The sequence below is a fragment of the Gymnogyps californianus genome, chromosome 16 (assembly GCF_018139145.2).
Source record: "Gymnogyps californianus isolate 813 chromosome 16, ASM1813914v2, whole genome shotgun sequence".
In the NCBI taxonomy this organism is placed as follows: domain Eukaryota; kingdom Metazoa; phylum Chordata; class Aves; order Accipitriformes; family Cathartidae; genus Gymnogyps; species Gymnogyps californianus.
The window spans coordinates 10,604,038-10,748,216 of NC_059486.1; the positions used below are offsets into that span (position 1 = coordinate 10,604,038).

The following is a 144,179-nucleotide window of genomic DNA, read 5'->3' on the forward strand; positions in this document are numbered from 1 at the left end:
CGTGAATTCTACGTTATTTACTACTGCAGATATTTTCTAAAATTTCAGATTCTTGAAGCAGTTTTTGAGTAAGAATGAGACAGCTTCTCTAGGACAGAAGGAAATTGGGCTTCTCTGATAAGGAAGAACAGGTGACCTGATGTGTGGCTTATGCATTTCTGTTGTATGTGAGTTCATATAGCTGTGCAAAAGTCTTCTTCAGATTAGGTTTGTAAGCAGCAATGTTGTCACAAGTATCAATGGCAAAGCACTGACACTCTAACAATTTCCAGAAAGTGATGTTAAATAGCAGCACTGATCAATCAGTAAGAGTAGTTTCACTGAGCATACAGATCGATGATTTACCATGTTCTTGGTTTACATGGCCACTGTCTTATGAAGTATCACTGGAGTTGGATTGTGCCAGGCTGTAATTGCTTCTGTTATTCCAAATGAATAAAAAATCACTTGGTAGTCACCATTTGTGGAAGGCAATTGGAAAAGAAAGAGCATTTATTCTGATTTTCTGAACAGAATTGTTTAAAAGAGTTCTGTGGCCCATTCTCCTCCACTGCTCCTACAGTCTCATTGGTTTTAGAGGATATACGCTGGGGAAGGGCCTTTGGGCTCATACCTTTCTGTGTACTTTCTTTGTGGTGGTGGGAGAGGACTCAAAGATCTCTACTGGTCTGGGCAGTAATTTGAAAAAACAGAGTTAATATAAAGGAGAGAGTTGATTCTTTCTGAATTATTTCAGGCCTCTGAACCAACCACGTATTTATTCTATTGAAACCTCATCTTGTTCATTTAAGTAGGCTATTTTATATTTTGCAATGCAGCTAAGCATTACCTTGAAAGAGAAAAATATTCTCTTAGCTCCTCACTTACCAAAGGGAAATGATGGAAATTAGTTCAGAAATCTGCCTGGATTTCTTCATGTCCTTGCAATGTCTGCATGCCATGTAAATTCTGTCTGCTTTTATGTCTGCAATGAAACCATTGCCAGGCTCAGAGCTAGAGACTTGTAGATCATGATTTAGAGAACAGAAAAATTTGGTGAATCAAATGCTTGACTTTGCTAGTTATTTTCTGTGAACTGCAATTTATGTGTTTCTCCTTGGCAGATAACTGAGGGGAAAAAACTACTTTTGCAAAACATCACCAATACAGAATATTACTATGAGTTTTCCCTACCCCACTCCCCTTTGCTGCTGTATCAGTGGGGGGTTTTTGTTTGTTTTGTGGGCTTTTTTAACTTCAATTTTGGAATTTAATTTCAGTTCTGTTTCTTGGATTCTAGCCTTGTGAGTGCGTCTTCTTGTCACATGAACCAAATTAGATTGACAGATGAGCTGGGACATACACTTTACAAGATCTCAACTACTCAGATTCTGGAAATAATTTTCCTGAAATAGGACTGTGTCCTTATCTATAAAATGAATAAGACTGCAGTCCTCTCATGTAACAGCATTTTTAGCACATTACCATATAATTAAGTTTAAAACCAAGACAACCCCTCAAGTGTGACTGGGAAATCTCTACCTCTGGGAAAAAGTAGCACCATATTTAGTAAGCTAAAAAGAATAGTTGGGAAGGCACTGTAAAAATTTTGTTAAACCAGGTTTAAGTAGCTGAACACCATGGGGTGTTAGCTAGGCGTGGTATTTTATCTAATATTATAGGGAGTGAAGCCCTTTTTTTTCAGGGTTAATATTAACCACTTGAAACCACTCAGGATTTTAATCTTGCTATCTTGGGTGGTGCATAAGAAAGTCATCTGTGCTTTAGCACACTAGATATTTTTGGACTGCAGTTCCTCTTACAGAAAGCATAGATTTGGTAATGTCAGAATTTTCTGTGAATTCTTGTCAGAAAGAGGAGTTTGGTAGAGCTAACAACTAAAAAAAAAAAAAAATCCAAAAAAGTGTTTAGTCATTTCAAGTTGACAGTGTTTAGTGAAATTTGATGATGTTTGAGTTCAGTGCAAATTTCATTTGCAGATTCTGATTTATACACTTCTGATTTATTTAAAGTAACAGATGTACAATGGTCAATACTGAAGAAAAATATGATGATGCCTTTGAAGAAAAGCAGAAGTTTTTTCGAATTTTCATTTTGGCAAATTCAAAACAATTGTTTCAACTTGAATACTAATTAAAAAAATATTCTGAGTTACCTGAAAATGTATTTAAAGGCCTTAATTTTGCTTGTATACTGCAAATAGTACACGTGATGTTTTGGGAACCCTGTATTAATGGATACTTGGTACAAAAATTAAATTTATTAAAAAAAAAAAAAAGCTCCACAGTTCTAAAATGCTGATGAAATAAGAAGCTACAGAAGCCCTGTAATAATGTGTTTATTATAATTTTCCAAGGCCAAGTTGCCAACTGTGATCTGTGAATCATTAGAAGTCGTCTGGGCATGTTGCTGATTTCCCCATCTGGTTTCCATCAGTCGTGTCCTTCTCCAAACTTCATAGTTCTAAGAGCATCTGTCAATGAAGGAGAAGGGAGCTTGTGTGCCAGCCAGCAGTTGCAGAGATCGGATCCAACTGTGAATTGGATGATCACGAAGAAGCCAGAGGGTAGTGGTGGGGTGTTCCACGCAATAGCAAATGAATGAGTAGGTTTCTGTAAGAGAATGGTGGTTCACCCTATGGGAAAGTGTCGCTTGCCCATAGTCTCAGCCCATTAATGGGAATGAAAGACACAGACATTTGATAGGAATGACTACTATGTATAACTAGATTGCACTGTAAGTGGTGCCTTAGAAGAAATGGAGAGTGTTCATTTTTTTTCAGTTGCAAACATCAAGTTAGTGAATAAAAGTGAGACAGTTATTTCTGCTAGTGAACAACAGCTTTAATATTTTTTCTTCCCATTTTCTTCCCCCACAATTCCTGTTTTGAATCTTTTATTTATAATATGGCAATAAAAGTTCTCAAACAGGTTTGATTCAAGTGACATTAATGTTTCCCACCCTGCAAATGCCTCTTCTGTTTCCTAAGCAGGCTAAAAAATCAGAGCCTGGGTTGAGCTGTTAGAACACATGCAGAGATCTGTGAAGAAAAATTAGCCTTCCTCACAGACTACAAGAATAGTGAAAAGAAGAATAATGATGAAAGCTATGGCTGAACAAAACAAATTATTTTTAGAAGCCCTGTTCTCTTAGCTTACCCAGTTGAAAAGAGAAGCCATTCTGTGCCTATGTATCTGCCTGTCACTGTATAGTGTAAACACACTGAGTATGTGTAATAAAGCTTTTTCAGAAGAATAGGAAAATCCCTCTATTACTCTTACACTATCTGTTCTTTTGAAGAGTCACTGTTTAAAGAGCAGTGAATTTTAGGTCACAGTGACCTACCCTTCTTCACAGGTTTAGAAATGGTCGTTTCTTTGTTACAACAGTGTACCAGCACTTTGTTTCTCTGTTTGTGTTTTTGAAAACATAAGAGATTTTGTATCTTTTTTTTAATTTGGAAGTTGGGGCCATGTTTAAAATGTAACCTCTCTTTTGCATAATCTTCAAAAATCGATCACCATCCTCACCTTTAGATTTTTAGAATACAGGAGGTTTTAAAGATCATAAAGATTCTCATTTCTGAGGATTCAGGTAAAGTCTCATGAAAAAATTTCCAAGAACAAAGATGGATGTTTCACTTTTTCTTTCAATACTGAATTCCTGTGTAGTTTCACTTGTCGAGTCCTCTGCAGTGCCACAATACTGCAGTATGTCAGAAAGACAGTTCTAATGCCCTAGAAATTAAGTTAATAGATCCCAGGCTACCAGAGATTATTGAGAGCAATAGTGAGGCTTCAAGCTCCGGATTAAACCTCATGGGAGCTATGCGATGTGCCTTGTCTTGCTGGCAAACCGAGAAGTTATGCCAAATCAGGCTGAGAATCCATCTCAATGCCAAATTCAGTCTATAGGAGGAATCTGTTGTGAATCAGAGAAAGGTTGTCTCATGGATGATTAAGGTGCAGTCGGTTCCCTGTATGATAGCAATGACCTCTGGTTAGCTGCCCTTCTATCAAGAATTACTAAATCTGCAAATGCTTTTGTCACCTTAATCCTTTGTGTGTTGCCTCTCAAACACTTTGTATGGAGTAAGAGCTTTCTGATTCTGCTGCTCTTGTGATTATTTATCCCAAGTGAGGCAATATTTGTTACTCTATTATTCTTTCCCCTTCTCTCTTTCTCTCTATTTTAGAGTGAATTTCAGTCAGATAAGATTAGAGCCATCCTCCAAAACTGAGGAAGAAAAGAAGAAGTGATTGCATTCATCTGGTAGGAAGTTTTAGGCACATACTAATGACCCAATTAAAGATCTTAACTTTTCAGGATTTACTATTTGTAGTGGACTGGGGTTAGTGTAGATGAATGACACTTGAATGGTCCTTAGGTAGATCCTAATATAAAAACTTCTTAGTACAGTTAAAAGAAACTCAGGAGCTCAAAACAAAAACAAACAAACAAAAAAAGCCAAGGCTCAGAAGTCCAGCAGATCCTAAGCCAAAATGGTCTAATACAGTTCTAACTATTTACCCCAGGATTTTCATATCTAAAAATAACCCTTTATATATCCCAGTACTGAACAGGAATTTGACAGGTTAACAGTTTTGCCTAGCTATTACAGTTATGGTGGGCACAACATGATTATGTGGTCTTGGGTTGTTTGTACATACTGATCCTCTAGTCTACAGTCAGATAACAATGTCGGTAAATTTTGAAAACAGTGAGGACTAAAGCAAAGAGCTTACTTTAAGCTACATAGTATTATCTATTTTTTAAACTGAGAAAAAGAGAAAGACTCAGAGGAAGAGAGTTAGGGGTTTCTGTCAAGTTAGTGGCCTGAAGTTTGCAGTGTACTGAATGATTTCCACTTTCTCTTCTCTACCAAAATGTATGAAAAAAGTGGATAGTTTGGCAAATGAGATGAAATCAACTGCATGCTTCTTTTGGAGGTGCTAATGAAGAGAGAAATACTCAACATGAAGGTTAAGCCGAAGTGTAATCACATCTCCTTTGTTGAACATATTTTCTTGTATTTATTTCTGACATCTGTTGAATGTCGTAACACAAAATTACGGTGTATAGTGGGTTTTATTTTAATTTGTTCTATGGACCATCTTGGTAATACTCATATTTACATTGGCCATGAACTGAAATGAATTAAATTCAAAATGAAAAAAAAATGTAGAATTCTATAAAGGCTTGATCTGTGGTATTTCATAGTTCTGTAGTAATTCTATTTAAGTGAATGCAGTTTCATGATAAACAGGAAAGATCAAAGAAGAGATTTTTGATAGATGCTTGTCATATCCTTGATACTTATGTATGGCAATGTGTTGCCTAGGCTTACAAGATCAGATTGTACGTATATAGTGACACAGACCTACAAGTGATGTACTGCAACGTTTAAAGCTCTGGTCCAACGTAGTAAGAGTTCTCACTAAACGTGTAAATACTACTATTCTAATCTGTGGTGACATTTTACTGCCATAGCAGATGATCATCCTTGTAAACAACAGTGAATTTCTGAATCTGCAGGACTCCGCTGGAGACTTGCAGGTTTTCTTCCATATGTTTGTTAACAGTTTTCCCATGTTCAATGAGAATGCATCAACACCTCAAGAGCAGTAAAAAGCATTTTGCCTTTGAAAACTTGCCCATGTATAAAGCAGGGTCATGTCTTGCCACTGGCTAGCAAGGTGATTGAATCTGCTGAGGGGATTTATTGTAGGAGACAGGAGCTAGTGTGCATATGCACACCATTATGAATAGGACTAAATTCCCTCCCCTTCCCCTAACCAGGCAGTAGTCGAAGGTGACAAAGTACTTTGGGAATTTGCTGTGCTTTCCACAGAGTCTTCTGCTTATCACCGGTTGGTGCGACACCCTTCTTTAATTTGTCTGTGATTTCAGTTCACAGACTGGTCTGTGCAGTTTCATTTGGGTTTCACCTTAATTCATTTTGAATACTTCTGAAAATTTATTGGAAATTTGGTCTCGGGGGGGGGGGGTTTGTGTCGTCCTCCCCACCCCCTATCCCTCCCCGCCCTCAGCAGGATTGGTGCCCAGTCCTATGAATGGTAAAACCATAGTTTAAATGTGGAATGTGTCTATCATTCAATCTTTTTTATTCTGTATTAATTCATAGAATATCAAACATGTGAAGTTAAAACCTGTGTGTGATAAATGCATGTAGACTATTGCTGATACTTTCTTAAAATCAGGAACAATACTAATTAGCTGGTTGGGGATTTGGCAGTGTATTTGCAACCCACATTGTAGGGCTACTGAAAGAGTAATTTAAATTGGCAGATGGCAAACTATTCTGTTGCCAGTTTGTTTGCTTGGTTGTTCACTCTACTCCCTTTCAGATTTTAGAAGCTAAGAATTCAGTCCTCTGAAATTCCTGAAATCAAAGACTTAGTGGTCCCAAGATTCAAGTTGGCAAGGAACTGCTCTAGGGCAGCAGTGTCAGGTAGATTGTATTTAAAACAAGAACCTTTCCTTCCTTTCATTTGCACAAAGAAATTCAAAATGTCAAGGTTTTATTCAGAATTCTAATAAAACCACAACTGGGAAAGTGAAAATCCTCCACGAAAAGGGATATTACCCAAGAAAACTGTATAGTTTTATTTGCAAAGCATTTTGTAACTATGAATTGGATGACATCTAAGCACTGAATATTGTTATTTTGATTGTGTTGTGATACAGAGCAAGCACCGATGAAAACAGTAAACCGCAACAGTGGAATTGTACAGCTTCATTTTTTCCAAAGGTTTAGTGCTTGTGTTCACTGAAGTCTGAATTGGTGTTTAAAATGAGGACTTGCCTAGAAGAGATTATTTTTTTAGTGTACATTTCACTGGACAGCAAAGCAATTACTTCCTAAATTTAGAAATTATTCTCTACCACATTATAGCAGGATTAGACACATTTTGGCTTTTGAGCAACTTTCAACACACATTTTGCACATAAGAAGAAATAATGCCATTTGACAATCTGGCAGAGAAAAAATGTTCAAAATTTGGATTGTTTTCCAACATGTCCAGGGAACAGGACAGGGATTTTCAGGTTTTCTATGGCAGAGATGTAGATTGTCATAACCTTCAGTTTGCCATCTTTACTCTGCAGAGGCATATCATTTCAGTGGGGGCAATTTGGGACCCTCAGGGAAAACTGCTCTTTCATTTTCTACATGTGGTTCAGCTAGCAATGGTTGAGTTAAGAGACTGAGTTAAGGAGACAGCATTTAACTTAAATCCAGTCATTCTCAAAGAAAGAATAAAGTCATGTTAAGTCATTTGGTTAATTATGTAGTTAAAGCCCATTTAAGGTGATATAGTCTTGGCAGCACCAAGACTGAATCATGCTGAATTATGCTGAAAACAGTAAAGAAAAGGCCCAGATTCTGATCCTCTGAATCGGGCACGAAAACTGAATACAAAACATGCTGGCAGTGAGTTTCATTTCCTCTGTGTAAATAAAGCATCATCTGAGTGTTTGAGGGCCACAGTAGTTTGCATTTGGTCAAGTTCCTAATCAAGTGGCAGTTTCCATTTTGACAAGGACTGAACAGAATCATAAGTTTGAAGAAATGGAGTTAACAAGCTTCCTTTAGCTGCCGCTTTTTCAGCAGAAAATAGAGAAAGGTAACATGGATTCTCTAGCTAGTTACAGTGTCAATAAGAGATGTAACTCAAAATTTCTCCCTTGTAGTTCAATTTCACTACGCTTTTCTTTTTTTTAACTACCCTAAGGCTGTATATTTTTTCTTCCGACTCATTTTCTGCTTTGTGAAGAGCTTCACAAGTCTGCTAAGCAGAACTAAACTTTGCATAGCTGCATGAAATCTGAAATGCCTGAGTGAAAGAAATGGATTAAGCAGATAATCTCCTGTCATACTTCAAACAATTTGAAGCATAGGGGTTTAAAAAACAATAATTTTATATGGAGAAATTTTTAAAAAATTGAAGGTTATATTCATGACATACTGTCAATAAATAATAATTTTATTTTCTTAAAAGAATTTCAGAGCACTTTAAAACAGTAAAGGAATGTCTTTGCTTGTAGGCTTGGCCATAGGTAGATTGCTTGTCCATAATGAGGAGAATTTATTCTACATAATTAATATGTAGAATCTAATTCAAATGAATGATACTGATTTACTTCTAGTTCTTCTGTTTGTTCTCCACCATTTGCTAGTATTATTTGTGAAAGAAGGAAATATGTGAGGACTTCGTGCCTTCTGCCACACGCTGGGTGTAGTGCTGTAAAGGGGAAGTAGAAGGGAAAAGAAATCCTCTTTTATGTAAATATCACTTTTGGCCTTCACAAGTTGTTCCAGATCAAATCTTTTCTTTGAGAATTAGCCAAAGATAGACAGGAAGAATAATTCTCTGAACTATAATAAGCGTAATCATCAGAAATCAATCTTAAAAATAATTCCCACCATTAAATGTAGCGTAAATTGAAGGAGAAGAAAATGTAATTAAATCAGGCATGGGGGAGAAAGCCTGTAACATCTTTTTCCATGGAATTCAATTTAGTGTTAATTCGCTGGAAGCTTACAAAATAGAACAGTAAACCACTAATGCAGGGAAAGGATCGCTAATGAGGGGATGTGCAAATTTAGGAGAAAGTCAAAACACTGTCATTGCTGTTGAGGTAAATGATAAATGCTAGGTCCTGTATTCACATCCTGCACTCTAGAAGGTTTCATGGAGTCTTTCATGGAGGGAGAGAGAAAGCATATGTGTTTCATCTTGCAGGTAGAGACAGGTGTTTGAATTTTGCCTGTGACATATTTTACAACATAATCGTTGTTAGTTTTTCACAAAATTGTTTTAATTGCAAATTCCATGGTATGCTTTAACCTGGTAGATATGTGACACTTTTTTTTCTTTGTTTACCACTTGCTGTTTCCCTACCTCTGCCACGAAGAGGTCCTCTTTCCAGTGTTACTTTGCTACTGGGTATGTCAGGTCCTTTAAAGACCCATAGTTTTATGTTGCTGAGGTTCACCTGATTTTAAATACATGACTGTAACTGTCCTGTGACCATATATGCAAGGATAGATCTTCAAATTGATAAAAAGCTCATTTTGGTATTATCTTGAGAGACCTGCCATCTCTGATCATGTTTTTCTTGTCTTGCTTACTTTTTTTAAGGAAAGTCAGGAGAACATACACAAAAAGGCAATTCACCTATTTCTAGCTTCTGCAAAAATAAATTGTATGACTGACTTGTACAATGCTTACACAAGATTTTTACACTCACATTAATGGTGCTCGTCTTTGCAAGTAGGAAAACAGTAATTTATTATGAAAATTGAGTTTGCATTCCTAAAAGCAGATTTTATCCCTGATTTCTATCAGATAGGCTTCACACCAAACTGGCGATAGAGGAGGGAGTGAATTGGCAGGAGTGTCCAAAGTTATCCTTTGATGAGTTGAAAGGTAGGCTGACTGTCAGAGTAACAGAGACTTGTAAAGAAACAGCAAAATTTTGGTTTCCTTTGGATAAGAAGGATAGGTGATTTCAGAGCTGATCAGCTGCCTGGGTTATCTTTTGGCAGTCAAAAGATAACACACGTAACAATTCTTTATGTCTAGAATTTTCTTTTTGATTGGCCCAGCAGCGATCTTTAAGTCTAAACTCTGGAATCGGCAGATTGCTGAATTTCATTGTAGTTGATTTTTGTTTTTCTGAGTGGAGCACGTGTGTGTGTGGATATAGTTTAGCACACATATGCAAACATACATACTCCTCTCTCCATAACTCACTTTTCTGGGGGAAGGGACTAGTAGTCAGAACATTAAAAAGTGGTCTGTTCAGATTGTAAATGGTACTTTCTGTTACCACTCTATGAACTGTGCTGTAGTGGGACAAACTGTGCCCTAGATTACAGTATGAAATAACCTGAAATAAGTGAAGATTACACAGAAGAGTAAAACAGTGCAGACTTTGGTTTTGTATGTTGAAATTGTCTTCTGTCATGGGTTCTTTCTTTTGTATATAGATAAAAAATCACATCAACATTGTGGAAGAACTTAACTTTTTAGCAACTGAAAATGCTAGTAAGTTTTCTTACATGCATGTAAACTGAACAAATGAAACTCTACCTTCCTGTTTGCTTGTGTTTATGGTAGTTTAGGCTCATAAATTCTTAAGGCCCATGCATGCAGGGAAATAAGTAACGTGTTCGTGAGAGTCTCTGTTTGAGAGTGTGGAGCTGAAATCAGTAGTTTAACTATGAAGGGTTGGAGTCTTAAATCAAAACTGAATATATATGACGAAATGTAAAACATTTAATCAAAACCAGCACGTTTAGCCACTGTTTTTCCTTCAGTAGATCATGAGAGTAAGCCCATGATTTTCACACATTTACATCAGTTTTTCCACAGTCACGGTTCCTCCATTTTAAAATGCACATTAATGCTGAAATGATAGTTCACCAAAAGGCAGCCTCCTCACAAACGTAGATATCATTTGCAATGAGCTGCTAAGAAATGGTTCTCATAGATGTACATTCCTGTCAAAATGTTTTTGTGAAAATAGAAGTTAGTTTAGTGCTACAGGCAATGGAAATACTTTAAATAGCAGTTCCAGAGCTATATATTCTGCATTAGGAAATTTATTAATCTTTTATGTGCTATTACGCCTATCAGAATGACAGACATTTTGATTGTCACTGGAGCAGGGGGATCTGTCAAGACATCTGATCTCTGGTACCTCACTGATCTCTGGTAATCACTTTTTTGCAGGTAGGTGTCATTCTTCAGTAGATAGTTGGAAAAAAGGATCAGAGATATGAAATTTATATTTTAGAAAACTTCATAAATGTGCAGCCATCTGAGGCTATCTTTAATTTTCAGTTTCATTCTTCATTTTGCTGATAGCCGTATCAGAGAGAATTCAGTGATGCTCAACTTCATTTAAACCTAGTGTCAGTATGATGAGATTTCATCTAGATCTCAAGAAGAGAAAAAGCTTGGCATCATTTGCATTTGACGTCCCTACACTACAACATTTAAAATGCATGCATAACTATTATCACAGTCTATTTTTGAAATGCAGAAGGTAGCTAGCTGCCTTTACTTCTGTGTTAAAGTGACAGATGAGACACCATGCAGTGTCTCTTGGAAGCACAGGGGCAGAGTTGATCTTCAGCTAATATTATTTATACTTTTAAATTAATATGTTCAGGACTGCTGCTAAGCTACGTTCTTTTGAATATTCCCTGCTATCTTGTGGTTTACTTTTATTTTTCCTCAGGTTTCCTGATAGCCATCATATGAACACATACATTCTTACTGTCTTTTTCAGTTCTTCATGTGCCTAGAAATGCTGCCTAATTTCAAAATCTTTATTCATAATGGGAGATAAATTGAACCTCCCCTTGATTAACCTTCTGTTTTGAAATTCAGCCCATTGCAATTCAGAAGCATCACTTAAATTTGTTATCTGTTAATATTTAACCAAGACTAATTTCTTTTGGCTTTATTAGAGCTAATTATTTTGCTTGAGGACTGAAGATCTCTCAGCATTCCTTGTAACAAATAAATACATCAGGAAAAAAAAAAAGCAATACTTGAAAATTACTTCAATATGAATAAAAAAAATATGTTAATGAAATTCATAATAGACAGGTAGAAATACAGTTGACAGTATCTGGTCTCAAGTGTCTAAAGTGCTGGAAATTTTAGTGTAGTTTTTAAATGTTCTCCAAGGATTTGTTTTGCATAGAGAAGTATAATTACCTTGTGAGAGATCCATTTCTTCATGAATAGATTTTCAGCTGTAGGTTTGTTTTTAATTGATGAGTTGGGAGAGTTCAGAAATTATGCTGATATTGTCTGTGTATGGCTTAGGAGGTTGCTATACAAAGATGAAACATGAGGCTTATTTTAATCAAATATAATCTTTTCTCTTTTTTTTCAGTTGATTTTTCATGAGAAAACACGATTTTGATAGTTTTAAGAAACACACGGCAAACAAATTTTATCTTTAATAAATAAGGATAAATTATTTCTGTTCATTGTTTTCTCAGTTGCACTGATAATGCACAGCATGTGAGGATCAGAAACTGTGAAGTGAAAACAAGTTCAGGTGAAATGAAATTGGAACTAAGCTACCTTTTCCCAGAACTTAACCTGAATTCATTCTCTTTCAGGTTTTGGGATGGTGTATATTACTGTAGGTGTTTTTAAAAATGGGCTTGTCCCTTTGTATTTCTGTGAATGGAAAAAGAAGAAAATTGGTGAAGTAGACAGTACAAGTTGGTCTTACTATTTCTGGTTTTGATTGCAATCCTAAGGCATTAGGTTTTATACCAAATCATACCCTATATTAAACAGAGTAATGATTTCATTAATCTATTTCTCAAACTGGCCTTGTACTTGCTTAAAATTTGAAATAAACTTGGATACTGGCCTTTTGGTCCAGGCTGTACAGTCTTTGAATTATTTTAAAAGCTCAAACCAGATCAGAGATTCATAGTCCATCAGTTATTTACAATTTTAAATTATTCTTTTAAAATTATGATCAATTAAACTTTGTTTGATCAGTTGGTCAATGTTGATACAGTCTCCTGAAAAAACTTTGTCATTTTGAGGTTTCTAGACCAAAGCTGAGTGATAGCTGAACGAAGGTATTGTTCAGATGAAGAGCCATTCAAATGCGGGTATGGAGAATGTACTATTAAAAGCATCCTAATTTCTGTCACAAAAGGAAGCCCGGAAGCTAGTATTTGAACTATATTTGTTAGCATATACTAGTTGGCAGTATCTTTCAGTTAGAGTACTGGGAGATTAAAGTCATAATTCATTTAGAAGTAAGTTTTTAAATGCATAAGTATAGGATCGATTTTTTTACATTGTTTTGATGAGTAGCAATTTGAAATAGAGAAAATAAGACATTCTTTGTGACTAGTGTTTTTCAGTATTTCTCTTTCTTTTTTTTTTCTCCCTCTCCTCAAGGCCTTTTCTGAGAACTTCCACAAAGCTTTAAATTTGTAGCTGCCACAACAATTGATTTTTATGAACTGAAAACATTAAATATGACAAGCCCTAAAGCTAAATATTATTAGCATTGGAATTGTTTTCTTTTTGGTCTTTAATTCAGCATGAGAAATTTTCAACACTTAATTTTGTAAAGTGGAATACTATATTCCAGTAGTAGTAGTAGTAGTAGTAATCCTTTACGTTGCCCCACCATTTTCAGAGATTTCCTTGACTAGGGTTATTTTCACTGTCCAGAGTTAATTTTTTTTTGTTTCCCCTTTATGTATCATTTGAGTCAAGATTTATTTTCAGTCAGTTCACAAATCAGAAATATTTCACATCATTATTCCTCCCGTTTCCATTTCTCTCCTTAAGTAAGATTATTTACTAATCAACTGGTATTTTATACAGAAGATGAATTCTGTGTTCTGATTAGACTCTTCCTGGTTGGTTGCCCTAATGGTCTTCAGACTTATGAGCTGCTTTCAGGTTGTTTATATTTTAAATATAAAACCTTGCTTAAATATCAGCAAATGTACAAATCATAACAACAAAGATTGTATATGTTTTTAAGGAGGGCATAAAATAATGTGAATTTTATATGAAGTGACAGTGAGAAAGAGATTTTAAAAGCTATATGCAGGATAGGAGTAATGCATGGTTCTATTAAAAAGGTTTTAAGGGCAAAGAGAAATTGAATTTCTTAGTGTTCAGATTGTTTTGAGTGACAGAAGGCAAAATCCTTTTGCAGTCTCTGTAACTATTTTACACATCTCATTTAATAAATGAGCAAGTAGCAAAAACATAAACTCTGTGCTTCCCTAATGTGTCAAGATTTTATCTTGGAAACAACTATGAATAAACTTCAGTTATTTAAATGAATACAAATGCCTTAAGTCCCAGAATGTCCTGGTCTAGTTCAGGGATATAGTAATAGCAAGCTGGGTACAGAAACTGAGTGAAAGCTTACAGAATCTGTTCAGCCTCACACAGTTAATTATTGACTTTTAAAGAATAAACCAAAATGTAAATATTTACTGATGGTACAGATCACAAAAAGCTTCCCTACCTCAGGTACTTAAGCAAGCAAGAAGCTGAGCATGGCTTGCCAGCCCTCCTTGTATAAATAATATTAATCATACCTTACCAAATTACCCATTTTAATGTGCTTTTGCCTCATCTCATCTGGTGGCTGAGAGGTGTCAGGCGCAAGAAGGCCCTCCCCTTGAACAGCCCCCAGGGGAGTGATGTTCTCTTTCCAGGCAGTGGCTAAAAGGTCAGCTTCAGCTAGTAAGGAAGATTAATTTTAATTTAAGAGTATGATGCGGTACAGCTTGAATGAGCAGAAAGAAGCTCTGACTCTTTCTGTTCGTCTGTGTCATTAAGGAGGGAAGATGGATGCAATTGCATATATACAGGACTGCTTTCTGAGTAAGTGGGGGTGAAATACATTTCATTGCTACCACATGTAACTCTAAGTAATGAAATAATTAATGGTTTAAGACTGAGGGTAATATACACCTAATTAGTCATTTTGAAGCAAATTTAAGATTAATTGGAGATGCCAAATAGTATGTTTGCTAAGACATGGAAATAGCAAAGAAATAAGTCTGATTGCAAGTTTAATGCAGATTTTTAGCTGATGATTTTCTACCCTGTTGAAAGCAATCAGGACTCTGTTTGGATTTGTGTCAGAGTTTAATGAACGGGAAAATACTAGGGGGTTCAGATAAATTGCTTCAATATTCCACTGCTCTTAAGCAGTTAGTTCCTTGCCTGAATTGGGGCCTTAATGATTTAGTTTTCTTTTGATTTTATACTAAGCAGAATAGTATATAAATATCTTCGTGGCAGCATTAATTAGATTTAGGAAAGAGAAGACAAGGAAAAGTAACATGGCAAATATATTGTTTAGATTTTGTGTTGTTTCTTATATGTTAACACGAAGTATTTTGTCTATGTTCTGCTCTCCTCAAAAATGCCTGGAAAATTGTCCTTATAGACTACAGATATGTAGAGCAGATTTATGACACCAAAATAAGAAGTTGCGGTAGTTCTTAAAGGCTTAAAGACTAGTATGTTTGTATAGAGTGTGATACACAAGAGGATTTTTGTGTTAGTATCTGTCTCTTACTCTGCTTTCATATTGCTGTTCAGTGCCAGTCAGATCATCTAAGACCACATTTCTGAAATGTTCATTGCTGGTGACTGCCCCAGTTTTTCAGGGATGTCTACAACCAGCAGAGGAATCCAAAATCAGCGAACATTTTTTGGTCTTAATTACTGAGTTTCTCTGTGAAAAACAGGTATCATGTATTTCTCCCAGGTTTACTGTACAAACTATTGACATCCTGAGCATGTACATATATCAATATACATAAGTATTATTCTCATGGAGATACTGCTCTCATCCTCTTTATTTGCACTCTGTCAAATAACATTTCCTAATGTCATTTTTGTAACTCCAAGCTGCAAAGTGTCTTTGAGCAGCCACTGTTTAAAAACTGTAAAGCTATTTTCCTTCTTCCATATGCAGAGGATCGCTTGCCTCCAAAATTATGTATTAATTAGACTTGATTCTAGCCCCTATTTTGTCTTATGCTTTAAAAAATAAAACATAATATATTTAGGCAGGGACTTTCTTCTAATTGGATAGTGCCTAATATGAAGTTTGGTACATTACTCACATTCAAGGTTGAACTAAAGTTCAAGTACTAAAATAATGATATATTATTTGAAAAAAACCATAATTTTTTGTGAATTCTGGTATTTGCTAGCTATTGTATTTCTCCTTGATGTCCTTGCAACAGGACTTTAGAAGATATTGAGCAGAAGGATAAGAAACAGCATTGCTTTAGTTAGGTGATAGAGCCATCTTCTCTTTTTTGGCACATAGGAAGGATGAATGCACAGTTCACTCATTGCTTGCCCAAAGACTGTGAGTAATGAATAAATTTCAAACTCTGACTGGCAGACTGTTTAAACTCACTGTTTTGTGATGTATTTTTCCTGAGAATCCTCAGAAAAAGAGTATGTGTAAGTTTTCACACCTGTAAATACATGCATAGTAGAACTACTAAGGTTTGTTGAAGTTGTTACATTTTGCTAAATGGATGGAGAAAATGATATCTGTATTGTTTAGAACAAACTATGTAGCCCTTTCAGATTTAATTTTGTATTATGTAAGAAATTGCATAAAGTTCCATTTTTTCCTAGTTCTCAAATTGTGTTGAAAATGGTTTGAAAACAGCTTTGATAAACAGAATATGATACATGGTGATTTCCCATTGTTTGAGAGTCCTGCAGATGAAAAGAAGGCTTTGTGACTTACCGGCATGTTTGTTCTCCCTAAGGAAGGAATGCAAAGCATTGTTCTAATCTCTGTAAATGGGAACGAAGTGTTTTGAGGTGGGCACTTGCAGATAATTTTAGTTAAGGGAGATTTGGTTGGACCATAGAAGGACCAACGTACAGTTTTGTACAGCTTTTCTTAAAAAATCATGCAGGGAAAGCAGTGGCCCATAATACTTTGTTTTGGTTCATTCATAAATTTATTTAGTGTTTATATATACCATCTTAGCTTAACAGAAGATGAAAAATTGATTGTACAGTCTTACTTGAAGGCTGTAATATTATCTGTTCTGAAAACAGAACTTCTGGAGCATGAAGAGCTGTTTTTGAATGATGCTTCTGGCATCTAACCCTTAAAATTATTCAGCATATTTTTCTCATCTCTGTCTTGAAATGAAAAATCATCTTCTGTTTTCAAGTCACTTATAATTTTTAAAAATCGTGCTAAACTTTGCATAGAGATTTCTAAAATTATGCAACATATCAATATAAATTTCTGCTTAATAAAATTACTCTGAGACAATTGAATAATTACTAATGTCACCAGAGTTCACACTTTTTTTTAACATTTGCCTCTCTAAAAGTGTTGCTTAAAAACATGCCAATCTATGAAAAAACATTTAGTTTGTTGAGCTTTAGTTGATATTATGCTTAGGTTCAGTACATTTCATCCTTTTTTGGTGCCACAGGACTGAGTTTTTCACCTGCTGGGGCATGACGTTACCATGACAACAGTTGATCTTGTTTGCTATTCTCTCCTCTTTGTGCATGACAAAAAGGAAAGCTTTTTGAGAAATATTTGTGAAAGCTGATCTAATTGCATTTTAATTATCAGTGAAATAGAACAAGAAATGGCTTGCTCTATTTCAGTACGAATAAGAAATTTCTGCTATAAGAAATAGCACAATGAACTTGACAATTTAATCAAAGTTGACAAGATCTCTCCATGAGCTATTCCTATATAAAAGCATCTGTAACTGGTTTGTTAGCAGAATGCTAAAGTACATGGTCTTTAGAAGATCCTGTAAGGTATTCTCCTGAGAGATCTCCAAGCTCACTTTGCCGTTCACCAGTCTTCTGTCTATGTTCTGTTGATCAGCAAATGGAAACCTTAATGTCTTAGTAGATAATTGAATAGATGCTTTCTGTTGTAGCCTTATCCCTAATGAGCTCCGGTGGTGATCAGAACAACTTTTTCATGTTTTTTAGCTGATGTATTTTGTTTGTTCTGCCGCTAGTGAAATCGAAGTAAGTGGAAAATGTGGATAGCCAGTTCCTTATGAATTATCACAAAGTGTGAGTGGAAATTCACACATGTGCAGAAACCACTAAAACCACACTATGAATTTTAATTGTTTTTAAATATTTGGTGGCATTTGGTTTGACCTACAAAAATAAGTTAGATCTTTGGCACATCCACTGGACTCAAGGCAAAAGAACAATTTACTACCAATTGGAGATGTGACACAAAAAATATGTAGTATGATGGTAAAATAAAAAGAAAATAATTGTTAAAGGGGCAGTAGGGAATGTCCCCTTCAGACCGTGCCAGCTTGATACCAGCATTCAAATGGGGTTAATGATTAAGCCACACTGTTTCTCCTTTGTGCATTTGTACAAGACTAGGGGCCTTGTTCATTCCTTTCTCCCTTAGCAGTGGATAATTTTTCTTTCCCTTGGGTATAAGTTGTCCCTGAAGGAACTAGAACTGTGCCATAGTAAATGAGAATTAGACCCTCTGTCTCTCAGATACATGGATTAATTTATTGTGTTGAGAATTGAGTGTAAAAATAATTGAAAGAAAAAGCCCTGAATAAATATTGATTTTTCTTCAGCCCACAAATAAAATTGATTAACTTTCTAATACTGTCCAAGGGAAAACACTGCTGTAATATTAAATTTAAGATTAATTCACTACGAAAGGCTGCAGAAATGTATTTTTATTGTATCTTTGGCTATGTTTATGTTCCCAGCAGCTGGATGTTGTTTGAAAGGTGGAACACAAATGTGCTTGTTTTTTAAAGGAAAAACTAAGTAGTAGTTTGGCAAACTTGAAGTGAGGGGGTATCTTCAGGAGGGTAGCCTGAACAAAAGCTAAAGCACATTATGTAGGTGCTCCAGGTGGATAAATTAGGAACAGCTGCGTTGTCAATGGTAGAATTACTTTGGTACGAAGCTTACATTAAAACTTATGCCTATCAAAATAATTTTTATATGGTCACTGATGAAAGCATTATCAATATTGCATAATTTTAGTTATTGGAACAGCCTTAGACTGAAAGTATTACAGTGTTAACATACATAAATAACTCATTAGTGATGACAGTTGACCTCTCCCTTACCCCTTGTTTTTCTTTGAAGTTGATAGGCCTAAAATTACCTTGAATTGATTCTTCAGTTATCAGCTATACATTTGTATACTACTTTTCTACAACAAGATTATGTATGATTTTGTCATTAAGGAATTAAGCAGCTGTCCAATAATAACATTTCATTGCAAATGCTGAGAAGTTTTTAAAAGATGATACTGAAAACATAAGTTATACAATTGCTGTCTTTACTTGTTGGGATAGTGTTTGATACTTTCTGCAGAAGTTAACAAGAAAAAAGTAATGCCACCTACTGCCAGTTAGAGGCTTCATTCCATCTGTGTTGTGAACTGGAAGTGTGCAAAGACGTTTGGTCTTTTGCTTTTGAGTATAGTCTAGTTGATGCATTCCACATACCTCATGGCAGAAGCAAGGCATCATAAAATACGAACATAATAGCAAATACTAAATAATGTTATCGTGGGGAATGTCTGCTTTTTTACTGTCTTCATGATTACTTCCTTCAGCCACGGCAGGTGTAAAGTCCAAAAGTAATGTCTTGAAGAGAACTTGTGTATTTGGTAATTCATTATAAACAGCTGCAGCTAGAATGTCTGCTGTGTTATTTATTCACAAGTATGGATGCTATAATAGAACCATTGCACTTAGATATATCTAAAGTTATCACTTTACCCATTTTCATTATTAAAAGAGATGAGAAGGTCTTGTTATGTTCATACTATGCACCATAGGTGAAGAAAATAAGATGGAGAGTGTGATGAACAATTTTGAGTGATGGCCATAGTCTGAGCAGCAGCAAATCAAATATGGTTACATGTGATTCTAAAATAGGGGAATCTTCCAGAAGTTCAGGTGAATCTGATGTTGATCTGTTCTTTTGCTCTCTGATCTTGCAAAACATGGCAGCGAGTAACTTATCACGTAAATCAGTGTTCTTATGGGGGTGATGGATTTGAGGTGGTAGAAAAGATTGTGTGGACAAATTATGAGAAACAGTTGTGTTAAAAGCTGATACTGTAAACGACAAGACAAAAAGACTGTGAATGAAATGAGTTGGTAGTGCAAAGCCTGGTATCTTAAGAGTCTTACTGAAGTGAAAAATAATAGCATGCACTAATTGTTTATGCCTCCTCCATAACATCTGGTCTTGGTTGCTGTAGTGCCAAGACACTGGTGATTTCCAAGTCCAGTAAACTGCTACAGTTCCTGTGTTCTTTATTTAGTAGTGCTTTTTAAGAAGTGCTATTTTTATGTAGTGTTTCTTATGCTAAATTCAGCCTACTGATTAGAGGGGTAAAGCTGCATTTGTTTTCCTTTGTTAGAACAAAGTATAATTTGCATGGAAAAGTTCCTATTTTTAAAATGGAGGAAATCGAATTGTGAAGTGATTTTATTTAAAATGCAAGCATTTGTGAGCAGATCTTCCTTTATCTTAAGAGTGGTAGCAGAAAAAACTTATGTATGCCTGTTAATATTCTCTGCAGAAATTCCTTAGTTTTTAAATGTTAACATCATAAAATGTCCGACTACTTTCCTGTACTACTGGCTAACATGTACTTCCTCATGACAATTGAGAGGAAGAATCAAATGGAAATAGTAAAAGACCTCAAAAAAAAGTCTTTAGTTTGATTATTTTTCATTGCATTTAATAGTTTTCCACTAACTTATAATATGTAATTTATTAAAAATGGAACTTTCTAACTGTCAAAGTTGATAACTGTGGAGGCCAGTACTGGATAGAACTGTACCCTTCATGGGACAGGGAGAGGACATTCAGCATCTTTCAGTGCTTTCTTTGATCCCACTTTTATCTTACTAGTATGCATCCAAAGCTGTCAGATGTAATGAAAGTGGTGTCAGAACATTAACTAACAGTAACAGAACAGCAGCATCTCTTGTGAAAGCCATTTTTCTCTGCTTCCTTTTGGTTCCGCTTTGCTCAGTGCTATATTATATAGTGGTTAGAATTATGCAGGACAGCCTGTATTTTTCTTGCATCATCCACATGCTAATTACAAAGAGAAAATCAGAAAGGTTTTAATGGCAGTTTGTTGTACAGGCTGTGCCTCTCAGGCTAGCTCTGTTAGCTTGTTCATATTGAGGTTCTTAAATAGTTCTACGGTGTACTATTCAGCATGAGTCAGCTTTGCGTTCAAAATTTAGCTCTTACAAGAAGAAAAAAATGAATTGGTGGTATGAACCTGACCTTAGAAGTGAGTCATTTACAGGGCAAAAATACATGAGAAATGATCAGAAGATTCTTCATTTTTCCTTTTTAAGTACCTGTAGACTAGAGGTTTTCACTTCTCTTTTGGATTAATTCTATTCGTGTATCATCAAAATAGAGAACTATCACAGGGGATTATAAACAGAGTGTTCTAATACAGTCATTCCAGGTTACTGGCAGAAATAAGTCTCAAAGAAAAAGAGCCACAAATACATGAATAGTGTATAACATTTTTTTAAACAAAAATAATTGGTGGATGAGCAAACTAGCACACAGGGCAACAGATGCCTTTCTCCAGGCAATGTAGAACCTTGTTACCCAGATAGTGGTGTCAGATTGTATTAAATCTACAGAAGTCACCCTCCTACCGTGGATTTTTATAGTCAGTCCTCATATCCATAGGAGAATTTTTACTTTTGCTCTGTTACGAACACACATCTTTGCCTTCGTTTCTGCACTTTAAAGGATGCAACTTATATATAAGGTAACACAATTTATTTTTAATGTCTTTTATTTTTAATTTTTCATGGATGTTTCTTTATTAATCGTCTCATGTTTTGTGAAGTATGTACTGGTGTGTGAGCCTTTAAATCTGTGTAGTGCTCTGGGCACCCCTTAAAAAATAGCACACTGCAGGACTGCTTGTGTTTGTATACATTTGGGAGGGCTGTCAATTTTCTGATTCAGCTTACCTCGCAGATTCTGAAAAGATCATCCTTAGTGTTGTTTTCTTAAATCAAAATGCCTGTCTGAGCTGAGAATGCCTGAAGCATTCTTTACATCCAGCAGGAAATATCCTTGCTGTTTGGAATTTTGTCTGACATGCTAAAGACATTTCAGATTCTTTTTGCAAATTATGCTACTTATGGTCCTGACATGAATACAGCTTGATTGACATACCCCCACATATGTAATATATGTAAGTATGGTTTATGCTTCTTGTATTTAACTTGGTAAAAAAGCTTAAGCAGGAGCAAGCTAAGCTCTGTGCAACTTCTGCCTGCATACATTGGAAAAAGTTTGGGTTTGGTTTGTTCTGTAGCTAGTTGATGTTAATCTGTGGCAATACTTTCAATGTGGGGGGGGGGGCGAACTTGAGCTAGTTCTACATACAGCTTCTATTGTTTCTTTCCTTATCATTAATACTACTAGACTAGTAATTAAAATGCTTCAAGCCCTTGATTTTTTTAAATGGGTATTGTGTAGCAACACCATTAGAAAGGGGGTGACAGACTATTCAGCTAATAATTGAAACCCAACGTCAAGACTCTGGAGACTGGTGAGAAGCTTTTTTGGGAGTACGAAGTACTTCTTCCTTTTCACTTGCACATTAGTCTGCTAACATTTAGTCAGCATTTGCCTTTATACTGTGTCTTGGACTAACTGGCTTGATGAGTTCTTAATCTTCACTCTACTTTATTAACAGCTGCAGCGGATTGATTTGCATAGGTTAAATGGTAGACCTCCTTTGACTCTAGTAAAATGTTGCTTCTTAGGCACAATTAAATTCTCAGAATTGTTATATACAGTGAATAAATGAAGAACAGGGAAGAGGACAGCAGGGCAAAAAAGGACAAAACTCTCATTAAATTTGTAAAAAGAAGTCAAAAGCTATTTGTATAAAAAAAATAGAAAGAGTGAGGGAAGAGTGCATGGTAATGCTTTCCATGGGTTTGTTTTTTGGACTAGTACTGGTTTATTGTCAAGAAGTTTAAAAATCTCAATCATGTCAAGCTCCGAAATGAATTGCAAAATCCTACAAAATCTCCTCTTAGGTCCAAGCAATAACAGAGTGGTGCCTTTGCATGTTCCCTTTAGAATTTGGTAGAGTTATTTGAGAGTGGGGAAGTCTGTAGCAGAGAATCCCTAGCATTCACAAGCAAGCTGGAGGCAAAGAAGCACGTATCCAGCCTACTGCCAGTAAGTCTGTCATTTGTGATGGCTGCCCTATGTATTTGCTGACCTCTTCTTTCTGTTGACTTGGAGGTTCTGTTTGGAATTGGCAGTTGTAAGAGCTAAAATGAGAAGTGTTGCCTTGTTGTTAATGCATTCAGTGCTAGCTGCCAAGTAAAGGAGAGAGAATGGAAAAATACTCTATTTATTTCAGTACAGCATCTTAAGGAAGCATAGCCTTCATGTGCAAGAAGCTGAGATTTTCAAAAGGTGTCTCGCTTAAAATGTGTTTGAAGTTTCAAAGCTCTTTCAGGATCCAACCATAAAATCCTAATGAAGACAACTCACAATAAAATGATAATCAAATGTGTTAGATTCCCCCCCAAATGAAAAACACCTTTTTGTGTGCCACTCTGGCCCCAGTCAAATGGGCATATACACAATGGTGGTATGATAGCACTTTTAAGAAAAGCAGCCATGAACTGGCAACTTTCAGAGACTGACTGTGGGCCAATAAGAATTTATACCAGAAATTTGAGTTTTCTGGTTTGTACGTGGAAGAAAACAGTAAAAATGTCATTTTCCTCTACATGACTTCAATTCTCTTTTTTAATATATGAATTGCTTATTGGGTGGAGTTTAGTTCTGGGGTAGCTGGGATTAACTTTGGTCTTTTTTTGTTGAAGTTTTATATTTAACTAATCTGGAAAATATTGCGGTGGATATTGTTAAGGGATCAAATCACTGAAGTCAATGAATTAGACAGAAAATCACAAACTGCAATGATGCATAGCTATGATTTGCAAAAATCCAGGTGGTATTTCACAGCCACAAGAGAAGAGGAGATGGTGAGGAGATGTATAAAGAGTACTGTAAGTGTGTTTCTCCACGTAACAGCACCTGGAAACATTCAACACTGGAGAAACTGGTCATGAGGAATTTTGAGAGAGAACATAACTGTTGAAGTACTATTCATGTATACTACACAGAAACTAGCTTGTGTTCCCCTTTGGGCAGTAGTATGTGCTGCTTCAGTTAACCACATCATGGGTTACCTTCAGGGACATGACTGATAATACTATGCAGTAGCTAAACTATTGCAGCTCAATCTACCAGAATTCTTCTGTCAAAGCCCCTGTTGTAAGGGTTCATTGTTGTTGAGAGATGACTCAAGTCAACAAATTGAAACTAATATTGTGGGAATTTCTGAGTTGACAGTAATTATGGCTTGGATCATGTCCAGAAGACATAGCCCAATAAAGGAACTTGGCTAAAATTTACAAGACTTTGGTTCAGTTTCTGGCTTTTACCATGTTATTGCTCTGGGACCTTTGATGAGTCATTTATTCTTTCTTCCTTAATGCATTTTCTGAGAGCAAGCAATCTAAATATTATAAGTGTACATGTGTTTCTGTCACTTCCAAACACACTGATAATATATACGAATACATTCTATCCTTATTGCAAATACTGTAAGTGGAAATTTTGCACCTGAGTTTTAGTTGCTGGGTCTCTATCTGTATATTTTTTAGGCTAGAAGTGTGTCAGTAATTCCTGCTTCTGTTTCAGGTGATTCTTGATCTTTATGGATTTAGTTGGGATGTGGAACATAGGTGGGCTTTGTCCTGGCAAATGCGAAAGAATACTGTGAGAAATTGCCACTATGATGAACAGAGATATAAGTGAAAAGAAATAGGCTTATAACTAAGGACCAACAAAACTGGGATAGTTACTGCCCTACTTCTATTCATCCTTGCAAATAACATGATAAAATGTATTTTCTTCAGGTAGGACTAACAGCTAGCCCAGTTGCTGTGCCATCTCTCATAAACTGTTTTCCATTCTGGAGAATTTAAGTAGGGTGTGAAAGATGCTAGCCTAGATTGACATCAATTACTCCTCCTCCTTCCCCCTCCCCCATTTATGTTTGAATTCCTTTTAATAACATTATTAAAACCTGGTAACTCATTGTCACTTGTTCCCTGTCAGCTGAGCAGTATTGATTTGTAACAAATGCAGATTGATCCATTAAAGTCAATGTCAAATCTGGCTTGACAAAAGCCTGCAGTTGTAAGAGTTTCAGAGCAGGTAGTGTAGCTTATTTTCACGTTGTAAAGTGCAGAATAGACACACAATGCTTTACAAGTGACTTTCAGCAATTAATAGGATGCAATGATTTATTTGCATATCCAAGGAACTGTTCTGTACAGTGTTTTGATATTATAAAAATATTTACTGATTTAATTCACACCTTTGGAAATGCAACATGAGCTAAGAAATTCTTCTCGTTTTCGCCCTCAGAACTGTCTAGCATCTCACAGAACCTGACTGCCACTTTTAACTGCACCCTGAACAACAGATTTAACAGACTTGAGAAATTGTAACTGCTGAGCTCCTTATGTGCGAGATGATAGGTATATCTGCAATCAGGAGACTGTGAATATTCTGCAGTTTGTCGTCTTAGTTTAGTTCAGTGCAGTAGCACTTAATGCTTAGTCAAGAGAACGGCTTCCCACAGATGATGAGATGTTCTGATATTGTACGATGATGGTACTGTAACATGTCATTACTTAAGTGATTTTCACTATCCTTTGTTTATGTTCAAATTGAACTATCAGACTGGCATTCCAGGTGTGGGCAGAAATACAGTACCTTCTGCGGAATTAATTGATATGTTAAAATCACTGTTACTCAGAATGGCCTTTTCTGTGTGAAATGTTTTATAAAATTTACATTTTAATCTCATTTTCTATAGAAAAAAATTATTCACGTGATCATGCTATCTGCTTAGCTGACCCTATAAATTTTGAACCCAGTGGTTAATTTCAATCAAATTTGGATGTCACACCTTCTTAAATATTAGTCAAGTAGCCATTAGGCAGAAATCTGTAAGCTTCACTAGTTCTGATGGTCAGGAAATGAAGCTTAGGAAAGAATTTAGATAAACAGTTTAACAACTTTTGTTCATTGAAAACACTATTATTCTATTTAAAACATGGATCTTGTATGCAGAGAGTTTTGAAATTGATTTAAGAAAGGTATGCTTAAAATAGCAAGTTTTTTGGTTCAAGTAGTATGAAAAACATTTAAATATCAGAATCTTTAAATTCCTCTTTTTAGGGCTTACCTTAGTAAATAAAAAATTGGCAATTTAATTTTTTTTCATATTGACAATTTTAAAGAGAAATTGTGATAAAGTGAAAATGTGAACCATTTTTCTTAAGACCTCAGCAGAATTAGTAGAGAAATCTGGTGATGGTGTGGATTTTAATGGTGCAAAATCATAAATTATTTCAAATCACTCAAAAGTGGGCCCAGTTTTGCCCACCTTAGTATAGTTTTTGGCAAATATAACCAATGTTTTCAGAAGATAGTGTATAATGCACGCTGTAGGATGGAAAGATTACAGATTTCCCAGCATGACTGATTGCAACTTTCATAAGGAATTGAATTTAAGATTTAATCTTAGACAATTACCTTTGTGAACTTGTGCAAAAAAGAAATTGTCAGAAATATCAGAGGATACTGCTGTTTTTTCCTGAGCTGCATGTTTTTTGATTTGTATGACCTGGCAAAGCATTTCCATCCCTCTAGTTTGACCTTTGACTGTATATTTGAGTTTTATTTACTTTTCCTTTTTTCCTCCTTATAGTGCTGTCTAAATAAATAAAAATACATTCCTGAGGCTGTAGTTAATACCTTAATCTTTAGGCATAGGTTACTTGCCTTTTGACTTCCATCTGCATTTCTGATTTGCCTGCCACTGTAGTACATAGATGCTCTACCCAGATTCTAAAAATGTTTGTATTAGAATGTGTATATATATACATATATTATAAATAGATATACATTATAAGTAAAGTGAAATATGTGAATATAAAAATGTGTACATGAGTATACATTCCAATTGTTGGCTTTTGCCTTCAAAATGCCTTCCAAAGACCTAAGTTTGATAGCATTACTCTTTTTCTGGGAGCCAAGTCTCTCTCTCTTCCCAGTTCTAAGTAAGGCGGTCAGGTTTGAGCTCTCTGTTACATCCACAGGGAGATTTTTTTATTATTATTTTTATAGGCACCAGGCCTGTGAAGTCAGGTCATCTCTCTTTGCTTGCACATCTTTAATCAGATCATCTACTGAAAACATGTGGGTTTACAATAGAGCCAACTGTAATTGCAAGCTGATCTGCTGCTTCTGCACCTTCAGTGCCTTTGGCTCTGTGCCTGATATTACTCTTAATAGTGTGTTAATACCAAATAATGCAAAAACATTGCTTCCTTAAGCACTTAATAGGATGTACTGTAATGGAGATAAATGGTCTATAACACTCTACTTGTGTTTTAGGAAAATGAACTGAAGGATGCTGTGCAAGAAAAGAATCGCCTGAGCCTTCAATATGCAAGTGTGTCCCACAAAGCACTGCAATATGACCAGGTAATACCATGAGCACAGATCTCATACATTCATTTGTTACAGAAATCAGGCTGCAGAGTGGGTAAAGTGGATCGTATAGTCATTTTTTCTGATTTGCTTGCTTCTACTTGAGAACATAAAATATTTTAATTAAAAATAAATTACAAAAATTGATTTTATGAATAAATGTTATTTTCAAGTGAAAATTTAAGACACACTGATAGACTTTAGAGAGGTACATCATTCCTCTGATGCATTTTTCTTAGTATTGCAAATTGGTATTAGGCTTTGGTAAAAAGACTTTTTTGGTGATTTTGATGAGACTTGATTGAAAAATTATCTTCTTTTATTGAAAAATACTGATAGAAATAATTGTTTTCTAGTAGGTTTTTTTTCCTACTCCTCTGCATTTTTTCTTTGCATTTTTAAATTTCTCAATAAAATGTTGAAAAGCTCTTGTCCAGCAGCAAATGTCCAAAACTCTATTTAGCAGTTGTTATTTCCCCTGTAGCATGGCACATGGCATAGTCTCAGCTATTGGAGGTCCTAATATAAAAATTATTGTAATAGTAAACATTTTTCTTCAATCCTTTTTTGTGCCTGTTATGGGACAAAAAATATCTTTCTGACTACAGTGTGATTATATCTATGGCAAATACTGCATGGCGTGACTAGCATGGGAGGAGAGGCTGATGTGCCTTACCTCACCACATATGCGTTCAGTGGAAGAAGCATCATGAACCAGCCACTTTACAGGGCTATATTTAGCTAAAAATAAAACTCCAATCTGGGATTTCTACGGGGCTTAAGTGAGTTGCTCGGCAACCTCATTCGTATCAGAAAAGCTGTAACTCACATAGGCTCTGATGAAAGCCCATCCTCAAAGCTTGCAAAACAGTGGTAGCTGCATGCTTTGATATCTCTGATGTGCATGTGTCACAGAGTAGCCCACTGCTGAATTTCCAAACCAAAGGCAGTCTGCTTAAGTCCCTGAGACAATGCAAATTACTAAAATTCAGAGATGGCTATGCATGTACTGTACGTTTTGTGTGTAGCACCTGGTATTGAAGCAGACCTGAAATTTCCTGTTGCTGAGGAATTTAAATTGTTTTTATATAAAAGACAGTGTAATAATATTTTATGACAGGAGGAAGCCATGTGTATCATAGCATCACTTCATTTTATTCGTCCGTCTAGAATTTCTCCCTTTCCTAATGTTTTTCTCTTCTCTTTATTGTTTACACGTTGCCTTTACTCTTTACTTCACAAGGCACATAAAGTCTTACTTAGGCAGTGTTATATTCTAGCTGACACAGGAATAGCATGCAGCATTAATGCAGTGAAGGCTCAGTACATTGGTGACACTAAAAATGTTAGCCCTCTTACTATCAGAAAGTGAAGAACTATGCGGTTAATAATGCTTTATTACAGGCAATGTTTGTCTCTTACTATAGTGAAGAGCTTGAGGTACATTGAAGAACCTAGTAAAAGCAATTTTAAATATAAAGGTAAAATGTCAACCTTTGACACATAAGCCACTAAGTTAGCAATAAAATTACCTTTTACTATTGTAGTGTCAGAATTTGTCACACTATGGGTGTTTGTTTGTTCAAATATATTAAATACTGTGAAAGGCACAATGCAACAATTCTGGATGCCTGTGCTACTAATTCAATATCAGAGCTTCAGTAGGATCAAAGACTTGCTTTAAGTGTACCCTCTCACAATCTTTGCAGTATACCCTGAATGTTAACAAACCTTGTGTTTTCCTTCTCGTGTAACAGGTTTTCTGAGGGAATTACTTGGGTTTTTCTGTTTTGTTGGGTTTTTTTTTTACCACACACGATGAGGTTGAGGATAGATTGTGCCGTTTAGATTACATTTTACTATGCAGAAAGTGTGAAACTATACAACTTTGGATGTGGAGGCTGGAGCAAAATTCTAACAGAGTTAGGGCTCAGCCCTGAAGGGGAAAACCTGCCTAAAATAATTTATTCTTTTTCACCCTTGAGAGCTGGCCTGAAAACCAGGCCAACCTTATCCAAGCAAATGGGGCTGGAGGAGTGTTTATGCATTCTGTTATGTAGCACAGATAAAACTATTGCTCATTTTTGCACAATGTAGTTGCTGAAATTTGACTCTAGAAAGGAGTAGGTATGAGGCTTGCTACCTTTAAATCTACAAAATAAAGCTAAAATTGTATATAACTTACATGATTTAGTTTTGGTACTCTGCATAAGAGAAACAAAGTTGCGTTCCTGGAGTGGAGTACTTGTGAAAAGATTTTGCGTCCTTAGGAGTGCTATGACACTGGGCTCTGGCTTGTTTTCCTGCTCATCTGAATATATATGGACTACTGTTTTTATGTAAAAATAGAATAGGCATTATACATTCAGAATTAATTTCCACAATACCTGAAATCATACCATTTTCATGGTAGTTTCTGAATAATGTTTTCTGAACAGTATGTCAGTTGTTTGAGAAATTGGCAGGTCTCAAGTCTAGAATTAAGGCAAATGGTGGGTTATAAGGCTGATGGAGCTTTTCACCAATGAAATAAGCTGCTGGTTTGTTTTGGCGTGCTGTTTTTCAACAATGAGTTACTGTTTAAGTGTTCAGGAAGTGGAAGGCACTTTAGCAGCATTCTGGCCTTCATAACTAACTCAAATGAGGGCGCATTTAGTAAGTGTGAAGGTATGGGATGAAAAATAAATTGGTTGATGCATTGAACAGAGAAACATCACAGATCAAAATGTTCCCTGTTTCTGTCATGAAATTAGAACTGTATATGATGGCACTCTATTTAGGTCAACTCTTTTTGCCACTGGGAACATTGATGTTTTGATGTGATCTGTGTGTAATTCAAGTTCATGTATATTCCATATGTTCTTAAACAGCCTGCTTGGAGAGAGCATTAAATTCACATTTAAGAACAAATGTTATCTAAACAAAAAAAAAGGCAAATGATAGACTTATCAAGTTTTATGCTGCCTTATGGGTTATATAAATGTGTATATCACAGCATTCTATGTTGTAGAGAATCTTCAGAGGAGAAAGTCCTGGCAAGAATGCCCTGTAGAAATATTAAAAGTTATCAGTGTTGCTGGAAGTAACAAGAGTAATTATTGGAAGGTGGTTGGTAGATTTGGTTATGTTCTTTCCAACCTGCAAAATGAAAATATACACAAAACTTTGTTTAAAAGCTGATCTGCCAAAAGAGAAAGTAGAGAAATTATCAGAACCATTTGTGTATTCCTGAACTTTAACTAATTTAGGTATGCGCTTTGATTGAGATCCTAAATGAAAGATCCTGAGATGTGTAAAATATCTACAGTTCTACCTGTCTCTAATTCATCTCTCCAAAATTACATTAGCAGCCTGATAGATACCATTTGTTCTGATAGCCCCTTCACTGCCCACAGGGAAAAACACATAGCAGAAAGGTACCGTGCTCACTAGCTCCCAAAAATTATTCAGACTATGATGACTAGTAAGTTTTAGAAAATTCTTTACAAAGGTAGTCAGTTGGTATCAATTGTTTTAGAGACAGGGAAAACTAAAGCTTGAGGAAAATAACCTTTTCTTGAAACTTGTTCAAAATATTGTACTTCATTCATCCTCAGTAAATTAACTGAGAATCACAGACAATAACAAAATTGCATCGTTGATAGCGATACCTCATTGCTTCCTTTTTCCACTCCATTATTCTTCAACAGTATACACTGACTGATCTGAGCAATGAAATACAATACGAAGGATGCAGGAAGTTAATAGATTCTGAAAATCCATTGTTTAATAGTTTCCTTAGTTATAAAGAAATGAGGGAAGAGGAAAAGAAAAATCTGTGCACAGAAAAAAAATCCCGAGTTTGACAATAATTGCATCAGTTCTTGTGGAAAACATGATTTGTTCCATTTTCCTCTTTCTTTTTTCTAGTCCACTGCACTCTAAAGAGCCCTCTTGCAAAGATGAATACGAGGGCTGGCTGCAACCATTTAGATTGTTTGGTCCATGGCAAAATTTGCAAGTTAACAAACTGGAGCCAGAAGGCAAATAGAAAGGCTGAATCAGTTTCCAAAACAGCACTTTAGAAAATTTCCAGGAGATATCCATGTCAGAGATTGTTTAATGCCATTCATTCTTTTAAAAACCCAAGCAATTAAAGTAATTAAATTTAAAAAAAAAAATAAAATTGTCACTTCCTTAACTGAAGTTAGAAGGAAACATGAGCTGCACCAAGATTAAATCCTATGCCTTATCCCAATGCTTTGTACTGCTTTGCCTTTCCTTAGTCAGTAATCCTGCCAGCGTTGTTTATGCTTCTGCGCTGTGTTGCAGTTAACAAAGGAAAACAGATGCTTCTTGGAACACTGTTCACTAAAAATTTTATGGCTCTTTCTTTTGCTTTCTTACCTTCTATCAACATTGCAGGGAAGTAGAAATAGTATGTGAACATTATGTATTTTTTTACCCAGGTGTTTATTGCTGGTGGGTTTTCATTCTTAATGTAAAAATTGCAGTTTCTGATATGATACAAACTGTAACAATCCTGTTGTTATACATCAATACAGGACATAAAGCCATAAAATGATCAGGGATAAGAAATCAAATTTTCAGCGGATCTGAATTGAAGAACGAACTTTTCCATGGCAAGATAAAGTAGTTTAATATTATATTTTCTTATTTTCTATGTCCGTTTATGAAGTAGTCACTATCACTGATGATTCACAAAATCCTGTATAAAAAAACCTTAATCATACTGAAATGGTTAAGCTAGCACCAAGTAACTTAAATTGGAAAACAAATCCTACTTGATGAGTATCTGATCCTTTAAAAAACTTCTGTATGCAAATATTTTAAGGAAGAGCAAGGGTTTTGTTGCAGAAGAATACCTATTTTTGAATTGTAGAGACACTGATTTCAAATGTTAGCACAGGCTGATCATGTATATTTGAGTTTATTCTGAAGTCAATTTACACTAAAGAATAGTCCAGAAAAACGTACATGTGAGTTATATTTCTATATATACGTTAGATCTCTGTCTCTTTATATAGCACACCCATCTCTGATGCCTCTGAGATCCAGCGATGTTAGGAATTGTTTGATTGTCATTTATTTTGTGCGTTATATAGTATATTTATTTAAATTTGCATAACATGCATAACTACAGTTTGGTTACCAGATTGTACTCCTTCTTGAAAAAAAATGTGTTTCATGCATACGTGTATATGAGATACACACAATTTCCTCAATGAACATTCCCTTCCATTTTTTACGTTTCTTTCCTATTTTCTTTGAACTGTTTTTCCTTTTTCCATTTTAACATACAGAAATGTTTGTGTCAGATATAGTTTTCCCTTCATTAATGAGCTGCTTGGGCAATAATCACATTTTATTTTTTCTAGGTAAAATCAGACTATGACCATCTTAGAGAAACCCTTCTCAGAGTGACTAAAGAACGAGATTTGGCTGTAAAGGAAAAACACCAGCTCCAAGCCAAGCTGGAGAACTTAGAGCAGGTCCTAAAGGTACGTGTAATGCCATAAAGTCCAACAATCCAGTACTTCTATTGCTTGTTTAATATTCCTGATGTTCGTTCCGTGAGTCACAGAAGCATAAGTGCATTGTAAACTAGGGGACTGAATGCCCCTATTAGTTATGATAAAACATATGGAGGAGAGACATCTTTAGAGATCTTTGATACTTTATAAGTAATTGGATATAGGTTTTCCCTATACAGCTATTGGAGGTAAATCAAGATGAGAAGAAAAGGATGAGGAGTGACAATGCTGATGAAGGAAATATGAACAACTGCCAAGATATTTTACTTTAAAGAAAGCTATGTCTGCCAGTCTAACTTGATGCAAAATGTTATTGTGGCCTTGTGAAACAAGCTGTTGGTAGCAGTTCATATTGCCTGTGCAGAGTGCATCCCATTGTCAGGACAGAGTTGCAAAACCTGCTATTGTTTTATTAGAGAGGTCTTATTCAGAAAGAATTATAGTGCATAACCACCTTTCTTTTAGCATGCTTCTAGAGAAGCTTAGTACACTGATGTCTAGCCATGCTTGTTTTCTAGATGCACAGTTGTTTTCACATCATCAATTTGCTGCTTCCTTTTCAACTTAGAAAAATTCAATAATGCATTTTGAATCACAAATGTATTCTTCAGTAGAGGTTTCACTGTGTAGTTGAAGATGCTGTCCTGCTTCTGTTTTCCTGGTTATTGTGCATAATGCCATGGGACAAACTAATTCTATGAAATAGTGGAACTCACCAGGTGAATCTAACGGAGACGAGATCTGGCTGAGATGATGAGGTAGAGTAAGAGTAAAATTCAGTTGGAAAATGGAATCAACCAAGAGATTATTACTTACCAGCTAATTCAAGGGGACAATAATTTGTATATGTTGAAACAAAGTGCAAAAAAAATTCCAGTGGTGGGAAGGAAATAGTGCTTTGCTAGGAAACAGCCAAATTCCTGAAGTGTCATTGATTAAAGATGGAAGTCAGTAACTTGATAAGCCAAACCTGATAGATGGATCAGGAGTAATGGAGAAGGGTCTGAAAGGTCCCTTACAGACAACGAGCTGGTGTCCAATGTGATGCGGTAGAGGGAGCCAGTGGAAGGAACCATATGATGTGGCAGAAACACAAACTGGTTTGAATGGGCCACTGTTCCCAGGGTTTCTTAGTTGTAGAAAATATGGAATTTGTGATGTGGAAAACTGCCACCAAAACGTGCTTTGAAGAGGGTTAAGCAACTAAGATTATTTAAAAAAAAAAAAAAAAAAAAAAAGAAAAAAAGACAAAAAAGAAAAAAGAAAAAAAGTCATGCAGTTACAGATGTTTGCATCAGTGGAGGAACTGCACTGGTGAGGACTACAGTGAGAATTCTTGAGAGAGAAAACACTTGTAAACACTAGTCTGTAATTCAGACCATTCAGAAAAATGAAGGATGTGTTTGTCTGGTTAGAATGGAGCATTGATCCAGTGCTGAAACTTTTTTGACAGATTGCCAAAGAGCTGCTTATTTTTCATCTTCTCAAGCCCAAAGTTTTCCTTTTTCAAACCACTGAAGTGGATAGTAAAGGAGGGATGGATGCCCTGAGAGTAGGAGGAGATGGAAATGAAAATAAGAGGTCTAAGATCTTAAATTTCAAGCAAGACATTCTTTGCAGAATATTTTAATAATGCTAAGTGGCTTCAGCCAATGTTTGTCGTAAGTACAATCACTTACTTAAAATTGGATTTGTTAATGATTTTGACTTGCATCAGACTCACTCTAAAAGGGGAAAAATAGTTTTGCTGTTGGCTGCATCAGAATAGATCTGGGCTTTTGGAGATGATTGTAGTGATGAAAATGGCTACCTGTCTGTCTGAATTTTGAGAAGGAGAGATTTTTTTTTTGGCTTGTTGCACTGGTAATACATTGTTGAAACCCTCTCTCAAGCTTTATTTGATATTGCTCAAGAGGTGAGGAGAAGGTTTTCCAGCTACAAATGGAAATAAAAGGTGGTTATAAGTTACGGCCCTCTTGCTGAGCCTCCAAAAGACTGTAGGGTTATCAAAAGGAAGCTGACTGCTCCGTAACCAACTTATTCCAGCAGCTTCTGGAAACATGAGCTGTTGAAATTACATACTAGGCAATGCCAAGGGGAGTTAACTGTTATGTGTATTGTTGTGCCGTGAATTATCAATGTCCTATTTACCAGTCAATAGGTAGCACTGATGGAATAAATCTAGAATTAAGTGCAAATAAGAAATAGATCTACTGGGAAAGGAAAATTAAACTGTTTGCTTAAATAGAAGAGTGATACACTGTTATCTGTCTTTAGACTAATACAACTTTCCCAGGAACAAGTAGGAAGTTTTTCTCTAGCAATGGAAGATAATTTACTTTTTCTGTTATTTCCTTCCTTTTCTTCTGGGGATTACAAAACTGACAGTTCCACAGACCTTTATCACTCGCTATTTTACTGTGTGCCATGTGCTACTACCTATAGAAAGTAGGATCAACACCTAGAACCTATTTCAACAGATACGGCTTGCCTGTGCTCTCTATATAATGATTGTGGGATTCCAGCTTGATAGCTGCAGAAATTCACTTCTTCAAGGACCACATAGTAGAAAGATAAGAGGAAAAAAGTCTAGAAAAGAAATGAACTGTGAATTCACGGCTCATAAAACAGCTGAGGATTAGACTTTGCTCTAAGTAAACTGGCATTAATTCTCATTTCATCAAATCAAAATACAAATTATTATTGTCTGGACTCCTATGCTGCTAAAGAAAACCACTCTCATGAGCAATAAAATTCATTTCTCGTACCCTGTTCAGATACTGATTTTGCTAGGCTTGTATGTTTTTGAACACTTGAAACTCCTCTAATGATGGACTGTGTTTTATTTTCTTAAAACAAATTAAAGAATGGACTTCCTTCTTTGGCCATACCGAACAATGTTCATTTCTCCACTCTTTAATTAGATTATCTACTGGCATTTGACTTAATGTTTCCTCCAAATTTCTTCTATAGGAGAGCTGAATCTGGTTATTTGACTGATTTTGCTTAACTTCTACTGCAATAATACTTCTAATGAATGTGGGAGGAACATTCTGTAAATCTCACTGTTCTGCTTAAGAACTCCTTCAAAAGTTTTCCTTCACTGAAACAAAAATTGTCTGGTGGATATAGAGATCCTGGCTTTTCATGTTCAGTAGTTCTCTCCCTTGAGCAGAACCCTTCTGAGCTGGCAGAGTACCTTGAACAGACTTGAAACCCTAAATCTCATTTTTAGCACTAAACCATGCCCAAGCAGATGCAGTTAATTGTGTATTTCATGTGTGTCCTCATATGCTCGGGAAATTAGTAGTTTGAAAAAATGGTTTGCAGCTTTTCAACCATTGGAAAGTTTCGAGGAATATTTAGCCTAGTTTCCCTGTCAAAAGAGAAATTCACTTTCTCTTTTGAGAAATTCAGGATGTATCAACAAAGCAGAAAAGGGAAGATGAAGAACTGCTGAATTAGCTAACTTCTGAGAATCTTCACAGTGCCTCTCACATAGAACAGTTCTGATTTTCTGATATGTTCAGCCAGCTTTTCCCATTCATTCCACTGTAATGGTGCCCACCCATCTGCAAGTGCAGATGACAAGTCCTTTGATAAGAATACTTGAGTGAGAATTAAATTTGCTCCCCATTCAGCATCATGTATGAGTTCTTTCTCATAAACAAGACTTTAGTACTTGAAAGCCATTTGACTTTGTTCTAGCATTAACCAGTTGCACGTTAGAACTGTAAAAGTCACTGCTATAGAAAAGAATGGGTTTCCTTGTTTTTTTTGCAGCTGTAGGTAATACAGTGCAACCACTGAAATGGTTGGAGCTAGGATGGGCTATTCATTGTCAAATCCCCCTGCTGCCCATGAGGAAGCTGGAAAAACAGGAACTGTTTGAGCAGGTCCCTTAAGTGCTATTACAGAAACAGTTTATACTATACAGCTGTCTAGCTCTATAGTTTGAAAGAAAACTGAGATATGCACGATGTCCCCAGTTCATCCTCTGCTGCGTAGCCGGATTCTTGCCTTTGATCTGAAAGATACACTGCAAAGGTTCCTTCTTCACATTTTCTTTGAAGGATAGAGCATTATTTGCCAATTGTTTTGAATTATGAAGTCCTTACTGTATTTTTTCTATGCTCTTTTAGATGTGTATTTGCTTTCTGATGTTGGAGTAACATTATTAGGACCTCTTGAAAATGTGCAAAAAGGGAAGTGCAAATTTACATGTTTAGAGAGTTCTAACCTGCTTCACATTAATGACAGTGGTAGCATGGACAAATGGATTGCCACCACCTACGCAAACCATGGCAATGTGATCATTGTGGAAGTCAATCCTGAAGGAAGATGCAGAAAGAATTCAGCAGCTCAGAGCTTTCTCCCTGCTGCTCTTCTGGTGATCTGTGCGGTGCTCCTCCACTAAGGACCCAATAAGTCAATAGACTAACCCAATTAGTCTATTCCCCTCAGGCTTGGAAGAAGAAATGATAGTAGCTGATGTGCAGATAGGAAGCGCAAAACAGATTTGCAGACAGAACTGATTTGTGAGCAGAGTGGGAGGGGAGGAATTGCTTCTGATTTGGGGGAGATTTAATTGCTGTGCCAGGGGAGGGACAGATGATGGGGTGAAGAGATCCTTGCTGCTTTAAATACTAAGGAGATCATGACAATACTAAAATGACTGAGAGATACTTTTAGGTTAACATAGATGACCAAATGGTCTTTTCTGACCTTAAAATCTGTGAACTGTAGATCATTAAATATATATTTTAGGAAACAGAGAAATTAAAAGCTGGGGAGAATCACAGATCATGTAACACAATCTGTTTCTTCATTACATTTTATAGATTCACTGTATGGTCATGGTATTAATTATTTATTGATCTCTGCAAAGGACTAGAAATGTTCTGTAGTAGCTTTTGTAAAAGTAGTAAAAACGTAGTGGTATCAAAATATGCTGTATCAAATCTGGTACTAAATCTTGAGAGAGTGAAGTGAGACCTTTGGGTTTTTTCTGATAATTAAAGGTTTTAATTAGAGAGGTGAGAATGACTTGATTGCCTCACCGTTTCTTGAATATAAGAAATGTGCTGATGCTGCATCGGTTTGTCAAGTTTTACATAAGACTTGATGGAAGCTGCTGAGCTCAGTAAATGCAGCTTCATGCTAATTTAAATAATGAGTAATACTAGTTAGGAAAATAGGTTATATTCGTTCAGATGAGATGAGAATCGGAACCATTATTTTTGGTCACTATTAAATACTGAGAATAGATACTACCCATGAACAGATCCATTTAACTTTTGTACAATATGCACAGTTCAGAAAGGTCTACAGTTAAAATACTGAATCCTCACCAAACTCCTAGAAAACAAGCCACAGTTGAGAGTCAAAACTGATGAATTGGAAAAATCTTCAATGACTTTTTTGTTGTTGTTGTTTTTAATCAACACATCAAATGAAATTAAATAAATCCTAAGCAGAGGCCAAATGGAGTATTGGAGACATTTCTGCTTCCTTTGCAAACATATCCAGATTGAGAGAAGTCAGCCTCACTGTGCTATCCCTCTTTGTTCTGAGTAACACATAGCAGAGAATAACAGCTCATTAAAGGTTAGCAATATGCTTGATAAAATTTTCTCTTGTACACAATAAGAGATATTTTGGGCTGTTCTTGTCAATTTTAGCCACGCATTTGTGTTTCCAAGTGCTAATTCCTTATAGGTTTTGTGTGTAATAACTTGTGGTGCTGCAGACGAGACATTGTGCCTCTGCTCTGAGAGTAATATGGGAATAATATGTAATTTGGAAAATAAAAATCTTTAATACCGGTTTCACCAGAGAAGAGATCAGAATCTATAAAGAGATCTTTCTTTACTCCCATTTATTAACAGGGTGTTTGAAAGTTATAATGATATTGGGAGAATAATATTAACCTGTAATGAAAAAGATTTCTATCTGCAAAGTGTATCTTGACATTCAGCTTGTGCTCTTCCCAAGAACCTTTCTCATATTGCTTTGAATCATTAGCAGCAACTGTACTTTAAAAGTTGTTTTTGAGTACTGTATAGTCACTTTTGTCCAAATCCACCTGTGTTAGTTTTGCTCTGTCTAATTTGCTCTAAATAATAGGCAGAGATTAGCAAAGGTAAGCTATTTCTTTTGGGTCATCATTTGCAAAACAAATCACAAAACCATATCCTAGATAAAGAGGCATTTAGGGAATTGTCAAGCTAATTTTTTACCAAGCTTTAATTTTTCAGCACAATGCCACATATAAATATGTGCCTGATGGATAAAAAGAGTACTGTTCACTTGTGCGTCACAGAGGCCACATTGCTGGCAATGACAGAGTCATATATCCTAAAAGAGTTTGCTGTCAAAATGCCTAAGTTTAGCACTGGCAATATGCCTCTAAGTACTGACCAAATTAAAATCCTATCCAGTTTCCCGCTTGCCTGTCAGTGATACCAGAGAGCTTTTACATTGAGATGAACATCTGCATGCCTGGGAATGGCAGCATGTTTGGCTGCAGGTAGACTATGTTAAAGTCTCCTGACAGTTTTTCTGCTTCCTTTGAAACAGCATATGCGAGAGGCTGCTGAACGGCGGCAACAGCTGGAGTTGGAGCATGAGCAAGCCTTGGCTGTTCTCAACGCCAAACAGCAGGAAATTGAACTCCTGCAGAAGGTAAGTGGAGGAAGGGAAAGTCAGGTGAAACAGCAAATTACAGTGACAGAGCACACGTCATGAAACAGATCTCCTGGTTTAAAGGAACTTAAACCAACTGCCAAAGCGGTTCCTGTTCTGGATTGTTCTGCATGATTGCTGATGCAGTTGTAACAAGTGGATGTTTATTGTTGGATTTACAAGACTGTACTAATTGATTTATAAATGTTTATGCCAATGAAGATTAACCTGACCAGTATATGTAAGTCCTTGTATTTCCCAATAGGGAGAAAAGTGATACAAATACATGTATTCCCTTTGTTATTTCCATTGCTTCCCTCTATATTGGGCTCAGGAATATTTGTGCATTCCTTAAATGTCAGGAAGGAATCCGGTCTTAATTTCATGATAATCAACATATGGGGAATCCACCATTTCCTTGTCCGTTTGCTGGAACAGTTAATCATTCTCACTGACATATTAATGTTTTGTTAGGATTTCTTTGGCTTCCTTTTCCAGACACTGGCAACTCTTACCACCTTTCTCCACTAAATTAGATTAAAGTAAGTCCTTGTCAAGGTACTTACACATCCCAGTTGATCTTCTTTTTCATAAACTAAACAGTTGTTTAAGTACTTCATTTCCAAGCTCATTCTCTAATTCACAAATCACTTTAAGACATTTTTTTTCCACACTGCAACTTCTCAGTATTCATTATAATATAAAAAACATGGTATTGAGTTTCAATCTTACCAAGGTCACTTAAAGCTGCAATTGTCTCAATACTAATGTTGATTTTTCCAATTGTTTGACTAGATCAAAACATAGAAATAATAATACTAATATGGTAGAGAATTGGCATGGAGGGATATTCTCGGCAGAATAAAAAGAGGTATCTAACATAGTTTGCTTGAAATAGAAAGCTTCACTTGACCAAATGAAATCTTCCAGTTAATTTTCTTTTAGCCTTTCACAATTAATCTGTTTAGGCATATTTCAAAATGCCTTTTCTAGTTATATTCAGCTGCTATTATTTGAACTTCCACATAAATTTTGGACTTAAATTTCTTGGCAAAGCAAAGAAATCAAAGAAAGGTACAGCTTTTCTTCTTGCTAATTTTTTGTTACATTCTTCTAATAAATCCACATTACATGGGTCTTTTTGTTACAGATTGGCAACAGGAGACAAATCTCTGTAATACTGTTTTCTCCAGTCATTTTTGCTAAGCTGTAGCATGATAGACCTTAAGCACAAATGAGGTTGTATTGTATTTGGTATTTTAGTCAGTACGACTAGTTCAGCATCTGTAGCCAGCGATTAAATTCTTGTTCAGTGGACCTGAAGTAGCATGGAATACAAGATCATTTATGTTAAAAATTATTATCTAATAATCATTTACCACCAAGTTCCACTAGAATTTTAGCTTAGAATTCCTGTACTAAAATCCACCATAACAATTCATCTATGCATTACTTAAAAGCATTTAAGAAATAATTCATCCTTCTTACTGGTTTCATTCATTAGCCTGAAATATTCCTCCTAGGACTTTGCACAGACACTAATTTTCACCCTGAAACATCTAATTCTTTATGTGATTAAGTTGCTATTGTGTCTTTTTTAATTATTATTGCCATTCATGATAAGGATCTGGGACAACTTAAATGAACATTCTACCCATCACATCTCTTGACAAAATCTGCATGTGATATTCATTCTAGACACCACTCAAAAAGAAAAAGGGCTTTTTTTTTTTTTTTATAATTTTGATGTTCAGCCCTTCCAAGCTCAGATTCTTTTCCATTGTGACATGTTGGGATCCCAGTTTGGTTGAGATTAGTCTCTTCTGTAATGCTATTATTAATGCTATAGAATAAGAATGAAGACCAGATTAGTACACGGTATGGGTAGAAGAGGGAAAGTATTCAAAACATGGAAAGATTTTGGGAGGATGTCTATATTGTGCACTGTTCTACCTTGTAGAAGCTACCTGTAGTTCTCTATGCATGGTAGTGGAGATGAGCACGGACTAATTTGTCCTGCTTTAGCCTCTAGACTGCTGGTATCCAACACTCCTCCTTTTCAACATTATAATGCAGTGTATATTGTCAGAAAAATAATTTAAATAAATCTGTTACCTACATAACTATAATACTTTGCTTCCATCATTAAACAGGAATTGCTGGCCCACATTTCGTCCAGAGCTGACCTCGCAATGTACCTAGTACATGTGTGTTAAATTCTTTCTTCCTTTTTTTTATTAGAGTCATTTAATTACTTGAAGAAGTACTGTGAAATGAAAGCAGTAACTCCAGGCAGTAACAGGATGACATTTCACAGCATACTTGTTACTGTCGTAAAGTTGCTGATGAACCACAGAAAGTTGCACTTCAAAACAAAGCAAGTTACTAGTGCAGTCTGATGCATTTGCTGTCACATTTTGATATTATAAATAAGAATTCATTGTGTTTTTAATATATGTACAGACTGATCAGATTTTCAGCCTAAAAGGAAGACTATAATATTGTTCATCAAGGTTTTGTGTTGATAGGGAATCAGATGGTCTTTTTCTCCAAGCAAGCCTTAATACAAGACAGTTCGATGTAAAAGAGAGATAGCTATTGATGCAGGTTTTCTAATCATTTGCCAAGAACTCATATTCTGGGTAGATTTTATTAAACTTGTAATGATGGATAACACAAGGCTTTCTGTTACCTGTCATCTCATGTTTGCTAATGCTCAGGGAGCCAATACTTTATCAGGTGCTAGCAATAAGACTTATTACTGTAGTACAGGAAGAAATAGGACTGTGCTTGCCAGAGCGAAGGAGGCTGTATTACCATGCATGACAGTGAAGTGTAGTTTGGGTACATGGTTTTGGCTGTGACTTTATGGCCTGACCCAGCTTCCATTGAAACCAATAACTGAGTAGGGTAGCCCTCACAGATGAGGAAAATGAAGTTAACATAGCTGTGTCGCTGTCTGTCATGGGAGTATTTGGCCAATTAAATGAGAAAGTCATGTTGCCCTGTGCTAAACTGGAGAGTTTTAAGACTTTCTCTGATGAGGAATGTGCAGAATGTGGTCTTTGGGTTACAGCAATAAGGAGCTAAGAGGCAAAGTTAGTGCATCACACTGCTATCAGCCTGATACAATGGTTAAAAAAAAGTTTTGCTTATCTTGGGCAAGCTTCAATAAAGAAGATAGTGAAAACTTAAATGGAAACAAAGTGAGGATAACACAAAGTTAGAGCATTATTTTTTGTGTTTTTAAGGTTTAGACTTTTCCCAACCAAAATTTAATAACTGAATTTCTGAGCTACATAAAATACACTTTTCTGCTCTTATTGATTTTCTCTTTTTCTTCTTTGACTCAGTTGATTGGACTCTAGATGTTGCACTCCTGTTTACAGACAACCTTTCTTGTGGTTGCCTTGAAGTGTTTTGTGAGCTGTTTACTTAGATGATAAATACTGTTGCTGCACGTAAAGAATGAGCTTAATTTTTGTGTTGCTTTCTCCTAGCTGGTATGGTAGGTTTCTACACTCTGAACCTCCTGCAATGTAGAATAAAAAGCTCATGTTTCAGTTTTAATTTAGAGGGTTTCAGAGATACTTCTGATGTGTTCTTGCGGTGTGTTGAGCATGCTTGTCTTGGTCCAACAAAATACCAGTGCTATTAAGCTTCACTGAGATTCAGTCTCCTAAAAATAAGCAGTTATTTCAGGGGCTTGGAACCAAAGCGCTGTAGTAATATTGGCGGAGCCATCCTTTCAAGACTGTAATTGGCTTTGGATTTGAGTATACAGTATGCTACTTTATGTGGTCAGAGCATACTATATGTGGCATGACTAACTGATTTTTTCCTTTTCCTTTCCTTTTTCCTTTTTCCTTTTTCCTTTTCTTTTTCATTTTCTCTTTTATAAAAACAAGGCTCAGGTTGAAGCTAAGAAGGAACATGAAGGAGCAGTTCAATTGCTAGAGGTAAGAAGATATCCTTTGTGTTACCTTTGCTTGTGGAGGTTCTGTTCTGAATGTAATAACTTTTACAGTATCATGACTTTTGAAAGTTTCAAGTAATATGTAGGCAAATAGGGTTTTTTTTCTCTTCTAATGGAATTGCATCCTTTAAAGATTATAATTCAGTTAGGAGTGCCTTAAGCTGAGCTGTTGGAAGTGATTTGTGTACCTCAGTTTCTCTTTGTATAGAGTGGAAATTTTGGTACCATTTTTTGTAAAATACTATCAGATATATAAAAACGAAGTGATTACTTGTGAGAATTATTATCGTTTAGGCTGGAAATATAGCTGCAAATACCAATCAATTACCTAAGGTTCCTAACTAAATACTGTCTAGTAAACATAAAGCAACATGCTAAAGAGCCAACATTTTTAAACCTAATGAAAGAATTGGGATACTTCGAAAAACCTTCAAAGGATGTGGTAGAGAGAGAACATGTCATTCTTTTTATTGGAAAACTAGATCTTTTCAAGGTAGTCTGAACTGGGTATTTGAAAATCGAGGCCACCAGAAACATATTCAAGTTTTTAATTAGAAACATAGAATAATTCTGTTTGGAAGGGACCTCTGGCTATCTGGTCCAACTCCCTGCTCAAAGAAAGGCCCTCTTCAAAATTACTGTAGGATGCTCAAGGCTTTGCCCAGTCCATTTTTAAATATCTCTGGGAATGGCAATATGACAACATCCATAGGCAGCCTCTTTCAGTCTTTGAGCATTTTCATTACGAAGAATATGATTCTTGTATCCTGTCAGAATTTTTCTCTGGGTGCTACCCATGTCCATTGCCTCTAATCCTATTGCTGTTTATCACCAGCATTGGGCTTTCTTAGTGTTTCCCAACTATGCTTCAATATGTTTTTAGAATTTGCCAGTGACTATTGGATTTAGTAAGTAAACAGTGTTAAATAAATTAAGTTTTGAGAGATGATTCAGATGATCTGATTTACTAACTTTTAAGGCACTAAATACCTGCACATACTGACATTATCCATAAAGGCAACATCAGCCATAAAGGTACATCAAAAAATCTTAGTATTTTCATTAGCAATTGCTCATAGCAGTTATGACCTTGGCACAGGGCATTACCTGTAAATTCATTAGTAGTTGTGTTTATGGACTTTGCATCACATTTAAACCTTCCTTCAAGTCATTAATCCTAAAAAAAAAAAAAATCTAGTAATTTAGTCTTCTGTGCCTAAGGATACAGAATTGCTTATGTCTTGTATAGAAGTGACATGAAGAATAGGAGCAAATTCTTACTCCCATTCAAAAACCATGAGCTTTGCTGTCAATTTTAGTTGGAATAGGGCAAGGTTTGCAAAACATCTTTGTCTTAGGCTGGAGTGAAATTTTTAGAGATTTTAAACTGAGACTCTTATAATAATGGAACCTTTATAATGGAAACATAGAGTTATGGTTAAATTACATATGAAAACACAAAAAATCAAAGGAGAATTGCAATAAATTAATACACTCGAATAGCTGCCTGGTGTTGACAAAACCTTTTATTCCCTTTGCTGTCTGCTGTTTAGAAATGCAGGCTGACCCACAGTGTTGTGCAAGATAGGACAAATGACAACATGTAGCAGAAATTAGAACTCCTGTAAGAAGGTTCCTAAAGCAAACAATTCCTCCCCAGTTTTTCAAAACTGGGCGCAACAGATTGTTTAAGTTCCAATCATATCGTTTTATGTACTTTGATAAGGTAAAGTGTCAGAAAATATAGGTGCACAAGTAAATAGCACGCTAACTGCATCCAGATTTCCTTTTCCTCTTTTTTGTTCTTCATTTTTTCACGCAAAATAGGTTTTCACTGATAACTACCAAACTAGTTTTTCTGCTTGAGGAAAACAAAAGGCATTAAATGGTTATTAAGTCTTAACATAATGAACATATCATAAAGAACACACGATACCATAGATTGATTATAGCAAGTGCATTGTCAATATTTCATTTAGAAATCTGTTTTTAGCAGAAGGTAATTTCTAGTCTTTTTACCTCTCACAGTAGTTCTTCTGTCTGTGTACTTACTGGTCATGCATTGATGGAAGGTGGTTTTTCTAGTGCAGTGATCATCTTTAAAAAAAAAGTTTAAAAAAACTTGTTTATTTGTATCTATAAAAGTTAATATTGCCACAGAAAGTGTTTTACTCATAGGCTTTCATTATCATCATATATATTAAGTTTGTTTTGCCTTTAAGAATATAAGATTAAATTATTATTTAATGCCTGGTGGAAAGTATATGATGCAGGAAAACATAAGTAGAAACAAAGCAGGCAAGTGATTATTTACCCCCCTCAAGCTAATCAAAATTCCTATTTAGCTGATTTGTGTGACCTCTGATTTGCATAACGCCATCAAGGTTTCCTAAGCTTTTGCTTTTTATTGCCATAAGCCCATTAATTTTTAGCATTTTATTTGATCTACCTTTTGCAATTTCAGATCAGCAGTGGTATTGATTTCTGAAACGTTCTATAGCGTGGTTTGCGTTAATGCATGTTTTTACATGTGTTAACTATTCTAATATATTTTGCTTTGAAATGTAAAAAAAGTGTTCAAAACTGTTTTTATTTCTTTGTTTATTTCACATCTCTTTGTTTACTGTGTCTTGTTTGGAATTTATTGCTTTGCACTTCATCCAGAACACCTTGGACAGCATGCAGGTATTTTAGGGCATAAATTCTCCTTTCCCTGTCCTGAATCCCGCACTTTTCCCTTGAAAATGAGTACAATAGTCCTGCCTAACCTTGCATGGGATGCGTGCTAGAACCATTGTTATGCAAGCATGCTTGGCATTTATTGGCCTAATACCAAATCACCAAAATCAGAATTTTTTTCTACACGAGATTAATCTTCAAATATGGCATGATTTAATGAGAACTCAGATACTGTTTCTGAAAGTTAATTTCTTATGAGCATGCCCAGCAAGAATGGTTTGGTAGTTTATTCAAGATTGTAGCTTTCTGACTGTGTGGATTTTGTCTGAATTCAGATTGTTTCCTTGTTAATACAGAGATAATTTTATGTGATATTTTCACCTGAGGTTGATGTATTGAGCCACCTACTGAAAGCCGTTGCTGCTACGTAAACAGTTAAATTACGAAATTATATCTCCGTAGCAGAATAAGTGGGCTAATTACTAGTCTGAATTCAAGCCTGTCCACCTGGAAAGTTGCTTATCATCTTATCTGTCTTGTGTGAACAGTACCTGTCTTGCAATGGATGAAGTCTGCTTCATTTTCCATTTAAGAAGCTGTTGAAGTTTTAGAAACAGCACTATGTATTGTACGAGAAACTTGACAAGTCTTAAGTGATATACGTTCAATATGGTCTGCAGTAGAGAATGTCTTTTCATACAACCACTGCTATAGGCAGATCCAGTTTTAGGGAGATCTGGTAGACTTGGCACTTTTGTGCCATCGTTATTAGAATAGGCTATACGGGCAGAACCATGATACAGAATAAAAATTCAGTACTTCTGAGAGTGTAAGCACATGCCTTGCTCTGCAGTGACATACATGAATACGTAGATTTTCTACAGTGAGGTGAGTCTGGCTGGCTAACAATGAACCAAGCACCTGCCTGAAGTCAAGAAACAAAGATGGGTATGGGGATGCCTCCTGTAAGTACTATTGTGGATCTTAGGGCAATTTTTTCTTTATATAGTACCAGCTTTGTGCTCACTTCTAACTCACAACTTTGATTAAAAAGAAGTAGTAAAGGCATTTTTCTTCCAGGCTTTGTACTGTCACAAGAGAACAACTTGAAGATTCTAGATACTCAAAAGAAAAGTCAAAGAAGGCATATACTGAAATGCAAATAAGTTTTAAATTAATAAAAAATAATAATACATTAAATTAATATTTTTTCAAAAATATTTTTAAGGCAGCCTTAGCGTCTTGTTGGGGTCTGGATTGTGATGTTTTTATTTTTTATTTTATGCTAGAGTTTCCATAACTGCCCATGGAAATGTCAGTATATGTTCTTAGAGAGTTGAATAGCTCGTCCTTAAACTTTCCATTGGAAAGAGGGTATATAAAAACCCAAACCACTTTACTGCTTTGTTTGTTTAATGTTCTTTTAAAATTGTACATAGATGCCTTATTCATGCAGCAAATTAACAAGTAGCAAAGGCTCACATATCAGTTGCTCAAAGCCACAGTGAAAAGACAAAAGACAAAAACCAAAAATCAAAGCATTTAATATTTGTGTAAAACTCCCACAATGTCTCTGTATCTTATTGTTTTCTGTTTCATAATCAGTTGGATAGATACCCTGAGACTTCTTTAGCAGAACGAAATTAATTTGTGTTTTATGAATACAAAGAAATTATATCCTCAAAATTCACTGTAGCTTTAAAAATGTATTTGTTACAAAAAAAGGAACAAACAGTACCACCTTCTGTAGTAGGAAATTTGGAATTTTGTGTTTTTCTGGGGACTATAAGTGTTTTGTTTATCTTTAGCTGTGCTAAGATCTTTGTATAGGTGACATGTAATATATGTCGTTTTCTTGATATGTAATATGTGCACTTTTTCTTATATGAACTGAGAACATTTTTCTCTTTAAAGAAAAAGAAACCTTTAGCACAGTTGAATGAATCTAACTGATATCCAGACTTCCTTTGTTAGTACAGTTGTTTAACTAGGCATATACTATAAAGCAGTTTTTAATGAAGGAAAGTGATGTTTGTTCATCATAAAGCATCAGATTAGGATATAATGCATTAGCTTTTCATATAAGGAGCCTATTACTGCCTCTGTTGAGCTACTTCTGCTTGCAGCGTTTGGGTCACAGCACATAAAACACGAGTGCTCCCTGGGTCTCAAATGGCACTCTTGCTTTGGCACATTTCCAGAGTACAGACCAACTGTTTGCCCCTACGTGAAAATCAGACCTCACAAGTGAAATTCTCAGGAGCTTTATTGATTATTCAGTCTTTGCAACAGGTGTTAATATGCTCTTTCCTAACTCTCTGGGCACTCTAGATTGGTGTTTCTTCTCTTCAGGAATATCTGATAGTGTATGCAAACAGATATTGAAATTTAAATGGATTATATTGAAAACATGATTATATCCTTAATTTAGCTGGTACAATGAACATGCAGATTTGGATAAAAGTTTTTTTTCATGCTTTAGTGTCTTTACTACTCTTATATATGTTTTGAGTAAAAGTTGTAGAAGAAATCCTGAATTCCCATGCCCTTTGTCATTCCTTTCAGCCAGGGAATCCTTCCTTTCCCTCACCTCATCCATTTTTTCACATCAGGAATTCATAAACTGTATGTAGGCAAATTTCCCAAGTTAGCATAGAAGCTTATCTTTTATGTTCTGTTTTGTTAAAGCCTGATGCCTCAAAATTAAAACAAAATGTTTGCCAACAATGACATTTGGGTACTTCTCACAAGCTTACAAACAATCTCCTCTTGGCTGGAGTCTGAATTACTTCTGTGTGGTTTGGCATCTATCGTGAGGAGCATTATTTTTGAAAGGGAATTCAGCCAGTAGCTAGGCCCACATTCTGCATGAACCGCTGTGGGGGTTTTGTTGTTGTTTTTGTTTTTTAATACATAAATGTTAATCTAGCAATTCAGGAGGCTTCATCTTAATAGCAGAGGATAGGCAAACCTCAGAAATACACCTGAGTTTTAGAAAAAGTTGGAAAAGCACACAAAAGTGACATTTAGATGTGTGTCGAAGTCACAAAGCTGTAGGATCTGTTTGCAGGTGTTCTTGGCAGTTATTTTTTTAGCACTGCCAAAAAATATGATGAGGAATTTCCCCTTTGGAAATTGGGAATGAAAGGAGTACTTACCTCAATATTACAGGGCTACTAAAAGGTTTCGTTCTAAATATGAGTGAGAATTGAGGGGGAGAAAAGTGTGATTGTGGGCCTGTTTATCCCAAATAGTTTGCCTATCCTGGCTTCCTGGTACTTTAGAAAAATCTGTGCAGTCATAGCTCGCTCTGATCTCAGTCAAATGTCTTATGTGTTATGTCTTGCTTGTGCAGGCCAAGGTCCGAGAGCTAGAGGAGAAATGTCGGACACAGAGCGAACAATTTAACCTCTTGTCCAGAGAACTGGAGAAGTTTCGGCAGCAAGCAGGGAAGATTGATCTCCTGAGCAGTAACTCGGTGGCATCCTCAGATATCCCTGGTTCTCCCAGTAAATCTCTATCCCAGTTAATGAATGGAATAGCCACTTCTATAGGCAAAGGTAAGGACCAGCATTTTATTTGTAGGTATCTGTTCTGCCCTGTAGGTTTTAAGATGCAACTCAATGATGTAAATAGAGTTTGATTGTACAAATGAAAGATAGAATTCACTCCTGTTCCTAGTTTGTGACTAGTTTAAATTTCAGAGTATCTCTTAAGCCTTCACTGAGGTTGTTCCAGTTTTATTTGGGCACTGCTGTGAGCAGAATTCTCTCTAATGGTTGTTGGGTGTAGTGATGAGAAACCTGTTCAGTGTTAAAATGATGTATTCGTTATGTAAATATCTACTTCTGTTGGAAAAAGAAAGACTGTCTGCACATACAGGCTTTGCTGTAAAACCTTCACTGTTTCAGGGACAGGAGTAGCTCTGCTATCTTGTTGAAGTAGCAGTTCATGGAGAAAGAAAGAACAGAGACCCCCACACTGCATTAGCCATTACATAAAAGAAACTTGTAAATAGAGCTGGCCAGAAAATGGGAAAACTGAATGTAATATTTTGACAAATGTGAAAATATTTTTGGTTTAGTTGCATTTGTTCAACAGAAAATATGCACTTCTCTAAAAACTTGGAAGTAAAACATTAAAAAAAATTTCAATGGAAGCAAACACTGTCTACACGTGTTTTAGAAACAGAAAAGTCACAACAAAAATATTGCTGATTTGAGTTTTAAAAGAAATGGAGAATTAAAAGAAACTAATTTATGTCTGCATTGGTGTTCTGACACTTACAGTGCCTAATATCTTCAACACAGTATGTGTTTTTCCAAGATCTGTGTTGAACTCTCACCAGATCATCTCCTGTTGCCAGAGGCAACTGCTCCTCCTAAGTACACACTTTGTTAACAATTCATTATTCATAAGAAAACTACAAAGATCAAGGCAAGAGGTTACCTGAGGACACTTGAAAGTAACTTGCATGTAAATTGCATGTTAGATTGTGTATTATAACCATGTTGTTATCAAGGCTGATGAGTGTGCTCACCAGCTCAGTATCACCCATGCTAGAATGATTTTAACTACTTGTTCTGCAAAGGAACACTTGTCAGGTAATTTCCATTAGTTACAAATTCCCCCAAAGTTGTTTTAAAATAAGTATGAAGAGAAACTGGAAAAATGAAATAGTCTTGATGGTTTTTTAATTTCATCTTCCTAAACTTCTAGAAAAATTCTGAGGCATAGGGCCTAGAAATCACAAATCATTCCCCTGTCATTACAGATGAGCAGTTATTTTCAGTGAAGGGTGCTAAACTCAATGTGAAACCAAGTCAAAAGGAACCAAGGTGACATCCTTCTTTCATTTCACTTCACTAACTTTGTACTTTGTATGCCTTGGGTTTTTGAATACAAAAATCGAGCTGTTTGCAGTCTTGCTCACTGTGGTTCATATTAGTTTATAGGCTTTTCTGGAGCTGCAAGTCTTACCTAAGTGGATATTAAAGTGCACTAAATGGAGAATTCAGAAGGCATTACCTGATAGCTGTAAGAATTTAGTAGAAATTTCCTTAATATCAACAGGATTAGCTCCTCATGTCTCTAAGGATAGGATTTTCAAAGCAACAATTAATTGTAAAGGAAAGGTAATTAGGTATTGAAATGTCCTTTAGGCAGCTAGTGAAAGTCCAGTCTGTATCTCTGGAATTGATCTAAATAGGCCCCAATCCTCAAATAAAAATCAACTAAACTTTTTGAGGTCCTCAGTCAAACTCTCCAAACTAACTTATATTTATTCTTGAAATACTAATGGAAACAGCTTTTAAAAAAACCTTCAAAACATAACAAACAGAAATCTTCCAAGAAACCCTTGACTAAAAACACAGAAAACACAGCTAGGTCTGTACTGAAGTAATTTAAAGGCCTTGCTCTGTAAACCTTTTCTCATAACCTATTGATTTTTATGCGACTTAGAATTCAGGGCCTGCAGCACTAGTGTATACACATCAGAAATCCTTGGACAATATTCATTCTCAGTATGAATGCACTGATAACAATGAAGTAATGTTTGAGCAAGTGGGCAGGATTTCTAATTATTGAAATCAACCATTTCAGAGTAATGATGGTAATGCTACAGCAAGTTCTTCAAACCAGAAGTGTAATTATTTTTATTATGTGTGAGGAAGAAAGAACACAAGAGGGAACACAAGGACAGCTTTCAAAGCAAAGCAAATGACAGAAATGAGATCAGTTTATGACCAGCTGCTTTGCCTTAATTGGTGATGTTTGAATGTATCAGGAAATGAAATAAACTTAGCCAGAATAGATTAGAACGTAAAAAGTTCACTATAAACATGTAATAATGTCACAATCAGATATAGAAACCTTGAGATTTATTATTCATCAGATAAAAGGCTCATTTAAATGGCCTTTCTAGATAATTTAGGTAGTCCATAATGAGTCAGCAGTTCCAATAAATAAAATGGAGAGTCTAATTGTACTACAAGTATGGCCAGCTTTAATTCTGCTGAGACATGTAAATTAAGTCTAGTGCTCTTCCTTGCTTCTTTCCTTGAAAGGGTGTTCAGACTTCCTTAACAGATATTTGCCAGTCATGGGAAAATAAAGGCCATTTTGAGCGTATATGGATTTTACAAGATTTTACGGACAAAAACCCTGCAGCTTTATAAGGTTCTTCTCTAGAATTTAGAGGAAAAAAAGAGACATTTCTAGAAGATGCTGCATGTTCTTATGAACTGACCTCTTGTATTTTTCATTTTTAACTCTTAGTTTTTTCCAGAGTGCAAATATAAAAGATAAGGTGCATTTTTTTTTTCTTTAGTTTCCAGTGAGTTAACAAGTTTTAGACAGTCTTTATAGGTCTGATTCCTCCACATTCTGTTGTTCAAGCCCAGGGATGTCAGTGAAATTGCCTTGGACGAACAAGAGAACCTAGTTTGAAATTGTTTCTTATTTTGGAGGTAAAGTTAGGCCAGTTTTTAAATGCAGCCATTTTTGTCTGTCCTCATGTATCCACAATCCGCAAAAATAGACATCCTCTATAGAAATGATCAGGAGATTACAGAGATTCAGGAGGTTTCAGGAGGAATGTGCTTCCTGCACAGTGAATCTCAATTTTGCTTTTTGCAAAGGCATTAGTTGATGATGCTTGTGTTTATTTTTTTTAATCCAACTGTGGCTCTACATACATCAAATCAGCATGAATTTACATATATTATTTGAGCATCTCATGACCTTTTAAAAAAGTGTCCTGTCCAGAATACACAGGAACTAACTGCTAACATTGCATGATACGGCTCACCTGAAAATCTGTTCTTTCCAATTTATTGCAGATATTAAAATACCTTGAAAATGCAGTAATTTTTAAGCTACTTTAAGAAATAGATCACATTGTGGTCCCAGATAAAAGCAGTTCCACAGCATGGGAAAGAGCCTTAGAGGATCAACTTCTGTTATTTCACACACTTTTTCATAAAGAGATAGGAGCTGATGGCACCCAGTGCAGATTTTATTGAGCAGGGAGATGTTACATTGCACAGGTAGCCAAATGAATAGAGAAACAGAGGACACTGAAGGTGGCAGTAAGTCCAGTTAGGAAGACGGATCCATTTTGCATAGCTAGATTTGGGGCAGAAGCTGTATTATTTCCACATACATTGATGGATATGGGTATAGATTTACTCTGATGGGAAGTGAGGTATCTGAGTAGGCTGTATCTAGTTATTAGCACCATCTGGAGCCATAGATGCGTCCAGTCACATGATGCAATTACAACTACCACGCAGTTTTCTCTCCTATGTATTAAGGACTCAAGGTAAATTTTATCCACCTTGTTTTACAAGTGGGAAAAATAAGACAGTTGAATATCTTCCAGCATCTTGATATTCCTGGTGTTCTTGATAATGTGTGTTCCTATCCTGGTTATCATCCTATATGTATGCAAAGCAAGGGCTATATTGTCCAAGAATCTTTCTCCACATTTTGTATGTAGTGCAACTAATTTAATAACAAAGCCTGAAAAATCCAGGAGGTATGAGACCAAACAGCAGTTTCCTTTGAATGAATAATCACAGTTGGACCAATTATTTATAGGCTTGGCACTGACAGGCTGATATGGCAAGCACTTTAACAGCAAACAGAAGGAGCTAAATTGGCTAAAGGTTTCTGAACGGGGATGACTTTTCTGTTATATATGTGAGAAAGGTTCCAAGAATAAAAAATGTGCCCTTTTGCAGCCTGGGGATTGCTGTAAGCAGGGCTGGTTGTAATTAATCTTTTGTATGATGACTTGTGTATTTCCCTGCTGTCAATGTGCTTAAGCTGTGCTGCTGTAAATTACAGTGATGCAGAGAAAATTAATCATATTGGACTAAGGAGCACACCAGAAAAACCCTCTGATGATATGTTTTGGAGCTTATTGTCCTCTGCAATATGAATAAAGAGGTTCCACTGACAATTCCTGGTGACGTGTGTCTGGGAAGCTTGCAATTCAGTAGCAAAACATTGCTGTCCAGACTTCTGGCAGAACTGGAGAGGAAATGCTGAACCTACACATATCCAGGGTCTGAAAAATTAGAGGTTCATTATGTTAATGAGAGAGAGAAAGGAGAAGGCACTTTGCATATCTGATTGTGTCAGCAACACCCTAGACTCTGTGCTTTGCTATAACTTCTGCTGATGCTGCAAGTATAATTAAGCTCAGTTTACAATTTCCTGCTTGTTTTCTTGTGGTTTGGGGACTAAGCTAACAGTAAAAGGGAAAAAATGTGGAAGTATTTTATATTACACTTTATTAGCCTCTCTTGCAACCTTGATGAAGTTGTTCTTTTTATTTGTCTCCCCTGATCATTAGGCCTGGTTTTTACTTAAGTCAATAGGCGATAAGAGTGTTCAGCCTCTAGTAAGGCTGCCTCCTTAGGTCCTTTAAATGTGCAATATAAACTGTCTTTTCCTTTTTATTTTTAAATGCTTTAAAAAAACACAATAAAAATATTCAAAAAGCATTTCTGGAGATTTTTCCTTTTTCATAGCCTATGTCTTCCATTTTTTAGAAACTGGAGAGATGGCACTGTGACCAAATTATGTGGTTTAGTACTGGTGTTAACAAGGAGCTTTTAAGACATATGAAGCAGGTGGAACTTACTTGGAACTTACTGCCCTGCAAAAAGCCAAACCACTTCCCTTCATTTCAAAATGAATATCCTGCCAACTAAATTATTAGCATTTCAGTCGCTTGCTTGGAAGATAAATGCACGACTTGATTCTACTTTCCAGTATGTGACAGAGCCTCTGAAAGAAATAGAAGGGTTCCAACAGCAGCTTTTTAGTGCTGGGCATGTTAAACAGCATGTCAGATAACTTCTGCAAAGATATCAAGGTGCTCAGAACAAAGGTGTTTTCATGAGGGGAAACTTTAACTTTGATTTTTTCGAATTAAAATACCTTCACTTTCTACATTATGTTCCATTACATATTGTTGACTTATGTAATTTACCAAAAGGCTGGGAACTAGTAGGCTTAGCTACTTTTATGCTCTGCAGTCTACCTACCTTAGTCTTTTTCTAGAATGATTTCTAACAGGAGGAGAAAATAACTCACTGCTGCTTATTAGTTGGCAGTGTTTGTGCTTGAGAACAATTACTTATTCTCATATGTGTTTTGTTCACTGCCAGGTCATGAAAGTCCTTCTGGAAGTCGCTGTGTGATTTCAGAGTTTATACGACCCCTTCAAATATCTGGAGACAAACCAGAACAATTGTCTGTCAAGCCTACATTCCTGTCCAAGTCAAGATCTGGTACCCCAAGATGCAGATTTGATTCAGACGTGAGTCTTTTTAAATTTGTTACTGAAAATGCATGTCATGGGCCCAAGACTTCTCTTCTGCAGGGGACCGATGCAGGTTGATCCACCTGCTTTTAAAAAGTCAAGACACGAATATTCTCATTTTCTGAGACAACTTGGGAACATGACCAGTGGGAATTTAACTGATATTTTCAAAGAAATCTCTGCTGATATCCTAGTTACACAGCATAAAAAAAGGGTGTGTGAGAACCTCAAGCTTCTATGAAACCTCAGCCTTCAATGATGCATTCAGAGTGTTGTACTGCTTCTGTGCATAAGAGGAGTAAGTCAGCATTTCTGCCTGTGTCTGTTTTGGTGTATGTCTATGTTATGCAGGTTTATTATTATTTTATCTACCAAAAGGTGTGACTTTGATACAGCCTAGGCAAATGGAAGAGAAATTCCATGCAGTGCCCTGTCCAGGCAGGTATAGTCTGACAGAGAAGTAGCTCGTTCTGCAGGACTTGTTCTTTGCCTGGTTTTCATGACGTGTGAATCTTCTCACTGCAACTAGGTGGATACCACCCGCTAACAGCAGTTTCCAGCACACTCTCCTAAACTGATATTGAGCCTGTAACCTGGAAGTGAAAGTTGCAGGATGTTGTCACTAAAACTCTTCCACCTTTCAACTTTACAGCTTGTATTTAATTGTACTTTTGAAAGGTTCTGTTCTTCCTTTCTTAGAAAGGTTTCCTGGTTTTCAGTAGAATTCTAGTAGAAGCCAATGGGAAGCTCAGAAGAACTTTACAAAGGTGTCATAGCAAGTTGGTTGTTGATATTTAGGACAAATGTTAAATATAAGGAGGTATAGGACACATTTTGAAAACTTTATAGAAGGGTATTATTTTCTATTAAATACTGTAATCCTGTTTTATATGGGCAAACAGCCATGAGGAAATGATCTTCAGATTTTACCCCTCACCTTACAGTCCTGAATCCCATTCTTAACCTTTACAGAAGTAAATAAACTGAAACTGTGTGCGTATTTTCTATGTATTTTATATTCATTGCTACTGAACCTGTGAAAGTTGATAGAATCAAAATGTTTTTAAATGGATCACAAGCCTGAGTATGTTGTAGTATATTCAACAAAATATTAGATTCTTGTATAGTAGGAAATCCATGGGCATATCTAAGGATTATCCACAAATAAATATATGTGTATATTTACGTGTAGCAGCATTACTGAAAAGTGGGAACATTCACTGCTTTTTGAAGAGGCCACAGAAAAAGCAGCCCGAAGTAGTCAAACCAGAAAAAGCAGCGTAGCAACAAGACTTAGGGAAGCAGAACTAACAGCAAGGAACAGAAGAAGTGCATGTCAAATTTAATTCCCTTTTTCTATTATTTTTGAGTTATCTCTCACTGAGAATATCAAGCCCTCTTTTGCAGAATTGTTCATTGTGTGCCTTCTAGAGTGTAATTATGTGATACATACTTACATTATGCAAGCTCACAGAAATTAAGCTCCATTCTTTTTCAGAGGTATCCAGACCCAGGGGGAGAGCGTATGAATAAAATCTAAAAATGGAGCATAATGCTGTGAAGTCTGAAAGAAAAAAAATTATACTCTGCAAAAATATATCTGCAACTTCCCTGACTGTTACTAGTAACAGTGTCTTCTAGAATAAGCATTATTGGGTTAGTTATTAGCTTTGTGACGTGCCCATACAAAGGCATCAGGATGATAACCCTTGAAAATTTGCCTGCATCCCTGAATGCTACACAGGGGACAGTACCTGTTAGCTGACTATTACTGTCCTCCTCACTGGAAGTGGAGTGTTGGCAGAATAGTGTGTGTTGTGCCAACTCAACAAGCTAACTCACCCGTTAAGAGTTAATTCAGAGGAAAAGTGACTTGACTCAATATTTTTCTGGTGCACTTTTGTTCCATACTGGGAACCAAGCAGGGACCAGTTTAGGCCTCGAAGCTGCAGTTTAATATTCACTCTGTCCAGATTGTAAGATTTCGGTCAATTTTTGGACAACTTATCTTATTTGATCCCACTGTTAAACCTAGTATTTCTACCTTAATTAAAGTTCTCTCAAGCTCAGGTGAAAAGTTTGTTTTTCCTGAAAGAGTTCACAGCATACTGTAAAATAAGTGGAGGAAAGAAGTGCATCTCTCACTTTCAAAACTCTATTATGCTCAAAGCATAACAGAAAGAATTACTATTTTACCAGTGAGATACCTAGCACAGAGCTAAAATAGGTGGAGTCTGTGTTGATTCAGCACCACAATTTAATCTCCAGGTTTTGTAGACCAGATTTGTAATGGAATAAATGTGTGGCTTTGCAGAATTGAATTAAATATGATAGTAAATTCAGAGGAAATATATTCTTTCGTTCAGTTAGTGGAAAGGGTGGAATTCAACAGATGCTGCTGCTGTGGATTGGATTGGCAAGGAGGTGTATTTTATGTGATACTCATTGTTTCCAAGTGTTTGGAAGTTGACATTTGCACCAGCTCTAAACTCAGCGTTTGTCTTAAGTACTTAGTTACTGGTATCAGGTTTCTATTATTGTTTTCTGATTAAAATATTAGGGTATCACCCTAGGTTGTCTGTGTGATCATATAGCTGTACTATGCCCAGAAACACTAGGCATATCACTTACAACAGGTCATCTTGGAGTAACTGAATTTACTAAACCGTAATGAAGACTTCAGTAAAAGTTCAGTCAGGAGAGTGAGGTGGTCAATGAGACTGGTATGGTTAAGTCATGCCTATTTCTTTAGTCAGCAGCATGAAAGGGAGTGGCGTGATCAATATCACATCTCCTTCAGCCATCTCCACTGACCAAATGACAAAGCAACAATCTACTGGTGCTTCGTCAATTTTGCAAGCTTTTGAGGAAAACCAACATCCAGTCTCAGACAGGTGATCTGAATGTCTAGCAAGATGTCAAGGAATTAGCTCAATTTCTTTGCCCTGTTGGACTCTGAATTGCAGTTCTTTTTTAGCCTAAGCCCTTCTAAGTAAAATTAACCAGTTCTGTTCCATGTTAGATTTTAATTTTTTTTTTTTTTTTAATGTTGTGTGTTCACTGTCTGATTTATATTGCCTGTCAGGAAAACAGTGCATGCATCTTTTTGAAATCACATAGTCTTTTTTTTTTTTTTTTCCTCCTCTACAGATGGATAATGATCAGAATTCCAATACCTCAAAGCAGAGATATTCTGGGAAAGTCCATCTTTGCATTGCCCGTTATAGGTAAAAAAACCAGCTCATTACATATATAATATGTATTCGTAATATTCAACATTTGGTTTTGCTTCACTTTTATTCATGCACTGAATTATTACCTGGAACCAATGTTATGGATAGCAGACCCCTTTCCTGTTTGCACTGGCTGCAAAATAGTGCCATTTCCATGTGCTTTAATTGTCAGAGAAAGTTTAACACGGCATGGCTCTTTTACCCACTGCTGTATTTCTAGTCTTCAATGTCTAAATGAGATAAGAATGTGTACTTCCTACTTTATAGAGGAGGTCTCATTCTGTTCTTATAAATTGCTTTTTCATCAATGCAAGAAAGATTTAAATGTTCCTCACATCTTTGCTTTGCACATTAAAATTTCAGATATAAAGCACTGTCATGATAAAAAATTCTGTGACTAACAGTTTCTTTCAGGATGGATATGGATTTAAATACTTTATAAGAAGTTTTTGTCTATGAGTAGCTTAATTTAGCTGTAACTCACTGGTTTTGTCTTTATTTAACTTGTCTCTGTTGATGTTAATAAACTTGTGTAAAAGACTGCCATATAAAACAAACAGAATATGGAGACTGGAAAAGACCCCCACAACCGAGTTTGCTTTAATTCACTTTAAAAAATAAAGAAGATTTTGGCCATTGTATTCAGAGAGACCTAAGTGAGAAATGCGTAAGTAAATTCTACAGAAAAGGATGTGGTTTTAAGTGTAGAGTGCTTAAGTGAATAGGTTGCGTTTCACGGCAGCCTGTTGGTGATACAGTTACAGTTCACAACAACGAACTGACCTAGACTCTACTCGGAATATATGTTTCAGAAGGGAAGCAAAAAGATTGAACTGAGGAATTACCTTCCTGTGCAGCCTTAGAACTGTACACCTTTTTCTGATTAGTATTGAGGTGTGGGGGGGTTGTAAGTGAACACACATGTTTTCCATCTGTACTCCATTGCAGCTACAACCCTTTTGATGGACCAAATGAAAATCCAGAGGCAGAGCTCCCCCTTACGGCAGGAAAGTACCTTTATGTGTATGGAGATATGGATGAAGATGGCTTTTATGAAGGTATTTTTTTTTTTTAAGCTGTGAATTCATGCTAATGCATGCTGATTCAAATTAGTTCATCTGACAAACACGCTCCCAATTCTTTTCTTCATCTACTACCAAATCAATTGCTAAAATTACCCCTATCATCGTGTTAATTAACAGAGTTTCTGCACCAGCGAAGTTGCTCCTTGCAGGCAAAGCTAATTATAAGATATTTTATTTTGTCAGCTTTTCCTACTGGCAAGATTTAAGTTGACAAGAAAGCTTACTGGCAGTTCTGGTTTTTGCCTCACTGAGCCTTTACATTCTCAAACTGTGAATGTTGTTTAAGTACAATTTTTACTTATATCTTCTTCCTTATCTTGTCCACTTGCAAGGCATTGACATGCAAGAGGTATGCTCCTTCAAGGATTTTAATGGCATTGTTCTTTCTCACCAGGGGAACTTCTAGATGGACAAAGAGGACTAGTCCCTTCAAATTTTGTGGATTTTGTTCAAGACAATGAGACCCGGTTATCAAGCACATTAAGCAGTGAACAAGATCAGAATTTTATCAACCATTTGGGTCCTACTTTGGAAGGAGATCTCTTGGAGATAAGTCCACCAAGTCACATAGACTCTAGTGTAATCAGCAATGGCGCAGGGACTCTGGATGTGAACATTGATGAAATTGGAGAAGACATTGTGCCTTATCCTAGAAAAATCACCCTTATTAAACAACTAGCCAAAAGTGTCATTGTGGGCTGGGAGCCACCGGTAGTGCCACCCGGTTGGGGAACCATTAGCAGCTACAATGTTCTCGTTGACAAAGAAGTACGGATGAACATAGCCTTGGGAAGCAGAACAAAGCTCTTATAGAAAAGCTTAACATTTCTGCTTGTACATACCGAATATCAATTCAGAGCATTACAAACAAGGGTAACTCAGATGAACTGCAGTGCACTTTGTTAGTTGGGAGGGATGTCATAGTAGCCCCCTCTAATCTTAAAGTGGACAATATAACCCAGATTTCTGCTGAGCTGTCCTGGCTCCCTACAAATAGTAATTACAGTCATGTGATCTTTCTCAATGAAGAAGAATTTGACATTGTCAAGGCTGCTAGCTACAAGTACCATTTTTTTAATTTGAAGCCCAATATGGCCTACAAGGTGAAGGTCATGGCAAAGCCGCATCAGATGCCCTGGCAGCTTCCCCTGGAACAACGGGAAAAAAAGGAAGCCTTTGTGGAATTTTCTACGTTGCCAGCAGGTTTGATATTTTTCTCCCTACCCAAAACTCTCAAGTTAAGTTTCTCTGAAAATAGTAGATAAATTAATCTAACTTTTAGCTTTACACTGTAATCCCTGTCACTTTCATGAGCAGACTGGGGATTATTAGATTGCTTTATGGTATCTAAAATTAATTCCTGTCCTGTGTTATTCTATTCTTTGTTCCTGGGTAAGGACTGAAGCATTTTGGGGAGATAAACTAGGGAAAGCCATGCTTACCATCATCACAGGTCACACGCTAAGTGTTTTATCAGATTAATCTCAATTTGTATTTAATTTTTCTAGTTATAGTATTTCTGGTAGTAATTCATTTTCGCTGGTGTGAACAACACTGGGAAAAAAACAGTTATTACTTCTGACATGTTATTTGTATGTTATTTTTGTGTCTTAAAGCACTTTTTACATAGATGATCCAGCCCTTTTCCGTAATGAAAAACAACAGAGACATCTTAGAGGATCACACAGTCATTTAGGGGTTGTAAATTCATTTTGGTTTTGAAGTTGTAATCACACAGTACAACTTGAATTTGTAAAGATAACAAGTTGGTTGTATTTTGGAAAGTCCGAGGTTTTTTCCCACCTTGCTTTTACATTAGGAATGTTGGTGTTACCAGTCATTTCCCAGTATTTAAGAACAGTGAAGTAATGTTGAAAACTAGAGCAGAAATAATGTGGTGCATTTAAAGGATAATCTCATAATTTTGGGGGTGTATGGCAGTACCTGAAAAATTTGAACATCTCTCCTTATAGATCCATCTAACCAAGGTCATCTAACCAAGGACAAGTAGAAGACTCCTTATATATTCAGACTTTCAGAGCACTGAATGCCTCTGAAGCAGGGACAGTCAAGTACAAGTGACTCCTGGCGAGTGAAATTTCAATAGCATGTACTGTGCTATGGCTTAATTGACTCCCTGCTGGGACTTGATGCTAGCAAAGGGGCAGGAATTAGTTCTGGTCTCTTCCTTGGCTTGTGTGACTTATATGTAAGAAGACATGCAGGACAGTAATGCTGGTTGAGTAGAGAGGGAGTTAAGCTTGTATGTCTACTGCTTTTGATGCTGTTGATTTATAGTTTCGGTAAAAACGTCCTCAGCTCAGGCATTTACTCTTTTGTCTTAAATCATTTCAGTGAGATAAGTGGTAGTGCTATTATAGAATCTGCTAGGAGGGGAGGCATTTTAAACTTTGTATATGTTCTGTGGCAGTCAGGAGATACTGCCTAGATGGTGGCTTGAACTTATTAGGTATGTTGACTTCTTTGTTATTTGGGAAAGGCCTTTCGAGTGAGGTTTTTTCAGGCCAAACACTTAACGTGCTGTATCTCCCTCTAGTTGCTGAAGTCTGCTAAAGCAATAAATGAGCTGTTCTCTGTTGAGGAGCTAAAATGCAGCGAAGCTTCTGCTTTTAGATCCAGAGATCCCAGAATCTTCCCCACCACTTCATTTCACAGAGAGCATTTTTACAAAACAGCTTTTCACTGTTATGTAGCAAAATAAAATAGCAATGTTGAAGTGATTAGAGGGTGATGCTTGTACTTCAAAAGTCATTGAAACAAATGGAAAAGGATGCCCATGAAATCAGAGTCAGCAATGGGAGTTACCATCATAGTGTGTCATGTTTTTGTCTTGCAAATTTTACTGGCTTCGAGTAATCACCTCTCTTCTTCCAAGCTACAATTAAAAGAAAGAAGTTAAAAGGAAAAAAATAGAGAAAGTGTCTTTAATGTAAGGGACGTGTTTCAAAGATGATTTTAAAGTATGCTGAGAGAGCAATACAGATATTCTGTGTGAAGAGAATCTCTTGTTATTGTGCTTCTCTAGAAGATGCATGGGGGTGAGTGACGTCACATAAACCTTTAGTTGTGGTGAATGTCAGGTTTAGCACACAGTGCAGCATGAACTGCAACATAACTGGCCACAGGCAGCTGCTAACATTTGTACTGACATTTTTCTAAGGGCTTCAGAAATGTTTACAAATGAATACATGTGCTTGCTTTATTTGAAGCTGAGAAGCTCTGCACTTTACTAGTGGGTTCACTGATATCCTTATGGAAAAGGATACCATCAGCCACTTACACCAAAAAGGGAGTGGGGATCAGTGAATATTTTAAAATTTTCACACTGTATCAATCTCAGGGGTTTTTTAGGAATACATTAAGCAAAAATGAACTTGAGATAACTGCTCACATTTCAAAGCTAGAGAGAGCAGATGCATGAAAAGTACAAGACAATTAGAGGTCACCTTTTCATTTTTCTCTTTGCATAGATATATCATGTTTTGCATGATTTATACTTGAAAACACTTGGCTTCCTATCGGACCAAAGCTGAGTGACAGCTCTTTAGTTGCTGAGCAATTGAACTCCTCTTCTTGATTCATCAAAGCATTAGAATTGCTTAAGTTAAAATAGAGGTAGTTCTCTTTTCGGTGCTCAGATCTAAAAATAGGCATAAGTATTACCAGGATTGGGACCAATGGGACTGTTATGGTTTTTGAGCTCATTTAGGTAATAAATTCATGAAGACCAAACTGTAGCAGAATTCTGAAACAAACATTTATGTTGATGACCAAGACCATCAAAAGTCATCAAGAGTAATTTCCCATTTAATGATGGGGGAAAATAGAAACGATACTAAGCCTTGGGCATTACAGTTTATTAAACCTATCTCTGCTACAGCCTGTGAAGGTCGAGATAGACTCCCTGGGGATTGTTGGGGTTTGGGAGAATGGAAGGAAGGTGACTTCTCCTGCAGGAGCAGATTAATGTCATTGTCATTGGCAAGATACTGGGCTAGATCAGATGCATCCTTGTAAGCTGAGGAGCTTTGCTGGATTGGGAGTGCTGGCTGTCAATAAAATAGGATGGTCAAGGAAGCTGAAATTCAATCCTAAATCAAAATCTACATGTTGGCCAAGAATAGTATTAGGTCAGTTTGCATACTTTGGCCTTGCAAGTTAAAAATACATTATAGATGCAAGTAATGGTATAGGCAAAAATTTTACATTGTGCCTGTAGTGTCCTGAACATAACCATAATTTTATTTCCATGCCCACTAGGAGATGAAATTCAGTGACAGCAAACTACTGAAATGCACTGACGGTCTGCCAGCATATCTGGAGACTGAGGCTTGTGTGATATTTACACTTGTGTCATGATCTGTTTGGTAGTAATGAATGCACACAGTTAAAATACTTGTAGCTTTTTGGTAGATGAACAGAAATTGGTTGTGCTTAGTTCACTGGCAAAAGCAAACTCACAGCAACCAAGGTTTGTATTCTTCCGGCTATTAGGCAGAGACGGCTACAGCTGAACACTGCTTCTGAAATGTTTTAGCGTGAAACACTTCTCAGGGTTGGACTGTTAAATTAACACAACAGGATGCCTGAAATATTCATGAACTAATAATCTCTATGATATTTTTACTTTGACTTTCTGTCCAAAGTAGAGCTATTTATAGTAGGGTAATAATGTCTTTTAATTAAGGATGTATTTGGTGTGCTATTACACTAACATATTGTAAATGCCTTAAAAGGTTAGCAGGTGTATTTTTTTCTTCAGTGCAGAAAAAAGACTTTGAGTCCAGTTGTCCTTTAAACCAGCATGCTGCTGGTTGAAAAGGTTAAATTTTCAGCTTGCAGTCCACATATTGTACCTTAGTGTCAATATGCTTCTGGCCTATAAATCTTGATTTGGAGCCACTGATGGTCCAGAGAGACAGAACTTGGAAGTGATTTCTGAGTATGTAGTGTGCATTCAGTGCAGAGATATATACCAAAAAGTCACTTGCTGTCACCTGCAGCAGTTTTCCACTAACAGTGCCACTCCTGGGCATTTTTCTCCCTGCATTTTTCTGTTAACATCTTCTGCATGTTCAGAGTAAGTAGCAGTTATGCAGCCCAGAGGGATAAAAATAGGTCCAGAGCAAGTTGCAAGGACAGACCATCTTGCAAAGAAATATAGCTTGGTTAATGGCTGTAAGCTGAGGGTCAGTTCCTGGCTCCATGACCTGCTGAGCCTATGCTTCTGTCTTTACATAATAACTGCAAGAAGGATATTTTGTCTTCTTTAAAAAAAACAAAACAAAACAAAAAAGTGCTTTGAGATCTGTAGTTTCCAACTTGCAGGTATATCAGTTGACGTACATACTTCTGATCTAAGGCTCAACAGTGACCAGTCTTGTCTGTCTTAGGTCCTCCAGCTCCACCTCAAGATGTTACTGTACGGGCTGGGTCCACCCCAGCAACCATACAGGTGTCCTGGAAACCACCAACTCTGACAGCAACAGGGACCTCCCATGGCGCCAATGTCACAGGCTATGGTGTTTATGCGAAAGGTCAACGGGTGAGTTCTCCTTCCAGCGTTACAGTGACCATCTACATTAGGTGAATTTCAACTGACAGGTAAAGGCAACAATAAACATGTGACAGCACTTGAATTTGTGCAGGGTTTTCTCAGCTTTCAGTAGAACCTACTTTTTTGTTTGTGCATAACTTGCTCATTAACTTCCTTTCTATAAGCACTGAAGCTTTTGGACAAATGGGTTGAAAGGATTAAAGACAACTGGTGCTAATTGGCGTGGAGCCCTAATGTGGGCTCTTGCAGCCCACTCTGTGTGGGCAATAATTCACTCCATGTTAAGACATTGAAGTTTGCACTGTAGTGGGGTTGAGGGGAGGGAAACAGATGTCTTCATGCTAGTAAGTTGCTTGTTTGTGTACTCAGGTGGCGGAGGTGATCTTTCCAACAGCAGAGAGCACATTGGTGGAGCTCATGAGACTAAGGAGTTTGGAAGCAAAGGAAGTTACTGTTCGAACACTCTCTGCACAAGGGGAATCAGTGGACTCTTCTGTTGCTGCCATTCCATCTGACCTACTGGTGCCTCCAACCCCTCACCCCAGAACTGCTCCCAAATCTAAGCCATTAGCAAGTGCCGGAGCCCCAGAAACCAAAGAAGAACATTTAGGTCCACATTTAAAAATGGATGAGTCATGGGAGCAGACTCGTTCGGCATCCCCTGTTCATGGACACATGCTTGAGCCACCTGCTCCTAACTTTCACAGCCCGCTTCAGGGGAGGAGGTCTCCTTCACCTAACCGAATACTCCCTCAACCTCAAGGCACACCTGTCCCAAATACTGTCGCAAAAGCCATGGCAAGAGAAGCTGCACAAAGAGTTGCAGAGAGCAATAGGGTAAAGGCAAACCTTTTCTTAAGGCTTTTTGGGCTGGCTTTATTCATTGTGGCACTTTCCATCAAAGAATTTTTTCATCATATGCTTTAAGGAGCAGCTAATTATTCCTAAACCCTGAAGATCCATAGTTTGAGAAGAAGCAATGTGCTAAAATTCTGTGCTGTCTTCCACAAATATGCTTGTAACCATAAAGAGCATTGATCAGCCTTTGATCAGCATAGAAACCCCATAACATCACTGGAAATGTTGTCTCCAAAAATGCAGAGCCTTACTTCTGAAAAAAAAATAGTAATCATCAAAGTTTGTGCTTGGATCCTGCAGGAGCCAAAAGGGAGGCTTGTGCCTATGTGAGAAAAGTCAACCAAGTACTGAAGTACTTTGAAAGAGACCAAAACAATAAAGGACAGTTTAAAAATGGGTCTGGAAATAGGCAGATAGACAAAAGTCCTGAGCAGACTTACTGTGAGAGCTAGTCTTTTTGACAGTTTACAAAATGAGGACAGTCTCATTTCTATAAGGGAATCTAACCAGCAGTCAGATAAGAGACATGTTTGTATTCTAAAACTACCTGCGTTTTCAAAATAGCAAACAGCAGTCTAGATGCACATAAAGCACTGTTTTATATGCTGTCATGGATCCACAGGCAATTTTACGTATTTGCCCTACAAGAGTGCCCCTTTCTCAGTGCTACACCTTCACAGATGTTTACAACTGCTTCAAAATAGCTGCCATGTGAAAGCTTTTCATTACAGCTCCTTTTGTAGCTGCTAGAAGCATCACTGCCCAAAGGAGACTCTCTGGTTTTGAGACCATTATGACCCATGGCTGCTGTAGCGACTCAGATGTTTGCTAGTTAATTTAAGTCCCATATTTGAGGCTCTTTGGTCAGCATAGCTGATGTGTATGCATCCTGACAATGTGGTCTGGTTTTCCTACCCAAGCATACAATATTTAAATACTCCCAGTGCCCAGGGGAGCTTTCTCATCACAAGCTGCTCACAATTGTCCGTTACTTGTTTCAAGCTCTGGTGTCACTTTTTTCATGCATTTTCTTGATCCTTCAGCTGGCAGTCATCAGTTGTTATGTCCAGTCTTTGGTCTCCCATCGTATCTCCAAAATAACTCCATTAATTTTGACAGTTCACACATGTCTTAACAGCCCCAACTTATTGACTGTCCCTGTTTTGGGACAGAATTGAGCCAGTGGGTGATGATACAGCTTTTGGGAAGCTGAATAATTCTAGATCAATAAGGTCTGCTAAATACATATACATGCACGTGTATATTTCTTCCTTTTGTTTATAAATAAAGCAAACTGGAATAAATGTAATAGAGGAAGAAAAGGCAATTAGTTTCTTTGGCACTCTGAGATGAAAGGTGATTTAACCATATAGGGAAAGAGAACTGAAATACTTTTTCTGTTTTTGAAAATTGCTGACATAACATATGCTTTGAACCATGTTTAATTACATTAATTTTAGTGATGCCTGAAATGTTTAATTCTAGGATCTGGACAGAAGTTTACAGATGGATTCACTCCAAATTAAATCAAATTCTGCCAATGATATTTGTCACGTTTAGTCCCCAGTAGTAGAAATTCTTCCCTTGTGGTAGGCTGCTGCAGAAGCAGCTGTGTGTCTTCTCTCTGCCCTTCATCCAGCCTGTCAGATGGCTGATGGTTATTGTCATGAGGGTAAGCAGCAGGAATCAGTAGCTGAGGGTAAGAGTCACCTCAGAGCAGAGGAAGAGCACGAAGTCTAATTCTATAGCTTTTTTTGTACTGAGGTCAAAAATACTGTAGTGGCTAGGTTGTCCGCTAACCCTCTGCCAAGGTGAAATTAGCATCTTCATTAGCAGCCTCTGACTGTAGAATACTGAGAATTTTGACATAAGTGGTACAGGGAAGAAAGCTAGCAGCTGAGTTGATGATCACATAAAAGCATATAATTGTTTATGAGCGAGAGTAATATGACAAGCAAAAAAATTCTTGAAAAATCCTAAAAGGTTACAGTCAGGGGAAACTAAAATTGCTTTAAACCATGAGTATATTTAAATGTTGTATTCTTGAGTCCTTACATCTTATATTTGCCATTTCTTCCACTGGTTGCAGGAACCAGTCTGCTTCACAATTTCCCATTTTTTGTTGCTTTGTTAGATGGAGAGGAGGAGTGTTTTTAGCGAAAGGAGTAATGCAGCCCAATACACTAACTCGGATGATGAGGAAGACGGCTATGATTCTCCTAATGTCAAAAGAAGAGGGGCTTCAGTTGATGATTTCCTGAAAGGGTCAGAACTTGGAAAGCAAGTAAGTAGCCTGGTCTTGTTATTGTGTCAGGTGTCTGACATGAAACAAGTATTTTATGAAGCTCAGCAGGCTATCCAGGTCACCATCTGATTATTGTGGCCGTATTGGTAAACTATACAGACAAGCAGCTAAATTGTGGGGAGGTAGATGAATGTCCTGTTACTGGAGCATAACACTGTCTAATGGGAACTGAATGCTTGGCACCATGCATCTATAGATCGTTATCCCATGCAGCAGTCTTAAGCACTGGAAACTGAAAAAACTGAAGCTGAAAAAATTGACACAGAAAATGTGACTGGAATGTCATGTTTGGGCTCTGGGCTTTTTCTGTATGATGTGTTACTACTGCATATGAAAACATGCTGTGAAAAAAGGGAAAGGGGGATGGATTTACCATCCTTGGTAAAGGATGGTGACTTGTAATAACCTAACCTGTAATAACCTGTAAACCTAATTAGCAGAAAACCAACACCATATATACTTGCCATGCTGTAATGAACAGAAAGATGTTCCCAGAAGAATTTTGCACATCTGAAAACAAATATAAAGTAATTTATTACATTACTTTCAAGAGAGATGTAAATTCTAGCAAAGAGATATTTTCTTATGTCTGAGCATGGTCAAATAATCTTGTTAGCCAAACATCTGACCTCCCATGTTGAAGGGTCCAAGCAACGGCATTCCTTCTCATACCAGTTCTCAGACTTTCTGGAACTTTAGTTCCATTTATTGTAGAAGTTCAAGCATTTATAAATGGATAAACATTGCTCCAAATTTCCAGTGTTCTAAATATGTGGCTTCAGGATTTGATTTGGTTCCATCTTCACATACAGTGGTTCCAATTTTTAGAATACATGCAATCATGCTGTGCTTACAAAATGTGCTTGTGGGTGAGATGCATCTGTACCTCTGTATACAATTAAAATTATTCTGGACACAGAGGCCAAGATTTTCTAACAGGACCAGTGATCTTATTAAGAAGGCCCAGTGTAAAAAGTTTAGAGTGTTTGTAAGGGACCAAGATCAACTTCATTTTTCTGATAGCCATACTTCATATTTAACCTTGGTAAATAAACTTGGGGGTATTTACCATGTGAGTACAAAGTTGCTGCTCCATGTGGACTTACTACCTCAGATCACTAAAGGGTGGTTTGGTGTGTGTCTGCTTTACCAAGCTCTACAAAATAGAAGGTTTGGATATGAACATTGGAAGGCTGGGAACCCTTAAAGTTATATTCCATGAAGCCTAAAAAGATTAAGCTCTGTTGTCTACTAGGAACGTCCTCAAAGCTAGATTTGAAATCTCTCTGGCTACAAGTATTCTCAGATCTGATTAGGTTTCAAATTTAGTTTTCATGTACGGCTGAAACAATTCCTCATTGCTCTAAAACACTATGTCAAAAAATGCACTTTGAGAAATAGCAGTTAAATTATGTTTGGCAAAACAGCTGCAGTGTGTTACATGTAAATTGATTATTAAATGTTTATTTTATAGCTTCAGAGATATACCTATTTGTAGTTTAATTGCTCATTTGCATTAGTTATGAAAGATGATCACTTTTACCACTTGGTTTGTTAGTGAAGAAATAATTGGAGAAAATTGGAGAAACCTAATCTGTGGTGGTTTTCTCCATAAGAAATTATTAGTTTGCTAATTTCATTATAATGCTCATGTGCTGCTGGTATCTTCCAGAAGCAACTGCTATTCTGTATGCTGATTCCCTATCAAAGGTCTTTGTCTTTCTATCAGCTGACTTGCCTCACTCCATAGTGTTGTGGTTTAACCCCAGCTGGCAACTAAGCACCACACAGCCGCTTGCTCTCCCCCGGTGGGATGGGGGAGAGAATCAGAAGAGTAAAAGTGAGAAAACTGGTGGGTTGAGATAAAGACAGTTTAACAGGTAAAGCAAAAGCCATGCACGCAAGCAAAGCAAAACAAAACAAGGAATTCATTCACTACTTCCCATCGGCAGGCAGGTGTGCAGCCATCTCCAGGAAAGCAGGGCTCCATCACGCGTAACGGTTACTTGGGAAGACAAACACCATCACTCCGAATGTCCCCCCCCCTTCCTTCTTCTTCCCCCAGCTTTATATGCTGAGCATGACGTCATATGGTATGGAATATCCCTTTGGTCAGCTGGGGTCAGCTGTCCCGGCTGTGTCGCCTCCCAACTTCTTGTGCACCCCCAGCCTGCTTGCTGGTGGGGTGGGGTGAGGAGCAGAAAAGGCATTGATTCTGTGTAAGCACTGCTCAGCTGTAACTAAAACATCCCTGTGTTACCAATGCTGTTTCCAGCACAAATCCAAAACATAGCCCCATACTAGCTGCTATGAAGAAAATTAACTCTATCCCAGCTAAAACCACCACACATAGATGAGTAAAAAAACTGCAAGCAAATGCAAGTAACATTAATGTTTTTTCATCGAGCTTTTTACTAGCATTAGATATGGCTACTAATGGAAATTTTTCATGTCTGTCACATTGTATTTTGTAGGAAGATATATTGATTTTAAACTCTCCAGTTTAAAATGCCCCACAGGGAAGGGTGGCATGGATCACAATTCTGACGCAGTGCTGCAATATCAGTCTCTCTCAGACTTTTGTGAACTTAGACTTCGAAAGTTAGTCTTTCTTGCCCAGATCCTCACAAGTATTTATGCATCTAAATATCTCAATACCTCTGAGGATCTGGGTCAGTGAGCCTGTCAACCAAGACTAAAATGGGAATAATAATTCTTTCTTGTGTCACAAAAATGTACGAAGGTATTGTTTTCTGCAAGCTGTTGATTTGCTCTGTAAATAGATAAGGACAAGGGAAGTAAGTATCAGAGATAGACCTGAAATTCAGAGACAACTTGGGACATTTGCAGGAAGGGCAGTGCTAGAAAACATGTGAAATAATAACCACAAGTGCATGGAATATATGGCCATAGAGGTTCCTCTGGAAATCTGCATGTGTAAATGCACCCAGTTATTGAACACAGAGTATGTGTGCCCTATTACATACAGAGTTAATTGATTGCAAGGAGAATTGCATAATTATTGCTTATGTAATATCTCCTAGTTATGTTTTATACCTCAATTAATGTAGTGCTTGCATTAGAGGATTTATTTAAATAATTGAGTGGCTGTTTAGCAAGGCATTCCTGAACCACAATGGATAAGCCTTGGAGGCAGTTTGCTCGGTCTCTGTAGTCTGTGAACTACAGCCCAAGCAATCAGGGCTTTATTCCAGCAGTATTGGCCTTTGATAATCTACAAGGCATTGTGCACTTAGTTGGGCAAGTTCTGTAGTACTGTGCCAGTGCAACCCCCAAGTCTGTTTGAATACAGCTGAGAACAGGAGTGCAGGAATGCTTTTCTATGAAAAACAGAACCAAGATTCTGCTGGAATGGAACTGATGAAATAATAAAATTTAGTAAAAGAGCCACAAAGTTTAGATGTGAAAAATGAAGCATTAGAATATAGTCTGATCTTTTAACTTCAAAAAGAAACCAAAAACATTGTGAAACTGCAGTGGCTTTTTTCCTAAAATGATCCTAATATAATGCATCTGAAGCATCTGAAAACATTTATGGGCTTGGCACCGACAATTACTACTAAAGGCTTCACCCTACAATCTTTTTAGCTCCAGAACAAAGAATTAAAAGAGGACAAATTGTCTTTTGTATTGGGAGGGCAAATCCATCTTCACTTTGGAGAAATTGCTTATTGTAGACATTTTCTTCTCATTGCTGGGATTGATTGATATCAGTGTTACATAGCTATGGGAATTGACCTGGTACCACAGAAATTATTTCTTCATTAGTATTGCTGGAGGAAGGAATGCAGTAATTTCTAGCATTCTAGTACTTCTAGAATATTTGGTTCTTCAAATATTCTACTGCAATCTGACAGTCAGATGACTCCACTTGAAAATTTGTACTTGGAAATACAAAGAGTTTTGTTTATGATCTGATTTGTTAGATGTAATGTTTAACAGAGGCCATTCCTATTTAACATTAGCAATTCAGTAGGGCATACTTTTTCTCCTTATCTTCCAACTAATTGGAAACTTACAGGAACTTGAAATATTTGGACTAATTTTAAAAGACAGTTAAGGTTTTAGCCAGTCTATTCCTACAATGTTTAAGAGAATGAAAGCTTCAAATTCCATCAGCTAGCTATATCATACAATGATGGTAACATCCTGCAAGAGTTAAATGCTGATCACTTTTAAATTACAACGTGATGTAATAAACAGCTGTGAAGAACAGATGATATGTGAATTATCCTAGGGCTTTTACAATTTGGCCAGCAAGTCCATTGATGCATAAAGGACCTTTTTAAATCAAGGGAATTTAATCAAGACTAAAACTAGATTTGGTGCTGTGAATGCAGACATCCTTTTTTGTATCACCTATGGGATTAAGATTGGATTTCTTGAATTGGGAACATAAATGGGCAAAAAAAAATTATACATAATCTCTCCACTAGAACAGAGCAGCAAGCCGCATGATGTAATTTATGTGCAGTTATATAGTGTGATATTCAAACCTAGGAAATGCTCTAGTCCTCATTGGTGTTCTACAAGGATTTTCAGCTTTACAGTCAGTGAAGATTTTTCTCTCTCATCCTGTCAATTAGCCTCACTATTGCCATGGTGAAGAGTACCATACAGAGAGCAGCAGAGGTTCTGACTTGTCTGATATTATGGAAGAAGATGAGGAAGACCTGTACTCCGAAATGCAGCTGGAGGATGGAGGAAGGCGACGAGTCAGTGTGACTTCACACAATGCACTTAAGGTAAGTGTGACTGCAGAGAAAACTTAGGAGTACCTCCTTATTTTGATTCTTCCTTCAAAGAATTTCTTTTAATCAATTATGGATTTTGCAGACCATTAAAACTCACACTGTCGTATAGACCTAGAACTGGGGTGAGCATTGTTTATGATGTCAAGGTCACTTTAATACATTTATTACTTTTTTTTTTTTGCATTATTTGATAGCTAATCTTTGAACTAATTGACTATTTTCCTATATGTCATTGTTGAAGTTGCAATTTCTGTTCTGTATCTGAAGGCCTTTCCCATGTCTATATGACAATATACTACATGTGCTACCCAGACAATGAGTTGTTTCTGAGCAAGAAGATTTATATAAACATATATACATATAGAAAAAAAAACAAATTAGGTTTTTCATGTCTGAGTAATTTGTCCCTGTTTCCAGTCCTAGTCCATCTCTTCCACAGGCTTTAAAGCGTGCTTGTAAGAAAGGGAGTTGGGTCAGCTTTGTTTGATAAATGCATTGTCAGAAATCCTCATGCTCTGATTATTAAGGAATCACCAGAGACAGTAGGAAATACCTATCAGAAATATTGCTTTAATACTACACAGGAATATTCATCATGAAAGACAACTTTTCTATATACAAGTATAACAATTAAAGCGTATGTAGAATGTTAAACCTACCCAATACAGAATATATATTTCTCATAGTATATTTGTACATGTAAATTGTATTTGCTTTTTATGTGTCTAGCAATTACACTAAATTGTGTTCTCTTAGAAACCCACAGGTTGATTTTTCTTCCAATGTGCTGTTATTTAACTAAAAAACAATACTATTTTCTCATGCATACAAGAATTTTAACCATTCTTATAACTGCTTTCATGTACTATAAATTCAGTCCTTTTATTCTGATACTATCTGGAATGAGACGACAGGTACTTTTTCAAAGGAAAAAATAATCAGTGTTTCTATTATTCTGCTAACGGTGGAAACTGAAATCCTTCTGCATGCTGCTTCTGTCCCTTTCCTCTGGGAAAAAGTGAATTATCCCCAAACTGTTCTTGTTCTTTATGCATCAGAAAGTATATTTACTTCTTGATTTTAAATTAGTATTGCCAATGTTGATATTTCAAAAGAAAGGTCCAGACCCTTAACTGGTGTAGTAAATCATTTTAGACCTGTTAAGGTCTGCAGGCATACTTCTCTTGATGTAGTAGTGTATGTGAAGGGTTCGGTTGGTTGACTCCTTCTGCAGAAGTGGAATTCAGTATATGAGTACTTCCTGGGGAAGGACTCATGAATGTCTGAGTCTCATTTGGAGAATAAGGCCCACCATGCTGATAAGTTTTCTGATATAAAATGCAGGTCAGGTGCTGCTCCCAAAGTGCTCGATGATTTCCCTCTCTTTCACTAGATCCAATTTCACTTTGCAACATCAGTAACTAACAAAAAATTGAAAAACATGTTTACTGAATTTGCTATAATCAGATTCCTGATCCTCTTGCATCTGAAAATATGCCAACCATGCCCTTGCAGCTGTAATTGAGTATTCTTTCCTGAGTTAATAGATGCCCCCAAGTAACAAGAAAACATTTTGCATGCAGATATATATTTGCTTTATTGGGAGATTATTATTCCCTCCAATGGTTCCCTAAAACAAAGGCTGACACGGGTGATCCAGGGAAGATTCAACTCACTCACTTGATCTGAGCATTCTAAAATGTGGGATATTTGAGCTCCAATCAAAACTATCCGTGTTCATGTTTATTGACTTTTTTCCACTTGTATGGCAGTTTGTCTCAAAAGTTTCAGAAGTGTGATACACATTTTAAAAATGAATGAAAATAGGTGAAACCGATATAGTCATAAAGTAACTTAGAAAGTTCCTAATGCCTGAAAGGGGAAGACATCCAAACCCCAGTTAAGTTTAACATGCTCAGAGAGAGAGGTATTGCTGAAGTCTCCAAGATAATCCTGTCATTATTTATGGGTGCTGTTGTGTCCAGAGACCTACCTGATCTGGGCATTGAGTAAAGTACAAGGAGAGGTGATCTCCATGATGTAGAATGTATAAAACATGTCAATCAAAACCAACACCTGCTGCATCATTATTCTTTTGTCTCTTCTCAGAGTCCAACAAAGATACTGCATAGGATTCTTCTGTCACACCAACCTGTGTTTTGTGTAAATGTAATAGAAAAACTACAAAATGTATCTATCGTGTTCAGAATGCTTATTTTATCTGGACTGGCATAGTTTTTACCTATTTCTGGTATAAACAGAGACTTTTACTTAATTCTGCTAATAGGCTGATTTTCAAATATTGGTTTTGTCAAGCAGGTACGAGATTATGATGAGAGATTTGATGAGAGTGCAGACCAAGTGACATCAGAGAGCAGCCTGCTTCTCAGGGTTCTTTATGTGGAAGCCAAGCTTTAAAAATGGTGCAGGTTTTTTACAATTTTACAAAGGAAACTAGAACTGCTTTAATGATGTCAGCAGAATAGCTCTCCTCTGGCAGGAGATTTAGGAGTATTTTCTACTCATATAGGATGCTTTAACAGATGCAAAGCAAGAAAGCTTGCTAGAACAGAATTTTCATTCTCAGATATGGGTTCTGTTTATAAAGAAAAATTAACTAGCGATTTGGCATGGGGCAAGGAACATACTAAGGATTAGTGCTGTGTTTTAGTGCCATTCTCATTCACCATGCTGGAACCTGTATGCAGCTTTTATTACTTTGTTTTAAATGCATGGGTTTATTCTTTTTAAGAGCATCACTCAGTTGTTTGTACTGACCTCTCATGTTGTATCTGACACCCAGCAACTTCTTAATCATGTCTTTATTTTTCACAGATTCTCATTCAAAGCATGACATCCTTTTCACTAAATAAGCTGCATGTCTTATGTTTGCCATTGCTCTAAAACTAATTCTGTCTTTATTTTTCTTTTCTTCTCCCTTTTCCCTCCCATTTTATTTTTGTCACACATTATTTGTTCCCTGTCTGGTTTTTAACATTACATAATCTTAAGGAGTGCGATAAGAATAAGACCACTGAAGCCACTTTTTTGGAACAGCCTGACTTTTCACAGCAGATACATCACAGTAAAAAGCTTTTCAGTATTCCAGAAGTAGCTGAAGAGGATGGTGAATACTCTGAACTGCTGTACAAGCAGGGTTTAGGTATGCCCTATAAAAAGAATCCCACAATAGCTAGAGACTCTAGACCACCTAGGCCCTACAATCAAGACCAGCAGCACAACTTCTGGTACCCAGCCAAGCACAGAATTTCAGGCATGGAGGATTTTGCTGCAGACGACAAAGGATGTAAATATAGCCGATCCTTATCGAGAAGCCCAGACAGTGGACTAGACTGTGGAAGTGAAGAAGAAGAATCTCGTTTTAATTTTAAATATACTTGCGATTCAGTTTCTGCCAACGTTGCATCTAGCTGTTGTGCAGAGACTGCTCACTGTTCCTGCAGGAAAAGCATGAGGCCATTGCTTGCTCGCAGGAAAACTTTAACCAGACAAACCAGCATCGAAGAAGATTTTGGTGACCTGGGTCCTTCCTTTGTAGAGCCCAGGAGTGAACAGGTCAAGCCCAGTTACGAGAAAAAGTATGAGACTCAGAAATGTAATAGAACAGATAATTTGTCTAATGAAGATGTTCAGGGAGGCTGGAAGACCGACTTAAAAATGGCTGACTCTAGGGCAGCTGGCCTACTTGCAAAGCCATCCCACAGAGATGCAGAAGACTCTCTGGTGTGTGAAATAAATCTTCCTTCTAACATCTGCTTGCCAAATCAGTCTGTTTTCTTTCTTTTATTTTTTTTTCTTTTTTTTTTCTGAATTAATTTTTAGAGTCCATCCTTTGGACCTATCTGCTACATTTTTCCCTTTTTTTTTCCCCTCCCCATTCATTTTTGTTTATTAGTCTACATTTTCCTTTACAGTCCTCTTTTGTGTCATGCTGAAATCAGTTTAATTTGCTTTACAATGATTTTCCCATAGAACAAATTACAGTAATGGTTGCTTTTATTAAAGGACAACTGAATCTAAATTTTAATTAAGGGTTAGCTGAACTATAATTTTTCCAAAAGATTGTTTTTCTTTATTTTGCCCATCTAAATGTTGCTTTTAAAAAAAGCTGCATTTTAACTGGAAAAATATTTAATCAGTAATTTTTTATTATTTTTTTTTTTTAATGTCAAGGAATTCATTTCATCATGTTGTTTTTACTCACCTCATTCCCAGAATTTTCAGGATATGCTCTTTACCATGAAACATCTCTGGACAAGAATCAAGATTCTCCCCCAGTGTGACAGTGACCCAGATTTATGGAGTCACAGGTTGCATCATATTTCCATTTTCTACCTTATCTCTGCACTGTCACTACTTTGCCTTCCTTTTTAGACCATCTCTTCTTGCCTTTGAAGTTGCAGACTGCATCTCCGCATGAGAATGCAGGCAAACAGCTTCTTCCAAAGGGAGAGGCCAGGGCCATTCCATATCTTTCAAGGATGCCTCTGCGTGATCTTGCCTATTTGCATTTCTGTCCATTAATCTCTAGCAGAGTCTCCACGCTTTGATAGATGCATCCGTAGGCTTTCCTGCTCCCTAAAGACCAAAGCAAGTTCTTTACCCTCTCAGTCTGCAACAGTCCAGAGTGGAAGCCTCAAATCCAATGTGTTTCATGTAAGAGTAGAAATCAGCTGCCAGCTCTTCTAGCCTAGCAGTTTATGCTGAAATGATCCTTAAAATTTTCTCCCATTAAAATTGGTGCCCAAGCTGTATTACTCTCAATGACTGCGTGATAAACTCTGGAGAGCATTAAAATAGTACCATTTAGTTATTAAAATAGCAACATTTTCTGCAAGGGTAGTGAACAGAAAGAGACAGCTGTGATGTGAGAAAGTGTGTCTACATTCCCTTCTACATGTTGCAATGACCTTTAAAAGGCTTTAACAACCGAAGGCCATTATACAAAAGCAGTGTGCTCAAAGACAGAAGGACATACACTTGTTCACATGCTGCAAACTGGACAAAGCTGTATAGCTGAATACAAAAAAAGGCTTGCCTTTTCAGCGCAGTCCAATCTCCACAGCTCTCATGACTGGTTGTACTACTCTTCAGCAGATTATAACATCATCTTAGCAGCAACAACAAAGGCAAAAGAATATTATTCTTTTCTTTTCTTTTTGTTCTGATGTGTGACTGCTGGTTACAAAACTCTGCCATAAATCAGGGAACCATTTTTTCTTTTGCAGGTTTGCCAGGCAACAGTATTTACTTTTCAGCTAACCTTTCAGTTAAAAACTAAGTTTAGTTGCCTTTAGAGCTTATGCTTCCAAATGTGATTGCCCTGATTAATGTCCAACCATATAACCATAATGTTACCATGCATGTAACTCACAAACTTGTTTTTTCTGTTGTTGTTTTTTAGCTTTTAGGTAATCCATCATCTGCAGGACGGCCTGAAAGGGCGGAGCATGCAGGGCGAAGGTCCTCTCATGGCAGTGCAGTGCCACAAAGGTCTCGACCAATGTTGGTCCCTTCCATTGGTTAGTTGGACAGATTGGTGCATTTCTGTTCTTTGCAGCCTCAGAGTTGGGAAGGTGGTCCTTAAAAAAGAAACAACAGACACTTGTCTTGAACCATGGTTACTCTTAGTTTAAATGGGATGAAATGGACCTAAAACCATTTCCATCTAAATATAAGTGTACTGGGGTCTCACAGGGGGCTGAATCAGTAGTCATTGACATCACTGGGAGTCTTTTCATTGAATTTAGTGGGTATTGGAGCTTTTCTAAGCTTGGTTAAGCTTAGATGCTGTTAGATCTTACCTAAGACGACATTTGCAGGCAGGCTACTGTATGATGAGTAAAATAAATGTACCCATTCAGCCATCCATTCAGCCATCCATCTTTCCATTCATCAATCATCATTTTGCATTCACTTTCCATTTTCTTGGCTACTTTTTGGAATTTAGCAGGAAAAATGGAAGATGTTAAATGTAACAAGTTAGTAGAACTTGCATATATTTACTAGATTTGATATTTCTTACAGACTCATCCCTATTCTGGTTTACTTACGACTTACTTAAACTATATGCTGGTGTATACCAGAAAATCCAAAAAGTAGTGCAGAAAAGATAATGGAATCAAGACACTATGGACAAATACATATCTGTTAAAACTTGCACTCCATACTGACAAATAAGAAACATTCACACTGAAAATCAGGAAACACATGCAAAACAAATGCAGAAAGAGTTCTGTGAGCTATTAGCAGAACTAAACTCCATGAAGATGTAAAGTCAGTCCGGTTCCTGTCCCTAACCTGGACTTTAATTTGTGAATATTGTAGGCATCGTCAGGAGGAGAAGGAAGCAGTGTCAGGCAATTATTACCTGACATTTATGTGAATAAGAGACATCACAAATGGGGATTATCAGAAGGAAAGAGACTAGTCATTAAGGAACACTTTTATTTTTAAATATTAAATATTTTTCCTAATATGCCTGTACTGTAAATTAAAAGCAAAATCCCTCTAGTGGGCACAATTATTTTGATATCTAGTAGATAGTAATTATTATTATTGAAACCATAGGTCAGAAAACACACACAGCCGTAATGCATGAAACTTTCTTAGTGTCTTCAATATAGCATGACTGATCAGAGGCTGATTCTCGTCCCACATCCTGGTGTAAACCAGGATAATCTTCACAGATGTCAATGGAATTATACTGGTATGAAAATGGTATGGGGGAGAATCAGCTCCAGGGAGGCTCTTGTGCTTCTACTGACAGATCATTGTTATCTGAACCAAATAGCTTTTGGATGATGGTGTGAAGACTGTTAGATTTTCATGTCCTTTTTCTTTTCCTCTGAAAGCAGCCTTTTTTTCTCAGGAGTAAAGATTTCTGATTTTTGTTTGGACTACTTAAAGCAAGTTTTGTATCATCTAAGTTCTTTCTTTTTTATTATCTGCTAAAATATTTTTTTATTAATAGCGAGAGAGTAGACAGGTTTGTTTGAATTAATCCTTTGGGTTTCCTTTTAATTTTCATTAAAAAATAAGGGAAGTGATTAAATTTATCAGAGCTCACTTTCTGTCAACAAAGTTAGAACATGGAAACCGCTAAGTAATGACTTCTCTGTTTAGTAGTTCAATAGCAACATCTTAGGAATCAGATAAAGAAATTAATTTCTGATAGTCAATCTGTGCTCAAACAGATAATTAAATAGAAAATAAAATCTCAGATTTTATTTCTTTCAGTGTAACTTAAAGAATGAATTAGTGTATTTTGTATTATGTACAATCCACACATGCTCTTTGGGGAAGTTCCATTAGGAATAAATTACAGTATTGTCTAATGCTGGTAACAAGCAAACTACTGAGCATTATGTACAGTATCTAACAAAAAAAATGATTTGCTGTGAAGCTGTTAAAAGGCCTTATGTGGTTTAGAGTTCAAGAGTCCTAATTTCTGACTAAAAGACTAGTGATTAAAATTGCTGAAAGATATGTATGTAATATTTCTCGCTTTCAGCATCATACTGTAATAAATCACTTTGAGGGTGAGTGAAGCAAATATAAACACTTGATAAAACTCTGCACGAAAGTTTCTTCCTGTAAGCCTGCTGCAAAAAAACCTAGAAGATATGAAATGCATCAAGAGTTCAGATAAATAAAATGTGGTAAACGTAGGGCATCCAAAAGCATATAGTAGAGCATTGTATAAACTTGAACCCACTGTTCAGAACTCCCACCGACAGAGGAAGTTTCCCATGAATAAGGGCTGCAAGTATGGTTTTTGAAGAAGGAAGTTATTATAGCTGTGTCATTACAATATGTAGTTCCACAAAGTGAAAAGCAGAGTAAAATAAAAGGAAAGAAGAAAGTAAAAATGATTGAGCCAAAGTTTAGACTGCTTAAATGCATGAAACTGTTGTTGGCCTCAGCATATAGCTCAAAAATGTGGATTCCAAATTTCTTGGCAGCAATCACACGTATGCCTGGAGTTTTCACTGCGTTATTCAGCTAAAGTGTCACTTTAGTGATGGAAAGTTCTTAAGGCAGCTCTGGGAGGTTAAATTAGTGGGAAGGACATTCAAAATTGTAATGTTCTTAGGATTCCAATGATAAAACCTTTCTCCAAAATGTTCCAGAATTTAAATTCTTAGAGGTATTTTCTCCATTAAGATACAAATACTTTAGATTAGTATCTTCTTGCAGGTAGGATTTAAGTAAATGAATTAATTTTTGTTTTTAGGTTGATACTTTAGAAGGTGAAACACAGTTTACAGTGCTCTTGACCTTGCAGATCTGGCAGGTAGGATCGTTTAAACCTCATAATAGAAGATGATTCCTATCCAAAGATCTAACGAACGATATTTACACTGTATTAATTTTAAAAAGCACAAAATTCAGATGCTTTAAAAAAAGGAGCTACACATTTCTGTGATTCTCTTGCTGAAGAAGGATTTCTAGAGGCTGAGATATCTGGCAAAGCTTATGCAGTGTTTAGCCTTCCTACTATATGCAAGTCAGAAAAAAAGATAGGCAAAGCCTGCCCGCAGGAGCCTCCGCAAAGGCAACTATACAATATGTTTTAATAGATCGTTCCCTTTTTCTCCATAGAAATTACAATGGACAGTAACAGTGAAGGCGGTCGGTCTCGGTCAGGTAGTGAGGGAAATATTTCACCTGTAAAAGAAGAAGCTTATTATCGCAGCATTGGTGGACACAAGAAATGGCCTCAGCAGCGTACCATGGCCTCTGAATATAGATACGGTATGCCGAACATTATTCATCCTTTATGACAGACACATTTTAGAGCTGCGTGTTAACAAGTGCGGTTTCTGTATGACAACATTGCATGCAATGCAGAATGCGAGGGGAACTAGCTCTTAAGTCCTGTCTGCTCTCAGGTAAGTTTCTCCAGCTCAGCTGTAAGGGACAAACAGCCCTTAGTCCTCTGTCCTGAAACTGCTGTGCAGCCACCTTTCCATACTTGACTGAGTCCAAGCACACTGCATTGCATGAACCTCTGTGAAGCTATGCTGCTACTAATGCCAGTCAGTATTTACTGTATACACCTGAACAACCATTCATCAAAATGACCACATTTCCACTTGATTCATATAGACTGGACAGGGACAAACAGTAGCCGGTATATCACAACCCAACGTCCTCTAATAGGAAGCAGTTACCAAATGGTATTCTGATTACAGCTTGGGCTAAACGAAGATTCAGAGTCTTTTCAATGACCACACAGGGCTTTGGCTGTGTCACTTGGTGAAGACAAAAATTTTTCTTATTCTTAGGAATAATTACATCATAATGACAAACTTGTTTTACATGAGTAAGGCAATTATACCCACTACTGATAGTATTTGTTGCTTCATCAACATAGAAATCATTACATGATCAACAACTCAGTTTTCATAGTTCATAACACAGTAAACTGAAGCATCTAACACTTCACCCATAAAAGCAGCCCAGGCCATATATAGAGCTAAGAAACACATTAGAGTTTTGTTGATATCTGAAATTAAACAAAAGGGGCCCTGCAAGTTTAGGTAAATCATAATTTAATGTTGACTTTCAAAGCAAACGTATCTGACTTACAACCAGATCATCAGCTTGTGTATATCAGTGTATACCTAGTGAATTCGATGCAACTGTGGTTGCAACTGTGCATCAGTTGGGAATCTGGTTGGCTGCATCCAAAGACTAAGATTTTACACACACAATTATATGTGTGTGTATATGTATGATATATGTATATACCTCTTGAAAGAATAAGATAAGTGGCTAATGAGCTAATCAAGAGATTATTTGCTTTCTGGTTCACTGAAGCAAACATGACTATTCTGAGTCAGATTGGTACAGGCCAATGCTTTTAGCAGAGATACGTTTGGCTATAATTCATGTTTGCACCTAACCCCCGTTAACTGCAGTTGGAGTTGTATGCAAAAATCGATATTTTTAATTTAAAAACCAAACCAAAGCACTGCTTATACCCACCTGTTTTACATTGCCTGGTGGGCCTGAGTATGAACCACAGAATGACTGCAACCTGACTGTGGGAGAACAGAACAGAGAAGAATCCCATCCTTTGTGTCCCATTGCTTTCTGTCCCACGTGTGCCCTTCTCCCACACTTCCTTTCTGTGCTTTGTGCCTGCCTAAAGCTTCTTGGCTGGAATTTTTCCCTGCCCTTTTGCTGTTCTGCATTTTTTCCCTATTCACATTCTTTCTTGCGCTCTGGACCCAAGAGTTAGTAGCTGTTCCCGTAAAGCTGTGACCCTCTGAAAATTTTTTCTGGTAGTTTAAAAATATCAAATGTTGAATAAAATGCATCTGATGTAGAGGCAAAAAGAGGAATTTTATCTAAAATGTTCCATATTGAATGTTCAAACTATTACCAAAAATGGAAGTCTTTAATTTGTAAGAGGTGATTACAGTAAAAATTGTATTAATATGAAAATTGCTTCAAAAAAATTTTATATAGTTGAACTACATTTTCATCATAATTCATAACATCGCTTTCTCAATTTATTCATTGTGAAGGATCTTGTAAACTGGATGATAAGTTTTGATTCAGCAAAAAACCGAAGTACGTGACTCCCACTGAAGTTAGCAGGACTTGCACAATAAGCCAAGTTTTTCAGAAGTGGCTTGTGATTTTGAGGGCTTTATTTTTTGGGACTTCAACTTTGTATGTCTTGAAAGAGCCTATTTTTTGGGAAAGTGCTGCCACATGCTCTTTCAAAACAAAATTAAAAGCCTTTGAAACCCGTCAATCAAAACACTCATTGTTAGCCATTTTGACCTAATTTTCTAATTCAGTTTTACTGAAGTCCATCCTTAAGTATGTTGTTGAATCATGGGCTAAACGCATTCTCCGGGTCATTTGAAAGGTCTGAAAGATAAATGAGGCAAAAAGTCAATTTTTAATGTCCCAATTGATTTGGTACCCTGCAGTGGACAGAGTTCAGTGCAGTGTCAAGTGCTGTGATATTCGTGGATGATCTTTCCTAATGAGATTATGGTTAAATGCAGTCATAGCTAACCATTTCTCCTGGATTTTAACACATCTTGTAAGTGTTTGGATTGGTTTGGGGCACTGCTGGCTATGTTAACTATTGACTGTGTTTAAACAAAATCAGGCAGTGTAGTTCCAACCCTGGCATAACTAACACTACTGAAATATATTTCTTCTTGCCTGTCTGGAGAGAAGAGGTTATAACCATGTTTTAAACCTGGTACCTAAAACATGGTATGTCAACACAGCTGGGATGTGCTTTCTTGTGTCCATGAAGAGCAGAAGCAGCTGTGCTGGAAAACAGGTGGATCCAAAGCATGGTTATTTTTGCAGTAATGATAAAGCCTATCAGACTCATCATTATGTCACTCTTAACATACTTCATTAATTTATGGCAAACTGCAGTAAACTTAACAAAAATTGCTTTCTTACCTGAGCTGTATTCACATGTGTAAATGTCAGTGTGGTGTAGGAGATCAACACCACGGTCAGTGCATGCAGATTGTATATGCTTTTTAAAAAAAATAACAACTTGCTAATTAAAAAAGAACCACCAAGCTTAATAGGACATGCATTAAGTTACTGGGGTTTTTTCACTGAAATGCCAAACATTTGTCAAATATTAACTGGAATAGTTGAAAGATGAGGCCAACATATTACTGAATTGTTCTTTTCTGAATTTACTTTCATAGATGGCTATGGTGGTCATGACCATCTTTCTCCAGATATTTATGAAGAATCAGAAACAGATCCTGGCACAGAAGATATTTCTACTCGAATATTTGTTGCGCTCTTTGACTACGATCCGCTGACAATGTCCCCAAATCCTGATGCTGCAGAAGAAGAGCTGCCATTTAAAGAAGGACAGATCATTAAGGTGGGATCTAAAACCAAAGGAAACGAAGGACCCAGTTTTACAAACAGGGTCTCCTTTGTTCCCCATGGAGAAAGCAACTTGTGTGACTAGAGTCCAAGGTTTTTTTTCCTCCAGACGTTCAGGCTGTAAATCTCACTGGATCTGGAACCTAATATCTAGTGCTAATGGCTTAAAAATAATTAGGTAATGGGCAAAAATCTCAAAGTTGCTACAGATAGTCAGGGCCAGACTCAATTAAAGATTTAGGTGCTAAGACCAAAATTGTGACTCTGAAGCCTCCTACGTCCATTGTCACAAACCCTGCAGGAAAAACTGCTTCAGAGAGGATGTCTTTCCTGCAAAGGTAGCACAAAAGTGCTTAGTGTTGTACCTTCATACGTACCAGAGCTGCTGCGTTTTTTTAAATGGTGAACACTCCTAGCTAGTAAAAGCTTAAGATTAAATAAAGTCCAGAAGTTAGATATTTCTCTTCCAGAGTCATCCTCTTCTGAAACTGGGAAAACCACTCCCTTTTCTGACTGTTTGGTGTAAAATACAGAAGATGCCTTTAAACAGGGTGCAGAAGACAAGCTGGCCCTGTTTCAGGTGACAGGGACAGCATTAGGCTCTGTCAATGTTTTTAGCCAGCCCTCTATCCCAGCTTGCCTCGTCTTATGATTGTGCAGCTGCAAGGCAAATTTGTTCAGTTTGCTGATCTGATATTAAAAAGCTAGCAGATTTTTCTGTTGAATCAGCAAATGTAAGCATCTCCTCCTGCAGCCTTGTGTCTAATCGATCTGGTGCAAAATGGGCAGAAATGAGAGAGGCAGAAGGAACGGCTGCTGGTAGTCCAAAGGTAATTGAGATTTAAGTGTGGTCTGAAACAGGACCTGAAAAAATATAGGCTCATTTGTTACACTCCCCATTTCAAAAAATAAAATTGTCACTTAAGCTATTAAAATACTGACTGCCTTCCACTGTGTTGGATTGGATCTTAACACAAATGTCCGTATCCTAAATCACAATCATTTTAATGTTAAATACTTCGTTAGATATTTTGCTTACCTCCTTACATGATATAAGATTTATGCCAAAAATAGGGAACTTGTTTAAGAGCTTATTTTTCTTTGCAAGAATGTTCATTTCATTCAGGTATTTTAATTATTTCTTCACAAATATGTACATGTTTGGCACTGAAAAGTCTACAGAGAGATCCCACATCAGATATTTACTCTCAGTGATGTTTATTTTATATTTGGGACCATGGTGATTACTATGTGATCTGCTGCTTTGAGTTTCTTATCCAATTGTTGTGAAGATGGATTAGTTTGCATTTTCACAATACTTTTTGTACACTACCTGAGCAGTGGGATGGTGGAGGGTCAGTTCCACCACGAGCTGTATGAAGTCTGCCCGTACATGTGTTACGGTCACATATGCTGCACTGTGTGAAGTAGTAGTGGTGCCAGGTAAGTCACGGATCTATAGTGATTACAACTGAAAAACGTTCCTGCTCTAGAAAGTTGAGGCAATTCAACAGTCATTTTTAATCAATTCAGATTTGAACCAAAGGGATTGGTTTGGGGGTTTTTGTTTGTTTTTAAAGAAAAGAAGGGAAACAACTGAGCGTAAACAAGGAACAATCTAAACTCAGTCATCAGTTTGGCATTAAGATCATCATTTTTGTTTAGTACAGTCCTTGATCTAGGCCTTTGTATCATTCGTAGCCTTTATGAATTGACTGCATTTTTAGAACTTAAGAGAAATTTTGGATTTACCTGTTCTCATTGATGAAAATTCATGCTATTTTTAGACATTAAATCATGTTTTCTGGAAAGACAATAGCAGAGCTTAAGTAAGTACATATATCAAGTATATTAAGTATTAGACAGGCATTTTTTATCATATAGAAGTTGTTCAAAATAACAACACTTTGGCACAGTTTTGCAACTGCTTCATTTGGAATATAGTTCACACGGCACCATTTTTGGTGCCATGTGAATAATTCCATAAACATCAGCGTAAACCATTACGTATACTTTTGGCTCAGCACAGGGAGAAGCTGATGACTTTTAATGATGTCTCTCACTTTTTGTGCATTTCACTGCTAACAAAAGAAGTCCAAATTTGCTTATGTATCTGAAGGCATAATTCAAATTAACATAACAATTCCAGTTTTGTAACATAAGTCAGTCAGAAATTAATATAATTCCACATCTGAACTGTAGTCATCTGTCTATGCTTTAGTAACCGTTTAGCCTGCATTAAAATTCCTAATGCTAAAACCTTTATTGACCAACATGATCGCTCGTTTGAATAACAGGTTTATGGGGACAAAGATGCTGATGGATTCTATCGTGGAGAAACCTGTACAAGAATTGGCCTTATCCCATGTAATATGGTCTCTGAGATCCAAGCAGACGATGAAGAGATGATGGATCAGCTTCTAAAACAAGGCTTTCTTCCTTTGAACACACCAGTTGAGAAAATTGGTAAGGGAAAATATATACGCTTCACTTCTAACTTTTGGGTGCTATTAACTTGGCTGGATCCGCTTTGCCTTTTGTTTTTACTGTATGCAGATGCATCTAAATTTGACAGCAATTTACTACACCATGGGATACATTCTGTGTCAGTATCTGGATGACTTTACTCAACTAATATTTAATCTTGGTCACATCTTTTGCTGCAAATGAGGAGTTGTATCTTCACCACTGCACTCATTACTTTCTTCTCTTATTTAAAAAAAAAAGATTTTTGTCACCTGAAAGATTTCTAGACACAGAACATGATCCCTGTGCTTTGGAGTGTGCTGTGCTGAGGTGCTTTGTGATACGCTCACTGCTGCAAAGCATAAAAAGAATCACTTATTTGTTGTTATTTTTACTCTTCTACATTTTCCTACTTTACCAATAATTTAAAGGGATGGTGGCAAAGGGTTATGTGTAATCTCATTTGGGATAGCACTACATATCATCAGATTTTATGGATATTGCAGTAACAAACCCTTTAAAAAGCAGAGTTTGGCCAAACAATTCTGTGTTACGAACCACTTGTGTTACATGATTGGTTCAATGTTGTACACAGATACGCAATGCAAGTATCTTAACTTAGATTTCTTTCCAAAAATAAATTTCATACAACTATCTCAATATGTTTTAAAATTTTCAACGTGATTCAGAGAGTAAAAAGGGCTGGAATTTGTTCAGTCCTGTTTAAAAGTGAACTGTAAAAGTGGTTGCTAAAAAAACAAAGAAATCTTCCACAATTGTTTTCTTAGATTGAATAAAACCTTACCGTTTCCAAAATCGTATTAGTAAATGTGAGACAAATTATTTTTTGTTGTTTTTTTAAGATATTGAGATATTTTAAAATTTTCCATTGTCCATGAAAGGGAAGGACGATTTAAGTTCTTAAATGCTTAATTGAGTTCTTAATTCAAATCTGTGTATTTATTTACTTGTGCCACATAAATAGAACAAATCCTCCCACCCACACGCACTTGTAAACCCCACTGCCCCTCTGCTCCTCTAGGTGTAGCACATACATACACCTACATGTACATTTACAGGACAAAACCTTGGGATAGGCACACAGTGGGACCTACAGATGTGCCTGAATAGGCTGGCTGCCTACAGCATTATTCTGCACAAGTAGTCGTTTCAGCATGGGTCTGCATCATTTGAAGTCTATTAGCATGAGATACCTGACCTGCTTTGGGTACATCTGTAAACACAACTAGGGGCCTGATGGGATTAAGAAGTGTCTAAATATATTTCTACTTCTAGCAATGAGGTCACATGTGAGTACAGAAAATATCTTCCTGAACAGCTACGGTTGAAACTTACTGCTTTAAGTCCTGCTCAGTGCTCTCAGTTCTTATCAAAGTCAGCAAGTTGTTGATACGGAACACTTGTGAAAACGAAACCACTAATCTACACAGCTCCCCGTAATTTGAATACTTCGGCTGTCTAACAGTCATATTCTGCGAATATAATTGATTTTCTTGTTGTGCTCAACTGGCAGTGTCTCCTGAAATAGCTGAGAAATCAGAGTGTCTTTATCTTGGAAAGAAGGAGAGGCAATTTGTGACAGAAAAGTTGCCCTGCCTTACATTTTTAAGCGATTGTTTTTATTCTGGGATGTTTCTGAGCAAGCTGTTAGCAACCTACCCCCAGCAGTTCACCTTTAAATATTTTAGCACTTTAAAAGCATCACGTATTTTCTCCTTAATATGGATTTAAATTGTTAGCCATTTACAAAACAAAAAACAACAAATGCTCTTACTAACGGATTTGGAAAGAATAGTTAGTTTGGCTTCATTTTAAACAAAATACAAATTCTGAATAGCAGAGATCCACGTGCTGAGACCCTCGCTGTCACAGAGGCTGCCCACGTGGATTTTTAGCAGAAGCAGGCTCTAATTGCCAGTCTGTCATGTATGGTTACTCATATTTTTAAAGTCATATCAGACACTTTACATGCTGTGTTCATATGACTATATTTTTCTTAATCCTTTGCCCACATTAAATCCTTAAAAACAGAACTTTGAACAGCTTCATATCTTTTCTTCTTTTATTTGTATGCATTCCTTTCCTGAAGTCAACTGTGACCGTTTCAAAGAGAGCACACGCTCTGTACACCGCAGATCCAGAAAGTCTAAAAGAGGTCTGTGCTAAGAACCAATAATTTGATTCAAGCTGTTAATTAGCTGAAATGATTTGAGCTGTCTAGATTTAATTTTTTTATGCCTTTGAACTTTTGGAAACCAGAAGTTGGAAAATATTGTCACGTAGCAATTACATATAGGGTCCTTTTTGGATTCTTTTCTTGGTCGTAGAGGGGCCCTTGACCCTGAACAGTGGGCAATGTCTTGCCCCAGAGAAGTACTTCAAAGTGGAAAGTGCGACTCCGAGACAATCATTTAGGTGTCGGTTGATCCAGGCTTTGGGGAATCAGGGGGATCGGGTCCCGCGTCTGTTACAGTCCGTGCCTTCATTTTGGATCTCTCCTTGTGTTCTGTGTAAATCCCTTGCATTGGTAGCTGGGAAAATAGCTCCAAACCACCCACCGCAAAAGTAAGTGATCTCCTCTGACTGAATGCTTCAGTGTCAGCTGGTGGGTGATGTGACAGCTGTGAGTGCATGCTACACTCAGTACTTGCTCCTACATCAGCCAAACCTTTAATGTTCACCCTCCTGCCAGAACAATCATAGGGTGCCTCCTAACCCCAGGTTTCCTTTGCCACACTGCATAACGCTCATCAGACCTGCCCTCAATGCCTGTCTGTAAGTAGCACTAACAAGCATGTTACTCTTGCTACAGCAATCATCCGCAAGAATCATGCTAGTATCATTCAAATTTAAAATGAAGCCCATTTTGGACTTCTCTGTAAATATTTAATGTCAATCGATAAACATTTCATGTGGTTCCTGGAAACTACAAATTTTACTCCTTTCCTTCTGTTCCCCACAAAGGAAACTTGTAAAATTAAACAGTACTTGAGAATGTGGGTTTTTTCCGGTCAGAGTCTTGAAACTATTGCAAACCATTTGCATAATGGGTAGCCTCTTTTGTCTTGGGACAGCTGAGACTGTCCGTTTCTCCTTCCAGTCTCCCAGCAGAAAGTTGAAGAATAATCCCAGGCACAAAATTCCTTGTGATTAGGAGCGGGGAAGGGAACAGACAGTAAATGTGGAAGTTTGAATAAAATGCAACAAACATGAACTTTGACTGTTTGGCTTTGTACACCCTCGTAACCTCTGATTCTTACAACCAAGCATGGCTGAAAATTTTGAACAGTAGTCTTGCAGATAAATACTGTTCAGAGGATTCAGTGGCTTGGAATAAAAAGGGCAAGCCAACTGTTAAAAAATTATTTATGAAACGTACATGCTGTTTTGAAACCTTTATCTGTGTTCATAGGTTTGGTAATCTGTGACCTTTTATCACTATGCTAGAGAAATATCAACATTGTTACTGCAGTGTTGTGAAAATGATGTGGGGAAAAGTTGCAGCTTGTTTTTCTTTTCAAAATAACTTTGATAGCTTTCCTTCCCTTCCTCTCCTTGTGATTGGAACAGAAAGAAACAGACGGAGTGGCAGACAACATTCAGTGTCTACAAGAAGGATGGTGGCGCTGTACGATTATGATCCAAGAGAAAGCTCTCCTAACGTTGATGTAGAGGTACTGACATAACTCTTTACTGCGTTTACCATTTATGGAGCCATAAATCATTGGTATGGATAAGCACTATTATACGTGTACAGTGGCTGTGCAAAAAAAAAAAAAAGTCCAGAATTACAAACATTGGTCAAGTGTTTTTGGGCAGATGTATATGACAAGCTTATGACTCCTGTACAAGTAGATTTATGCTTCTTGTTCAAAGAAAATCAAAGAATATCCTTTGTAGGATTTATTTAATATGGCTTAATACATTATATAGTCAGCTATGGATGTATGTTGTGCAATATTTGTGTATACATATGTATATAACAAAAGTCTGTAAGGAAAAAAGCATGGAGTTATAAATAGCAGGGAATGATTATTTTCCAATTATTGTTTTCAGATTTCCTTTATATGTTTCCACATAAGAACATGATTATTTTTGAGAAGCGCCCTAGCTCAGGGCAACAAGCCGATAGTGACGCATGCTTTCAAATCTGTCACCTACAATTCCTCCAAAAATCAACCCTCCTTTGCAGCCCAAACCAGAACAATATAGCACAGAGGAACAGCATTCATATTATACTGTATTTTTCTCTCAATTGGTGCATCTGAGCTTTCGTGAATGTATGTCTTGTCTGTAATCTTTTCTTTATAACAAAGTAAGGATATCTTAACAACTGAGCATTAGCTAGATCTTCATTTAAAATAAACAGCTCACCATTAGCTAGATTTTCCTTATGGGTTCATCTTCCATTTACCTACATGCAGTCTCCCATCTCTCCATAGTCGTTATTAGCAACAATAGAATCACTTTTTACATTGTCTTTGAAGTGACATGGACAGTCAAGTCCCTCGACCGAGATTTGATGCAGTTTTCATTTATATATGCAATGTGGTAAGAATGTCAGGGTACACTCAAAGCTCTAAAAAAATTCTGCATACCTAGGAGCTTCTGCAGTTATCATTTAAAATGTTTTTTTTTTTTTTTAAATTGGTGAATTGTAGAACAATTTGGAATTTTTTTAAAGAAGAAAGTGGATTTTGAAATATGTGGCACTTGATGCTTTAAAACGCAGCCAGAGTTGTCTTATATTTCTCACTGAACCAAATCTGGTTCTAAATTATGGTGTTTCAAGGTAGTTTGGGCGACAAATCAAATAAATCGTACTGATATATTGCAAACATTTTATTTGTTCTCTCTCTTTCCCATGGCCACAGGAAAATGAAAATAAGTTTAAAAAACTAATTAGATTACATTTAAGCCACAGGCAATTAAAAAGAGCCCAGTACCCTGTTTGCAGATCAGACCGGCGATGCCTGTTACGAAGCCTTTATTGACCAGAATCCAGTACAGCTCCACAGCTTTAGTTCAGGAACTTTGTGTTTCAGGAAGAGCAGCCTCAGCTGTTCCTGCACCCGTTAGCCCTAGCGCTCAGCTCAGTGCAGAGCGCGGACCTGAGCCATGTCCCACCCCTACGTCTTCTTCCCTCCTCACAGACGCATTGACTTTAAGGGACCTTTGAAGCCGTGTAGTTCAAAGCTTCAAAGTTTGTTCAGGTTGTTCAAGGCTTCGTGCAGGTGAGTTCCGAGCATCTCCAAGGCCCGGTTGCACTCAGCTCATTTGTAGCGGGGAGTCCTGGGGGTGTCTAGAACCTACGGGGAGAGGTGCCAGATTTAGCAAGCTAAAAAAAGAAATAAAAAAATTAAAAAACAAAAAAAGGTTTTGCTCTCAAAGTTCAATTCAGTTTCACCAACAGTGTCTTCACATAAAGGAGAGGGAGAAATATTAATGGATTTACTATTAATAAAGAAAATGTTAACCTTTGCCTAACAAAACACGCACTGTCACATGTTCCTTTTTCTGCAGGCTGAGCTGACATTCTGCACTGGGGACATTATTACTGTCTTTGGTGAAATTGATGAAGATGGATTTTACTATGTAAGCTGGCTTCTGTTTGGTCACTTCAAACTGTTAGAGCAATCTTCACGGGCACGAATGATTAAATGACAGCCTGGGGGGATTTCAGTCACAATTCCAGCTCGTTGTGTTGTGGGAATAGCTGCGATCCTAATTTAACAAAAATGTCAACCTAAACGGCATGCCTGGAAGCACTGTCAAAATGGGGTTAGCATCACTGCTCCCGCTTCGTACCTGGGAGACTGAGGTCACAACCAGCCCAGGTAGAGCGCCGGGATGCAAACCCGGCCTCACAGCTCCCGCTGCTGCGTGGATGCTAGCAGAACCCGAGAAGCTCCCTCGGCTGGAGGAGATCATACAGCACTGAAGAAGGTTCACTCGTGCCACTCCAGCACGTCTTTAGGGACTGTTCATGCAGCTCAGCGCTGCCTCTGGCACTTTGTACGTAAGATTTGCCTCATTTAGTTTGCTGGCAAGTGTGTATTTTGATCATACATGTATCTATGTGAACATGTGAATGACTTCTAATGGGTAAGGCATTTCACATGGGAGAAAAACCTAGATACAGCCTGTCCCTACGATAAAGGGTTATTTGATTAAAATAAATGAATAAAATAGTTCAGTAGTCTTTTAAGCACTAGTTAACTGATCATACTACTTTGTCATTCCTTTAAGAGGCAGGGCTTAATCATGGGTGACACTATTCCAGCATTGCTTGCCTAGCTGAACTGTCTTCAAGTTGACAGTAGCTGCCAATCTGCACCTTGAACTTGCGTTTTCCATTTCCACGGTGTATTGGCCATAGAAAACAGGCCCAGCTGCCTCTTTCAGATCCATTTTAGAAGCTGAGACCCAAAGGAATAATTTGATCATCTCAGAAGTGCCTTTAGGTTGTGCAGCCTAGCACCACAGACATCCATGGCGTTGCAGTCCTAAGGATCACGTCTAGAAACTGTGTGGGAATTCAGTTCCCGCTTCTCTGTTGCGCGTAGCTAAAGAACACAGGGGTTCACTTGTTCTCCAGTACGCACACGAGCTCCTGTGATCTTCAAGAGTGTGTAAGCTCTTAAGGTCCCAAGTGACCTCAGATGGATATGTCCTCTTCCTCACCGGCTTTGAAATAGTCAAACGTATTTCCTTACCTTCTTGGGAACCTACGCTTGCTTTAGTTAAAACATTCACGGAAATTTTCATCATGTTGCAGGGTGAACTGAACGGACAAAAGGGGCTGGTTCCTTCCAACTTTCTTGAAGAAGTGCCTGATGATGTTGAAGTCTATCTATCTGATGCACCCTCGCGATATGTTCACGATACACCGATGCGTACAAAAGCAAAAAGGGTAAGCAATCGAATACGAAAAACTTAACTTTTTATTTTCATTCCATTCTGTCTCATATATAATTTAGACATTACTTTTAACATTTTAAATCCATTTGCCCATTTAAAATTAACTTTCAAATATATAAACCATAAAGACAAATGACTTGACTTAGCCTTCCGCTAGCTCATTACATTTGTAAATGAAGAAACTAAATTTACCATTTGATTGCAGTCATTACAGTACCTTCAGTTATAATTTGAGTTTAAGCAGCTTTTCCCTGGTGAAAGTAGTTACTTCCTAATGCTTCCAAACGACTCTAACTACATGCAATGTCTAGATGAAAGCAAAAGCTCTTGTGGACGGAAGACTGGTACAAGCATTCCTTTAAATACAAATTGTAAATGCAGCTGATTGACAGTGTTCCTCTTTTAATCCTTATGACTTCCTAGTCCAACTGGCATTAGTTAATTGCCCAGAGACTTCTCTTTTATGAAAGACTAATCATGTTTAGAGTATCTCATTTTTGGTTTTGTTTCATCACTGCAATACTTTTCTATATTATATATTTTATATATATTTTTATTTCTTTGCTCATCTGCTTGGAAACAGAAGAAGAGTGTTCATTTCACACCTTAATAAGGCAATGTAGCCTTCACGTAAGTGAGCAACTGAAGATACCAATAGAGATTTCAGTTAAAGCTACCTGGCTATCTAATGCAAGTCTTGAAACTTACCTGTGGGGGAAAAAAAAAGAAATATGTCTCCAAAATCCTTGGCCACAGAAGAACAGGCTGTACGCTTTTACTATATCTAGTCAATTTAGGCTTTTTTAGGAGACAAACCCTTTAAAAAGGAATCCTCAGAAACAAGTCAATTAGACCTCACTTTATGAAGGTCAACGTTTGGAACATATTTCTTCATGAGCTAAATGTTTATGTTTACATAGAAAGGAGAGTTTGATGTCTAACTACCCTACAAACGAAAGCTGCATATTGCATTGTTAGCCAACCTGGGATGTAAAAATTCCAAGCTCCTGTATCAAGAGAAAAGCACAACACCCCCAACCCTTACAGAACATACAAATGAAACGTAAGCTGATATCTGCAGTAGTTTACAAGGGTATAGTTGGTTTTGAAACTCATTACACTCAAACATAGCTACTTAAATTGTCTGCCTTAAAATGTGTTTTCCATAATCGATTATACCCCAGTTTGCCTACGACCAACTATTCAACAATTCTGAAAAAATTCCCTCATAGGGTACAATTTACTCGCATTTTCCTAGAAAGTGCACATTTGAACTATTAGCAACTGTTTGGTTTACCAATGCAATAAAAGTCTCAATATGAAACATGCAGCTCACTGAATGAATGCATTAGACAAAATATATGGTATCTTCAGGTGTACGTTGGGGTGCTTTACCAAGTTGGTTTTTTTTCATTAGAATTAGACCTTGATTTAAAATCAAAGTAGGCTTGAAGCCCCTTTGCTTAACTCACTGTTGCACAACAAGCCAGTAAATTGCTAATGTTTTAACTTGAACTACAAGATAACAGGGGTCCCTAAGGCATGGATTCTACTATGAAAATATCATCTTAATTGATAGTATCACATTTTGTCAGCCGGGCACTGTAGTTAGGATAGGCTGAGTATAAGTAGTTTTAGCATTTTCATTCAAGTGCTTTTGATGATTGAACAAAATAGCTGTTTAAAATATTTAGGAATGCTGTCATCTAACTATCGTACAAGTATTCACCTTCATTCAGCAACCTCATAGCTGCAGCATACACATCAAGCAGTCAGGGTCTTTAAGCTTTCTTTGATTGTGATTAAGGTTCATTTTAGCTTTTTCTTTTTCCTTTTTTTTCTTTTTTAAGCCAGTGTGCCATCTTCTCAAATATGTACATAAAGTTTGCTAGCCAATTTAAAAAAAAAGGCATTTAAAGGACATTAAAAAAATAAGTGATCACGTAGCATTTTAAGTAATGTCTTCTGAAAACAGTTTGGCTTCTATAGATTGCTAATCTGTAATAATTAACACATTTATTTTTCTTAAATCCATAGCTACAAGTATCCCTCTTCATTTTGGTACTATCAGAGTACTGAAATGCAAAATCAAAACCAGTTTTGTGGCTTTTGTGGCCAGAACTATGGCAAAACAAGGGTATCCCACTCTTTCTTTAAAAAAGTATAACCAAAACAGGGCTCTATTGGAGTGTTTTCCATTGTCTATACTTCTCAAAATTTATGTATTTTCTGTAAGACCATACGGTATTTTTGGCCACAAAGAAGACAGGAGCCAGCCCTTTTGTTTAAGTGGGTAATGGGACAAGTGATGTTACCAACTTTCTTGATGATAACAGCTTTTAAGCTTTCAAACATTCAATAAATTATAACAATGTACCTAATAGGTTCCTCCTGAGAATACAGGTACATCACGGAGAGCACCATCCCCCACAGTCCATCTCCATTCTGGGTCACCTACGTCACCTATGGGTTCTGGTAGTCCCGGGAGAGGCAGGGATATGTCCTCGAAAAAGAAAAAGGGGCTGCTTTCCAAAGGCAAGAAACTGCTGAAAAAGCTTGGTGCAGTGAAATGATTCATGTACTCCTGGACAACTTGTAAAGCTTCCAGTCTGTGTATTTTTTTTTTTTTTAACGTCAAAACTAGGGCTTTCATGACTATGCAGTACAACTTTACCAAACCTTTGCATTTTTAACTCTGACATCAGTAGAATCATGTGAATTGCTTAATCAAAACAGCAAGAAAAAAGGAAGTGGATGTGTTGTTGCAAATATTCTTTTCTTAAAAAAAAAAAAATGTGGGATTAAGACCAGAAGAACATGGTTTTATTTGAAGTCAACTCAACACCTGCAACTCCATTGGATAAATCTCAGCCTTTAGTCTCCTTTAACAATGAGTGGGGGGAAGAAAACTCTGTTCATTGATTCCTGGTTCAGAGAGATCACCCCACTGTATCTAATCTTTATCAATCACAAACAAAAATGGTCTTGAAACTCCTAGTTTAATCAGCCTTGATGTTTTGCCTTATTAATGCACAACGATTTGTACTGTCTAATAAATATACAGCGTATACTTTGTATGTACTGTGTATTCAACTGTCTTCATCTTCTCTAAAACATGGTAATTTAAGATCAAGTACTATGTTACTGACTCCATTCAATGTCTGATGTAACTCCTGGGAGTTTGAAAGTGCTGTGCAAAATGCTTTCTTTTTGTTTTCTGCTTCTTTTTTTTTTTTGCAAACCAAACCCCTTGTATTGATTTCTTTTGTCAATGTTTTCACTAAACTGAAATCAGATACAGTGTAAGTTATTCAGAGACTCACCCAGTTTCAACCATGCAACCCCCAGTTTTGGAGTTCCTGGTTCACTGTTCTAAATTACCAGGAAAAAAAACCAAACCCCAAATCTCCACACCAAAACACCTTTACTCTCTAACTTCTTTTCCTGTGGAGGTGCAGTCCTAAGTTAAAAGGCATTTTCATATCGCTGATGTCAGATTCAAGATGAAGTGCATGTCTAAAGTAAAAAGTGAACAACTGTGTTCCAAACGCAGGCCGTAGCCAGTGAAAAGGCTGCAACAGGTGATAATCAAATATTAATTGCAATATTGGCATCACGAGAAAAACAATCGTACACACAGATGGCAGTCATTGGCTGTTACTATTTTGTAATTCTTGTCCATTTGTAAATTGTTTTTACTGTTTATACATACTTTTCAGACTGCCTTTCTTTTTGTAATTTATGGAAGGTTTATAAATGAATGATCAAAGCTTCCCCATTGTGTCTTCAGATAATAATGTAAATTACTGTAAGATACTGTGTGCTAGATTATAACATTTAATTAATGAAAATAACTGGCCTAAATTTGTGGTAAAGTACTGTGTGGGTGTGTGCATGTGTACAACTGTTGTGTATTATATTTTATATAAATAAATAATTTGATATTTTGTAGAGTGCAGTATGTTTCATGAATCTACTGTATCAGCTGCTTGATTATTGCGTTAGCCTTCCCGCCCTTTCTAAAGGATCAGACACCAATGGTAAGACACGTGCCCAGGGAGCGATTATTACGCATGCAGTAATGCCGCAAGCCACGTGTTCAAACACTGCACCCACGTGGAGAAGGATCAGTCTGCAGCGACCGTTTCCTACCTTTCATAGCTGACTAAGGAAGCAGCTGCACCAGCTCCTTTTCTGTTGACTTCAAATGAGAGAAACCAGCTCAGAATGAATACAGGTATAAGTGAGTGATACATAACTAGGAAGAAATACAAAATACTAAGTAGTGATTAGGGAAAGCTACCACTGTATGACAGCAGAAAGACCAAAATATTTGCCAGAAACCCCTCTGCCTCTCTTCATTACAAATTTCAGGTTGGTACAGTTCTCAGCCTAGGAGAGAAAAAAACCTGACCTGAGTACAAGTTACAGAGCTCCCTCATTTTTCAGAACTGTCAACGGCTGCTGGAGTTTAGTGTAGAATAAAGGCTCAACTAAACGCAAGACTCCAAGAGCTTTCCAGAGGTAAAGAATGGTTAGAAAGTTACTCTAGCATATGTCACATAGTATGCCCAAAGCCCCGTCTTGAAGTATGTAAGCAAATACATCTAACACGATCAAACAAGCAAGGATTACAGCAACAACTTTATTTAAATCTCACAAAGAAAAGGAACAAGGTTCACGACAAGTTAGTTAAAAAAAACAGCACCAATCCAAATTCTTCCATACGCAGTATTTGACTGCGCCTGGTCATGCAAAAATCTGAAATCAGCTTCTATCAACACAACTGCTATTTGCTTTACACATTAAGCTACTCCTGCTGAATAGTTACCAACAAAAATCTTAGAAGTACGATACAAACCAAGGCCTAAGCACTTCCCATTCTGTGGAACTGCACAACCAAAAAAAAAAAAAAACCCAAGCCATGACTAGTAAAACTATCTACTTTTTTGCACATCAGTGCACTGACAATTCTTTGATGGAAATTATTTTTCTCCCTTAAAAAGCATGCAGTTAAACAGTGTCAACCAAGAAATTTAGTTCATTCCAGTTATGAATTTGCAGTTGTCTAAAACAACGATTTACTCACCCTATGTAGTAAATACAAAGTTACAAGACTAAGAAAAAGCACGTCAATAGGATAGTCCATGCTAAGTCACACAGCCCCCGTAACAGCATTCAAGCTTAGTCAAAGCCATCACTTTTTGTGGAGAGAACACTACAGCCTTAGATAATAAAGGTGTTCCTATAGCTGTGATAAGATACAGAAATAGTTTTGCCTCTGACACTCATTCCTGAGACTCTGGTACACACAGAGCTTCCTCCTCTGCTATGCCAGTTTGAAAAAGGTCCCACTTCACTTCCCTCCACTCCTAGGGAGACACAAGTGAGCACAAGACAGTTTCCTGTTGGTCTCCAAATCACTTACAAGGGCAACTACTAAAAACCCTTCCATAGGTTTTGCAGCACTATGTAATCTTAAAACAAAGCCTTGATAACCAAGAACATCTGATAGCCTCTTTTTGAGGAGACAAAATTTTGCCCTCATTTTAACAGCCAAGAAAAAAACAAGGAAGAAACAACTGCATTTTGAAAATTAAAAGTGTAATGTGCTAGCTGGAGAAGTTTGGATCTTGGTCTGCATAACTGTATTTCTTGTATGCTAAAAATAATTCTGTGTAAGGCTTCCCCAAAACATAGATAAAAATAAGAACAACTGATAATCTTTTGTGAAGAATCCCAGAAACACTTTAGTACTAAAGAATAATAAAAAATTGTATAGTTTTTATAGCAAGCAGAGACCTATTCAAAATGCAGATCTGCCCTCTCAAGCCTTTTCCTGCTACAATGAAAATAAAGTTCCACAACTGCACATACCCATTATCCCATGCACGTCTCCAGAAAAAAACAACAAACAAACCAAACCAAACCAACACACAAAACCCCAAACAATTCTACATTCCCTAGAAAGGAACTACGCTATTTTTTTTAGCTGGTAACTCAAATTCAAAGATAGTAAAGTCTGTCTGAAAGCAACAGGTTTGGTTCTCTGTGAATACTCTGACCGACAAGGAAAGCCAGTTTATGAGCATATTGGCAGGGAGCAGGTACTCGGATCACACCCTGCAAAGGGGGGGAAAAAAAAAAAAAAAAAAAAAAGGAATTACTTTCAAGTCATTTAAATAAGCATGCATTCTCTACAACAGAGTGTCCTGGAATTCAAAAGTCTGGATACATGTAAAATTTATATTCCCTGTAGTTTATGCCAATTTGTGAAAACAACATTACGTATACTGAACACATTAAAAGAAACACGCTTTACAGAAGAAGAGATGCAAAAAGCCTCCCAGCTCCATTCCCCTCCTCACTCCAAAAAAACCTCTTACACAGGTTTACATTTGATGCTGGATCTCACAGCATCAAGGTGGGACACGGGTAACTCATGTGGAATGTTTATGATTACTAAACTGACAAATCTAAAGCACACCTCAGGCATGAGCTGACTGTGTGCTGATCTTGGCATGCAACAGAAGAAGCCTCAAAGGAAATGGAGGAACACGGTTCCATTTCCACACAAAGTAGTATTTCTGCAGGTAAGAAATAATAATTTCAGTTTTGCTTTTGACATAGAATTTGGGAACAATACTCAAAACAACAAGTATTTTCTAGTGAGAATAAAGATGACTTTCATCTTCAGACTTCAGAGAGATCACGTAATTATAAAACATCTAGTTCTCAAACCACCACTCTAGGTCAAGAGGCGTACTTGCGGGCTTTTTGGATCCGCATGGGTGTTTCAAGGATACCTTTTTCTACCTTCTTGTGGGTTGTTACTGCATGGAGATGAGCAATCTTAGAAGAAAAATATTATGACTTCCCAGAGGAAATACTTACCGACCAGTTATAGTACATGTGGCAAAGTTTGTAGGTTAAACGTTGTACGTGATCTGGTTTCAGTGTGCTAGTGTCATAAATTACGTTATAATGAGTGGGTGCAACACAGCCATTTCTCACTGCCTGACTCACAATAAAGAAATCATACCTGTAATAGAAAAAACAAAACTCCAGAAGTCTGATACAGAAAAGGCTGCTTTTCTTAGAAAAATGCAAATCCCCATGAATTTGTCTTATTTTCTTCAAGTCACTTTATGCATATTGAGGAAACCCCAAAAGTATGTCTATGCTTTGCTCACAAAATAATCAATTTCCTCCGTTTCTGAAAGGCCAGGAGATCTGGAAGAATGTAAATAAACTTCTTATATGGAAAAGGTCTTAAGACCATGAAGATCTTAGGCTTTAATCATGTACTAAATATGCTCTGCGCTTCCCACATACCTGACCTGAGTGTCATGGAGCATGACTTGCAAAAATGCTCAATACTAAGAGCAAGCAAGTGAAGTCAATGAGATCTGTGTACATGTGTTACCTACACACGTTATTGTACAATTCTGAGTCTTCTTCTAGCGACTTCCCAACCACCAAAGAACACTTCCAACACTTGCTCATAAAACGTACCCTTACAAAGTAACAAAATTCATGCGCCATGTCAAAATTACAGCCAGACAGATTTAATTTCAGTTAAGGACAGTTGGGCAATCCTATCAATAGGCACTCATTCGGTACTAAACCTTTAACAATCAAAAAAAGAAACACCAAAAAGTGAAACACACTCTTACTTAAAGCATACGTAATACTCTGATGTATACAAATACTGCATATTGGAAACTATGAAATATTGCATAATGAATTCATAAAATTTAAGCTTGTCCGTTTCTTTCATCTACACATTCATTATGATTTCTTTTCAAAAGGACAGAAGTGTGGAAAGTGTTCTTCTACTTGATCCCACAGTCAATTTAATATTGGATATATTTCCTTTATTATCAGGTTGCCAGCAAACAGAAGTATAGAAGTTTCTATACTAACTCACCATTCTGGTCTGGTAACCTCCACATCGACAACAGTACCAGGGGGCGGGTTTTTCAGTGCTCCACCACACTGTGCAAAGAACCTGGTATTCACTCGTTTCTTCACAACTATCACAGTAAGTCTTGGGCTAAAACACATGAAGATAAAAGAAAAAAAAACTATCCTGAAAAACTGCACTGAGAGTATTTCAGGAGCAGATTCTCTAGAGCTTCAAATTAAAAGCAATTTTAGAGTTCTGCAGGGCATTAATTTCACATATACGTCTTCACTAATTCATTGATTTAGATTAAACAGGACATTGTTCATAACTTTACATTTTTAGTGTCAGGTGCAACTTTGATACTATTTCTCAGCAATCCAGCTTATATTTAACTCATAGGGAGACACAAAACAGACCAAAAAGGGATCTTCTAAATACAGATCTCATTTCTACTATTTCTCTACCTCATCTTTTCATATAGAAAACACTGTGTTTTAAAAGAATTTTTGGTAAAGAGCAAGCCATTAACAGAAGCTAACCAGAAGTAGTAAGCACTTCAATTCCTACTAGCTATAACTTGTTTCGTGCTCTGCTTGCCTGCACTACCAGCAAATATTTTCATTTTTCAGAGCAGAGTAAGAAACCAAGTCACTGCAGTTTTAAGTTTTAAAGCAGAATGTTGAAAACTGTGCAGAACATAAGTGGCTGGACAACAGATAGTCCTTTCAGAAGTGGAAAGAAAAAAATGGACCTACCGGACACATGTGATAGTAATCAGGCTACGATCAACCAGTTGGAAAAAAGTATTAATTACCATATGCATCAAGAATGCCTAAAGAGTATATGTGCATGCATCTGTATTGAATACTCAAGTGGTGCGTGTACTAAAAACTTTTCCAATTATATTACAAGTTAGGTATCTCAAATCATGTAAACAATCATCAGAAAAGCAGTTATTTGAGCTCAAGTAAAAATAAATAAGGATGAAAAGACGACACAATCTTCATCTGTAACCACTTTTTGTATCCCAGTGTGTATTTGTCTTGCAGTAAAAAAAAGGGGTTGGTGGAAACAGACTCACTTGTAGTCTTTACCAACACTCTTCAAGCAATCCAGAAATTGAGGCACTTCGTAATTAACCAACGTATTTAGTTGTCCATCTCCTACACCATCACGATACACAATAATACGAGAGGGCAAATACTTATTCCACTTGAACCAGTCTCTTAGAGCAGCTTAAAAAAAATTTAAAAAGTAAAAGCTGTTAGCTATAATGACAAATCATTCCAAAACAAAAATGCATTTTTTTGACTGGAAAAACAGCAATAAGTTTTGAAACCTAAGGTCCTCCTTTCAGTAACCTGAAACAGGTATGCATCATGATACACAAATGTTACCTGCAAAAAGGATTCTGGTTTACCTGCGTACCGCCACAAAAAGAAAGAACCTAAGGAGATTATCTACTCTGCTGGCCTCTCTCACAGCAAGGAGCTGTCATCCTTTAAATCTGTCTCCTTTAAAGCATTCTTTGAAGCACATTGATAAGTAGTATTTAATTATTGTTAAGAAATATGGGAATCAATGAAAGAATGTATACAAAATGCCATTAATTTTCAGCAATATTTACAACTGTATTTTTGATGTTTTTATTTAAGTGCAAGTTGGTAACGCCTCCCCTCAAGGCAGCTGAGGCAGTGTGTTCTGAGGAAGCTAAACTGTCATTCCTTAGATCTGACTCAACAAGAGCAGAAAGCCTTCCCTTACTTTGCAAGCAGGCTTTGAGCCCATCCACAAGTTCTTGCCCACGACCTTGAATAGCACAGCGGGAGAACCACCTGTGAAGAACAAAATAAGAGATGACCTTCAAAGCATTTCCCAGACTTACTTCAATGAAGTTACTTCTAAAATGGCTATGGCCACTTAGTTTATGGCTATCGTGGGTCAAGGCAGTCAAGCAAGAGTTAGAGTACTATGAGAATATTTCCCTCGCAATGCCCCTGTGGTAGACAAATGCCACCGTATGCAATTCCTCTCAATTAAAAAAAACTTTCACACAAGCCAACTCAAAAGGCAGAAGAGCCTGTCACCCTCATGCCCTCTATTCATCCCAGCCCTTGCCCCACCATCTGCCCCCTCTCCCAAGCACTGTGGAAGAAGGACAAAGCTATTCCTTAAGGGATGCAGTGAAAAAAATAATTCACGATATATGGATTTACTGTACATTGTTAAAAAAACCGATGTGGACGTTTTCATGATGGCCCACCGCATTCAAGCTACTTTTCAGTTAAGGGAAAGACAAAGATTCTTTTTTTTTTTTCTTTGGCATTCAACTCTTACCGTGTCATTGTTTGATTCAGGCTAGCGACAAATCCTGCAATTGACTGCTTTCCAGATAAAGTGTCATGGTAACAATCAATTCCCACAACCATTACCTGTTTCAGCTTAAAAGGAATCAATACAGAACGCATATTAGTACACGAAGACATGCCTAAGCACCTATCATCTCCACCCTATAGTGTAACAAGATCATGACATAAGTGTCCTGAAACCATACAGCTTAAGTAAGCTATGGGCACTGAATTCTTGCATTAAAAGTCTCCTTAAGTCATATTTAACTTCATGCCTCTTCTCATAGACACAAAACAAACTACACAAAGAATACTCAATTTTCTTTTTGGGGGAAAAAGGCTTGCTTTTTAAATAATGCTCAATAAAGAAAACAGTTACCATTTAAAAAAAAATTACTTACTGGGATCTCAACACTCCAAAGTTCTCCACCCATTTTACAGTTCATTTGTAAGGCAATTTTTGTTGCTATGGCCATAGCAGTCTGAGGCTTGCTTAAAGTGCGAGCAATCACACATTGACTTGGAACAGGACAATCTGTACATAAGTATTTCTTGATAGCATCATATTTATCCTTTCGGGAACTAGACAAAACACAAACTGCCTTTAAAGAAAAAAAAAAGTGTTTTTAAGAAGCTGCATTCTCAGATTTACATAACAGTTGCAGTTCTTTAGGAAAAGTTTCTTACGCTCAAGAGAAATATTCAAGTGTTCACGGTGAAAGAAATACCTGGAAAGTTTCAGTGTCTATACTTCAGAGCCAAGTACAAAGGCTCTTTTCCAGAAGGATACTCATAGTTAGTCTGGGGTTTGAACAGGAATATGAGTAGGCATGTAGGAGATACTCAGGAGCCAAGAGTTTTATTTCTGAGAATGAATCTCACTAGTCTTAAAACACCAATTACAGAGATTAACATGATTTGAAATTATGGATTCAAATACATACTATGTTTGTGTCGGGGGTAATACTTTGCTGTAAAACCCTTAAATAAGCTTCTGTTCTATCATCTACTTCAATCCTGAAAAGGAAGAGAAACAAATGCTTACACAAAAAAACCCAACTAACAGCTATTGAAACTTCAGCAAAAATATAAATGCTCATTACGCATCAGTGCTGTATGAAGTATCACATTTATAGCTATTAATAAACATACAATATTCACACATTTTGAAGATTAAGAGGAATCATCCCCAACTTAGGCTTCCAAGAGCAATGAAATTCAAAGTTAAAAGCAAACACAGGTACTCAAAGGAAGATATTTGCAATGAGAAGAAATCAGAATACATCCAAAGTCAGCAAGAAAATTTATATTCCTTCTTGCATTAAATATAGGTCCACTTGAGAAGGTTTTGCTCAATGACTGTATGTCTAATACTGTTTGGTTCTGGCATGCTTTAACCCCCTGTGAAAGCTCTCACAAATAAAAGCATGAGTAAGAAAGTCAGTCACTAGAGAAAACTGAACAATTTGCACACTGAAAGCAACTTTTATTAAAAATCTCACAGAAGTCGGTAGTGTGACATACTATACTATCTCCTCATTTAACAGCCTATGCATGCTAACAGATATACCTTAATAAGTATAAAATGATTTTTCCATCAGCTTTCTAAAGACACTTACATGGTTGCCTTGTTCATTCTGATTCCCATAGATGGTGTGACTTTAAACAGATTTTGAAGTAATGTATTAGCAATATCATAGTTGCGCCGTGTGTATATTAACAACCAGTTGTCCAGAGGCTTTGCACAGATTAAGGGAGCTCCCCTAGTTTCCTTTGACCAATCAGCAAACTGAGGATTGTAATTAAACTGTAAAGAAGAGATGGTAGAGAGAGAAAATCAACACCCTACCAAACAAGCTATACCACAACTACTTCCTGATACACTTCAAGAACAGACTGTAACACTTCTGCCTAGAACAAATGACTCGATTTTTAGCTGTTCTTTTACTGCTATCGTCACTAATTTAAAATAAGCTTTTTCTAGCCCTTTCAAGAAATCCTACACTCTTCAAATGTTTCATTCATAATTATGCAGATACTTATGATTTTTAGCCCGGATAAGTTGTTACTATTTGCTGCACAGATTTTGTGCTACAAAGCATAGCTGTTTACGTATTGACTAATTTTTCTCCCATTTTTCTTTTTAATACGGTAACTGCTGGAGAAAAACAAATTATTATAAAGATATCAGATCTTTTCAATAACAAGAATAAAAAAAGCTTTACCAAACACACAGATATACAGATCAAGATACTGTAAAATGTCCTTTTCCATCTTGCATCCATTCAAAACAAACAGAAGATCTCTACTACGGAGCAAATATATAATGTTTTATGGCAATCTATCACTTAATTGAAATTCAAGTTATTTATACTGAAGAGTCACCCCACCTTTGAGTGAACAGATACTGTACGTGTGCTATCTACTGAACTGAAATAATTAGTAGCTCTTCATTTGAAAGCCTTGGTATTTTAATAAAGTTAGAAACATCTCTAGTCTCCTGATCTGTGTACCCGAAATGTCTTTGTTTAGACAGCGGGACTGTTTTGCAAGGAAGACACTATTGTAATGCAAGCCAGAAAACTCTTCAGGGGTTTCTAAACAGAACTTGTAAACAATTTAAGAAGTTTGTCCAAAGACTTGTGTATAACGTTTTTACTCATAATCCTTCATTTATAAACCAACAAGTAGTAATTCCTTCCTTAAGAACTTGCTTCATGAGTGAGAGATCCAGAAGATTTTAGAAGTTTTATTTACCACATTTCCTGATTGAAGGATCTTTTCTCCTTGAACAACTCTTCCCGTAAAGGATAATAAATTAGAATCAAAGCTTAAACCCCAGTCTCGGAGTTCCTTCTGAACGTTGTCATCTCTGTTGAAAAACAAGATTTAAATTAAAACAAAGAAATTTATTCTTGCTGACTTTCCTTTTTTAAAACCGGTACGATTTCCAAAGTTTTGTTGCAAGAAAGAAGTTTATCATATAAATTTTTCATGACAAAGAAGTACAGAAGACATTAAAGTAGCATACTTTTGGATGTAGTCAATAAGTTTTCCAATTTCACGTTGCCTTTGCTCAGGTGGCAGTCGTGTATGAATAGCCAAGTCTTTCATCATATTAAAGTCATTACGCATCTTCTCAGTTAATCCTGTTAACAGCAAAATCTTCTTCTGAGTAAAAGTTAGACTAAGTACTAAGAAAAGTAAACTTGCAAGTCATGCAGATTAACTATGCGTATACTGCAGACATGGAAAGTGGTGTCAGTAGTAATCAAGGTTTTCAGCTGCTCCCTGTACATACATTCCCATTTGCATGGAAAATAAAAAAAGTTCTGGATTTTTGCACTTGAGAGGAAACCACACACGACATGCAGCTCTTTATTTACATTTCCAAAGCTAAACAAAACAATGCTGAGATGGACAGGTACTGCTAGTGCAAAGGGAGTATCTCAGAGGAAAATACATATTCGTGTATCTTACAAAATTATCAATTTATAGTAAATTTCTCTTTTTCAACAGAAGTTCTACCACCAAAAAACTCTACAAGTTATCAGTGGACCAAATGTTGAACACCGTATGTAAAGACTATGCAACATCAAAACCCCTCAAACTTTTCAGCCTCATTTAAATATCTAATCTTTTAGCTACACAACTTGTTTGTAAACTCACATTTATACAAACAAAACATTTCTATTTAACTTGGCAAGAGGCTGCTGTCAAAATACCAGTTTCAGTAGGCATTATGGTTTGACAGATGCTTTGATATGAAAAAATGCTACAGTACCTGTTAGGAAGCACAGCTCTGGAATTAGAACCACAGGTCCTGGCATGATGCTTCCTCTCTTCCTCCTAGACTGACTGATCAAGACAGGCTGGTTCAAGTCAGTAATTTCTTGATTATATTGCTGTATTAGAAATACATATTTTATGTTAGTTTATTCATAACAAACACTCAGTTTTCTTAATAATAATGCTCACTTTAGAAAATGACTGGTTTTCCTAAAACAAAGAAAAACAAAACAAAAGCAACCAAGAACTTTTTTCAATTAGCACATCTAACTTGAGAGGAACTGGTTTTGTCAGAAAAGGCCAAACAGGAAAGTACTATTCTCTCTATGGGTGCCATCAAATTATTGACTTGTAAGAGACAACAGAAACAATGCTTCTGCCTTGCTTGAGGCAGCATCACCCAGAGTATCTAACTCAAGATTAGGATGCTCATTCCAGTTCAGTAATGGACAAGGTTCCTGCCCTATGGCGCAATTTAATTCAAGACAACACAAGAATCAAACAAGATTCCAAGTAAAGTTTCTGAAATTCAACCCTCCCGCAACCTTTCCTTGCATCTGGCAAGAGCTGGTCTGTCTAGCAGTCACTAATTTAGTTTAGAAAAAGGAAAAAAAAAAAAAAACAAAACCACAAAAAGGTGACACAAGCTGACAGTCAACAAACATACTTCATAGTTTAACTTTTTCTTTTTCTTAAAGAGAACCACATCTCAGAAACCATCCAAAGGATAGCATTTACAAACAAAAAAGGGAGATCACAGCAAAGGCAAGAAGGCAGAGAAAATTTATCATTTATAAACGCCATTCTGAACTAGAATGGATAATAGAAATTTTGCTTCTAGTTTATTAAGTCCCATCCTGTTTTACAGTTGAAACTGACGTGCAGAAAGATTTCACAATTGCAGTGGTAGGCCTCAATGGTAGAGAAGGTTAAGCTATGAAAGACATACATAAACTTTGTTTCAAAGAACCAAAAGTATCAAAGAGTAATTTCTCTTAAGATGACTGCTCATATATTCTACCTCCAGTAAATTATCAGCAAACTTGCTGAGGGTACACTCTGCCCCACCATCCAGATCATTAATAAAGATGCTGAACAGGACTGGACACCTGGGTTACACCGCTAGTTACTGGACTCCAACTGCACATCGTGCCACCAATCACGACCCTCTGGGCCTGGCCATTCAGCCAGCTTTCAATCCACTTCATTGTCTGCTCATCCAGCCCACGCTTCATCAGCTTCTCTACGAGGATCTTATGGGAGACAGTGTCAAAAGCCTTACTGAAGTCCAGGTAGACAATATCCACTGCTCTCCCCTCATCTACCAAGCCAGTCATTTCATCATAGAAGTTTATCAAGTTGGTCAAGCATGGCTTTCCCTTGGTGAAGCCATGCTGACTACTCCTGATGACTTTCTTGTCGTTCATGTGCCTGGAAATGGTTTCCAGGATTAGCTGCTCCACCACCTTCCCAGGGATCAACGTGAGTCTGACTGGCCTGTAGCTTCCTGTGTCATTCTCCTTGAACTTCTTCAAGATAGGAGTGACATTTGATTTCCTCCAGTCCTTGGGCACTCTTCCCTATCACCACCATTGTTCAAAGATTACTGACAGCGGCCTCACAATGACATGAGCCAGCTGCCTCAGTTACTTGGAGGTGCAACCGATCAGGGTCCATGGACTTAGGTATTTCTAATTTGCTTAAGCATTCCCTGACCTGATTCTCTTCCACCAATGGTATGTCTTCCTTGCTCCAGACTTTTCCCTCGTCTCTGGGGCCTGGGAATCCCAAATGGCAGTCTTGCTAGTAAAGACTGAGGCAAAGGCAGCATTTGGTACGTCATCTTTCTCCACATCCTGTGTTACCAGGGGCCCTGCCTCATTCACAGCAGTGGGGTCAAATTTTCCCGTTTTCCTTTTGTCACTTACGTACTTACAGAAGCCCTTCCTGTTGCCTTTAACATTCCTGGCCAGATTCAATTTCAGCTGGCTTTGGCTTCTTAACCTCATTCCTGCATGCTGGGACAATGTCGCCATATTCCTCCCAGATAACCTGTCCCTGCTTCCACCTTCTGTATGCTTCCTTTTTGAGTTTTCCCAGGAGCTCCTTGTTCATCCATGCAGGCCTCCTGGCATTTCTGCCTGACCGACTACTCCTTGGGATGGACTACTCATGCCGAATCATGCCGCGTAGGTTACTCACTGCTCTCAGATTACATAGTACCCATTAAAAATAAAATTCTATTACAGAAAATTATGAATTACAAATCCATGCATCATACGTAAACCTCTAACAATGCTCTAACATTTCAAGTTAAAGCATAACGCCCACACTGACAGTTAAGTTTCCATACCCTTTTGTAGTAGTCCACATAGCTGATCTCAGAACCATCCGCTTTTCTGAAGGTACACTGTGGATTGGCATCCCAGTCGATGTCATCAACTCTGTATGTTCTGTTATTGTACCTAAATAAACAATCAGGTTTTTTTTTAAATCTTGAGTCAAATAGAAAAGAAATAGAACTGCGAGACGAAAAACTTAATAGCAATACCCATGTAAGCTGAAAGTTTTGCTCCTATCAGCAGCAGTAACTTCAAGTTTTCAATTGTAACAGGCTATCAATTCTACTAAAAGCTAAACTGTAATAAAACCAAATGAAAACAGAACTAATCTAGTATGTACTTCCTGCTTTTGTAAATGTTGTCACCTCAATTAGTTTGCTAGCTTGACAATGGTATGATTTTCATGCTTTCTGATGCTTCATTGTATACTTCAGGACATGGAACATCCAAAAAAATAAATAGATCTCTTAAGATTACAAGAGTCCAAAGAGACTTACTTTGTAAGAACAATCAAACCTATCAGCTCTTTAGCACAGGCATCTCTAAATTTTTGCTCTTCAACCTGGTAATATAGACTGTACATAAAATCCAACACTGTTTCACTGCGAAGAACCTTATGGCTCACATCTGTACATAACATAATGCTTTCCTCATACTGGAGGATAGAACTTGTGAAGCCCGGCCAAACCATCAACCTGTCAAAAGAGAACATACAGAATCTTAACATGCTTTAAAGCATCTCTATTCTCACCCCTTGAATTATTTCTGTCCACTTTCCCAGACACTAGAAAGCAGTCAAGACACAAAGAAACGATTATCCAAATATAAACAAGCTCCTGAAAGTTAACAAAATGAAAAATATTTTACATGCAGGTATCTTTAGTCAAATTAAGATAAAAGGAGATTAACTGAATGATCTAGCAATATAACTGAAGTGAGAGAAAGGATGCCTCAAAACCTAAGAAATCCATTTCATGCTATTAGTCTTAAATAACTTACATACAAAGTGTATGGGTATTCAATACACTTTAAAGAGAAAAAGACTAACAGTTTAACTAGTAGAAGACTGTCCAGTTTCTTCCATCAACCAGGTTATGTAGGCTAGGTTAATGGCAAGGAGTACACCACAGCCATATGATGGAGCCCCACTCAAACTCAAGCCTAACTTGTACAATAAGCCTAGGGCTAGCCAGAAGCATCAGTCACATTGTACAGGATCGCGGCAGGGAACGGGGGCAAGACATGACAGCTAGCAACAGGTTAGATCCAGAACTACCCATCCAGTGGAATATGGCCAGATATGAACTTACATGGCAGATCAAACGGCCTTCGGAATGAAGGCTGGACACTCCTGAGCTTTAGAATTAAAGTATTCAGAGATCTCAGCTTTACAGACATTTAAGCAAGGTTTCTGACATTGGAGTAAAATGTAATAGCAGAACACACACTGGTAAGGAGTAATGAGATAGAAGAAACTAAGGTAGGAGAATAAGGTCTCACGCTTCCTGGGAATACCAGTTTTTAAGTCCATGGTTTTATTACCAGATAAACCACTAGAGCGGTATCAAAATATTATCCTTTCTCCCTGCACCCCTCTTAAACCTGAGTATCCTTTTTGCCAAACCTGTGATTAGGGATGCTGATTGGGTCACTGGGGTTGTAATAATTACGTCCAATCTGCTGCAAATTCAACATCTTCAAAAGCCTAGAAGTTGAGATATGGATGTCATTTATCATTATTATTCAGTTTATCAAACTATGCATGGTCCCATCCCTCCACACAACCTCATTTTTTGTTCATCTGACTAGATAAAACAGTCACGAATGCGAACTTTTCACTAAACTCAATTTAGAAAGGCCATGGACACTTAATGACAATTAATCAGCTGAGAATAAGTTAGCACACAAACCAACCCTTCACCAACCAGTCAAAGGTAGCAGTCTAAACAAGCTATATTTCAGATGAACCAGGTAGTCCACGTACTAAGGTTAAGCAGAAAGACTACAGAAAAAAAAGTAATGTGCCCATTCAAGGTCCTGCACTACTATTTGCTTTAAGAGGCAAATCCACAGACACAAAAGGAGGGCAGAGATAGGACTAACTGCCTACAACAGTTAGCACTCCAGTGTGTATCTGCTTGCTCAGGGAAAAGGTATAAACTCATTTCACACTAACATGCGCCAGAAACACGCATATAACTGCACATTAAAATGTTGCCAGATGTGGTTGGCCACATAGTAACAGTAGCTACAAAGGCTTAAAAATTTACATTTGTGATATCAATTTGTAGTCCATTCTTCGGAAAGGAAAAACTTAAGTCAGGTATTTTTAGAATGACTTCTTATAAAGACATAACTTGGACAGCAAACCTTCTAAAAATGATGTTGTAAAATTGCAGACATGTAGGTGAATTAGGTGGCAACTCATTAGTCAACGTGATCGTTATCTTCACATTCTCTCCATTTCGAGTCCTACTAAACACTTCAGTAACCTGAGAAAGTGAAGTTAGGTTAATAAAACTAGAGGCAAACAGGGCTATATCTGGACTTTGCTCCATTACTATCAAATTGGACTTGTACATTAAGATTCTAAGTAATAATTCAAGACTTAGCTGAAACAGGAATTTAATTTCCTACTACGACTGTAAACTACAACGTAAAATGCTTCGTTCATTTGAGTGAAGACGACTAATGGAGTAGAATGGAGGCTATCCCCAAAGCAGCTGAATTCAAGATGAAGACAGGGAGATCACTTACCAATAACAATCACGGGAAAAAGACTCAATTTGAGGAAATAAACTTAATATATTGCCAATTAATATATATTTAATTACTGATTCAGGTACTGGTAGGCAAAAAGACAAACATTAAAACACATAGTGAAAACATCTTTCCCTTCTCCAGGCTCAATTTCACTCCGGACTCCTCTGCTCCCGTTAACACCACTGGTCACACTCAGTCCCTCCAGTGAGGCAATGAGTGGCACAAGGGGCGGAGGAGAGGGGGGGCAGGGGTTACCACCAGTACATGGTGTCTTCCCTCTGCTGTTCCGTTCTTCTCAAGTTCTTCTTCTGCTCTGGCATTTTTCCCCCCTTTTTTAAATACACAGAGGTGCCATCAATTTTGCTGATGGGCTCAGCTTTGGTCTGTGGTGGGTCCATTGTGAAGCCGGCTGGAAATGGCTGTGTACAGCACAGGGCAGCCCCTAACCTCTTCCCATAGGGGCCACCCCAGACCGCCCCAGCTACCAAAACCTTGCCACATACACCCAATACATCCACCCTTTCAATTATGCTGGGAGTTAAAGTACAGAAGTTATGACAAGATATACGCAGAAAGAAAATTAAAGGAAAAATACTGTCTGCACTATCCAATTCTGTGTAGAGGACTATTCTAGCCTGCAGAACCTAAGCATTAGAACCAGAAGTTTATCACCAAATTTCTCTACACTAGCAAATTAGCTTATACTAATATATTCAATCCAACTAAATGTTGCTAGTGGGACATCAATCCTCTAACTTCATCCAGACCAGTAAGAAACAAGAAGCATCATAAAATGCAAGTCAAAATAAAAAATAAAATACAATTCTCATATCATACCTTATTCCCTAGTTTTTTTGGCAAGAATAATATTGATCCATCAAATGCATGTGTCTTTCCAATTAGCTCTTCGTGGTGAAAGAGTAAAGCTGAACGAAGACGGCGTGCTTCCATCTCAGGACTATAGCCAACATGGTACTGATATAAAGCCCACTGGGGTCGAGACATCAAACGAAAGTAATTTGTAGTTAATTTTATCATAATACCTGAAGAACCTAAAATGAGAGGCAAACATCTTAGTAGTTACAGAATTTTACCAGTTTATAGTAATTCAACAGCTTTGAGAAATTTCAAAAAACTAAGGCATTCAGACAAAGACTAGAGGTCAGTTGTGTTCTGCAACTGTTCTAGCTCTGTAAGCTAGAGGAAATGCTCACATAGGCATAGTGTTATCATAGACACTTGCTTATTAGAGCTTTTTATAACTCCTTCAGCTGTCAGGAAAACTCTTACATCAAATGAGGTAAGCATTTAGATCAGTAACCTGCCTCACAAAGGATTAGTACCAGGTACTAGAAAGATGAATTTCCACCAAAACAAAAAATTCCTTTGTGGACAAATTAATCTTTCTTTACATGAATCATAAACAGAACAAAAAGTAACAGTATTAATCACTAGAGATATCCACATTCCCCTTCAAATGTGACAAGATGACATTTCTTTTGGTATTTCAAGATTTTTCAAACAAACAAACAAAAAACCACAACAGTAAGAACTAGCTCCAGATCACTTATTTAAAGTATTTCTTTCCATTTTTTTGTGTCTCATTTCAATTTCTTTTAGACTTAAAGACACAAGTCTAATGCAAAAAATACATTGCAGACAATTATGGATCATCCATTTTAATTTGGTTTTCATTATCCATTTTCTCCCATCTGAAATACAACACCCCAGATGAAAACAAAAAAAATCCTACCACATACAAAGCATGTGTATTATACTAGAAAACTGTAAAAAGCTATAAAGAGAAAACAAAAGGCCCGCAATACAGCTGCCTACAAAGTACAGCGATCCCTGCTCTACCATCAGCATAGCTCTAGGTAGAAAATCTAGGTGAGAGAAAACAACTATGCTGCCTCTGGCCCAAAAGTGACTTGAGCAGAACTAAGCCCTACCAGTCCTGGGGCCGTGGCACGCTCCAGTTATCATTCAATTAAGCAAAAGTGGACTACAGCTGCTGTTACATTGTTGTGAAGTCTCACAGAGTCACTTGCAATACAAAACTACCAGCAGCACAGAACCTGCACTGTCGAACATTCAAAAGGATTCATTCTAGCAAGAAGGCAGGACCATCATGACAGCCTGCTTTTACTTCTTTTCATATGCATGACTTCATCTCAAGGAAAGAAGCATATCACTTTTTATTTAAACTAAAAAGTTTCTTCAGAAGAGGTCTCAAATTCCACATTTATTAGGAGATCTTTACGAATCTGGTTAGGTCAACGTGTTAAAAATCAGAACTTCTAGAAGCAAACCTACAGAGTTCTGAAGAGCCCTGCTTGAAGAAGTGGACATCAGGAACATACAAGGATCATTACTCATGTCTAAATAGTTGCAATTTAAAATGCTACACAACTTCTGTCTGATGCACTTTGCCATCAGACATGTCATCTTACTGTTCCTCTTCAGATATTGGGAGCAACTTGTATCTCTTTCTAGCACACAACGAAGATTTTTTTTATTTGGCTCTCTAGGGGATACTAAAAGCAGAAACAAAGCAAAACTATTTTTCATTTCAACTTGCTTATATGTCTATAGTCTAATCTGAACATACCAGTTTTTGATTCTTGAACATGTTCTATGGCTTGCCGAGTATTTACCCCGAGGTCATGGAAATCTCTACGACGTCCACCCCTATCTGCTAAAGACAATTCCTGAAATCCCGCAGAAATCTGTAATCCTATTGTTTTGAAATTTGAGGAAGAGGAATAATTACAATCAAGTCTTATATACAAATACAAATTAAATACAATTCAATTTTGAAAGTCATATATATATAAAATTAAGAGAAATAATGAAATGTTAAGTTTCAGCTTTTGCTATGTAGCAAATTCATCTTAAAATAGCATTCAGTTAACACATACTAACTTCCTAAGATTTACAGACAGTTAACCAGTAAGCAAATAGAACAGCTCACTAGCCAGGATAAAAAAAAAAAGATGTAAACCCTCCAAATCAATAATCCATTCTGCAAATACAGGGAGGACAGATCTTTCATTTCAGTTCCAGTTGGCAACGAAATGTTTAAATACACTGTGATGTGAAATAGGTTAGAAAGTTTAATTTCCTTATTAAGATTCAACAAAAATAACGAAATATCAAATGAAATTTACTATTGGTATTCCTGCAGTTAATTGTGCCAACTGCTTTCTAATTTATTTTTTTTAAACTATTTTGATAGAGGAGATGGTACAGATGGAATAGAGCACACTTAAGGTAGTTTTCAAAATTCCTGGTTCAGTTATACTGCACCTTAGAATGACAATACTATCATCACAAGGTACGTACAGTGAACTTTTCCAAATCTCACTTTGAAAAGAAAAATTAGAAATACAGTCTAAGGAATGTCTTAATTGCATTCTCTTCAAAACACATGCTCTTGTGGGCAATAAACTTTTTCCACCCTTTCTGACCTTCTGGCCTTCTCCCATTCTGGCCTTGTGGAACACTCTGAGGGCCCCTCTGTCGTCCACGGCCACCAGGTTCTTCTGATACTGATGGAGGAACACATGGCTGCTGAGGTTGCCGTCGGCCAGGTGGCTGACTTGGCAAAGTCTGTTGAACCTGCAATAGTTGGGAACAACCTTCCCTACTGCAACTGAAGAAACAGCATACTTCCACGAGTACAGCAAAACAAAGTCACTAACCAAGTACAGAATACTCAAATACCCAAGTGCAACAGTTACATAAGTTTAAGTCTTTTTTCCTATATTAAGTAGCAGAGTTATTACTCTGTACTTCAAACTCCAAAATAATGGGGTTCAGGAATTTTTTTTTGTAAGTTAATATTCATTTAACTAGTAGTAAATGCAACTCTTCTCTTTCCAAGCTCTAACTAAAATTTCTGGACTTCTCATTTTTAACAACCCCTCTGATATTTCAAGTAGCTGACTACTTATTTTATAAAAACAGCTTTTGTAATTTTAGTGTCTAGTGAATAAATAATATTAAAAAGTGTCATGCCTGGAAGAACTGCAACACACAACCTTCAGCCATGAGCAATCCCACAGTTCAGAGTTTCATGTTACCGGATTGCAGTCTGCCCCACAAGTCAGTCCCTCCAGGAATAATCAAATTCTTCACTTTAAGTGTAAGCAAGCAAGAGGCCGATATCAAGGATAATCATGAAACCTGAGCTAGAGAGCCAGCCTGGCTCTGTCTCGTCCTACAACATAGCAGTAGGAACCCCCTGAACCAGTGTCACACAACCTGCCAGCAATCCATTCCTGGAGTTCCTCTACTCCTTTGCTCTCAGAGCTCTTGGTACATGTCTTGTGATTCCCATATGCATGTTCTGACACTGAACACAAGATCAGTAACTAAGCAGGCCTCTCTGTTCTTATACTCTCCACCTTATTTTTACATGTTATAAGATCTATCAAAAGTATACCTTCTAAGAAGTCTGTAAATACCTATAAGCACTACTGTAAAGATCAAATGTACACAACCCAAAGAGAATATGTGAAAATTGTCAGAGTCCGGTACTATCACAGTAACAGCATACTATCACAAGTTTTGTGCTCCCTGTAGTATTCATAAAAGTAGTTCAGGAAAGATCAGTTCTGCTTTGCCTCTCTCACTTATATTCCATCCTTGCCCCCAAAGGAAGCAGCAATGTCACCTACGTGACAATTTAAACTCACCTGACGCTGGCAAGAAATGGACGAGGAACACTCCTCCAGTCTAATCACATTCTCAAATGAAAGATGATTATTAGTAACTGACAAACGTGAGGAACTGCTTTAAAAAATCTCCAGGTATGTGGCAATGGCTGCAAATACAGAAGTATCAGCCATTCTCAAGCTACAGTTTGACCAGGGCATATATGCACAAAACAAGCACTAAACACTAGTTCAAATGCAGAGACAGAAAGTCCTTGATATTAAAATTAAAAGCAACAGGAACAGGTCAGAACACCTGCCAGACCCAGGTTCTGCCCAAATATGCATCACTAGCAGCAGCAGCCTAGTATGTTCTGCTTCACAGCAGGGTATCGCAGTGGACAAAGCAGGCTATGAAAATGTCTACCTATTTCCACTAGCTCTATTATGACAACTGTATTACAATAGAGTACTTGTTTGTAAGCACACAAAAATTTCCTTAATAAAAAGGATTTAATATAACTATACACCTGACATAATACACACACACACACACACATATATCATCTAACATATATACCTGATATTGAAATAGGAAGTAGTTGAGCTATGACACTTCAAAGCCTAGCTGTGCTCATTAAAAAGAGAATCAACTTACAGATGCAGCTCCTACAGAAGGAATAGCAGTCTCCTGTCCTGGAGGTCTTCCTCTTGCTCTGGCTCTAGCTCTTCCTGTCATCTTCTAAGACAAACCACCTACAGCATTAGTCTTCAATCTTCTCCTTCCCGCATCCTTATTCCAATAAATATTATGAGCAACACTATTGCATTTGCTCTTGTTTAATTTCAACTGGTTCAGTAAAATATACCCTCCTCTGCAAAATTCCCTGCTCTTGGATCTCCACACTAACACAGCCACAACAGGTACTGTGGAGAAGTTACAGCTTCTTTTAGTCAAGTTTGAACCAACTGGCACAGCCCACCACAAATTCTGAAGCTGTGAAGAAATTCAATTAGATTGGAGAGCATGGCAGGATCTGCAACCTCAGCCAAGCATAACTCAGGGCCTACTGATGTTACGTTCAAGTTACACCTGAGATTCAATTCAGCCTAATTTGTTATGTTATCCTAGGAGCAGCACACACCAACCCTTACCGCCTGGCCAGCTCCCCGATGATGCAAACCGGCCCCACACACCTGTCTGTCCCCTCCCCCCCAGCAACCCTTCCTTTCCGCGTGGGCTCGGCCCTAACTTCTCCGCCAGCCTCCAGCAGTTTGGGGGGCCAAAAGCCGCGCCCAGAGGCGGCCCGCCTCCACCGCCAGCCCTGCCGGGCCCTCGGCGTTACCTCAGCCTGCCCCCGGGCCGCGAAGGGACTCTGCTCCCGCCCCCGCGATACACAACAGGCTGTCCTCTTCACGACGCCACACGGCTTTGTTCCCGCTAAGGTCAACAGCCGCTCTCGCAGCCGACGGTGCCCGCAGGCCGCTCCCCCAGGCCCACGAACGGCCGCGCCGCTCCCCTTGCAGCAACCGACCACCCGCCAGCCCCCCCCGCTCCCGCCCTCAGGCCGACGGCGACGCGCGCAGGCGCACACCTCCTGGGCGGCACGCGCTAGCGATGCAAGGCGGGAACGCACCCTCTCCGCCGATTGGCTCCTGATGCCCGAGCGCTGCCGAAGAGTCCCGAAGGGAGCAGCCCGCCCGAAGCGCAGCGCCTTTTCCCGCCCGCCCGCGCTGCGCGCTTGCTCCTTTGGGCGGCAAATGAAACCGGTGCTGGGCGTTTCGCCTCCTAGTAGTGCCGCGCTGTTCTCCGCATGGTGGGGTTCGGGGTGTTCCCCCCCCGGGCAGCCTGTGGCGCGGGGGCTCGGCGCCCCTGGCAGAAGCGGGCCCCTCGGGCGCCGCCGCCGCCCCCGCTGCCTCCTGCAGGCGTTCGTGCCCCGGTGTCGCGCCGCGTGGCAAAGCCGGGCATCGGAATGGTGTTTGTCACCTTTGTGAGAGGAGAGTTTTCCCGCTAAAAATTATTTCCTCCTCATCCCACTTCTTGCTTGAAAAATAAATTTAAGTTAACCAGAAGGTGGAGCAATAAAACAAGAAATAAAACTCTTTAAGCTGTTTCAGGGAAGGATGGCATTTGTCAGCAACGTTTACAACGATGCCGCTTAAACTTACTGCTCTTTTCCAGAGATGTACAGAATACAGACAGAAATTGTTGGCAATGGACACGATGTGCACAGCATGGAAACTGTCGGCAGGAATGACTTGACACAACCCGATTAAGCATCAACAGTTCAAAACACGAGCAACCGTCCTTCCATTGAGATGAGTTCTTCAGCAGCCTAGCAATCAAATAGAAGAAAAAAAAATCGTCTTTTTCTAAGTACCAAGGCTGATTCAATTGCTATGATTGTTACAGAGAATCACAACTTGTATTTTAGATATTTCACAACAGAACTAGCAAATCTTACGACTTGCAAGTAAGCAGCCTTAAGTAGGAATCAACTCTGTAGCAAACTTTTCCACACTTCTGTGGAAAGACAGGATGTCTAGACAGCACCAGGGCTCAAGTGCACGTTTGTGTTGGTTTTAAGTGTGCCTTTGCTTAAAGATTAGATGGTTATGATGCATCTGGAGACACTGACTTCAAGGGACAACAGATAACATTATCTAATTAAAAACTTATCTTTATAAAAGACCAGTCTGATCTCATGAGGTCATTTACAATTTTTCAGGTACCTGCAGTGAATAGAGGACAAGGTTCCTTTTCCTTGTTCTCTGTTATTCCAGGTAGAAATAGGTGACACTGTTAACATTAATACTTAACATAAATAATACAAATATCTCTTTTTGTTTGATTTAGGTTGTCAGTTTGTCCCTAACACCAGTTTTGTTGTGCTTATTGATGTCAGCGTAGCAATTCACTTAGGAAGCCAGATTCTCTTTTACAAGTTAAAAAGAAGAGCTTTCGAACTACGAAAGTGTGGATATTGCTGCTTAAAGATAGCTGAAGTACTTTTAGCATGTGATTTTTATTATTCACATATAAATCTGGATAAATATTTAACAAACTCAGTACATACACTTAGATGGGGCATCTTCAGTGCTTTTAAGAGCACTGATTACTGCTTGCCCTGGGCTCTTCACCCACAGTGGCAACTTTTATTGCGCTGTAGCCTTCAGAACTCTCCAGTGGGTCAGAGGGCTAAAGCTGCAGAAACACAATATGCAGATCTTCTTGGCTCAGCAGTATTTAAAGATAAACAGAATATAAAGATGTTGTCAAAGTCATTTACGTTATGTAAATCTTGAGAAAGCAGAATGTGTGTGTTGGAAATAGTTATGTTTGTTTATTCATTTAAAATATCTGCCCTACTTAATGTTTATTTTTTTATGCCAAATTCCTTACATTTCACTGCAGAACTTAATTATCGTTAGACGGGAGTTGTTAAAAGTACTTAATCAGGCTGGCTACCTACAGCAATTCCTTATAAAGTGAAAATAAACATCAACAATAAGCACCCTCATTTTTATACGTGGGTTGTCAGACAGTTAATCAGTACTTAATGAAAGATAGGTTCCAATTTGGTTTTCACAGTCTTTCAGACATGCCTTTTTTTTTTTTTAGCAATTCAAGCCCAGTTAAAACTGTGACTCTACAGGTAGGCTTAATGAATTTTCACAGTCAGAAGGGAAGTGGAAATGGCAGTGCACCAATTGCAACAGGTGCTTCGCGTCCTTAGTCCTGGCTGGTTTCTCAGAAACACTGAAAAAAACAACTTTGAAAATGGTAACTGTTTGCATTTTATTTTTTCTGTGTTGCCAAAAAACCTACCAATGCTGGACTTCAACACATCGAAATATCACATTTGAAATAATTTTTTCACAGCTTTGATTTGATGGTTTACCCGTGATGCAATTGTTTTTGCCTTCTGTCTCCTGTTGCTACAATAAGGCATTTCCCATGCATGTCATCTCCAAAGGGGAAAAGACCGCATGGAAACAGAACAAAGAAAACAGAACAAAAGAAAATCAGGGATTTTTCCAAAGGCCCATTTGATGTACAAGTATAAACAGGAAAAAGATGCCTGAGGAGGTAGGAGCCAGGAACTGTACTAGCAGACAGCTGTTAACTTATGTAGTTAGCAGCACTTTGGGATTCTGAATGGTAAATAAATAAGTGATTCCAACGCACACAGTGAAGAAAATGCTCACTTCAGTACCTTTAGCGTGATTTTTAAGTGTATTGCAAACTCCTAGCAGTGACCTTCATGTCTTTCTTGTAACACCAAGTCCAGGTATCAATAGCTCTTTTGGTTCTAGCCCCAGAAAAGGCAATACCTCAAGATATTAGAATAAAAAGTATTGTTTGCTATGATGCAGCAAGAAAAAATAAGGAAAACTTCACAACAGAACTCAGCAATTCATACATGAGGCTAGATTTTAAAAAGCTCAACATGGTGCTCCTGAATCTTATTAAATATTTGTTAAAAAAATTTCAAATGGGAATTGCTCAAAAATGAACTTTAAAATTCAAGTTCCTGTGGTAGGTATTAAGTATTCACGAATCTGGACCACAGTGGTTTTACATTCTTAATTAGTTTTTTTATAAAGTGAGAGAGGCAAGGTTTTAAAGACTGACTTACTATCCGAAATAATATCTCATGAGTTAACAGTCTTGCTTCTTCCCAATGCAAGTTTTTAATGTCGCATTTAATTTACTAGAAGTATGCTTGGGATAGAGGAACTGATCTGCCTACACAGTGGAGCCTGGTTTACTTACTACCTTGGGTAGAGTCTGGGGGGCAGGGAAACTGGTATTTACATACCAAAACAGAAAGCAAAAGGCATGTTATGGAAAAAAATTGCTACTAAGGACATAATACCCAACTGACTGCATAACAAATATAATGCAAGCATTTTCTCTCAGGAAGAGGGAAAATATATTTTTCAACTTTGTATTTCCTCTGCTGTTCTCTAGTTTATTTTTTTTCATCCCTAATTTCTGTTTTTCCTTCAGATCCTTACTTCTTTTGTCTGAGCCCTTACTCTTTGTAACTTCTCTTAAAACATCACTCTATTCTTGGAATCTGCGTAGGACTCTCTCCTGTTCCCCTTGACAACAATGTGTTTTGTTTCAACAGAAGCAAACTGTTTTTCTGTTTCATGTGTTCCCTGTTTACCAGGGTATCTAATCACTGCAGTTATCATCACTGCTCATTCCAAGCCCTGTTTTGTCAGGCTGTGCCCTGAGCCCTCTTTTCCTGAAGAGAAAATGGCCTCTTACTTACAAACCATCATATCCCTGCCAAAATTTCCTGTGCTGATCAACTTAACTCTATTTTGTTAATTTCTGCCCATTACAAATTCACATCAGTCCTAGCTGACATTTAATTTGTATCCAAATCCTGAGCGAAGTGAGCAAGAAGTGATTTGACGTAAGTTCTCAATAAATAGCCATATTAAATGGAGAGGTCACATTAAACAGACAGGAACAGGGCCTCCAGAAGTTAATACTATAATTAGATTTGTAAAGCGTATTGTATAAATATGAAATTCTGTAAGATGTGGTCCTATCCCTTGTTATCTATATTTTTTAACTAATAAGAGGAGATGGAGAATTAGTGCATGGAGTATGTTAGAATAGAACTGAAACAGTATTTTGATTCAGGTATTATATAGTAAAATATGGTATTATTCCGAAAAGCAATGGGACGTATTTCAGGATAGAGACTGGCAAGAATTCTCAAGTTTAGATGGATTGATTTCAGCTCATTTAGCAACCCGGTTTGATCTAATTGTCTTTTTATGGCTCTGAACATTCCTGAATTATGCAGAGAATTTGGGTTATGTGATTTAGTGTTGGATTAAAAAATGTCACAGCTTAACTTTCTTTAAAATAGTGTAGAACTTTGTTCACAGTCAACGAAGTTCATTATTTTTTTGTTCAAAGCCCAGCTGCAGGCCTGGAGCATTTCTCATAAATATCAGGAAGTACCCGAAGCCACAGTCAGGATTAAAGAGTTGATCTGAACCTTAGATCTCAGCTTTAAAGCTGTAATGTACAGTGAATTTGGTTTCATGGTAAAGGAAATTGTAATTGCTGAAGTATGTTTTCTTAAGTTGCAAAATCATTTTTGAAATGTTTTCATTGAAACCTCTGTCAGTGCTGTGGATGAGAATGAGTGGACTTGCAGCACAGCATTTATGCATGACCACAGCACTGAATTTGTGTATTGGTGTCACTGATACAGAGACAGAGGCCAGTGTGGCTACTCCTTTGTGTACAATATCAGATCCACAGTCACAATCTAGAGCACTGTCTAAGCACGTGAATTATCAATTTCAGTATACTATTCCAAGAATTTCTTCTGGAAGATGCGTCAAGTTCTTGGTTATCTGGCAACTATACTCTCATGAGAACCAAGAACACAAATCCACAAGTGATATCCTTAGTTACAAAAGTGCAGAGTAAATTCCTCAGTATAGTAGTAAGGTATTAGAAAAAGCACTTTGCTCTTGGCTCTCTACAAATAGAGAGTCTGGTCTGCAGGGCTGAAAGGAGTGGAAAAGCACAACTAAGTATCAAACACGTTTCTACATGTCTTCTACACCTGGGTAGCTGCATCAACCAAACCACACATCCTGTATTCTGTTTCCATAGGAGTTTATTTAATCTGAACATTTTCTTGCATGGAGGCCACTGTCTTTATTGTATTTACAAGGAAAATAAAATAGGAGCATTTGGTCCTCCCTGACCTTTTTCAAAGGGTGTTGCATTTAAACACATACTTCTTTCCACAAGTGGCAATATTTACTCATATTCTACTGCTTCATTCATGTAAGTGATCCAGATAAAATATAATTCTTAAGACTGACTGCTGCAGTCTTGAAAACTTGGCTTTCTTGAGTACTTCATATAGCAGGTACAGAAGGTATACTTCATATAGCACATGCACAAATAGGAAGCATGGGCAAAAGTGTTATTATCTGCAATCTACATAAGCAGAGACACGTGTCTGTTTTCACACTTTTAGTGAATCTATCACAAGCTGCCTATAAAGGCAATAGGTTTCAGTTAGGGTGCTTTTGAATTCAGTGCTGCGATGATATCAAAACATGGATGAACATTTAAGCCTCTATTGACCCACCCTCAATTCTGTGGGATTCCATATAGATGGATGCTTTAAGATCCTGGCCAGCAGTTATAGACTTTCTTCAAGGATTCATAGTTTTCAGAAACTTTGCTAGATTACGTCAAAGACATTAATAAGAGTTTCTTATCTTTTCCTCCTATATTTGATTGTCAAGACTTGAAGTCACTTTTGTCATCTTGTATTGCACCCTCTCTATGACAACATGAATATTTCAGTGGTGTCTTAGCACTTAACTTCACTCCAGATGCAGTCTAGTAAGTACTTTGGAAATAAAATAAATTGCTCCATATTTAAGGCTGTTGTTCTAAATTATTGAACAGCAAAATAATGAAGGCTTAATCTCAATTTTAAACCTTTTCCTTAAATCTTATTTTAGCATCTCTCATTTAGAATTAATCAATCATGATGATCTGATATATAATACAGTAAGTTAAAATTAACAGGGCTCAATTTCTACTGCTACATATTTAAAGGAAGCACAGTTGTCACTACAGAAAGATATTTTCCTGCATGTAAAATGAATTAAAAACAAGCACCACATAATAAAGTGATGCAAAGATTGCATGAGAAAGAAAAATGAGTGCATTGTTTCATTATGAAATGTTTCAGCCTAGACCTTCCTCTCAGGGCACACTAGACCTTCCTCTCAGGGCACACGACTGAGGCAATATGCTAAACCAGAGCTATTAAGGAACTGGGAGCACAAGGTATGAAAACGTGTTAACAGAGGCTGCACTGGTTGCACTGGTGTGCTGATCCCTCTACAGGAATGGCATCTGATTTCCTTGGTAGTGGTTGTGTTGGGAAGGTAGTGGTGATTAGGAGAATGAGAAAGAGTTGGAATGTTTTTTTTTTAGGTGCTTCCAAAGTATGGATGTAACCTCAGATACCAAAGATGCATTTCAGTTCTGGATCTGAATACATTTCTTACTGCTTACTATCTCACTAGTTTGGTTTTCGTATTAGTTCAGTCTTTCATTTGTGTTCTTGAATTACTGACACAGATGTAAATAACAGGGGAACTAGCAGGAGTTATTATCTGGACTCTGATGGGAATCAACTCTCACAACTGAACTAATTTTGCTGTAGATAGTATGAGCAACTGATTTTAAATTTCCCTACCTTAACAGCTGGGTCATTTTGGTAACCAGTAGCAGGCAGGGCTTCGTCTAGTGGGGCAGTGGCAGGTTTCTGCAGAACTCCTGATTTATTCTAAGCACTCCAGAAATAAACACATAGATTTTAATTACCTAAATCTCTTACGTGACAAACTTTCCATTGAGGTACATGGAGAAACAGACTCTGTGTGCTTATAGTGTACAATATAGAACTTGAATACCAAACTGATACTGGAATCTCCTGTTTAGATGCTGCTTATTCTTGAAGGTGCCTAATTTCATATGCACTGAACTTTTTGATTATAGATTTCCTCAGGCACTCCAAGTTACTCTTTTGTACTTTCCCAGCACAGAACTGTCTTGACAAAACTGATCGGGTTCTTTGGACCAAAGAGGCAGCTTAGGAGAAAACAAGTCTCTCCAAGTCAGATGCATGCAGTCTGTGGATTACATCCATGACAATATGGGCAAGATACTGAAAGGCCCATAAGAGAGACAGTAACCAGGAATGAGCAGCAGCCAGGAATAAGCAGCAGTCACAGTCAGAACATTCACCTACTGACAAGCTGATTTCTGTATGGTCTCAAATTCAGCCTAAGCAAAAGATATGTGGGCTACGTGAATTATTCCCATAGGGGCAGCCTAATCTCAGCCATTCTTCATCTTGGACATCTTTTGAGCATGCAGTGGCTTATTTACATGAATCACCTGCGAACTGAATGCACAGTGAGTCCAGTCAAGAAATGAGAAAGCAAGAGAGAAGAGGGGCCATAAGCATCAGCTCTGCCTTTTGAAAAATCTACATGACTTGTATGATCAAAAAGGATGGACACCACTATTTGAAGACAAGAGCTGGGGGGGCATTCACTGGAGAGAGGGTTCAAGCAGAGTCTAAGTGGATGACAGTACGCTCTTGAAGCCCTGAATAAGGCCAGGAAATAATTTTTGACAGTGGTGGAAAACAGGACTGTAGCCTCCTCCATGGCATGTGCTAGTGCATGCACTTCAGGCAATGTGGTGGGGGAACTACTGTTACTTGCAGAGCTTTCCTTACTGAATCAAGCCTGCATCCATCTATGAACGCGAAGAAGGGGACAGAGGGATTCAAGTCCAGCATGCAGATGTGGCTGTTTGGAGCTCCTCCTGAGTCTTCTTTACTGTGCAGAGGAACTCTGGCCAATAGCCAGGCATCTTTATTACATTGAGACCCTAATTGCTGAACTCAGGTGCAAAGTTTGTAATGCTTTGTTAGTTTCTGTTGTAGCTATAAACTCCTTGAAGTGGGTCTTTTCAGCGACAGAAGAGTTATACAGCGACCAAATCTGCAGAACCATCTGCAGACATGGTCTGGGGACCTCTGTAACCAGCTCTGAAGGCTGTTGGGAATGTACCCATCCCTGCCCGCCAGCACGCAGTGAGAACACAGACAGTGTTTTGCTATGTGTTATGTACACACAGACAGGCAATAGTCAGCTCCCAAAAATGTAGGTCAGAAATGCCCACTACATTCAGACTTCTGTCAAGGGAAACAAAACCCCATCCAGAACACAGAAAGATGTTTTGAAAACAGGTTCTCTTTCACATTGCTTTGTTCTGTTTTTCTCATTCTCAAACGTACGGTTAACTCCTGCCTGACACTGTGCTGTGGAAAGGAGACTGGCAGACGCTATAAAAACACAGTGAAATCTTCCAGCCTCCCAGTAAGATAAAAAGGACCAGCTTCCATCCCTTAGAAGTCATTAAGTACATTTTTAAAGAAGTTATTTTTTTAGAAGGACACAATCGTTTCCTAAACTTCAAGAGTTTTTAATGGTTCCCACCAAATCCAGGTTTATGGTCTTGTAGAGACAAATAGAACATCTGGTTGTACAGAGCAAGAAATACAAATCAGTCCTAATACCAAAATATAAAAATCTCTGAGCCATTTGTAGTTTTTCTATAGTGCTAGTGGCAAACAGAGAGTGAAGGATAGAGCAGTGATGCTGGAAGATTGATCAGCATTAATTTGAAATGAACTACAAACCTAATTCTTAAGATTTATCCTTTATGATTAATGAAGAAAAATTCATGTTGAATTCTACTTTATATCATTTTACATGTCCCTGGCCCAATGAATGAATCTCATGAGTACATTTGCCCCTATTTCAGCCAAAGACGCCTGTGACACTAGTCTTAACTACTGTCCTTGTGACAGCTCCCTAATCAAAATCAGGTTTTTGCACGATTTTCTTAGCCTGTGGTTTCCTTATTTCTGTCTGACTCACTTCTCTGATAGATGCTACAAATAAAACTTATTTTAAGCAAAATTTGTACAGGAAGGATGCTTTTCCTGAAACAAAGATGATCAATCTTGCCTTGGACCCACCAGCAATAGCCTTCAAGGAAAAATAAAACAACAATCTTGTTTATTACCTGGTCTCCATCAACTGCTGTTGTTGCATTCAGGACTTCCGTACTGCAGATTTGCTCTGCTCAGTTCGACTGTGTTGTTATTTCATCATTGTCACTACTAACCTTTTAATTTCCACAGATTTTCATCTCTAAGTATCTTAATTAAGCAGAAATAATGAGCTAGTGAATTCACTTGATAGCACCTCCTGAACTAAATACAAGATGGGTGATGCTAAAACTGCTTACTCCGTGCATTTTAGGTAGGAATCATGAGCTAAATTTCATTGCTGCTGTTCAGGGAAGTAAAAAAGAAAAAAAATATATACGCAGATTCACTTCCATTTTTCCTTTCCCCTTGGCTTCCTTTTTACCCTTCTTTCCACTGGAGGCTTTGTATGGCCCATTGCTTTTGGAACAGATAACTACCTAGATGCAACCTAGATAATTAAAACTGTATTTATTTTTTTCCTTAAAGCCGTTTAGCAGATTCATTATGATGGCTACATTGATATTGCCTGACAATCTGTTTTATTATAGCCTAAACAAATGCTAATCCTTTATTTAATTAAGAAGATATATAGATTAAGGCAGATGCAATGTCTTTTTGTAACAAAGGACCTGCCCAGTGTTTTTGGAAGCAGACAAAAAATAAGACATGTCACATTTCAGCCAAATAAAAAAATGCAAGTAGGGCATTAGTCCAATGCTTTTGTATTGTGCATTTCAAAGTTTGCACCCAGTGGGTGGGGCAAAAATAAATCAAGGCCTCCTATGGTGAAAATGTATTTGGGATTCAAGCATCTAGAATCTGACCCTATCTTCTGCTCCCTGGGATTGTCAGCTGCTTCAGGGGTCATCTGATATATACCTCCTTTTCTCACTTCTGAGAATTTTTAGCTTGGAGTGTGTTTGAAAACACTTCAGAAAAAGGGTGGAAAACACAGAGTGCCTTCTTTGAAATACACTCCTTTGTTAAATCCTTTCCCAAGGGTAAAGAGACTCTCAAACACCTGAGGGCAACAAATGACTCTATTCAACGCTCTCACAAATGACCTAATAAACTCCCAAAGGGTTACAATAGCTTATTTGTCATCATTTCTTGTCAGCTATTTATAGCACCAATGTAAATTGAAGCAAAACAATAAATACCTGAGTTATTTTCTTTATTTTGAAGATTCTTTAAAGCCCAATTGCTGCTTTACAATTTTAAAACCCCAATAATTAATTTTGCCATTGAGTTTAAGTCATTCTCACACATTTTATGTTATCTTAAACAAAGTTTGTATCTACCTACGTGCAAAACATCTGTCACCATTTCACTCACTTCCCTTGGAATATTTACAGATAATGACTTTATAAAATTCTGGTTTGGTTAACTTTTAAAATGTCAAATGCCTGATGCCTGATGGACCATGTTACAAGTGGTCCTGCTGAATGGATTTCCACATGGACTTCTGTGAGAAAGCATGGTGATCAATATGGTAGTGAAGATCCTGATCTCAGTAACAGTAATTTGAAGACGTAATAACTCTATTGTATTTAAAATCTGTTCTGGACTGAATCTGATCCATGTTGCTGCCCATTGCATTGCTCTCGCATGTATCAAATATAGATGTACTATCAAATATATTTAATATTATAATATATTTATCCCATCAAGCAGACGATGTACTTATGTACATGGCTTGACTGACGTGAATTGAGTTGGGCAGATACATGTTAAATGAGTCTAGTACAAATGGCTTTACCACTATCACTAATGCTTTGTAAGCAATACTTCTGAATTATCACCATGCCTCTAGACACAACTGAATAAAATGACTGAGGGCTCATTAGGTTTTCTTTTGGTGTCTCTTTTTTTGCAATTTATTTGCCCAAATCAATTCAAGTCAGTGGAGCTGTGCCAATTTACGCTATCCTGCTGAAGTGGCCCTAAGGAATCTAGCCATGTAGTATATTCTCTGAGTTCTCTCTAGAGTATTTTATGTGGACTGCGTCATTTCTGATGCAGCCCAGTATGTAAAATATGTCTTTCCATCTCTTGCAACATCTTTTGCAATATCCTTTGACTTACCAGCTTCATTGTCATCCCCGCCTCCTTCATGTATTTCTTTTGATGTCTGTGATGATAACACCCATCTCCTGGCTGCAGGAGTCAAACATCTTGGTTACTGGTTTCACTGGTCCATATACATATGCATATATGTATGTATATCTATGTACGTATTTAAATTTTTCTAGTTACTACATGGATTCCTCCTGGGAAAAAGAAGAAAGAGGCAGAATTCACATGAGGCAATTCTGAACGACACTCAGATACTGCTGTGGTCATGGCTGCAGCAGACACAAAATTGAGAAGAGTAAGGAAGCATTAAGGGCTGTCAAAAGAAACATTCCTGTACCCCAAACAAGTTTTAGAGAGATTTAGGCACCTAAATCCTCAACTTCCATCTGCATAATTTCTTTAGCATATATCTAACCCTGGATAGGCCTAAAATCATTCTTTGACCACTTAGTTTCCAGATCCTCACAGTTCTGTCTTCTGGACATAGGTGGTCAAGCAGCTGGGTACAACTCCTGTCTGAGCCCTCCTGGAATGCAGGACCTAGAGGGAGTACCAAAGTGCCAATTCCCTGAGGAGCGTGCCAGATACATATCAATAGCCCTGAGCTTGGCACAATGTGCAGTTTTTGTGGCCATTTGTATTTTAAAATAACACATCTGACTTGTACATGCAGTGGTTTCATGGTGAGAGAGCTCAGCCAGGAGGTGTAGGTTCAAAACCAAAAAATAAGGTAACAAAGAGAGAATACGTATCATTAGTTTATATTCACTAGGAAGGGGGAACTGTGGGTGCCCACGTGGGTGTGAAGAAGTTCTTGTTTTCAAAGTCTTCATAGTGCTGTGCTGTGTCTCTTACTCCTACTAACCTCCTTGTAAGCAGATTAAAGATGTCCCAAAGGAGAAATATAGTTCACTAAAAGTACCAAGGAAGATAAATCTTTTTTTCAGAGTTTTCAGGGATGACAGTAGGAAACAAAAGAGAAAATTCAGGTCATGGTAGCTGTTAATTTTAAGAAGAATTAATGATTGTGAGCATCGCACCAAATCATCCCGTGTCTTAGTAAGTTTGAATCATCTCACCCGGTCTCTGCTATCTAAAAGTTAAGAGTTTGATCCAAACTAGTTACCTGGACTCCGTCAGTGGGGACGGTATATGCCATATCTAGAGGATATTCTTTTCCATCATAAGTATTCATAGGATGGTCACATTCTGCAGGTGCTGGTTTCTTTCCATCAGCAATAGATTCTTCTAAACTAATCATCGAGGTTCATGCCCGTTTTAGATGACTAAAGTTAAAAGAAAGTAATTCTGCCTTTTTGTAGACATTATAATTTTGTGTGTAGTCACTATGTTCAAGGAAGGATGGATGCCTTTAGGCAGCTGGAGACAAAGGAGCAAAGGAAAATATATATGCTCACTAACGTCTGGAAAAACTCTTCATGTTGCAATTGTATTCCTGTATCCATAATGGCTTATGGGACTGAGAGACCCCAGGTTTGTAGGGAACTCATCTTTTGTGAGATCAGATGACACAAAAGTGGGCTAGATTTCAGGTGCACAAAATTGTCTGCTATTTATTTTTGTTCTGCACAAGGAGAACTCCTTTGCATTGGTTCTGAAGCATTATCTCAATAGGTATGATTAATAATAACAATCAAATATTACAAACATACACAGGTAGCTAATGGCAAATAACAATTTTGTAAAAGCGTGTTCAGAGCTGCATTAGACTTGGTATTCAAAATGCTAACAGCAATGATGATAAATGTTATTGAAATATTGTTTAATACAGACACATCCTAACATATGTCCTCTACATCTTTTCTAACTTAATATATGATAAACAAAACATCAATCAGACCTAAGGAAAAAGAAAAAAGAGATGCTATAATATGGCCATAATATAGTGTTAAAATCGAGTGCCTCTCCAAGTCTCAACTTATGTATTTAAATGATCTTTGCCTTAAACAATGGTTGTAACCAGACAGACATATGGTAAATACGTCCCGATCCATTATGTGCTATTCAGACCAAGAAAGCTGGTCGGGGAGGGGGAGGTTTGGTATTGAAAGTGATCTGATGTTATGTACACTCAAGTAACCCCTTCATGGGGAAGAAGGGAAAAAAAAATCCAACTTTGTGAAAAGGGAAAAAAATTCTTAAAAAGCAAAGCTGAACACTTTGCTGCTGTGCAGTGAAAGTGAGAAACGGTCCCCCCTGCCGGGGAAGTTGATGAATAATCCGCAGATCTCAAGCTGAGCCTTGGGCTCAGAGCGGCTGGTATCCCATACTAACACTAATCAACCAGTATGAAACATCCATTTTAAACGCAAATGAGGGGGGCCTTTTCAAAGGAGACCCAAAGAGGGGAGGGAGGGGGAGTTCAAAGCTCAAAATGGTTCATTCTTTCTTTCTTTCTCTCTCTCTCTCTTTTTTTTCTAAAGAAGACAGAAATATGGTTGGTTATTATCTAAGTTATTGCTACAAAGAATTTTGAAATTAAAAGATAAGCTTTCAGAGGAAGCTCAGTAATTTTCATAAAGAAGGACTTAAAACAGATGTGCCCTCTTTAATCGGGGTGTGCTTGAAAAAATATGAATGCATTTTTAACATAGCAGGGGGAAAAATCATACGGTTACACATTTGTCTCCTGGGCAAAAATAATTAAAAAAAAAGTCTCACTGCATTAAGTATCTCACAAATAGCCACCACTAGAACTTTCTTATCTGGCAAAAAGTCAGGTGAATGATTAGCCAGTGTTTAGAAGGCAGAAAAATATCTTATGTTGTTTGCTCTGTTTTGCCTTTTTTTCACTCTGGCTTTTTCGTATTCGCTAAAGTGAATTAACATCTTCATCAGGGTCAGTATGTGACTGCTAGTAAAATCCTAATATTTACTGATATATTATTAGTTGTCTTTCTTCTCAGTAAACTTTTTCGTATTATTTCTGTGTCCAGTAGCATGCTGTGGCAAATAAATTCTCTGTCCAAAACTCTGGTCTCTTATCTTTCTTCTGGCAATATGGGACTGCCCTGATAGATTCGGCCCAGAAAAAAAGGTGCCACGTACACCAGAGAAGGTTTCCTTGAATAAAGGCTAGGTACTGAGATGTTAAGGATTCAGTGTTTGCTAAATGTTCTTCCTGAACACTACTAGCTTTGAATCAGCTATTTTTGCCTTCTTTTCCTAAGTCCATGCTGAAGGAGGATGCCTTTTTGGTAGGAAGTTATTGCTAGAATATGGAATAGCAAGGAGCTAATTTGATTTTCTGGAATAAAGTAACACAACAATCCTCATAACAATCCTCTCCCCAAGAAAACCACATGTCCTGACTGGTTGCTCAACTACAGCTTATAACAAGTCTGATAGCTGCCACGGGAAAGTTTTTGTACAGAACATTACTGACATGTTTTGTTAAGTACACAAAGAGCTAATAATCCTGCAGCATTAAACTTGTGCACCTTTTGGCTGGAGCAGCAAGATGTTGTAAGTTCTTCCTTTTCAAGGAAAGCCTTCAAGCCTCCTGAAAAGAGCTATTTCTGAGAACTCACCCTTACCACATTTCACCCAAGGCTTTCACAGCATGGAGGAAATCTCCCACTAGTGTCAGCAGGAGCAGCAGCTCCTACATCTATGCTTTCTTCTTGCTGCTATCCAAATTGGCTCAGGCTACAAGAGATGTCTAGAATGATCATCTCTGTGTGCCACTCCATGCCTGCTTGCATGGGGGGAACACAGACCTGTGTCCTTGCAATACACCTTGCAAAGAGTCACCTTGAGCCGGTCAGCTCCTGGTGCAGCCCACGCAATGGCACCACTCTGTCAATAAGCCCTCATTCCCACGAGGTCCCTTCACCCAGGAAATAACTTCGTCACAACAAGCTTTTCTAGTGGGCACTGAACTGGCGTTGCTACCCGGAGCCTTCAAAGAAGAGGTATGTCAGGACAGGAAGGTTCTCCCTTATTAGTTGTCAGACCCAACAGAAGTTTTTGCCCTTCAAAGTATCACAGGAGTCTAGAGAGAGAGTCTGAAAAAGGATGGTAGGATGGTAAAACACCTTTCAAACAGCAGCAAGACAGGCAAGGCATAAATGGCTGTTGTATTTTTCCTTAGGCAAATATGCCGTCTGTCTGCACATGGATATGCTCCCAACAACCTTTGCAGTTGCCTCTGTTTTGTTTACTTGCTTTTTAGCAAGCTGTTAAATTATGTTAGTGGTTTACTGCTCCAAATGTCTGCTGTGGTGGCTGGGGACCACAGGGGTACTCTTTCCACGGGGCTTCTTTCTCCTTGTCTTCTGCTCTCCAGGACTTGTGTGAGAGGGAAGGGAGCTGGGGCCAGTGCAGCAGTGTTACACCATGGGGTGATTCCAGGGAAGGGAGAGTTCCCAGCTGGGCAGTGAAGCTGTTTGGTTCTTCTGAAACAACGCAAGGCACGCTCATAGCCGGATGGAAGGTCTGATCCTCCTTATTTTGTATGAATATAAATTTTTGATGTTAAATACATGCATTTAACGGTGCAGTCACATAAGTTCAGATATTATTGTGCTCTGCACAGCTATAGTCTGGAACCTTGCATCAGGTACTGCAAATCTGATGGCTGTAAATATGCCCTGAATTTTGAAGGGAGTTGTCTAGCTATAAGGAACGTGGTCCTTCCATTACCAGTTATGTCAGCTGACAGCTGGACTCACAACTAAGCCATAGAATAATAAAACAGCACCTAATTATTAGAGGGAGTCAGGCACAGTAGGAGACCTGCTTTGACATTTGCCCATTTATGACTTAAATATTATGGCCACCCAGCAGTATGAGAAAAGCAATACAACCTTTTGACATAAAAAGCACCTATTATCTAGTTTTCCTTTTGTATAAGCAAAATAATGTTCTCGATACACACTACAGCTCTTTTAATGAAAAAGTCAGAGGAAAGAAATTTGCTGAAGAAAAATGAGATGCCAAATGCAAATGTTTCTGTCCTCAGCATACAGCAATCATAGGCTTGAGGTATGGCAATAGCCTCAAAAACTATGTTCACTTTTCTGTAAACATGAATATTTCGGTTTGGAATTCTTACTTTAATTTAGTAGTGGCATAGTTTTAGCATAACAGAAATATGATGTTCCTTCTGCTCCTGTATTCAAGAGCCCACTTTCAAGGCTGAATGATGACTTCTAATCTCTGTACTAACACTTCACGTGCTTACACAAAAACAGCTGCTTCCCATAAATTGTTTCTGGATCATAAAGTCAGTCTTCTTTATGTCCCACATTAGACCTCATTCATGACTGGTAGCCTAAGAATGGACCAAAATAAAAAAATCCTTAACATAAATAGCAAGTAGTTGACCATGATCACCCTTTGGGTAAGCCAGGCAAAGAGGGGGACAAAAACTAGAGTGCCCGCGAAATGGACTGTTGTCATCTCTCAAACCACTGGTTCTCTACTCTGGTGTGTAGTAAACTAAGTTCTATCATTCTTTAGTAATAAAATTTTAAAATGCTTTGAAATGCTGATGATAAATGCAAACTCACTGTTTTTTGGTTTTGTTTTTGATTCAGGAGTCTTCCAAGTGGTTTTTTGACCTTTATACACTTAATACTTTGCCTAGCTGATGGAATTTTGCTGCTATATCAGTGCTATTACAATGGTACATACTCAATATAGGTACAGTACGTCAATCAAGCATGATTTACAACTAAACACAGGAACTTAAAAGAGTTGGTGTTACTGATGTACCTCTATATTAAGTATTATAATGACGTAATGTGCTCGTTTTAGTTATGCAAATTTCTCTTATATAGACAGCAATTTGCTACAGCTTTGCACTTGTAGCCCATTGCAATATTTACTTTTACAATTCTGGAAAAAAGGCCAAATCTTGTTTGCCATACTCCCATGAGATGTCTCATTGAGTGAGAAAGTAGAACAACATTTGGGCCAAAATCCAACATATTTCAAAACAATCTGCTGTTCTGTGTACCTCTCAAATGTCTTTGGAATTCTTTTAATTCAAAATTCTTTTGGCTTCTTCAGCTTCAGCACAAGTTAATCCTATAACAGAACAACACTCATTAAAATTAAGAAAATGTTAGTTACAGTGCAGCTGTAATTAAAACCAGTCCTTGATGTTATAAGAGCTGCACACAATTTTCAAGATATAATTGATACCCATGATGATTTATTCAATCTATGCACACATTTTGCTAAATCTTTTAAACACTTTACATTTTCTTTTTAGGGAACAGATCATTAAAATAGAGCGATTTCTGCAGTTTAGATTATACACGTTTTATGGTCAACTTCATTTCAAGTTCTATTATGTAGCATATTAAATGTCTCTTGATTCTGTTTATGCATTGGTTTGAGTTGATATAAGCTGTATAGTTCTTAAGTGCCATTGATCGCCTCTACAGAACAATAGTCTATTACTTGGATGTCCTACATTTGTAAAATAACTCAGTGCATTTAAGCTATATTTGGTTTCTAGTTAGTACAGTATTTGTAGCATTAACATTTTTGATCTGTCATATCAGTTGTAAAAGAAAACAAGTATGAAGTCTCCTTCATGATTTGCTTTTAAAATGTAATTGAATTCTACAGCCAAGTGCATTAATCATGGTTGGTTATTTAATAGAAGTTTTCACATTTGTGAAGTAGTTTTTGAAGTTAATGTTACCACCCTGTTTCTCTTAAGAATGATTATTTACAGCCAGTTTGGATGGGGCTACAAAAGCAGTGGGGTTTTATCCTCAAGCTAGAGAGAAGTGGGTCATCTGCTCTCTTGATTTCTGTAGCATTTGTCTGACGTGCAGTCCCTGGAGAATCCAAGTCAGATCAGAACTCACAATTCTTGCTGAAATGAATATATTAGTTAAAGTTCGCTTTCATACGGTAGTTTGAAATATCTCTGCATGCAGGCACGTCCTTTGGTATTTTTCCCATACACAACTGATGCTACTGTAAAATCTTCAAGTTTAGGCAAAGAAAAAGTACTTTCTTATTTTTTGTATTTCAGCGCTCAAGGAGAACCTCCTGCTCCTGAATCCAGACTCATATTTTCCCCCTTGCTGACTCAACTTCATGCTGGAGATGTCACTATTTCTGTGGTCTTAACTCCTTCCCCAGAAGGAAAGCTGCCTCCTGGGTTAAAATATAGCTGCAGAGAGGAAGTATAAACTGAAGGAACTGAGGAAAGGAATAGCAGCTTCATTTTGGTTGGAAAAAAGGCTGAGACATACCTCTCTCACACATCAAGCGGAGATTAAACAGAAAAGGCAACACAAAATAGGGATGAAATAATTTTCTCACAGAATGCTCTCTCAGCATAAAGGAATTTAAAGGAAATTATGTCTGTAGGATTCCATGGAACAGTGGCAGAGCTGTGCAGATGTGGCAGAAAAAAGCAGCTGTGGGTTCAGAGCAAATTTTGGTGGGTACATGGCTTGTACGGAGACAGCTTCTTCTTGATTTGAAGAAACTGGTGCATTCCTGTTCAGGTTTCACAAACTCTTTCATGAGAGGATAAACCTTGTATTCAGAGAAAAACCTCCTAGAAGCTCAGTGAGAAGATACTTTCAGTGTTTTTCCTCTGATTTCTTTCTTCCCCACAACTTTCTGGTGCTCTAAGCAGTGATCCAGTCCTGAGGCAACCGAGAGAGGTGACTTTCCATGTAACCTACAAACATCCTCATTGTGGTCTCATCTGTGCTTTGTCTATGTTAGCACAACTGGTGGCTCTTCTTTTGTTTGCCTTGCACTGGAGCCAAAGGAAATATTCACTCTTATCTAAGACAGTGGTATGGAGCAAAAGGAAAAAGAAGCATTTGAATAACCACAATAATGGCCAAACTGAATGGCCTGCCAGAATAATGGCAGGTTGATCAGTGTGGTGGAGATCTGTAAAACTGGGGAAGGGAAGGATAGGTCTGCAAAATCATCAGCTTCAACTCTCTCTTTCTAATAATGGAACTATTTATTGCTAGAAAATACATTTTAATCTCTTGCATCAGTATTAATGCTATTCAAAGAAACAAAACTTGCTCAACAAGCTTATAAACATGGGTAGGAATGATGTTGGTTTCCAAAAATATGCCTGTATTGTCAATTTTCCAAGACCTGAGTCTCCTAGTGCCAAAAATGTGTATTGCTGTGTGCCTGTGGCCGTAGTTCTTTATGTATGAGAAGGTAATAGATTGCGCTTCTAATAGGAAAAAATGAAACAATATTAAATGATTCAGCAGCTTAATTAAAAGCATAATTATTAAAGGGACAACTAGATTGAGAATCCAGATTGTCTGAGAAGAAAAGTTCATAGAAGTTTTGCATGTCCTATCCTCCATTCAGACATCAGATCCTCACTGAGCAGCAATGGTACTACGCTGGAACCTGTGCCAGGTTACAGCAATAATTGCAAGCCCCCCAGGATCCAAGCTCAGAAATTTTTGTATGTTCTCAGGAGACAAAGATGAGTGATCATCAAAGGCAGAGGAACACAGCATGACTGTCATAAGCCTGAAGTTACAACTTAGACATGCAATAGAAAATATCATTGGTACCTCTCCAGTGCATAGCCTGTAGTAATTAAAAACTTGATCCCTGCTGTTTTATCATCTCATTAGCAATGGGGGCACAAGACTTTTATCCTTGTTTGTCAGGAATCAAACATACCAGAGGAACTCTGATTATAAATTGATGAAAGTAAAGTTAAACTTTTAAATAAGAGTGGTTTCAGTTCACAATGTTTTTAGAGCTGATTAAAGAGATCTCATTTCAGTAAAAAATAAAACCTAAGTCCAGCACAGATAGTAGAGGTCATCACTGGCAATACGACGTGAAACAGCATTTGAAAAAGTGCACGTACTTTTAAAATGTACTGGTTGAGAAGTAAATACGAGCCCTTTCTAATAGTTTTAATACAACAGATTTCAAACTTTTGATGAATTTTAGCTCTTCAAACATTTCAAAAATCTCAAGTTTGTGATGGTTTTCATTGCATAAAGTTATCGGACAGAGAGGTATTGTTACCATGTCAGCGAATACAGTGTGGTATTTTGTTTCTATTAATGATAAATTCTGTTAGTAACAGTAATAGTGGCTTCCCCTCAAATACGTTGCCAACAACCAGTTCAGCATTTGTTTCAACAATGCAGGATTATGGTATAATTGAAAGCCTCTTGAAAGCAATGCAAAAGATCCTATTTAATTCTGTAGGTTTTGAATCAGTCCCTTTAAGAATTCTTCAGGTAGTTCCAGGATGGTTCCAGGTTTCCAGAAATATTGTCACTTTATTGCATTTTAATAAATCCCTGACCTGAGCAGTGGTACCAGCATTGAACTGGGCAGAGGCAAATTTGGTGGGAGAGAACTGACGGTAACATTCTTTTCTTTTGTTTGATACCATCTGAAATCACATTTTTCCCCCCTTTTTTTCTCCCATGAATCTCTGTTTCTCCTTCCCTTTCTTCTTCTTTTTCTTAAGATCTGTGACTTTCCTGTCGGAGGTCTAACAGGCTAACGTACCTGAACCACTGTGCTGATTTTATTAACAAGTTTTTTATCCCAATGAAAAAGCTGGACCTATGTCTTTTCAGAGTGAGTAGGAAGCCACCCTTGATGTTTTGGGTCATTATAAGAAAGGATACCATTCATTATTTCAGAGCAATGGTGAATCAAAAGTAAAGAATCTGAATAATTTTTTTCTTTCAACCTGGCAAAAGACAAGTCCTTTAAGCCAAGAAGGCTAATCAAGAACTCAAGGACTTTTTTCAAGTGAAAAAGGCAAGCAATGAGAAACAAAGCAAAAATGATGATACAGTAACTCATTATTTTACTGTGATTACTTTATGAGAAATAAAGGTATCAGATTCAGCAGAATTCATTATGTCTGAGCAAATGATCCATCAAAGACAAAAAAGAATTACATGTTGAGCTAGCTTCTTTCACAGAAAATTGCATCTTTAAAATATTGTTTTTACAGCAGATAAGTGAGATGGTTGCTTAAACAATCTCTCATCAGTGTAAAAACTCAGAATTATTCCAAATGAAAAATAAAGAACTAGATAGGCTATTTTCTGAAAAGTTACAATGAAGGATTTATATTTCAAGATGGAAAAAATATACTTTAAATTTTGACCATTTAATTAAATTGAAATGGATCAAACAGAAAAGTGACAGAAAGGAAATCTATTTCATAACTGAGCATAATTGGCTTATTGAACTCATTGTCACCGTACAAACTGTGGAGGCAAGAACTTAATGGGACTCTATGAAGAAATAGATACTTCACAAAAAGTTTTGTGAAATGATGATAGCTATTTTTTAAAGGGATATAAAACTTTATACTTCAGGGCATAACTCAGTCTCAAACTGTTGTGGCTTGGGAAGAAATCTTTCCCCATAGGCAGGTTACCTCTGGGTTACTAACTGAAGCATTCCTTTCCCTCTCCTATGCAGCATCTGTTACTAGCTTTTCTTAAAGACAGGATACTGGGCTAACTATACCACTAGTCTGATCAAGAATGGAATTTTGACTATGCGTCTAAATGAAAACAGAACTCGGCAAAGTAAAAAATTTTTGAGCAGTGGGATACTCTTTCTCTACAGGGATGTTTAGTCAGAATTTTGTAGCTCCCAAATGGACAAAGGAATAAGAGGAAACATATTACCAAAAAAAAGATATTTACACTATTTCCTGAAAACATAGTTAAGAACATATGTTAAAAGCTTGAAGACAATGAGCCTAGATAGTTGGATAGATAATAATATAGGCCTGAGGTTTCTATTACAAAAGCAAAAGCCAAAATAATCTTTCTAAAATCTTAACTATCTGGATACAGATATTTTCCTGTGGCATATGGCAAATCTGGAATCTACATGATTTCTTCTTAGCACAATTTAACAACATTCCTAGTGAAATAAAAATTACAGTGTTCTTACATTATACAATCTCCCAAACAGGAAATATTTTATTTTCTATCTATACACATCTACAACTCCTCAATTTTTTATGATCTAAGGTATGAATTATTTTTCATAATACTGCTAATAATCTGCTGCACAGAATTCTAATATTAAATCTTGGTACTCTTGATTTTCAGATTAAAGAGAAATAGTAGAGAGAAAAAAGCAAATAAGAGTCTTCCACCAAGTCACTTTGAATCCTCAAACTGAAAACGCAGATACCTCAGACTAAGTTAACCCACATGGACCAGCATGACATTTCCAGAATCTCCTTTTTTCAGCCTCAAACCCTTTAAATTAGCAACAGTTGAGGAATGCATCATGGTATGTATGCTGCAACTAAGAAAAGAAAATGGTCTGACAAGATTGCCATTCAATTCTACATTTAACCTTTCATAATGTTCAGTATTAGCATGAATGATTCATTACACTGGATTGGGTCTCAGGTCTATGTGAGGGAAGCATTGTTAGAAGAAGGAATAGGAAGCCTGTTTATTCATGTATGTCATTTTTTTCAGGGTGGCTAGTAATCTTCATATTAGGCTGAGTGGTTTGCTTCATTAACTTTCTGTTTGTTTTCCCAGGTTGATAAGAATAGGATGTGTACATGTGTCAAGGGATTCTTAAAGAAAATATTAAAAGATAAACTATTTCTACTTCTTCCATCCCTTTCTTTAACCCATTAATCCATTAAACATTATTCAAAGACAGCTGTGAAGAAAAGTCTTATTTCCTATGCATATGTTCTGTGTTCATGGCTATGTGCTTCTGTAAGCAAATTTGAACACAGGATGGTCAAATGAAAGCAGAGCACAAAAAAGAGACATCAGCTAAATAGTCCAGATCCGATCTGAGAGGATAGGAAAAAAGCCCGAGAGAGAAGACTAAAAGAATTAATTCTCAAATCTTTAGTCGTTTTCTTCGCATCAGTTTCACTGGAAATTGCACAATACACGGGTTATTATTTAGGCATGCTAGTCATTTCACTTCTACATGAACCCTGTTTCCTCCCATACTCCGTTCACTTGTATGTAGCATGAAAGCTAGCACTCCAGGACAGTAGGGAAATGGATCTTCTGCAGAAGTCATGGAGCAACAGGATCTGAGAGAAAACAACCTTGCAGCACTGCAGCAAGTGGCTGGCTTCCATGAAGCTTTCAGAAATACAAAATCACTGCCAAGTTTACAAGAGACTGGAGTACAAGGTAGCGGCAATTGGATCAACATCCTTTTCAACACCTGACAAGTCAGAGGTGGAACCACTCTCAGCACAGACAGTAAGAAGTAGTGCTATTGCAAGGTGGAGCTATACTTGTTAGCATCATACTCTTTTAAATTATTTTTTTATCAGTACTGTGGAATTTTCTGTCCCTTTGTCCAAATTTCCCATCCAAGGAGAGTCAGGAATTTTGCAAGTAGCAGCTACTGCCGTCACCCTTTGACTTCAGCCTGGATAATGTTCTCTGTGCCAGCACTGATCTCCACTGTGTGCTTTTCTTATCTTGAAACTTAGGTTAGTGCACGTGGGAAAACATGCAAAGAGTTTCCATTAAATTAGTAAAACTAATTGTTTACTCAGGCAACATTCAGTGTGAAGGCAGAAGTGGTCCATTAGAGTGATTCTCTGAATTGGTGTAAATTGCAACAGTTCAATGGAAATAAATGACAGCAGTTTGCATCTGCTGAATATCTGGCCTTCTGTATTGAGCCATTAATGTCTGTACTGGTGTAGTTTTAAAAAATTTTAAACAGCAATATTCCTATTACAAGCCAAAATGCACTATGACCACCATTTTAATATTGTTTTAGGATATATAGCTATAGGCATATGGGGTTTTTTCCAAGTGACATAAATGATTGATCACCTCAGCAAATCAATTCATTTTTAGTGACAATAAAACCAAGTTATAATTATATACTGTTAGTACAAAGACATTCATCTAGCTAATTCAAGTTTGTGTGGATATACCACATATCTGCATTCAACCCCAAGTTATTCAGAAGTGGACCTACTTAAATCAAGCCATCAACCCAGTATGTCTTCCTACTAGAAAGGAATTCTAGTTCAATGATGCTCCA

General features: G+C 37.4%; 2 protein-coding genes across 4 annotated transcripts; one reads left to right on the plus strand and one right to left on the minus strand.

Annotated features, from left to right (window-relative positions):
- The first annotated feature begins 39,349 nt into the window (after positions 1–39,349).
- On the plus strand, positions 39,350–97,177 carry RIMBP2 (RIMS binding protein 2). The gene is given in 21 exon segments (XM_050906652.1): positions 39,350–39,454; positions 43,363–43,413; positions 49,465–49,669; positions 55,292–55,443; positions 58,597–58,673; positions 59,628–59,737; positions 60,159–60,566; positions 60,569–60,967; positions 65,179–65,330; positions 65,712–66,179; positions 68,335–68,484; positions 73,113–73,271; positions 76,293–77,024; positions 78,706–78,823; positions 81,906–82,058; positions 85,007–85,191; positions 87,494–87,662; positions 91,254–91,357; positions 93,207–93,278; positions 94,462–94,596; positions 96,989–97,177. Coding segments are annotated over 21 exon segments (4,290 nt in total). The 5' UTR covers positions 39,350–39,352.
- Positions 97,178–99,230: 2,053 nt separating this feature from the next.
- Positions 99,231–119,871, minus strand: PIWIL1 (piwi like RNA-mediated gene silencing 1). Of its 3 annotated transcripts, none has more exons than XM_050906579.1 (21): positions 119,760–119,871; positions 119,072–119,206; positions 117,226–117,376; positions 116,367–116,492; positions 114,593–114,807; positions 113,363–113,484; positions 112,617–112,697; positions 111,490–111,687; positions 111,004–111,115; positions 108,646–108,766; positions 107,893–108,010; positions 107,619–107,733; positions 106,481–106,668; positions 105,806–105,878; positions 105,263–105,463; positions 104,851–104,954; positions 104,278–104,348; positions 103,595–103,748; positions 102,535–102,660; positions 101,499–101,646; positions 99,231–100,727 (listed from the first exon to the last, which is right to left on the minus strand). In XM_050906579.1, the coding sequence occupies exons 2-21, from the start codon at positions 119,150–119,152 to the stop codon at positions 100,611–100,613; spliced, it is 2,622 nt and encodes an 873-aa protein (XP_050762536.1). In that variant the 5' UTR covers positions 119,153–119,206; positions 119,760–119,871; the 3' UTR covers positions 99,231–100,610. The 3 variants fall into 3 exon arrangements, with proteins under 3 accessions (XP_050762536.1, XP_050762537.1, XP_050762539.1); XM_050906580.1 differs by having other exon boundaries at positions 119,072–119,155; positions 119,760–119,795; XM_050906582.1 differs by lacking the exons at positions 99,231–100,727; positions 101,499–101,646; positions 103,595–103,748 and having other exon boundaries at positions 102,586–102,660.
- Between the last annotated feature and the right edge of the window lie 24,308 nt (positions 119,872–144,179).

Bases quoted from the DNA above. Each gene is read 5' to 3' on its own strand.
- PIWIL1 (XM_050906579.1), bottom strand. From the start codon at position 119,152: ATGACAGGAAGAGCTAGAGCCAGAGCAAGAGGAAGACCTCCAGGACAG. The intron at 108,767-111,003 runs GTATGGAAACTT...TTTCTAATACAG, and splicing joins ATGTGGACTACTACAAAAGG to CAATATAATCAAGAAATTAC. The intron at 107,734-107,892 runs GTATGCTACTTT...GTTTTTCAACAG, and splicing joins CTTATTGACTACATCCAAAA to AGATGACAACGTTCAGAAGG.